Raw genomic sequence first — 139,949 nt, 5'->3', positions numbered from 1 at the left:
CTGCTAAGAACTGTGCATGGAAGCGGATTCTGGCTGGGGTCGAAGGATGCTGCAGGAACTCTCTCACGAGCCACACTCCAATGTGCACAGCACTGAAGAGAGTTGAAACAACTGACGCGTGGCGCAGAAATGCCTCAGCACCCAAGCACTCCTCAACCAGCAACCTGACTGCAAGTAAAAGCAGGTGCAAGGTAGTTGTGTGCCTCACCAGTTTGGGCAGGCTCCTCCTGCTGAAAATGCGGCGGGGGCAGGACAGGTGCAGGTGCCTGGAGATCCAGCTGCGCATATTGAGCCACTCGGCCGTCCCTGTGGGCACGGCTCCATCCTCACGATGCAGCAGTACCAGCTGCTTCTGAGCCCTCACCGCACTGCCCTCCAGCATGCGCTCCAGCTGGACAGACAGAGGCAGGCCAGTGGCAGGGGTTACGCTCGCAGGCCTTCCAGCAAGGCTCAGGCACACTGCCTTTAGGGCCCACAGCCTCTGCACTGGTCATTCAACAAAGATTATAAATAAATAAATAAATAAATAAATCCTGAGACTGAGCCCGGGAATCAGCCCCACCACAGCCAGCAGCCTTTATGTAACAGGCCTGTTCTCAGAAAACCAGCCAGTTACACATGCCAAAGCAACAAACTCCAAAAAAGGTATTAGTGCTTCACTTTTAGAAGGTTGGTATATCATAACTTAGGTAAATCTGTAAAATGCTGGTGCAGACCCTACAAATACTTTTTTTACATTACAAAAACAGTTACATGCAAGTAGTGTCTATGACATGAGAAACAGCTCTGACATTCTGAAGTTCCTAGAAACCTTTTAATACCAAAATCCAAATCACAACTATAAAATCACAGACTGGACCAGATACGGTGTTGCCTTCCATTCTGTTTCTGAGACAGCAAAATGGTGATGCATGCGCACCTCTCCCACGGCTGGGTCCTGCTCCCCGAGTCCCACGATGATGATGCAGTCCGCCTGGCGGATGCAGCGCTGTGTCCATGGTGTGAGAGAGGTGTCCGTCTGATACAGGACGATACGGTGGATGTCCTCCTGCTGACCGAGCCAGCTGGACAACCGGTACTCATGCACACTGCAGGAGGAAGGACTGGGTTAGTATCACACCACCGCCTCTAAACATTCCTACTGCAGATCAGCAGCTGGTGCAACAGACAGGCAGTAGCATATGTGCTATGACAGAACTGCAACTCAGTTGATAGGGAGACACCTGATTAATGGACAGAAAACGGAAATTTGATATGACTGAACAAAACGCTTTAGTGAAGGAATTACAGAGATATTCTAAACCCACTGTTTTGGGGAGGGCGAGCGAGAATGATCAAGACACATTCAGAGTTTGAGGATGACATCTCAGAGGAGCCCCTTTCTTATTTAGTGAAGTGTATTATGCATTTACATATCACTCCATACAACTTTTTTTAAAAAAAACCTCATTAAACATCTATTTAAAATGCGTCAATGCACAAGTTTGAGAATGCTATTCTGAGTTCTTATTCTCTCTCTCTCATCAACACTGCATAAACAGGAAATGTGTATGTGTGAACACAAAAACTAAGCTGCATCATGATGCCAGCACACCTGTCCAGTGCTGCAGATCCCAAACGCTGTTTGATGATGTCACTGGTCAGGAGGAGAGTAGGACCTGGAATGAAAAAAAAAAAAAAAAAAAAATCAGATAAGTAAGGCAAAAGCAACCACCTGCAACACGATTCTCTTGAACACTGCACTCCGAACTACAGATGCATCCACTTCCACATAAATTATAGAAAGCACACACAGTGGATTTTCAGGTTTCACACAAACAAAATGCAGCAATCAATGATCAACACGAACCGGCTCAACCGGAAATGGACCACTGACTCCACACAGCTGAATCCTTGACTACGTTCAGCGGTTTCTATGAACTTTTGGAGAGTGGAATTACCTTGTGGTGTGATCGGAAAAATATAACACTATAAACATTATATAAGAGAAATGTTATTTTAATTTAAAATTAAATGAAAACAACAAGGACGTCGCAGCACATTCTGCTTGCAACAGTTTTAACCTGCTAGATTAACTGTTTTTACAATGTCCTAGCTAGATACCCATTACACAGAATGCCAATAAGCCAGAGGGAACGTTGCCCTAGTGAAGAGGTGTGCAGTTACCAATGGCAATGAGGGCATGCTGAAGCTCCAAGGTGAAGGCAGTCAGCGGGACCTCATCAGACACAGGCAGCACAGCTATGGTGGACAGGTTCGAGGCAGGATTCCCAGCATCCCACTTACTGCCTGGCCTGTGCAGAGCCAGACTGCGTGCTGTAAAAGCACACGAGCCTTCTGGTTTTAGAAACAATCTTCGAGCTAGAGAGCATTAAATACATTTACCTTCTCATTAAGGCAATCTCCAGACACTCTTCGACTAAATTATACTGGCAGACAAAAACAATTGGTGAACTATGTTTAGACTGTTTCCAAGAAACTGGTCCCTAGAGTTGTTAGGCAACAGAGAGCTACAATATATAGCCCAACACAGAAAGCATGCAGGCACATATACACCTCATACCTGTCAGAGGCCCATTAACCTGTTGAAGTATCTTCTGTCCCAGCAGATGAATAAGGCGTGTGACTACCTGCAAACAGCACAGAGAGATGGAGAAAGAAAGAAATAAAACAGAAAGGGGAGGGTGGGGATGAAAAAACGAGATGCATAGATGTGTAAAATGAGATCAAATCCCAAAGGATGAGGTGTGTGGTGGATAAGGTACCTGAGGGAACTTCCTCTTAATAGAGCGGAGCGCACCCTCAGGGAACTTGGCAAGCTCAGAGTCTCTTACAGCATGGACCGTAGTGGCCCTGTTCTGATGGGTGAGAGCCTCCACCTAGAACGAACCCCACACAACACAAATGCAAGCCTGGTAAAGCACTCTAAACTATCTTTTAACTGTGGAGAAAACAAAAATACCACTGCACCAAAGGAAATGCTAGACATGTTTAGCAAAGGCTTTCATCGTTTTAGGGCCAGTTCTGCAGACTATTGCAGTGCCAATAGTGTCTCACTGATAGCATTTTTTGGCCAGGTTTAGGCTTAATCTAGGGCTAGAAAAACATGCCTTTAAAGTGGCAGTCATGAGGTTTTAGAACTGTGAATTCACAAACCATTTGTGATGACAGCTCAAAGTGCAAAGTTTCTAAAATAAGATGTTAATTAAGTGAAAAACTGAAACTTTGTTATTCTGTGCACTTTATTTCTATTTACATAAGTTATTCCATGTAAATTTCATATTTTTGTTTTCCCTAGCAAAGTGTGACACACAAAACTAGATCTGTGACAGATTCTGCAAAAGTGAAAAACATCATTAAACTTTGGCCATTTAAAAAAAAGACATGGCAATGATGTTGAGAGCAACTAAATTTGGATCAACAAATTTGACTCTGTTCCCTTAGATCTCAGACAAAGCCTCTACACCAATCTTCATGGTATGTAACCATGGTATCAGCATGGACAGGTATTCTTAGCAGCAATGGCATCACCGCGGAGATGCACAAGATGCTAGCCAATCAGAACACGAATGACATGAATAGCAGTCCATGGGGAATCACCCGGGAGAGGAACTACTCAACACCTCCACTCTGCTACTTCTCTTAAGGCCACAGACATAAATGCGCATTACAAACATCACAACCACTATTGCTAGCGAACTAATAAATGGTCTGTGTTAAAATATTAACCTACAACTCTCCAAAATCCCGCTGGGGAAGGAGGTGCTTAACCCCAAAAAGAAAGCAAACAGGGATGAGTGCATGAGAACAGCCAGTGCTGTGAGGCATGTAGGACGCTCACCACTCCGATGAGATCTCCTCGGCCATACTCTCCTGTCAGCTCCTTCTTGCCGTCCTCCTTTAGGATGACTGAGCGCAAGCGTCCGCTCAGCACAATGAACGTGCTGTCCGACTTATCGCCCTGCCTGGGGGAACACAGGACTATTATTACAGACCACCAGAACAACAGTTAGAGCAACAACGAAAGAGGAGCGAGTTACACAATTTACAAATGAATATGAGCGTGCCTGCCAGTTCTGCCAAACCAGTGAGACAAATAAAATGAGAATGCTCGCTAAGCTCGATTTGATTGGATGAATTGCTAATTAGAGAGAGAGAGAGAGAGAGAGAGAGAGAGAGAGAGGTGCGTGTGGTACCTATAGACGGCGCGACCGGCTTCCACAGCCATCCAGTCAAGCGCAAAGTCAATCTGCCTGACGAACGGAGACATTCTGCGCACTACAGAGTGAGCAATGTTCAGCACGACTGTGGGCTCTGCACGCATTATCCTGACACCCGTGCGTGCGCGCACACACACACACACACACACACACACACACACACACACACACACACACACACACACACACACACACACACACACACACACACACGACCTGTCACACTAATTCTGTGTCAATGAGTGTACAAGTATTTTGCATCTCAAAACATAACATTTAGCTATGAACAATTATTTTTATCCTCTCCAGAAATGCTTGCAATTACTTTAGCAGCCTGGTGATGTGTAAGAGATTTTTTTTGTGTGTTGTCATACTCGTAGAAGTGCATTTTGGAAATGGAGAGGAAGGTGCAATCGCGATGGGCTCGCACGCTGAAGATAAGAGGCTCTCCCGTGAGCACAGCTAGCTGGCCCACCAGCTCCCCTGGGTGAGTCAAAAACAAACACGTCTCCTCCTCACGATCGATCATCCGCTGGTACACATGCAGCGCGCCTGAAATCACAAACTGCACACTAACGTCCTGCAGGCCATGCACACAGACACACACACAGACACAAAACATTTGAGGGAGATCTCTTGAAACTTAAACAAAAACAACTCATGTCTAGTTATGCTCTACAAAATGCAATTTAACTGAACTGGACACAAAATAACATCAGTCTTGGAGATCCAATTGTATAAATCATGCAGAACTAACTGTACCTGGTCTCCTTGACGAGCCACCACAGAGCCAGCCTTCACCTGGTGCAGAGTCACTCTGCCCTCCAGCAGACTGGGGTCCTGAACACAACACACAAACACAAAGAGCCACACAAGCTTGGTTGAATAAACAGATGTGCAAAATTAACACTTCATTTAACTTTACAATGTCATCATTTCACTGTGCACAGGAAAAAAAATAAAAAAAATCAATCAATCATTCTCGATACAAGTGACTTCTAGTTTTATTCTTGCATAATGTAATAACAAAACTGCTGTCCATATTTATTTTTTCCTGAATTCATAATTAATTACTTTAAAACTTGGTGCCAGCTAAACACATATTTAAAACATTTTACACCAGTTCAATTCACATTTTACTTCATTAAAGTATCAAATTGACTGTATTAGTATTCATATAGTTGACTAAACAAACTACCCCTCCCACATCCTATGTTTTTCCCTCTAGAGAAACAAGACTGCAATGATATGGAGCTGGTGTTCTGGTTAGGCCCTCATGACGCCTCATGACCTCTCCTCCCCAAACACTCACTTGCAGTTGGATAATACCCAACAGGTCTTTCTTGGCTGCCTGGAAGATGGCACCCACTTTATTGGGATGGACATCAGAGTGCCCCCCACTGTCTGTGTAGTGAATTACTGCCGATGGGGTTTGTTGCATGGTAACAGTCTTCTTCAGAATAGACTGAAAGGTGAAAATTGAAGTAAAGCACTGAACATGCTAGAATAGGCATGCTGTCTGTGTGTGTGTGTGTGTGTGTGTGTGTGTGTGTGTGTGTGTGTGTATGAGGACAACAGAGGTAGTACTTTGTGCAGAACGGGGCTGGATGGAGGCTCGTCCATGGTCACTCGGGCTCGCTCATACGCCATGCTCATGTCATTCCCAGCCATTCCTGCTTAGCCAAGCATCCAGCGCCAGGGTCCCACAAACACATTAAGCACAATGGTGATTTAGGTTAGGACCACTCTCAGTCTGTCAATGACATCCTGTAATAAACACACACTCTCCATTTTCATTTTATGAAATTCTCTCTACCCATTTGTACAGCCTACTGAACGCTAAACTGAATTACTTATAAGATCAGATGGGGAGGCCAGGCTGCGTGTGCGCCCGTGAGCCGTGGAACTCAGAGACGTCACCTGTGAAGTCTATTGGCACTGAGACTGAGCGAGGCTTTCTGAAAGCTGTGGACTGATTCTCTGCAGAACTGGCTTTCCCTCCATCTGCGCAAAAAGGAACCAATAGATCAGCAAAACATTCAGATCCCTGCTGAACGTTGCTAGTCTGTGTGCACGTGTGCGTTTGTGTGTGTATAGTGTGCACACACGTGCATACCTGAGTCAGTGGATTCTGCAAGCCCCTGGCTGTGATCTTCGTCCAGTGAGGTAGGAAAGTGGGGTCTGCGAGGGCCTCGGATCGGGCTTCCCTCTGTGATCACACTGTTGACTGCAGTCAGAGGCACTGCCTGGCTCTCCTACCAGCACAGCAAGTGCTGGTCAAGAAGCTGTTATTTCCACCATTCAGACTTCATTTGCTTTGCAATTTGTTATTGTACAGGCACGCTGGAGTTTAAACAGACTTTTAATCACCATGCACCACAACACCTCTTCACTGTAAGGGACAAGCATGTAATCAAACTCAAAGAGCGCAGCATACCAGGGAGAAGAATTATTGTTGATACTGTATTTGTCAGTATAACCTAGTGAAGGTCTGTGCCATAATCTGTAGACTGAGCTAGAGCATTCGCAGGTGAACAGACAGCACAAGCAGCCCCAGAGCTCAACAGACAGCTGAGAAACCCCCACTACCACAAGCTCTTAGTGGGCTCCTGGAATGAGGTGGGGAGTGATGGCCTCTGATACGAGTCACACCTCCACCGGTGAGAGGAGAGGCTGAGAGTGCTAGGCTATCTCTGTTCAGAGGGCAGTAAAGCCAATGTCCTTTAAATGAAGGCTGAGGCTCCATGATCAGCTTCGCTTACTCTCACTGTTCTTTATGGCCTTTAGAGGCAGGAGTGATCATGATGCTGGTGTTAATGTAGCGTGAAATCATTTTAAGGGAGCGTATATGATTTGGAGGGTGTGTGTCTGTGATTCATTCCCAGTGAGACTGTATAGCACATATACATGAGTGTGTGTGTGTGTGTGTGTGTGTGTGTGTGTGTGTGTGTGTGTGTGTGTGAGTGAGTGAGTGTGTGCTCGCGCGCGAGAGAGAGAGAGAGAGAGAGAGAGAGAGAGAGAGAGAGAGAGAGAGAGAGAGAGAGAGGTGGGGGAAGAGTATGTTCTCTTACAGGATTGAAGAGTTCAGTGGTCAGTCCCAGGTAATTGTGTAAAGCAAGGAATGTCACCCTCTGCAAACGCACCATGATTATCTAAAAACCACAGCAACACACAAACAACTTTAGGCCTAATTAATTCTTAAACGTGTTCAGACAGGTTTTTCAATAACACCAGCATCCCATTCAAGTTCATAGCCGCTGTGGCTATGCGCCTTGGTGTGCATAAGGCCTGTACCTGTATTACCCTGACTAGCGTTTCAGGGTATTTGTCGAACACTGACTGGAACGCTGAAGCAGGCAGGCGCAGGATAGTGGAGCGGGCTGCTGCACGAGCTGACACGGTCTTATACGGGGCAGGATAACCCTGGGGACACAAGAAAAAAAAAAAAAGAGGACTGATGGGTTAAGCATTAGGTTCTGTGAACTGGTGCTAGAGAGACAGAGAGACGGGGGGGCTCACTGTGATGATGTCTAGAATACTGAGCAGACTGTGAACACTGTCTCCAGGCAGCACATCCTTCACCACAGGCACTGTGCCGTCCTGCATAAGGGACAAGCATGTAACCAAACTCAAAGAATGCACCATGCTGGGGGTAGAATCATAGGGGTAGTTCATATTGTATTGTCAACAGAGGGCAAGGACAATAACTCGTGGTAAGTTATCCTTTGTACACCCACACCCACACACAATGACCAACTCTGTTTTCTCTTCCCATTGGATATGGCTATGCAATTGTGTGTGTATTTGATTTTTGTGGTACATCCCACAAGGCTCTGGGGATTAAATCAGACTTGTTCTGTTTGGATTGGGTGGGGCACAAAGAGTCACAGCTTGACAAATGAGGCATTGTGAAACAGAATGACATCCAAATAGGTCATGTCACCAGGACTTCTAGGAATCTGTGAGCTGTTGCCTGCAGTTGGCACTCACATTCTCCTGAATGCAGAGCTCCAGCCTCCCATCCTGCACCACGTAAATGCTGTCATCATTGTCTCCCGGCCTGAAGAGCCCTTCGCCCTCCTGCAGCTCAATCAACACCATGTGTCGACAAAGCTCCAAGAACAGGGGCTTCTCAAAGTGACCGAGCACCCTGACACAAACACACAAAACCTCACGCTTTCAGTACTCAATGACCAACTGTTGCAGCAGTCAAATCAACTACACAAATCTCGAGCTGCTGTTCTTTTTTCCAGTAGGAATTTATTCTCTACAACTGTCCATGTTCTCCCAGGACTTGAGTGTCCATTAACAAAACCTACGTGTTCGATGAGAAGTACCAACCTGACATTCTTAAGCATGTAAAGCACCTCGGAGGGCAAATTGGAGTTCTGCACATCAAACTCAGTGAGATCTGCCTCCAGGAGAGAGGGAGGTGGCTCTTTCGGCTGCAGTGCTGGGGGCTCTTTCCTTATCCGCAAGATCCTGCACAGTGAAACCACAGCACTGCTAAGTCACACACCTCTAATCAGCCTTCCAACCCTGAACTATGCACCATTCTAAAAGGTTTCTTTTAAGCAGCAACCCATCAGAGTTTCTAACTATGCTGCCCGTTGCACACTTTGTGGGAGCTAGGTGATATGAAACAAAGATAAATGTTTTAAAAAGGAGCAAAAACTGTGACAAAAAGTGTCACCCATGAAGGTGAAATTGGTGCGCCGTTTGTTGTGCTAGAGAGCTGGCGCTATGGTCTGGAGGTCAGAGCACACGTTTACTGCCTGCAGGACCTATGCTTCAGACCATGTGCAGTGCCCTCGGCCTCTGCTACAAAAACCAGTTTGGGACATCATTACTTTAAATGAGAACTAGGATTGGTACCTCCATACCTTCGAGCTATACTTAGAACTTTAGGCCTCTTCCGAGGGCGCTGTTTAGAAATGGAAGTAGAAGATGGGGTGGAGGAAAGGGTCTGGACCTGACAGGCAAAGAAGAACAGGGCAAGGAAGGTTCATCGGTGAAGTAAGCAGTGAACCACATGACCTACACCATCTGTGACGGTGCATAATAAATGCTGCCCTCTAGTGGGCTGAGAAAGCTTTCACACCCACCAAAAGCCAAAAATTAGGCAAAAATTTGAAAGCTGATTTTTAATGACTTCAGAATGATATTCCTTTAGCATTTCAAACAGAGAACATGGAAGAGTATAGTTTGGATGGAAGGTGTGAAAATGAAAGACCTACAAGTTTGAGACCATTAACTTAAAAAATAGGCCTGTGAATCACAGTATGGTTCATGTATGAGAGCCCTCAGTGGTGACTGACCTTCCTCATAATCTTCCTGCCATAGAAAAGCACCTTGTCCCGCTTCCTGAAGCGATATCTAGGGGTACCTGCCTGCTGACCTGCAAAATAAACAACACATCCCATCATATAATAAAAGATAAGAATAAAAAAATATGTACTTTGTTGCTGTATTTAAGTATATTTTTCAAGTATATGTACTTGAGTATTTCTGTCACTCCATACTTTTTACTTATATGCACTATATTTCACATCTAAAAAAATGAAAGTACCTTCTACTCACTACATTTGAAAGCCAGATTCATTAATCTTGTCATGGCCTCCTCTACTTGGGCGCCGTGGTTCCCCAAGCACTAAGCACCACATGCTTTTGTTTTCATCCTTTTTCGGTTTAATACTCACTTGTCTGGTGATTTGTTTGTGTATTTGTGTTATGCACTCTCATTTTCATTAAGTTTTGGTTATTCAACTATGGACCTCTTTAACAATATCGGTATCCTTAATAAACATTGCTTGGCTCAGTACTTGTGTCTCACCCCAGTACTTGTGCACCACCTTTCTCCTTGGCACATTATTTACTATGACAATAATATAAATTCAGTCAACTTTTATTCAGCCATGTTAAACCAAAAAGGCATATAATCATATGAAATACAGATCTTTTTTTAGATGTGTGTACATAACCTGTGATTGGCTATCTAGTTTTTGCTCTACAATAAATCATTGAAATTGTGTTATTTGTATGATTTTGCAGATGATGTATGCGAGTCTACTATAAACCATCATTTATATGCAGTGCCATGTGTTGGGTACATCTAACGCAAAAGAACACTAAAAAAATAGAAACACTTTTACTATTTGACTTTAAGTACATATAAGAGCATATACTTCAATACTTTCACTTGAATAAAAAATTAAGGGAATAATATTACAACAGCTGGATGTGAACAGTTAAACTTTAACATGATGACATGGTAACATTTGGAAAATGGAGCTGGAGGTTACCTGCTAGCTTATATCTGCGATACAGGAAGAGCACAGAGATGCCTATTAGACAGACTGCTACCACAGCCCCAATCAACATGCCGGTCAACTGCAACACAGAACCGAAAACAGGCTAGGTAGGATGTTATCTAATTGAAGAACCAGCTAAGAGAACTGTTTGTACAAATACCAGTGGGTTTAAATTCTGTTCTCTGATCTTGAGCTTTTTCTATAGTGAAATGATGAAAAATGACCTATTAAATTGTTTAAAAAAAAAAAAAAAAAAAAAGCAGAGCTCAGTACCATGGTGGTCTGCATCCTTTCCTCCATAAACACCTGAAAGCGTTCACGAAGGTGCATTCCAGTTTTCATTACCTGGACACACAGACACACAGACACACACACACACAACATTCATGTTTCAAGGTCCCTAAGGCCTCTTTGAAGGTAAACAAAAACAGCAAATGTTTGTGGGGAAACGACCAAAAAATATCCTCAAAGATGTCCTGTCGCTCAGTTTCCTTCCTCACATGAAAAGCGAAATACTTTCTCTAGAAAGTTAAGATGCTGCTACATTTGTTAAAGGGGATAATATAAAAAGCAACAGGATATGCTCCATCCTGGATCAGCCGAACTAAAATTTGCTATGAACCTAATTTTCATAGCAAGGCAACAACCTAAAGAAAGAAATAAAATACGTGTGTCTGAGTGTAGATGTCATTTTACATGCCATGCGTAGACAAATACATTAGGTGTGCAAGCTTAAAAACGGATAATTACGCCAGTTGAATAGTTAAAAGTATTACTCACTGGATATGTGCACGGTACATCTTCTTCTTCTTCATGCATTTCTACACGGAAAGGGAGGATTTTCAAGAGGGATAATACATTGTTTCGTAGCAAGCAGTTGTAGCTTCCAGGCCTTGCAACGTCAGCTTCACACCTCCAGGTCCAACCAAGTAGTCTAATTAGATCGTACGTGACTAGCTGACTAGAGTTAAAATAACAATATATTTAATAACAATTAGCAAATGTCAGATAGCGTTACATCATTTGTGGATTAGAGGATAGCTAGCTATCCAACCTATGTTTCCACATTATTGATACCATGATTTGGTTTACCTAACTAGCTAGACAACCTTCCGTAAACATCTGCGTAACTTTTTCCTGACCAGGACTATCTAGGCTACGCTAGCTAAGCTATGCTAGTTGTCAAACCAGGCATGAGCAAACGGTCAGTTATGTCAATGAAAGTACACATGAATCTGAAATATGCTAACTAGCTACATATTACATGCAATCAACATACTCAGTTTAAGCAAAACCGCTGAACATCCTCTCAAAACTTCACTTCATTGTAAACTTCCACAAGCACGTCTGTCTCTTTCCTTCCCACAAAACCAAGATTCTGTTGTTTTCCTCGGGAGGAGCAGTTGAAGGTTCTAGCATTTTGCTCCACCATTGGTTGTTTTATCCTTTAAGAGCCAATCAGAAGCGGCGTTGTTTACCTGTTCTCTGTTGCTGACTGACGTCTTTGATGTCACCACCCTACTGGGGTACTAGGTAAATGTTCACAATATTTAGAGAAGAATTATAAATTATTAAAACAATTCTCTGACAGTCTGAAAAAATGCGGGGACTAAAGTTAAAATAATAGGCTATAACTAACAAATACACAATTTACAATTGTACGTTAATAGGCTTTAACTGACAAACTAAATAGCTGATGAGTTAAGCATTTTTAAAATCCACATAATTTCAAATGTACAAAGTTTTATTTATTTATAGTGTTAGTTGTTTTATTGGTTAATAAGATAAAGCACCACGATGAAAAGGTGTAGTCTCCACATACACATGATTATTTAATGTGTAAATATGACTAGTGGCACAGAACAAAACAGGCAGGGAATATTCACAATACACAGCCTACATTATACAAAAAACTGCCTCGACCTACATCTCCCAGATTTTTGCATAATCCATCATATCATTTAGTATGCATAAATTTTGTCTTAAAGCTTTCCAAGAAAATTTCCATACCAAAACCCCACCCATACCCCCTATTCTCAATCTAGTTCTTCTTGTTGAGATATTTGGCCACAGAGTGGTAGGCCAGCAGAATCTCAGCATCGTTAGGGCATGTGTTGCGAAACTGTTCCTTCTGGTAGGCTCTCTCCAGGTACTTATTCAGCCCAGTGAGTGCTCCAGGGATCTCAAAGTCACGATATTTCCTACATACAACCTGAAAGAGAAGGAAGTGGCAGTATATAAACACAACAGATAACAGTGCTAAACAGATCACACCTCCATAAATTCACACAAGGATGTCTGCTGTTGCAATCATTTGGTGAACTGGTTGTACTGAATATCAAATATTCTAATTTAGATGCTTTAATTTACTTTAATTACAACTGCTGTATTATATGTTATAGTTGATGAATAATGAAAGGGGGTGACAGACAGGACATTTAAGAACCTTGACAATATGTAGCTTGGGGAGAAGATTACAGTCAGCGAGAGTGAGGGAGTCCCCATCCAGGTACTGTCGGGTGGATTGGCCTGCATTGGGGTTCTGGTCCAGCTCATGCTGAAGAGGGGTAAGCAGGTACTGATCCAGCTTCATCAGACTCCTTAGGAATTTCTTTTCTAGCACTGAAAATTTATACAGTTCAGGACTGATGGCACAAAAGGGTAGCTACGTATGCACAAGGAAAAAAGGACAACATGTGAAACATGCATGCTCCGTGAAAGAATGGTTCTCACTGTCGTTGAGTCCAGGATTGGGGTTTTTGATGTAAGCTGAGAATTTGTGGAAAATGTCATCTCCAGCACGGTTGGACTCCTTATAGCGACAGCACAGTTTGGGATATCTGTTATGACAAATGTGTGCCGGACAATCATTAGTCTCTGAAGACAAGTTTCAAGTTCTCAGGCCTGGACTGTGATTATACTGCTTTGCTTTTGCATGTTCCTGGTTAATAATACAAATTTGAAAATGGTTTCTCTCACTTTGGGGGTGCCAAGGTCTCCTCCAGAAACTCCTCTATCTTGTTAGTGTCAGTATGCACTTCTCCATTATAGAGGAGAAAAGGGGGCTGGGAACCTGGAGCTAGGTCCTTCAGAACCTCTGGAGCTCTACCAAAAATCAATGAAAACATAATGTTTTCATGGACCATAATGTTACTTTTGAAGATACTGCTAGGTGTGCAAAGATACCCACATTTAACTCTTGACTACTTATTACTTTGTATCTCTCACCTCTTCATATCCACAGTAGTGAGAGTGAAATTAACCCCTTTCATCCAGAGAATCATGAAGAGGCGCTGGCAGAATGGGCAGTTGCCAACTCCTGCACCATCATCACTTGCCTGTGGGAAAAGTAGTGTAACGTCTTAAAATTAAGGACAGTTTTAAAGCGCACAGAGAAATAACACATCTGCAAACACGCAAACGTTAAAGAAAATGACTTCACTCAGCCACTCTTGTCATGGTTTTTATAAATAGACTTATCTGTGCTCTCTTGCTACAATTCCTGTTTGTTTCTTTCATTCTGATTTGTATATGCCCAGGATGAGGTGGCACTGTCTTCCTGAGTTTCTGTTTTGAGGTTGGTGACCTTTATGCTATTGTTGTTGATTATTAAAATGATTCCATCACAGGTTTGTCAGGAAGTGCGAGCATTTCCACCAGAGGTCATAGCACAGCACAAACCAAGCTGCTGTTGTCAAGTTAAACAAGTGTCAAACCTTTATCCTATTTTTATAAGGAATCATTCACAGTATCACATGATTGCAATTGATTCACATTCTAAAATGATGAATTAATACTTTTCCCAGGCAACACCCTTACCCAAAAACAACAGGAAGTAATCATTTTTAGACAGCACTGTGGCAAATAGAGAATAATGCAATGAGTTGCTCTCTGACCTTGATGAATAGTTCAATTTTTGGTGCCTCTGCCATCTTTCAGGTCCTCCTGTCTACCTCCTCTTTGGTCTTTCAGATGTCAAATGTCAAGCTCATTCACCAGCCAAGCCAGAAGCCTCTTTTACATCCCTGTGCCAGACAGATGTGCGATATCCAGCTATATCCAAACTCTGGTGTCTTCCGGGGTAGTCCTTTAAGTTTTAGTGTGCAAAATCTCAAGCTCATTCAAAATGTTCCAATGCTTTTGCTCTTTAAATTTCCAGTACACCTCCTCGTCTCACTTTTTCTCTTTCCTTTCTCTGTGTCTCCGTGTCTTGCACCACACCCCATCAGTCTTGAGCATTTAGAATATCTGCCCACCGGACCGACCAGTTCGACCTGTCTCTTCTACCCATCTTGTCTCTCCTTTTCTGCTGCTCCAATCACTGACATGCCAAAAGACTTGTCAGTGCTTTTCTTCTGGCTTACTCAGATATGTCTCCACCATCCACAGACTGACATGACTACTTTCTATGGTCTCTATTATGTCTCTGTGCTGCACAGTGGTGTCTGGATTCGGCCTATCCTGACTACTAGGACTGTAGCTCTTCTAAATAAGATATGGATCTGTATTTTTTACACCATAGGCATAGACTTTGAATTTACATGTTGTGTGTCAGTGGAAAAGCCCATAATCACAAATGCTAATACACATAAAATGTCCACTGTAATCTGGGGTCGAAAGCTTTTATGTTAGCGTTATGCTACATCAAATTAACAGCCTTCAGCGTAACCTGTTTAATTAAAGTGAAAATGCAACCTAAATATCACCCTTATTCATTCTCTTTGCAAGAAATAATTTTGGAATTCATGGGGCAAAGTTTAGTATTCTCACGCATATGTTTGGAGTAAAGCATGTTTGTTCATTTCAATAAAGAAACAAATGAATGAATCAATTAATAAATCAATCAGTCTATCTATCAATCAATCCAAACATGCTCTGCCTATAGTTCTGATTTGAGTGTGACAAATGCATGCATCACATCCATGTTTACGTTTTAATGTTATAAATTTTTTGCAGCTAAATATGATTTGCATGTTTATTCTTATGAACAAATTTCTTATTATTAATATCTTTCTTATCTTCATACCAAGGTATTTTGGAATTTAGCTAGATGGTATATATAAAAGAACTGCATTATGTTAGCTGAAGTTGACTCCAGAGACTTTACCTCTTAAAACCACACTAAGATTCGTCAAATTGATGCATGAGATTTGATTGGTTGGGCATGAGACTGTTAGATCTTTTCCAAATGCACAAGGCTCACAGCCAGTGCGTAAAACTTGAGAGGTATGTGTCTCATAATGTCAGAATATTTTTGCAAGCTACTCTATGCTTACCATATTTTCCTAATAAATATATGTATAAATATGACCAGATTCACACTCTAAAAATACAACACTGCAGGTTCTGTACGACATCAGAAGAGGGAACTGGGAGGCAAGAGGCTTCCTTTCAATGTGTCAGAGGAAGTGATGTTACCTTCCACTTCTGCTTGCAGATACTACAGAAAGGCCCCACGCTTAGTTCATTTCTTCAAGCTTGTAAAACTCTTTGACTTGTTAATCACAGAACGTGAAGCTGTCAGTTTCTAGTTTACAGGTCATTCTTTCCCATCACTCCATTCTTCCATAAATTGCAATTATTCCAACTAGACTAATTAATGTTATTTAGTTAATTAACTATTTATTTACCTGTTCATTTTCAATTCGAATATATTCCTATACACTGTTGCGATCTATAGTTTCACATTGATTTTGATGTTAATATGATAATTCTGTGGTTTGTTGCTATCTCAGTTTTTTCCCTTGACTCTTATTGAAATGGAATATTGATGAAAAATGAAAAATAAAAAAGGAAATGTAAAGTGACCACATAATTTATAGCCAGTCTTGACTCTTCAGCGTAACAAGTAAAGGGGCTGAATAATGATAATATAGAGGCTTAAGAATAATGATAATATAACGATAATATAGAGGCTTAAGAATAATGATAATATAATGATAATATAGAGGCTTAAGACTTTATTTCTACTTTCACTTAGTCATGTCTTCAGCCTCTGTATTTTTATTATTCATCACCCTTGTTGCACACTTTATTGTGTATTTAATAATAATAATAATAATAATAATATGTTTAATTTATATAGCACTTTTCTCAAAATCAAGGTCTCTTTAAAATACCAGTACAGATGGATTTGATTTTGAATGGATGTAATTACTATTTTTACCTAACAATCTAAACTTAATCACCCATAATGAAAAACTTGTTTTAGTTGGACCTGCTGACAATACACAAGAAGACTTTGAAAAGACTCTGAATAGACTTTTAAAAGATTGAGAACATCTCACATCTAAAAACAATGTGTTATTACTCACAAAGATTTAGATAGAGCCTGCTTGGTATATGTTAAACAGCATATAAAGGACTCTGGAAACATGTGAAAAATATTCTTTAGTATGGTGAGACAAAAACTGAACTCTTTGGGCAGAACAGCAAGCACTGTGTCTGGAGAAAAAACACTGCACATCTCTCATCTAATACTATCCCTACAGCCAAACATGGTGATAGCAGCATCGTAGGGAACATGATCATATGTTGCTTCAGTGCAACTTAACAATAGGGGTTAGTGTATGTTCCACAAAAGTGACATGAGGACAATATAATGTTATGCATTTTGTTGGACTTATTATATAACTAACTAAATAAATAAATAAATAAGTAAAGAACAAAATTAAAATGAGAATTAAATGATTGACAAATGAAATAATTTAGTTTAGAAACAAAAGAGTTAATGATCTAAATTGATTTAATTAAAGCTTTAATTTTTTTTGTTTTATTATTAAAACAGTTAAATCATATTTGATGACAGAATACAGATCTAGTGTCAGGAATATTGATTTCCACTCTCTCTTTTTCAGTTACCTCTTTAAGCAGAATAATACATTTGTCACAGATTTCAGTTTTTCCATCCTTGGTTCATCTGACAGGTATATTTTTTCAAGGGTCTTATCTGTCTGTACAGCCTGGTAGCCTCAGCAGTGTTATGACCAGCCTCAAGACCATTTTCCACCATTGTCAAAATACAGAGCTCATAAAGGTTTGAGCCACATGGAATGTCAGTTTTCTAAATGCAAACATATTCTTCCAGAACAATGTCCAGTTTGTGAGAGTACACAAGATGGAGGTAGTCTCCTGCTTGGTAATGCTCTGGTACATGATTCATTAGGAAAGGTTTGCCATGATGCAAGTCATGGCCATCACAATCTGGCGGTTCCATGTTCTTCTCAGTGTCTGATTTCTACTGTAAAATAAGATGTCCATTAAAACAAGTTGCATTCTCAATAAGGTGACTTCACAAAAATGTGTTTGTGTGTGTAAGAGAGAGAGAGCTTACCTGAATTATACCAAGAAAGCAGAAGTGAAACCCTTGTCAACCACATCATCACTGAAGTCCCCTACTGACCAGGAACTCCTGGAACAAGTCTCTCCAGTAGTCTGTCTCCTATAGTCTCCCCACTAGCTTGCAATTCTCTGATTGGCTGTATTCCTTCCTTGAAAGACAAAGAGACCGTGAGTATTCATCATCCTCATGCAGAAAACATTGTAATATCTTAATATGCACATTCTCAGTGTCAAGATCCCAATATTTCAAGATCATGCTCTTAAAGGTTGGCTTCCAGTTTAAGATTTATACATACTTTTCATTATTCAATTATCCTGCTGCTTGATTGGCTGTTGCAAAGATACCTGCTAAGTAGACAGTCAGAGAGATTTTTAATTGATACATGTACAGTTACAAAACAGCATACATATCAGACAAATTGAGTAACCGGACAAACCATACAAAGAGGGTACACACGAGCAAACAGAAATGCACACATTTCGGTTACAGTTGGTAACAAAATAAATAAAGAAGTTTTCATGGTTTTAGCACTTTTTTGGTGAGGCAATTTTCAGACAATAAAATATGGACTTGGGAAGATGACATGAGTCACTGTATTTTTACCCCATTAACTGTCAGTCACATATTTTGCCAGCAATAAAATGAAAACAAACAAACAAACACACACACACACACACCCAAAACTATAAAACAAGTCATACTATGTCCTAAACCAGATAGGTGAGTCTGTGTGAGTACTGAAGAACTTAATGCAGTTTAAATCGAGTGTCTGAAAATATTACTGTGTATTTGGGTTGAAATTGTATTCAGTGCAATAAATCACCACAAATACAAAAAACTACAAATACCTCATTCATTCCTCTTTCTCTCTACTTGTCTGTGACCAAATCATATAGTAAAGCTAATCAGTATCAGACTGTTTCCCATGTGCTGGTAATAATGCTCACCTAGCCCTCATCTCATAACTTTATTTCACTTTATACCAGTGGGGCAGAAAGAGAAAGTATTGCTACATAGGCCTTGCAATGTATGTTACATGCACCCTGTCACACACACACACACAAACACACACACACGCACACACACGTGGGCATACAGGAAATTAGAGGGTGCTTTCCACACTACTCAGACCACAATCCACTATGATCAACACAGAGAACAGAGTTGACAAGCAGCAGATAAAACTAAACAGGATTTCAAACAGGGCCCGTAAGGAGCTCAAGTCACCATAGACAAAACATTCCACATTCAGCGACCTCATGTCCTGTTTGTTACATCTAAAGTTGTCGCACTTGTTGAGGTCTCAACATTTGAGAGAAATTGAGAAATTGCGGAGAAAGGGTGCTATGGAAAAAAAAAAAACAGGAAATACTTACATATCTCATCATCATTGCCACCGCATTAGATGACATTTCAGCAGCGACACACCTTTTCGTCTTGTGACCTTGCCGCTGTTTAACCACTTCGGTCCACATCAGCATCTGCAGCTACTGATGTGTTCTACCCAGATGTCTCATCCAGGTAAGCACAACCATAGCTCTGACTTCTGTAGAATATGTGCAGGAAGCTGTGTGTGAGGCTGTGCTCAGTCTCGTAGTCCTAAACCTGACCCTAACCAAGAAAATGATACATCATTACATTATAGTCCTGGTTTGCTTAAAATTCACGCCCATAAAGTTACAATAGAACCAAAATAGGTTTGTAAAAGTTGAAGTATAATGCATATATGAGTATATATAAGTCTATGGGCTTAATGCACGTGTCGTGGTTGTGTATACCTGGTGGTATTTTTACCGTCTGGAAACACAGCAAGAAGTAATAAGATAGATAAAGGAGTCAGAACAATTCCTGCGCTACACATACCAGTGAAGGTACGCTGCACGTTTCCGAAGCCTGTATCGAAATGTAATAGAAAAAAGGTTTAGTTTTCAATGTACTCTGTTCTGTCGCGGCGATCCGAGTGTCGGATCTTGTAACATCACGTTCTGTGTTTAGTTCCTTTAGATGGCTTTAGTTCATATTGTGTTCATACTTCAAACGAACCGCAGCAGAATTCGTGAATTCGTTTAGAAACGGGAGATCCACATGCTCAGGCGGTCTCGGTCCGCTTATTTGATGCGCACCAGAGTTCGAAAGGAAGAGTTCACACTTATTCTAACAGATCAATCGCACCAGGGTTCGTTTTAATCGAATCAAAGTGATCAAGTCAGAACACAGCTTTAATCTCACCTTGCTGAAGTCCCTGGTCTCGGCACACGCTTTGGTACCAGCTCACACTCGTGACAATATTAGTTTTAATGTTATAGTAGCCCTACTTCGACTACATTTTCTTTTGAACACTTGTAAAAAAAAAAATGTAGAAGTAGTAAGAATTGAAGGGTAGCCTCCAGTGAAACAGGATGGTTCGTACAGAGGTCCTTCATCAGCTGTGCAAGCAAAGTGATTCTAAATTCTAAGAGGTGAAACCAGATTATGTTAGCAAAGTTTTCTTACGTTTAATTGCTGCCATAGCAATAACTGGCAATGTACACAGATATAACATTAATGACCATTAGCATTAAATTACGCTGTTAATGGGAACAAATCCTTAATTCACATGGTCAGAAGGTGTTCAATGAAGCAATCAGAAAGCCTGCTCTTGGTTTCTCCAGTGTAAAGATTATTACATGTAACAAGAGATACAACAGACCATTCCTTCAGAAATGCCTGAAAAGGAATGGGTGAGAACGATCCTTTTGTGCTAGTTATTGTAGTGGCTGTATATTAATACATTTTATCAGGCTTATCTGGAGCACTTGCAGGTCACATTACCACAGTTATTATTCGACTGATCATGTATCTCACATTTTACAAGCATGCCTTTGATTGTTTTGTCCTATCTGTAGCAGATTAATGGAGGCTCCTTAAAAAGGTATACAGAGTAGATAGAGTATATATCAACCTACAGGATTCTGAAGTGTTTAAGCATTAAGTCACTGTTTTATTTGTAGGATGAGAAGTCCATATCTGGGTAGAAATTCCATGTTCTTCCTGTAGGTTTATAAGAGCTGGTGGTATTTAAACCAGAAGTTCCAGACTTAACTAATACATCTAAAAAAAATATCCTGACGTCAGGATGCGCTATACATTCTTCGAGAGGTGGGTGGAATTTGGAGAAGGAAGAAATCAACAGCTCTTCAAATATGCATGGAGCAATACCAAAAATGTCATCGGTGTATCTCAGGAATATTAAGGGTACAGATCCAGTAGCTCAACAAATGTAATAAAGTGGTTAACATAGTACGGGGACTTAGGACAGTCCCATTTATCTTGTATTTGTGAGTACTACTCAAAGTAGAAGGCAATGGTGAAGCAGTTTAAAAACAAGTTCTGACAGCCTTATGAGAACATCTAGGAAAGAGTTCTTCCTAAGGTCATAAACCATCATCAGTAGGGATGCATAAACTTTTAAAGGAAGGGAATTTGCAGGTATCCAAGGATTTGTAGAAAATGTGAAGTTTTCAACATAGGTAATGCTAGGCAAGAGTTGAACACTTAGTTGAAAAATGGAGGTAAATGACAAAACATGACACTGACAAGATTTCTTTGTGCTGGTTGAACCAAATTAATCTAAAACTAACACTGTTTAATTTTGCAATATTTTCTCTATGCTTACACTAATGCATTCTAATGTTCAATTATATAATCCTCACTCCCCAGTGATGAAAAACCAACTGACGTTCATCGTACAACTGAAGCTTTGGCAGAAAAAGCAGCTCCTCCTCCTCTCCTTTGTTCTATCTGGCATTTTTTTAAAGTGGATGCTCCCTTTTCAGAGCCATGAAAACCTTTTTTACAACAGCAGCCACAGTGCAGGGAACATAACTATCCTACTGTGGTACTGGCCTTTTGGCGTTCAGCACAACCTGGAGGGCGACATCTGCCTGGAGAGTTTTGGAATCTCTGGCTGCCATCTGGTAGATAACCGCACACACTACCCCCTCGCTGAAATAGTGGTGTTTCATCACCATGAGCTGAAGTTGCAAGTCCAGACGTTGCCTCTCCATCTCCCTCGGCCAGCCTCTCAAAGATGGGTCTGGCTGTCTCTGGAAGCCCCGGAAAACAACGGCAATATGAATCAGTACGCGGGCCTCTTCGACCTGACCATGTCATACAACCCTGCTGCGGACATTACAGTGCCGTATGGGAAATCTGTGCCCAAGAAGAGAGATGGTGAGGAAGGGCCTGGCGACTTCACCCTCTCAACAAATAAGAGTGAGCTGGCCTGCTGGGTGGTCTCAAACTACAAGAAGTGGCACAAACGGAGCACAGTGTACAAGCAGCTGCAGCAGACCATCGCGGTGCAGGTGTACGGCGAAGCTGTGAACAGGCCTCTGGATCAGGGGTCGCTGCTAACCACCATCTCACGCTGCTATTTTTACCTGGCCTTTGAGAACACAGTCTCTCCACACTACATCACAGAGAAGCTGTGGCGAAACGCCTTCCTGGGGGGTGCAGTGCCCGTGGTCTTGGGACCTCCACGCAGCGACTATGAAGCTGTGGCACCACCACACTCTTTCATCCACGTGGATGACTTCGAATCCACAGACGCCCTGGGCAGGTTCCTAACAGAACTGGCTAGAGATGCAGAGCGCTACAAGTCATACTTTGCATGGCATCAGAGCAACAGTATCAAACTTTATACAGACTGGAAAGAAAGACTCTGTACCATCTGTGTTGTTTATGATAAACTGCCATACCACAAATACCAGGGCTTGGAAGCATGGCCAACTGATTGATAAAGGACATAGATCTCGCACATTACATTTTCTTCCTTGTGAGTTCGGAGTGGTCTGTGTCTTTATTACACAGGAAGGTACCTTTATAGACCAGGCACGGTTAAGCTTATCCACAAGTAAAGAAGAAAACCAAAAAAACAAAAAACACACAAGTTAAAAAAAAAACCCACGACACTTTCCAAAAATCAAGCAATGATCAAGGGGTCTGGATTAATGTTTTAGTACCATCGGTTACCGCACACTACTTATGGGCAAGGACTTGGCAACTGAAACCAATGAGGGAGGGCAGAGAGAAACCCTTACCAGTTGCACTTTAATCCACAGGATGTCAAGTGTAACCACCAAAAAAAAAAAAAGCTTGCAAGTAGGTTGCGTAACAGATCCATAAACTTACCAGGGTAATTTTTATTAAAAAAGGAAACACTAGACTTGCCTCAGACAGTCCCTACCAGTCTTGACAAGACATCTGTTTCCTCAAAACATTCATCACCCATAAATGTTTTTTGTTTTTGTTTTTTAAAAGGAAGACATTACAATACTTTGTGCATTTTTTTTTAATATACTCTAAAGGACAATATAGTACCAGACTGTAGAATTGTGCTTCAATTGCTAGCATTCAAATTATGTACCCGTCAATTGCCAGAAAAGATTTGTACAGGAATATTTCAATAAATTATCAAATTAGGCTTCATTTACAATGCATGTGAGAAAGTATAATGTGATAATTAAGGCACAAACATCTACATTAACAAATGCAGGAATGATTCAGCTGTGAGAAAGGAGAGCAATGTCTGATGCCCTTCCAGAGCCCACTTATCCATTTTAAAAAACCTACCCAGGCACTGTTAAAATGCAACATGTCAAAAGTCAGCAATTTGTCCAGAAACGGCTCTACTCAATACTGCATATGCTCATTATCAAATACCGAAAAAGAGAAAGGGAATCTGTACATGAATAAAGGGTACAAACATTTAAAGTTTAAAAAAACAACAAAAAAAAAAAAAAAATCAATCATGCTTTCAAATAAAACCATGATTTGTGTGCAAATATATTTCAAACAAAGTTTAGACTCATGCATTATAAATCAAGTTGACATACCATGTTCATTTCATTCATTCCTTAACCAGACTAATTCCAGGTGGCCAATGCATGTTAGATAGCAACATAGAAAGCAGCATCATTTAAAAATAAACTAAAAACAAAAACAGGAAACCCACCCACCGTAATCATTCGGTTTTAGAGCTACAAACCTCCGCTTTCAAGCAAAATTATTAAGCATTACTCCATTTGTTGATGTTGGACAAGCAGTAAAAAAGGCTACTCGGCCTGCTTAGCTTGGAAGGTGCCCCACAAGTCCAGGGTGCATGGCTTGCTTGAAGACCTCTGGCCGATGAAGCGGGGGCATGTACAGACTCGGGACAGTCCCTGGGTGAGCGGTACCTGGATAGCCCTGTCCCGAGAGAGGCGTGGCCCCCACATGCAGAGGTGGTGTGGGGCTTTGTTCATAGAATTGACTCTCTGCACTCTCTTCATCGAAAGGTAGAGCCAAACGCTTGCCTTTCTGCCTGCGGTTACAGAACCACACTCGCACCACCTGAGAACACACAAGCCACATTCAAACGGCGAAGACTCAAAAAGAATTTAGCTTTAATTTCAGAAGAAGCCAACATCAGTTGTTCACTTACATCTCTCTCCAAGCCAAGGTCATCAGAGATGTGAGTTATTTCCAGGGTGTTGGGTTTGGGACACTTAAGAAAGTATGATTCAAGAGCAGTGCGGACAGAACCCTCCAAGCTAGTCCTTCTCTTTCGTTTTCTGGTGTCAACAAATACCCGTTCAACCTTGTACATCTGCAAGAGAAGAACCAGTTACGTGGACTGAGTGCGGGTCGCGTCAAACACCCGTTTTTACCCTTTACTTACAAAAACTTATTAGTTAATGCAAGAATGAGTAAAACTATACAATGCCCCCTAGTGGAGAAAATAACGCCAGTGAAAGTTTACGTTACGGCCTACTGACATCTTGGGGGTTTTCTGAGGTTTCCGCTTCATTCAGCCACTTTTGGAGTAACGGCTTTAGTTTGCACATATTCTTAAAACTAAGTTGAAGAGCTTCGAAGCGACAGATGGTTGTCTGGCTGAACATTTTCCCTGCACACAAGACAGTACGATTAATTCAGATGATCAGTTCGGGTTTTCGTGCACAGTATCAGTATCAAACCCACAAGAACAAATACTCACCGTACAGATTACCCAGCGCCAGACCGACATCTGCTTGAGTAAAACCAAGCGTGATGCGCTTATGCTTTAATTCTTTGGCAAACTGCTCCAATTCTTCCGTGGTCAAGTTCTCCTTAAAAAAGGATTGGTGAACATACACCACCAGATCAATCATACATTGTTACGCAAAGCAGACAATTGATAAACAAAAACAGTTACCTCTTCCTCAGAATCGCTGCAGCCTCCACTGGAGGAGCCACTACTTCGTGTGGTACTTTGCGCCTGAGTCGCGGGCATAGATTGCGCAGAGCCTCCGTTGTAGAATCCCGGGCTACTGAATCCATTCCCGGGTGGGGATGGGGACAGAGAGGGTGAAGAAGCAGAAGGGGTCGGGGGAGCTTGGGCGATGTTGGTGGGACCAGAGATATGAGGTATGCCAGGCCAAAAGGATGGGTTCCATGGGGTAGCGTAGTAAACACCGGTGGTCATTGACGGACTAGGAAATTGAGGTTGGACCTTGGTCTCCGTACTGCCGAATTCGTCGTTCACGTCTTTTTCAGTTTTAACCTCGGGCATCTTGATTTGCTCCCTGGTTTGAGCGATAGGAGGGCTAAGGTTGGTCGGCTGAGTGGCTGCAGTGACCCCGGCGACTTGGCCGGTATACTCAGGCGCCATAAAGTGATACCAGTGTTTCGGCTGCGAAAAATCACTCACTTGCACATCATTTGATCTAAAGTCGCCCGTTGAAAAGGGGAAAAATGATTGTGTCGGAGTCTGATTGATGCCATTAAAAGATGTTTTGTTGAGCACCAGACTAGGATCTTGAAGCATAGTTTGTGGAAACTGAAGAGAAGCACCATTCATACCTTCGTTGCCCTGCAGTGGAGCGTACATGGTCCTGGTGACCTCGTACGACCTGCTGCTGCAGTCTGCTATAGGGCTCTGGGGTCGCTCAGACATCCTCCCAAATAAGTCACCTACAATTCTGTTGAGAACCTAAACACCCAAAAATCTGTTTCTATCAAGACACTGTGTTAAATAAGTCCATAATAAAACTTCTCACATAGGGATTTAAGAAGCCGGTGTTCCCCGCCAAATAACTAAACTAACGTGCCGTAAAAGTCCTTTAGTAGAGAGATCCAGTTACTTCGCCACCTGAACGAAAATGCGAGCAGCCGTCGTCTAGGTGTAAAATGGCCATCAGTTAAGATCCTCCTGTATATCAGCGCCGCTACTTCCAACACCCACGCTTGCGAGTTTCGAATGCAGCATTCCTACAGGTTTTCCTAATCAGTCCACGCTGGAGGCTGGAGTACTAATGATCCCAGCTCCCATTGGCCACCACACACAATAGGACTCAGCTGATCGTGAATTTGTGAATGAACTTGATTTCGTTCTTTAGGGAAGAACGGACTGGGACTTGTATCCGTTGTTTTTTTCCCCCATCAACTAAATTTGTATGAACCACAACTGGAGTAAACACAAATGTTTGTCATAAGTCAGTCATTACTCTCTGATGTCCTTGATAGTCACGCTTTAACTATGCGCTCGCTATGAACTCGTGATGTAACGTGGAACCCACTCCATGTACTGTATTTATAATGCAAAATAGTGCTGCTGACAGTAAACGTATTTAACATGCATGACACATTACTTTGTTTCAATAATTTGTTCTTAACGAGTTGTCCTTGATATTAAAACTCTGCATCCCACAGGAAAAGAACAATGTTAATGTGATAAGACGAGCCGATGCGTTCTCAAAGTTCTAATCATTATAACCACATTTTTTAAAGTCAGTGGGCTTTAAATTGTTACAAATTTATTGTTACAACGACCGTATACTGTTACCTAGATTTTTCATTTTAATTCCAGTGTCATTGAACAGGGAAGTGTTAGATAATAGAAGACAGTCTGATACGAATTGTTTTGGGTCTATAGTGACACTAAATCAGTGCCTTATTAAAATGTTGTTTGGTGTTGTTTTGTTTAAATAATTTGTAGGTAGCCCAATAGTTACATAGGCCCAATGTTTCCCAGGGTAGTTGAATAATTACATAGGCTATGTTTCATTGCCTAACCTCGCCAGAAAGAAACCTCAGCAGTTTTCTCTGAAGAACAAATAAAAGGTGAAATGTTTGTCTGAGTTGCCTATTAGGCTGCTGATAAAGATTTAGATCTCAAGTGTCGCGTCTCGCACTGAAATATGCTAACACATTTAGAAGCAACGTTATTCTTTCTTAGTGACACCAGGGCACTCAAATTGTATTTTGCTTCTGCTAAAGACATTTTAGAAAAGAAAAATGTACCCAACAAAAATGTTTAAGTGAGACATTACCGGCATTTTTCCATCGAAAAAAAACTAGCTATAACATATGCGTTAATGTACATTAATCGACTGTGCCTTCTCTGTGGCGCTTATGGCATTTTTAGTTGAGGAGTCTTTTTTTTTCTTTATTTTATCGTATTTTATTTTAGGGAAAACCGGTTTTACATCGTGAAACTCGACAGTCACTTCGATACAGTTGTGCACCACCTACCCACCCGTTCAGTACAGATTGTGGCAGGAAGACGCACCGCAGGAAGGTTGGGGGTAGTTATTGTGCACTAAGGCCCGGGGGCACCCCGCAGCTTCGTGATCCAGAGTTGCGATGGCCGGCCATTAGCCGCTTTTCAGTGTCGAACAATAAGTCGCTACCCTTTGATTCTGTCACCTTCCCCCCTCCTCTGAAACAAACACCAGCCAGAGTTTCAGTGTCTTGTAATGACTGTTTCAGCATATGTAACCTACACTAAGAAAAGACTGCTGTCTGTAATGCTTCATTGGAGAGCCAGAGGAACAGGGAAGAAAAATGTTAATACAAACTCAGCACACACTTACTTGCAGTGTTAATGACTCTTAAAAACAATCTTAAATTAAATTAAGATTCAATTAAATTAAATCCCCCCACTTATAACCCCCTTAATACTCTACCCCGCAGCCAGACCATCCACACACACACACACACACACACACACACACACACACACACACACACACACAGAGAGAGCTACCCTTTTCTCCTCAAACTAAAACAATCTACCCCCTGCTCCCAAACACACTTCAGCAGGCTACGAACTAAAGGAGACCAGTCTATCTCCACGGCTCAGAGAGCTGCAGGACAGGCACCGTGGAGACCTCGAGGGCCAGTCAAAGGCTTAAAAGACATCAAACCTCCACTCCAGGCTTTGTGCTGGGCCATGGACTTGGAAGGGGATTGTCATGCAAAGCACAGAGAGCGAGAGGGGAAAGTGGACTAAGCGGAGCTCCACAAGGCCGCTAGAGAGAGGCAGGAGCGCCTGTGGGGCTCCAGCAAAGGGGGGTTGGGGTGGGGGATCTGGGAGGACCTGCTGAGGATTAGACTTCCAAAGCACCCAGATGGCTTCTTCACATCTAGGGTCTTTGTAAGTGGCCTTTAGTGAGCACTTCTCTACAAAGTAAAGAAAGTATTTTGTAATACAGACATCATGTCTGTTCCTCATCTATTAGCACATGTTGACCTTTGGGGCTGTTATAATCTTGTGTCACATCAATTCTTGGAAATTTCAAATATGACAAAAACAGACCACTAAAGGGAAATAAATGAAATGTGTTTACAGTAACCAAAATCCACCTACAGTGCTTCCACCTAATTGCTAACAATCATCCACCTAAAGGCTTCTCTGATATTCTGTGTGCATTAAAAAATGATGTCCTATAGAAAAACAAACAGTGGGTTATATTTTTTTCTAATCTCATTCTGGTTTACCATTCTGTGATCAGAGATGTGTCAAATCCACTGTTAGTAAACAATGACTAGGTAACACAAATGTTAAATGTCCTACAGCTTTCAGTGCCAGTATCAAGACAAACTAGATTACTGACTTACATATGCACATCAGACTAAATTCCAAACAGAGTAATGAAGCATAAAAGCTAAAATCCAAATCCAAAAATTCTTGTTTTCCCTTTTAAAGATGAAGGAGCATTGTTTAAAATAAACTCAAGATCAGTGTTTACTTTTATAGCGTTTAAGATTGTGGATTTCAGCCAACCTTTCCTAGAGGTGTGTCATTATTAAATATTAACATAAATAGCGTTTTAAAAATATTCTTGTTTTTCTAAGGTACACTGAATTTGGTAAAGATTAATTCATATTTTTAAGCATAACTTTGACAAGGGAAAAACATTTCTAAACAATCTGACTTTTACCCTAAAGTTGAAAAAAAAAAAAAGTCCATTGTGTTTACTCAACTGAATTGTGGGCTTTGTGGGCAACATATATGTTGCATCAGTTAAAAAAATTAAACACATGAAAACAGTTCAAACATTACTTTATTAAATTGAACATTTGAGTTGTGGTCTAGTGTCATTTGCCTTTTGCAGCTAAATCAAGTCTGATTGGGAACTGTCTGTACGGTGACTGGGTCCGCAATCTCTCCGATCTGCTCTGTCCTCCTGATTTGACCGGTGCGATGGTCTTTTGATAGCTTTGACACCCTGCTGATGACTACTCCCTCTCCCCTCACACATCTCCCTCGGATGGCCTATGGCTGCCTTCCTCACCATTCACACTGACAATGGCTTTTAACGGCCCCCCTGATGACACGCTGCCTCCGAGACACACCTTAAGAGGCACTTAAGTGGCCTATCACAGCTCTGCGGTGGGGGAAGCCTGCTTTGTTACTCCTGCGTGCTGATTACTTTGTGAAGTAGGTAGAAAGTAGGTAGAAATTGAGAAGGAGATTATAACAGCCGCTAAAGCTCTGGTTCACAAACAATTAGATAGTGAACAGTAATATCAGTGTCAGCATCAGAACATGGGTTTAGTACATTGCAGTTAATCAAAGGAAATGCAGTATGCTCTAAAAAGCAATGTGTTTTTGATAAACTCTGTGGATATGTATAGTATTTTACAAATAGTTTTAATTTTATCCAACTATACCCTATACAGGGAAATCCATATTCTCTGGATTCGGTGCATAGTTCCCTCCAAAATTACTACAACGGCTGGTAAAGGTGAGCTAAAACACATGAAAAACATAATTGTTTACTTATTTTTAGATTCGGAAAGGCAAGTTATTGTGAATGCTTGCACTGGGAACCCTACATGGCATCTGGGAGCCTATCACATTCCAGGACACTTTGGAACCCCAAATGCTTGTACAAGGGCCGTTCTCTTTCGTTTGAGGTCCTTCTAAGGAATACCATCAAATATTTACATTTACAGCATTTGGCAGACAAATAATATAGAATAAATATTATACAATGAAATTCAGTGCTGTTATCATATCAAAAACATTGATGCACAGTACTGTATTTAGTGTGTACTGTATTTGTGATTGCCTATTAATTTTCAATCCTATCCGTTAAGCTTGAGGAGACTATTCCTTTGTGAGAATTTGTCAGAAACACTAATTTTGTCCAGTCAAAAGAATAGCATGTTTCAAAGGTTTAATTTAATTTCTACCAAAGTGACTTGAGGATTTAAACATTTCAGTGACATTTTTATTCAGAACATCTGATAATTTTCCCATGTGAATAGTAGGGCCTACTAGATGAGTATAAAACTGGAAAATACACAAAAAACAGCAAAGAAGGAGCGAGGAAACAGCAGGACATTGCAGTGAAGGTGCTTGTCCCAAACGGAGACAGGCATCGGTAAAGGTGCTCAAATAGAACCTTAGAATGGCACAAAATGAGAAGAGTGTATTAAATACACAGCTTATTGAAATTTAATCACATTTGAACAAGAGCTTTGGGAAGCAGCTTTACAAAAAGGAAAAAGAGAAACATACCCACTGATTAAATAATGAAAAATCTGAAGGTCAAGAGTTAAACAAAGAGGAAATATGGATGATGAATGATGACTAAAAACATGGGCACAGGAAGTGTCTGTTTTAAAAGCAGAATGGAAAAATACCAAGAGCCAAGTGTAAGATGTATAATAGGAAAGAGCCCAGGAGAATCAGTCTGCTTTGTAGGTTGCCAGAGTCCACTGTGTTTATTAGGATTCTTTACAAATGAAAAGTTCACTTTTGCTTTTATTTCATTCACTCTTCATCCTCCTTTGGGCTTAAAGATGTTCCCTTTACTCCATTTGTTCTGAGGGGCCTAATAAAAGGGCATCAAGTCACACCTTCCAGCAGAAGACATGTTTAGATTTGTGTGTGCAAGTGTGTGTGCAGGTGCACATATTTATACCATCAAGCTCCATCCATCGTCAACAAACTTGTGACCGAAAGTTTATTTTAAGTGTGTGTGTGTGTGGGTGTGTTTATACGCATCCAGGTCACTTGTGGTTCCTTCCTGGGTGTAGAGTAAAGTCATCGAACAGTGGATTCTTCACTTCCATCTCTCCAGTCTGCACACAACAGTGATACAGTGAGCGAACAAGATATAAGAAACAGCCACTCACAAAGTAGAGCACTGCATCTTTTGGAAGCCTGTAAAACACTTGAGTAGGGAAAGCTGTATCTAGAGTCAAAGAGAAAGCAAAATTAGACAGCCTAAAAGTAGTCTGAACAAATGTCATGCTTCCTCATTGGTACACATACAGAGTTCAGTTAAATCGCTAAAATTCATTTAACGACTTTTTAAAACACAATGAGAGTAATGACCAATACCCCACAACAAACTGTTCCAGAGTGTGCTGCAAACCGTGAAAGTCCATCTGACTTAATGCAATTAGCTGAAGCAACTGCGATTATGGCACGTGGCTTGGGGTGTTTCGAAACACTTCTCAGTGCAGCGCGAATCTAGTGCCACTCCAGCAGAGCTTAAGGACAGCTAAGGGAGGACATGCTCACCGGGGCAAGGCCGGGACACTCGTACACCGTGAAGTCTCCTTCCTCATTTTCTTCATCCGACACTCCAGACTCGGAGAGTTTAGTTTCAGATTTGTTTCTGTGCGTGAACAAATGCACACAAAAAAAGAATGTTTAGTTATAAAAATAAATGCTGTAATGCTTAGGATTCACCCTCAGTAATATACATTTAATAGCATATGGAAATACTGTTGTATAAAAGTCAACCGATAAAGGATGTAAAAAGGAAATAAAAGTGTGTTCAGGTGAGAGCCTGTGACAACATGGGAGATAAGAGATAAGGAACGCTTGGGTTTACTTTTCCAATGAGAGCATCTGTTGTTTCTGGTGTTGGTAATGATACATCTGGGCACTGTGAGCCAGGTTCTTATCCCCTGGCTGAGAGATAGACAGGGGGAGAAAGAGAGAGAGAGAGAGAGAGGAGATAGCAGTCAAGTTTTAAAACTTTTACAGGTAATTAAGAAGCAAGTATTTGTGAAGCAAGGATTTGTTTCAAAAAGTGATTTGATAGATTACGCTGCATAAATGAATTCCAGAGCTTGATTCAAGGTTTGCTTACAGAGATGTTTCTGGAGCTGGCCACTGCTCCAGGAAAGGCTGGGTAATCAACTTTCTCAGCTAGATGGGCTTCCTTCTGTAACCTGCAATTTATATACGGGCCAACATTATACAGAGATCCTCTGTACACTGTTATCAGGATATGCTCATTGTTAGCAAATGTTAAAATAAATTTCAATCAGAAAAATATATTCTTTTTTTCTTCTAAATGGAACTTTCTAATCAAAGGCTTTAGAACATTTACATTACATTTAGCTGACGCTTTTATCCAAAGCGACTTACAATTACGACTGAGTACAACTTGAGCAATTGAGGGTTAAGGGTCTTGCTCAGGGACACAACAGTGGAAACTTGGCAGTGGCGGGGCTTGAACCAGCAACCTCCCGATTACAAGTCAAGGACCTTAACCACCGAGCTACCACTGCCCATACAGAACATACTTTCAGAAAAGTATGATTAGTGAACACTATGTTCAAAAAGGCATGCTTTACGATGGAAAAGAAATCCTTCCCCTCTCACCTGACCCAGCAGACAATGGCCAGGATGATAGCTACAGTCCCCATGATGATGCACACAGATGTTATGACTAAGGAGAGATACACGACACAGAAAAGAGAGAGAGAGAGGGGGAGGGGGGGGGAGACCAGTCAAACATACACAAGGGGAAGAAAAAAGGTAAAACCCATAAAGCATTACAGTTTTGAAGGCCTATCAGACGTCCAACAGTTTTACTGGTACCTGTACAAATCTGGACACACATTTGAATGCATGTCCTTTTTATCCCTCCATAAATATTTAAAAATATCTGAGTATGCGGCATAGTATAGACACAGAAGAGGGATTCTTTGGACTACATTTGCTGGAGCGCATCGGTTATTCTGGTCCTATACTGCAGTGTGCTGAAGCAGGCCGATACACACGGATGAGTAGGCTGTCCCTAGGAAAGGACATGGCGATGTGTTTGCTCCTTCCTGGGTGGTCAGTGCCTGGCTCTGTAGGACTGGAGGTGTGTTGGGACACAGTGGAAGGTCCGTTGCTGGCGGGCATGGCCGTGGCGGAGTGAGACATGTTCTTTGGCCTGGACGGATTCTTTCCCCCATCTGACTGGGACTGGGGGCTAGACCAGGAGGCAGAGACTACGACAGTGAAAGACAAATGGAGATAAAGAAAGTAAATATAACGGAACTGACAGAGAGAGGAAAAGGAAGCATTAATTGACATTGCAGTTTCACCGCAAAAGTTGAACCACACAGTTGTTGAGAAGAGCTGCCCAAAAAGGCTGAGTCAAACCTGGTTGGCTCATAGCTGGCTGGTTCACATCTGACACTTGCTGCTTGGCAATGATTGAAGACAGGTAGTCAATTTCTTGGTCTAGGTCAGTAAGGGAAGTCTCTTTACCTGAGAAGAAGATACAGTCACTCTTTAGGCACTAAATCAATACAATATAATGAGTTCGATTTGAAAACACTTCTTTGAACCCGTCTGATGATCTACTTGGGATTATTTTTGAAAGAGGGTAATCCAATAATGAGAGCATGCAAAAACTCCTAGGCATTTATGTTGTAATGCCACCAGGCTGAAAGAGAACATGTAAGGACAGGGCATGGAGTGTGTGTAGGTGTGTGTCTCTGGGGGAGGAAGAGTGTGCCCATGTGCTGTTTGAGACACCACGTAAGGCAAACAAAAGCGTGGCATCATTTAATGGTACTGTTGGCCAGACACTAAGATGCATTCCAAGACTATTGAAGATCCCCTCCTAGCAACCAGGACTAGAGTGTGTGTGGCCAGGCAGAGATTCACCACAGGGGGGGCTTTAGGCCATCACACCAACCCCCATCACTGGAGATGCTCTGAGACTGAGCACTCACAACAACTGGGAGATGAACCACGCTCATCACTGAGGTGATCTTCATGCACCACTTTCTCTCTTCCAAAACCTTCCGATCGACGGGCGCAGTCCAGCAGTGCTGTGTCTGCCACTTTCTGCCTGGTGGTGATCACAGAACACAACGCAGTGCGTGTGCTTTCCCACGCTGTAGCTGTGGAGGCTTATTTCAGCTGTGTGGGTGCCTTGCTTCAGTGCCTTGCTTACATCAACTGAGTGTAATTCTGTAAAATCACAGCCACATTACTTAGTATGTTTGTGGCATTAGACTGTAGTCAAAATTAAAACTGTCGCATGCGTTTCACAATTTCCACATGATGTGTTGCTTGTCGCACACTGCAAAGGGATGGAAGAAAAAGGGAAATACGAGGGGCACCTATTTACGGTAAGACTGAAGCAAGGCACCCACACAGCTGAAATAAGCCTTCACAGCTACAGTGTGGGGAAAGCACAGAACACAAGGCGGTGCATCTCATCACAGCCAGGCAGAAAGTGGCAGACGCAGCACTGCTGGACCTCGCCCACCGATCTGAAGGTTCTGGAAGAGAGAAAGTGATAAACGAAGATGTTTGGTCACCACTCCAGAAGGACAGCCATCTGGCTCTTGTGACATGCCTGATATGATTCCACAGCACTTTCACTGTCTGCTTTGTTACCGCAGGACCCCCCTCGGCCAAAGCTGTATAGTGTAGTCCACTGCAGGTGTCAGAGGAGGTGGGCCATGCCATCTGTACTTCAGGGGAGCCGCAACAGACTAGAAAGAGCCGGTGTGTGTTGCCAATAAGGAAAGGGTGCAACGTCAGTCCAAAAGGTTTCTAACAGCCGTCTTACCAACAAACTATAAACATGACTGGATGTTGACAAATGAGCAGGAGAGGGCAGACTACGCAAGTTTTATTATGTTAATGTTATTTTAATAAGTACATACCAAAAAGGATTGTTCATGTGTGAATGTGAGGGTGAGAAAGAGAGCGAGAGAGAGAGAGAGCGCAAGCTTAAGACAAAAAAAAAAGTGTGAATTTGGTATTGTTTCAAAATGAATAGAATGGCTGGCTGCTTTCAATCTTAGATGGCAGTTGAAGCATTTGCTTGTTAATGAGCAGTCTCCTCCTGAGAAGGGAGAAGAGTGCTCACAGTAGGGAGAAGAGCAGAGTCCTGCCCTTCAGGAGCCCAGCACAGCCCAGCACAGCCCAGCACAGCCCAGCACAGCCCAGCACAGCCCAGCACAGCCCAGCACAGCCACTCACCATTGCAACACACTAAAAAAAAAAAACAATTAAAAAAAAGCACATACAGCACATAAAGGCTTCAGTGGCTAAAGTAGGGTAGGGTAGGATAAAATGGAAAATTCTTAAAAGCGTAAAAACAGGTTAAAAAAAAGTCAACACAGCAATAGTTTAATAGTTTACAGCGCCCTCTATTGGACACTATGAGAACACAATCTTCTCATACTACTGTACCAGTGATCTGTTTTGTCCTTAGACTGCATTTCAGTCAGAAAATAGCTGCATATACAGTTTGTAAACTGTATATAGTACTGCAATAGCTGGTTAATAACCTCTTATTTCTAATCTTATGCATCCTTGGACTAAGGGACACCTCTCTCTCTCTCTCTCTCTCTCTCTCTCTCTCTCTCAGCCTGAGGTCTGGTTAGTGATTAATCAGTCTCAGGTAGACTAGATAACCTTCTAGATAACCCTTAGTGCTCACTATCTTGGACAACTAATTATGTAGCTTTCTTTACTGTGCAAGTGGTAAAAGACACACCATCTTCAGTGTCATTTTGAGCTTTTCATACACTAATTTGGTTATATGTTTGCTGGAGACAAATGGACATCAGACCAATCAGAGTTACTATGTAGAAAAAAAAAATGCACTTAATATAAATATAGAGGAATACTATCAAAAGGCTAAGGAAAAATTAGAAGAAAAAACAAACACAAATTGGAAATTGTTAAACTGTTTTGCACTGCCGGCCTTGCTAAAACACTGAGACTGGAATGTTTACCCAAGAAAGCTCACTCCTTAATAGCAAACACTGGTGTCAGCATACAGGAACGACTGAATGCTCCACCCACCCTGAAGCCTGCACAGAAGAAGCAGGGGAGAGGTGTTACAGGACCTGAGGGAACACTGCTGCTCTTTGAGCCAACATAAGCCAGGAAGGACGCTCTCCTACACGGTTTGGTTGCTTGAGTACGAAATGATTCTGCCACATGACTGAGCTACTCCCAAACACATTTACTATAGGTGCTCATTTAGGGTTTCTTTTAAATGAGTGCACATTATAATGATGAATGTCACTTAACACCACAATAAAAATCATAATTAAAAAAAAGTCTACCTTTTTTGGAGGGTGGGGGTGGAGGATTTCAGTGCTGCCATGTGCTTGGTTTTCACACTTCTTACAGAGAAGCAACCAGACCTGCTTTATTTCTGTATGTCCAGGGATGCTGTAGATGTAGCCACACTGATACACTTAATGACACTAAAAGCTCTGAGCACCAGTGCAGAGCCACAAGTGCAGAGGCTCTAGACACAAGTGTCCGGAAGACTCATTAAGGATTAAAGGTAAGGGCCAAGACTTCACCCTTGTGGTGAAGAAATGTTACTGCAACAACAATCTGAGTGCTGGCTCATCCCTCGCCCATCCTCTTCTGTAACGGCATTTTGTTTGACAGTTGACATAAAACTGTCCAAATGTTGCAAATCAGATTACTAATCCAAAAGGGGAGATGCGGAGACAGAGGAAAAAAGTTGAAAGAAAATCATGATCTAAAGTCATTTCTAAGAGTAGCTGTTGCCTTATTGTTTAGCATCATAAGGTTTTTTGTTAATAACAAATACAAATTCAATGGACTCTGACTATTACCTCAGTTCATTACAATGAGGAACACACACACACTTATATGTGCTTGTTGATACAGAATATGATGCAAAGAGAAGAGAGAAAGGAAGAGGGAGAGAGAGAGGGAGAGAGAGAGAGAGAGAGAGAGAGAGAGAGAGAGGGAGAGAGAGGAGGGGGGATTTGCGGATTATTCAGGATCACAAATCTCAAAGAAAGGGTCTGAGAACTAGGAACTAGGAACAGGAGGATGAAAGGGATGAGAGAGGCGATGACAGATGATGAGAGCTAGCGTGTGATGTGATGTAGCTAGAGGAAGTACCATGGTGACTGGCTCTGTCTCGGTCTCTGCATTAGGCTTCTTCACTAATCTCGGAGATATATGTAATATGCACACTGGTTTCTGTGATCTTTGGGACCATACTGGAGAATGTGGACTGCGGTGCCACAATCACAAGCAATTAATGTTATGTTATCAAAACTTAACACTTTTAGTAGTTAATAGTGATAGTGATTAGTAGTGTGCTCAAATAAAGAACAAAACATAGAATAATGTATAAGCTGCATTTATGCAAACACTGGTCTGCGCGGGTAAAGTTCTCCTTCTGTATGACTAACGTCTAGTTATGTTGTCAAAGCTAGACATTAGTCAGAAAGTTATTTCTAGTTTGTCCAGAAAAGCTTTATCATACAGGCTATTACTCAGGTGGCAGCCTGTGACAGAACAGTCGCCGTTAGCTTTACTGAGTAATCTTGCTGAGTAGGACTTGTTAACAGCCATTTAATGTTAGAAACTGAAGTGAGCTTTTATAAGTGAGCCCAGCTGGAGCTCCTCTTACTGTGGTGAGGGCGTCTCTTTGGGGACACGCAGTGCCCTTCATTGTCCTCCTCCAATGAGGCGAGACACGGGCCACAGTGGGAGGAGCCTTGTTTGCAGAAGTGCCGTCCCTTTTTGGCACAATCTATGTAGTCAGGGCAGTTATCCACTAGAACTGGGAAAAAACAGAAAAGGCTCTATTAAGTCTTAATGTAGATACATCCATCACAGCACATATTTTACTGGCAATGAAAAACAAACATAAGAGCATTCAGTCCATAGGTGAATGTGCTAAGAGCAATTTTCACATACCTCATAGGGCATGTTCCCATTACACCTTACATAAAACATTGTATTTTACACACACATTAGGAGTCTAAAATGGTCACATAGCATGCTCCTTGACACTGCATTGATACAACTTCAAAAACAGGTGATGAGGATATTTTCTGCCATATAGACTCCTGCTGCAACAGGTGACATGGTCACCTGATAAGATCACAGTTTTGGTTGTTGCAATTACTGAATTTTGTGTGCGAGTAATGCTATTCATCGAAAAACTAGCTTTTCAGACAAAACAAACAAGACCAATGAGTAAAACATTTACAGAACACATTATAATAAAAGCTCTTAACCTGGAAAATCTTTTTTTAAGTCCAACAATATTACAACATAGAATGAACTCTCCAAAAACCTCCATCATAGGCGACACTGAAATTCATTTAGTTACCAAATTGAAGAAGAATAGAATCACAAACTCACTGGGTTGGGATCTTGTGTTTGAAAGTGTAGTGAATGGGGAGGAAAGTGCAGGTACCCAACCCTACACTGTAATACCACTACACCATTGCTAAAAAAGACAACCATTAATTCATCAAGTCATATTCATGCTTACTATAATTATAGTAGTAATATATGGACATTCCACTACGAGAAGCTTTAATAGCAGTAATTACACATAAATCAGCATGAGAAGGTTCATTAAGTCAGTAAACTTTCCCTTATAAAGGGTTCTAGAATAACTTCTGCGTCAAAGGAACTTTATAAAGTATGTACTTATAGGAGCACGATATGATATGATATGAATATGAATTTGCTGTTTAAACCAGCCACCTCTCTAGAAAATACAAAAGCTCCAGTAGCTCACCTGGTAGAGCACGCTGCAAGCAAGATCATGCGTCAAATTCCCAGGTCAAACACAATGTCATACTGATAAATATACGTAAGTCACGCTGGATAAGAGCATCTACCATATGCTGTGAATATAAATAAATTTCCTTTGAAACTCATAGTATTATGTGGGCCTTTAGATGTTCTATCATGTTCTAAATATGACATGAATATCTACATTTATTTAAAGTTCTGAATAATAATATATAAATATACAAAAAATAAACAAACAAAAAATCTACAAACAAGGTAAATATAATAAAATATACCAAAACACACAACTCTACTGTTTGAGTTGTCAAAACATTTTGAAAAGGATATTAATCAGTGATTTGATTGTAATGGGATTAAGACCAGAACTGCCTACAAATACTGCTACAGATGTTCTGGATCATACTATGCATTCTCTAGTGTGAGCAAGTTCAGGCTACATGGCTTCTGCTTTCTGGCTTCAGTGGGTAATGTCTCTGATATTCCATTACTACTAGAAACATTGGATCTGAAGTAAAAGCTTATGAAGTTACTGACATAAAAAAAATTAATTAAATTAAATTAAAAAAAATAATCCTATTGACATAAATAAACAAAACAGAACATCTAGTTCAGTGGCATCAGGAATGGGTGATGATGCTTCTTAGTCATCACAATTAAAATCTAAAACTGAATTCGTGTGGACTGGCACTGCGTTCTGCACTGCGGGGCTGCAGGTCGGTCCTGCTGTTTGAGTTTTATGGTTTTGTCTGGATATGCACCTGTTGTGTGCCCACTGGTATAAGCAGTATAGCTTGTATAGCTTACAATGGTACCAGTTCTGACTAGGTCTTTCTTTCTTTGTCTTAAACTCTTATAAAGAGATTCAAGATCTTCACTTCACTTCAGTAGCTCCCAGCTAACAGACTGCTTTTATAACCAGGACAGGAACTGCCAGTGACTAATTGAGAGGAAGCAAGTGTGTGTGTGTGTGTGTGTGTGTGTGTGTGTGTGTGTGAGAGAGATATACACCCCACTGCGCCGCCCACCTCCAGCCAGGCGGGCCATGCGCCTTCCGTGTCCATGTGAAGGTGATGTGCAGTCGATTACATAACCATCTCAAAGCCCAAGCTGTGCACCTAGATCTGAAGTGACTGTGCTTGCTACTGTCTCCGGTTTTCTCCCGCTGCTTTCATTGACATTTGGAGGCTGTCAGTCATCATTTACTACTTCTTTGTCCACTGCCCCCACGACAGCTTCTACCACCCCTTCTGCCCCTCTCCCTTGCAATTACTACACCTCCTGTGTCAAGTAGCTTTGTCATCCTTTCATCATTCATTTGATCAAACCATATCTACACATCAAAGACATCAAAGGAACCACTCTGATTAAAGTCAATCATTATGGACACCACTTAATTTATAGACAAGATGATTCATGTGACAATCCAAGCATGGATTTTGCATAAAATAATAATCAACTTGTCCAGAGGTTTCATGTATAGCACAAAAGCAAATATATTCACCACAGGCGAATCTGTATCTGAAGCTGAGGTCAATTATTATCTTAATACTGTTAAGTGTCAGAGCAGGTCATGATGATCAATGCTAGAATTACAGAATGAAAATTTCTGCCTGGAGGTACATAATCAAGCAAAGAACTGGAATCTACAACACGACCCTTCAACCTGATCTCAGAACAGACTGCTCACGTGTCAGAATGTTCACTCTGCACCAAGGGCAATCGCTCTGCATATTATATAAGACAGAGATGAGCAAATCAGAACAAAGAGAGATGAAAGATGAATATTCTAACCATCTGCTCCTGGCTCAGCAATCAATAACCAAGTGCAACAACAGCCCACAGTAGCAGCACATTACATCATTACATACTGGAACGAGACCATACTAAGGGTTTGCAGAAACCTTTATTTTCTATGTAATGCAGTACAAACAAGAACAAAAATGGCATTTTCTTTAAAGATCTAACAAACTGGAGGCATGTGGAATGGTGCGGACAGACAGCTCCGGCAGGAAACTGAAGGGCTTGCCGGTCCCATTGTGAGAGCTTGCTGTTTTTCCTTCCTTACAGGAAGTCAGTCAGTCACTCCAAGAAATGTGTCAGCTCTTGCCACATCTTCTCACTCAGGGTGTTGCTCAATACAGCCAGTGATACGAATCCTTAACCTGCAAACTCTACTGGTTCTTGCTCAGTGTTTTAAACGTCCAGTTCGCTGATACAAATTCCTCGTTTGTATAAAGAACCACAATCTATAATAAATCCTGATTCATTATGACATATAGCAAACTGCTATGGAAATCCTATTCAAGTATGAGAAAAAAACAGACACAATCATGGAGTAAAATAACAGACCATGAATGAGAAGACGACAGCAGCTCTAAAGCATCTGCAGAGCTTCCAAAGTTAATCTACAGTGACCTTCAAAAATTATCTGCAGGAATACGGTTTTTAAGTTTCAACTGCTGGCACTGGTTCCGAAATTTCCATTGGTTTATCACTGACATTCATTACTCTTTAGCCTGCTGGGAAAGCATTTGGATTGACCAGATGGCTGATTCTTCAACTACAGGACCACAGGATCAGGGGACGCGGAGTTTTTGAGGATTTAAGATAGGACGGTGTGGGCAAATAAACCTCACCAGTATAGATATCAAAAGCTAACATTTGCCATCATGTGGTACATCTGCTACCCGCATTTATTTATTACAGTTGAAGACTAGTTGCACTTTTTGTTGCTGTGCAGTTTGTCATTCTCCAACTCTTCACCAATAGACAGCGCCTGACCACATGACCGGATATTTTTGTGTGCAAGAGCACTCTCATCTCAGCAGTAACACTGACAGTGAACACTGACTCCTGCAACACTGCTGTGCCCAGTGCACCATGTCATTGCAACGTGGTCAGCAACTGACCACATGATGAGCTGTGAACGGGAACAGACAAGGTATCAAAGTGGCCAGTGAGTTGTATACAAAATGTAGGTGTTTCTAATAACATGGCCAGTGGGTGCATATTCTCTTTTAGCACTGATGGTTCTGTGAGACTTCAAACAGCACACGGGAGAAATAAAAAACACGGAAGTAAAGGGATTCAGGGGCAGCTAATCACCATGCAGGTCACTGCTTTTATGTGAACAAGGCAAAGTTCTACTGAGAGAGTCTCTCTCTCTCTGTAAACATGGGAAACTGGTTTCTGGTCACATGGCTAACTGAGTGCACTAATTCCCCACTTGCTCCCTGTGTGCCGGTCAGCAGTGTGAGCAGACCCAACACTCATCTGAAGCAGCACTGCCTCCCTGGATACTTAAACAGGACTCTGATGTGCTCTGCTGAATACTGTATTTTTCTTTTTTTTTTTACCTCTTAGCATTTTTTTAAAAATACTAAATCAAAACAACTAAATTAAAATCCAATTCAAATTTGTCCTCATATTTTTTTCAAACATTAAAAATGTGGATTGAGCACCAGAATATAGATGTAGGCTACAGCCGAATCCACTACTAGATACTGCAAAAGTCATCTTAACTTTGCTGTTTACTGAAAGGCATATGAGGGCAAGACAAATACACAAGGGGTCAAAATCTTATTGAAGACAAAATAAAAAATTAGTCTGCCAAAGTCCTGTTGCCTGTGAAGAGATTTATAAATACTTGTCTGTCTGGACTACAGATAATCAATGGTAATAAATGGGTCTTAAATATAAAGACAAATTACACTACTGCTAGTCTAGTGTAGTAAAAGACTGATGTTCCTGTCATTTTGGAAATAGTATAATTCCGAGCTTTTGGTGACATATGATATGGTTGTTGTGTAAATTAAATATGGTGCAGTCAAAACAAGAGGTGCAGCACTTGGGTCCATTATGACAATGTTTGAAGAATGTCCCAGATCATAGACATCTTCTTTCTAAACTTACTTTACATACTTAATCATAATTCCATAATTTGTCCTGAGAGAAGTTCATTTCATGCTAATAATTGTCATTTTGGATCAAACTTTCAAAAGCAACAAAAGGCATTGTCTATGACATGCAAATCCACTCTATTAATGAAAAGAGTTAATTGACTATTAATGAGTATTAATGTTGAAGTACAATAGCATGCTATTAAGGCCAAAATGGAAAAACGTGCTGCACTGTCTAGAGTATCTGAATATCAAACACATCTGTTCAGCAGGACCGCATTTACACAAAGTGACTGATATAAGTCAGGCTAGTTGTAAGACGATTGGAATATTGAAATGAGTAGCATTCGGCTAACACTAAGGTTAACAGACAAGGAACTTAGGAAGTCTATGCTTATGAAGCTCAAAACAATTCACCAATAACTCAGTCTCTGCCTCTAATCGCTACTAAACACACCGGCAAGTCTGTGTCATTAGTATGCACTAGACCAAAGCATATGAAAACCCATTCAACTATATCACCTTCTGAAGGATGATGACTAACAAGCTGTGCATTGTCCCAGTTCCAGGAAAGGATAAAGGTTCCTCCAATAAAAGACGAATAGACACATATGAAAAGGTCCAATAAAGTACTCTCATATGTGTCAGCCATGTTTACTGAAACACATATAGAGGCTGACATGGGCAGTGCTGTGTACCCTGTGATGTTCTAACACAAGGGTGGATGTTTACGCTGCTTTATTGAATGTTTGAGCATCCTGGGGCCTGGATTTCAATGGTTGTGCTGGAGTGTGTGTTTTCAGGGATTAATGCTACTTCAGAAAGCCTGGCATTGGAGTGAGGCTGGCCTCTATAGTGATGCATCAGGTGAGGGTGCACCAGGCTCCCACCTGCATGACCCCTCAGCAGCCCATACTAGCTGAGTGCGTGGAGAGAAGCCTCCGCTCTCTGTGATCACACACACGTGCAGCTGCTCTGTTAATGTTCCCAACGTGCAACCTGAGCCCTCAAAGGAATAAGACCCCTCTGTACTCCTGAGACCAACTGGGATGAATTAGAACAGTTGCCACAGCAACTGTCTGCATCCACTAGGGAACAATGCAAAACCTAGCATCAACAGTCTGTGAACAACTCCTCATATATCACTCATGCTATGAGCACATTATATATGGTAGAATTGTAAGGAAAAGCTGTCTACCATTTCTGTTCCAGCTGCACTGCCAATTTGTCCTATAGTTTATAGTGAGGCCAGAACATGGAAATGGCAAACATTTCCACAAAACATTTATTGCATTTAGCTGATGCTTTTACCCAAAGTGACTTACAATTATGACTCTGTAAACAAAATGAACAATAAGGGTTAAGGGTCTTGCTCAGGGGCCCAACAGAGGCAAAATGGTGGTAGGGGCTTGAACCAGCAACCTTCTGATTACTGGTCAAGCATCTTAACCACTGAGCTACCACAGTGCACTTTATAAACTACCTTTTCTGTGGTTTATTACTAAATTCATCACACCCTACAGACCACAGCAGAAAGGCACTGGACAATGAACCCTTGGTGAGTCACAGCTCCCAGCAAAAGATGGGCGAGATCAAGTGAGCTTACAGATCAAAAGAACTGGCAGTGGAACAAACAATAAGGGGTTACCTTCAAGCCCTAAACTACTAGCACAGTTTTTGCATATAACTGTGAAGTCACCCCTGGGAGACTCTGGTATAGAAAACTATTGTTCTAACATTTTCTAACTGTGCAGTTACAAAAGAGAACAGCATGAGTAGAGCACGTAGTCAAAGTTAGGGTTTGAAACAACACATTCACCCCAATAGCCAATAAGAATCGTAGATTTGTCTAGCAACCAGCTCAGAATGGATCCAGAGGGGTTCCTGGTTTGATGCTCACGTGTGCACCTGGGAATGTGAAGCACTACTTGAGTTTTAGTGCTCAGGTTCAACTATTGCTGCCTACAATTCCTTGCTGTTTACTTGAAATGAAGAAATGCAAAAATGCTTCAAAACTGCCTTTCTCAGCTGGCCTTGGAAAACAGAATATGCAGCAAACCTACTGTCCTTAAAAAAAAACAAAACACACATGACAATATACATTTTGCCAACAGACCAATTTCACTTTAACCTAAAGGCAGTCGTGAATTTATCTTTACTTTTATTCTCATTGTCAGGAAAAAGCTCTCTTTCATTAATAAACTCAATAGTCAATGCCTGCCTTGCCTTTCTGGATGGACTCTAAGAATAGGGCACATGCTACATTTCTCCACTGTACTGTATAAACCTCTGGCACTTTGTCAGAGCCGAAGCTTCTGTCTGAGTGGTGCTTTTCAAATATTCAGCAGAGCAAAATTAACATATTTGCTTTGATACCATGATTACTTTATCTAAAGGATGCACAACTTTATCTAAAGCTTGTTAATCTCCTATCAGATCACATGTGAAGGCTGTGTGTGCATGAGAGTGTGTGAGATAGTGAGAGAGAAGTAAATAATGACTCAGGATTACATCTTCTCTTAATACCTACTCTCAATCTACATCAAGCATCAAATACAGATCACAGATCATGTCAAACGACGGAAGCACTTTAACTGCTGAAGACAAGTGCATCCCTAACTACCTGAAGTAGTCCAAGACCAACAAACTATGCAAATTTCTGTGATCAAAATCAAACTCTTTAGCCAGCAGGACCCAAAATGTCAAAGTGCTTCTGATTAATCTTACTACAGGCGCATTGCTTTAAAACTAGACTACTGATCTGGCACAGAAATTGGTTTACAAAGCACATAAAATCTAAAAACCTAAACAGCCCGCCCTTTAAAGTGTTAAAATAATATATGGCACATTTCAATAAGTAAAAGGTGTTCATCTCGAACAATAAATCCACATAAATTCCAAAGAAATTATACATTTTTCTCGTTTGTTTCCAGTAAGACGGAACTCGGGTTTACTTTTATGCCTGGGAAGGACACCGCACGTCCCTGTTTAACAGAAACAAATTTTTTAACAAGTGAGGCACGGCTCTCAATCTGTCTGGGAGAACATTTGTTCCAGGCATGTTTCTGTTATCAATAAACTCATCAGTAGCGTAGGAACCATTTTCTTTTCTTCAATAACACAACGATCAGGACGAACTGAAATCACCGAAGTGCATGAGCAACTGTTTCATCGAAAACAACAGCTGTTATCTGATATGTCCCGAATCTTACCCTGACATTTCAACTTCATTAATCTCAAGAACATCTGATGCAAAGCACGCAGTCCTTACCTGGCACGCTAGCACTAACAGCGGCGAGAATAATACAGAATAGGACCCCGGGCGAAAGGACGGCCCGGGGCGAGCGCTCCACTCGTCCGGGACGAAGCATCCTCGAGTGCGCTTCTCAGGTGGAGGGACGCCGAAGAGAGAAGAGGGACGTCATTCCCCCATGCCTCAGGCTGAAACATACATAGGAGAGAGGGACACGGATGGGCAGTGCTGACCACAGCAGAGACGAGAACGTCCTCTCGGGTCGCGCAGTTAGCTTGTACCACTCCAAAGGTGTCGTGGCTGTTCTAAAGATAGCGGCGTGTGCTCGCTGTCGGGAGCGGCGGTGCTGCTGACAGGCAGGCGAGGAGGCTCGTTCGCGATGCCTGAAGAGTTGTTGTACGTAAATCCATGACGTCGTAACGCTGAAGTGGGCGTGTTCTCCTGTGAGACGTAAGATGCAGGTACAGGCGCGTTACGTAAGGTGCGTGTATGTTTAAACAGCCGGACTAAAGAACTTTCAAACTCATGCACACATACCTTATAATATGCGTCAATGATTCGCTCTTAAAGAATAGAATTAAAATAGTGAACCATTATTTTTCATAAAGCTAAGGGGTTGTCGAAACAAAACGAAAACTGTGGTATGTTGTGTCATTTGCGTCTTTGGGTAGAGTTCTATACGCAGAATGTAAAAGCTATGGAAAAACGTATCCTATGTTCCACTCACCTTGTTGAAAAAAGAGTGAAAGATCTCACCAAAAGGTCAAAAGTGAAGACTGCTCCTACAGATCAGTCTTCACTGCTGACTTTCATTACTTGGTTAGCTAATCAATCTTGCTTCGTGAAAACCCCCACGGGGCTGTCAAATATTTTTTTTCTCTGATACTCAAACAAAGCCGAGTCAGTGAGCCACACTTTAGCATGCCACCTTTATTTTCTGAAGAAATGCACATTTAGGAATAAATATATGTCCTTCATTCAGTAATCTTCCCTTATATACAGTCAGCGAAGAGCAAGTAAAGTGCAATGAAGATTTGAATGAGCTCTTCAGTTATATGGCCCCCAGCTGGAACTATCTGCACTCTGCTAAGACCCGCGGCAGAGAAAGAGCAAGTATTCAACAACAATTTAATGATTTCAGGAAATTATTATTACTAGACGTCTTCCACTGTGAAATATATATATATATATATATATATATATATATATATATATATATATATATATATATATATATATATATATATATATATATATATATAATGAAATACAACTTCTTTTGTCATGTTTTTAGGTAATTTAGCTAAGTATATTAATTATTGGGTATAGGTCAGAATCTCATGCACTATTTAATAGACTTAACATTTTAAGTTAGATTTAAGTGCGACCAGTATAGCTCAAGATCTGGTGTCTTTGGTCTGTGACTTGTCTGGGGCTCTTTTGGATTTCAAGAGGGATGTCTGTAGGACATACTAAAACAAAACACAAACAACATTTGTAAACTCAAAAACCATAATATGATTTAATGCTTCACTGAATAGTACAATTAAGTAAGGAAGGAAAAATCTCCAAATAAATTGAGTCAAATGTTTCCTATAAATGCGCACAGAGCAGATGATCTAATTTTAAAAAGGGAATTGTTCAAAGTGTAGGAGCTCAAAGCCTCCACGCCCTTTTACTTCAACCAGGGCCTTGGGTTAGCCGTAGGCTCTGGGCTGGAAGACCAACATTATTGCAAAGTGACAGCAAAGACTGTCACTTCCTGTTAATCTAATCAGATTTGAACAAACTTCCATGGAATTTTGCCTTTGCTTCTTTTGAGGGCAGAGCAGTTTACATCGGCACCAGACCGGGAAAGGTGAGGTGTTTCGACTCACGAGATATGCGCTCCTGTGACCGGGCGCCCTCTACTGTCATGTTTGGGAAACAAACCGCACAAAGATCACTAGTTGTCTACCCCTGAAGCGGGGATCCCGCGCTGGAAATTATGGTGTGTGTAAACTACATTAAAGCTAATTCTGATAAAGTACAGAAAAACAAAATAAAAGCGCCTTATCTTGTTTTTTGCTTTTGAGCAACAATATCTTTATTCACTTGTCATTATTGTATTCTGAAAATAGGTTTTCTTTAAGTCTTGTGTTGTTCTTTATTTCTGCACAAGCACCCAAGATCAACCATTATTACTGGAGTCTTGGCGAGCATGGCGAGCTTATTCTGCAGAGCACTCCTTGGTGAATTCCGTCTCTGCAAGTAATTTGTCAGATTTAAGGGATTTTAGGAAGAATTTAACAGAGACCTCACGCTTCTTTCCTCTGTACTGCAGTATACTATAAGGGGAACTGAAGGGTAGAATATCTTAACCCTGTGTTCTCTTTAGCTAATATTATACTTTACATTTTGCTGCAGAATTCCAGAAATCCATGTTTGTCTCTGACAAAAGTCACAAAAATGCATGAATGAAGTTCTATTTATTTAGCACCTTTCAAGGAACCTGTTAACACTGGAGCCTTTGTGTCCTCAGGCTCCCAATGTAACGTCTCTGCTTATCAGCCATGATGTAACTGCTTGAGCTCGAGCTGCCTGCCCAAGGTTATCGGCTCCCCCTTCTTGCATACTTTAACTTTACCCTTCTCCCTCTCTCTGTCTCTCTCTGCTCGTTGCGGAAAGCATCCTAAGCTTTATTAACCTTGCTGCTCTTTTCTTCCTAGACCCTTAGACAGCAGAATCGGGGTGGAAGTTGTGCTAACAAGCATCATTCACTGAATCCGCTTGACCTTCAACAAAAATCATTTTCCTAGTTATCGATGGCTGCTCTACTCACCTCAAGGAAGAGACCCACCAGTCCCTTTCTTCAGTATTTTACCATTAATGAAATGATCATTTGCTCATCCCTCAAATGTACAAATAAGTAAATTAAAAGGACAGCACACATTTCCTTTCTAATGAACGGATTATTAAAACATGGGGATGGCAAAATAAGAGGAGAAAGAATGCAGCTGAAGAAGTGTGTGGTCAGAACTTAAGTTTATTGGTGACAATAACAGAACAAAGTGCACTCATCAGGAATGACACCACACATGTGAGTTTCATATGGCTACAGGTCTAGAACACCACATTGCACTTCAAGGTTTTATCTGACTTTTGACACCCAACATCCTCAAATGGCAAATACTGTCTCACAAATATATAAAATATAATAACAAAGGCCATGGAATCAGTCATGTTTCCGTTGTGGGTAGTAAAATGGTCACTAGCAAGCCCTTTTTTTGAAAGAAGAGGTACAGAGGTACATTGAGAATAGGAATAAAACAAAAGTCAGTCAGCCAGCCATTTCTCACTTTGACTACTAAATAACAGGTAAAGATGTGACTCTCTCCACTGTTGATCCTAAATGTCAAAGTGCCAGAAAAACAAACTTTGCATCATGATATCTTTAAAGTTGCTCTTTAGACCACACACACAGTTCATGATCACAAAAAACACACTGCAAAGTGGACCCAATTATTTTTCTAAAACATGAAATCACGGTGTACCAAGGGCACGTGGGAGTGCGGCATTGTTCTAAATTACACACTGAATGAGACTAGTGATGTATTCTCAGGTAGTCAGGAAAGGGTGGGAAACAAAGACTATTGAGTGAAAATGGTCTCCATAGGTGTTACCCAATACCTACAATTCAAGCTTTTGTGGAATGAGCGATTTAGGACTGTGAAATATGAAGCTGAAGAACATGAATCTCTCTTTTGAGATTTTCACTAAGCATTAAGGTCAGCCATCATGTCATCTTACAGTACCACGAAGTCCACACAAAGGCTGCATATATGAAACAAACAGGCAAATACGTATGCACACCCACTACTGTGCTGGTCTATGGGGTGGAAAAAGTGTCTCTGTGCCAAAGTGCAAGAGGTACGCAAGGGGCTGGTTGGCATGGCAACAGGACTAATGGCACCTGCAGACCTTCCATCAGACAAGTCCCATCCACACCACACCTGAGAAGTGTGAATATTTATAGAGGGGTTAATGTAAATAAAAAAATTAAACAACAAGAGTGGAACAGGAAATCGCAGATTCTGGAAAAATGACAAATCAAAACCTGAAGCTTCACTTCAACAGTTAGCTGGTTCTTTAACCATTTATTCTGTACAAGGACTTCTGAAGGTACTGGATATGAATGATGCACACAAACAGTCCCCACCAAGCGCTGGCAGAGGGCAGTCCTTGGTGTTAAAATCGTGACTTTACACACACACACACACACACACACACACCTTAGCACTTTAATTTCCCTGATGTTTCAGTATAAAAAAATGTGGATGAACTTCAGTGTTAGTCACACAGGCCCATTCGTCCTTGTATATCCATTATATTCCGTGTGTTTAATACTGCTTGTTCAGGTTTGGTCATGGGTTAACACGTCTCATGACAATCCAGAGACTTCAAGCCACTTTGATAAAATAAGGAAACAACTGGGAAAAAAAAAAAATCCCCAAGCAAACGTAATGCTGTTAATCACACAATCTCGCCTGTGCTTGCTTCTGACAACAGACAGGAATTCATTACTGACAGGTTTTATAACATACTCACATGAACACACACACGCACGCACGCACACACGCAGTGTTGTGGCCTGAGTGTCCCCTACTGTAGCAGGTTGCTCAACCACTGGGCTATACAGGATTTTTCCCTTGCTAGCCACCAGGCAAGCACACGTGGGCTATTGCCCAACAGTAGGAGGTAAGACTCCAGCTTTCCCCACTCACTGTATACATCATCAATATGCAGTCCCAGTAACTACAAACCACATAAATCAACTCCGGCCTTAAGAGGGGAGAAAATGCTCAACCACCCGTGTGGGACTTGGTACAAGTTGAGCTGGCTCTGTTCACTCTGGAGGAGGTGAGGGCCTTGCTTGCCGTATTCTGCCTGTATTCCATGATCCTGGGGCAGGCAGAGGCCAGCAGCAGCCCTGGCGTCTGTGAAGGGGAGGAGATACCACCCTGACCCAGGTGTCAAGGGCTGTCCTCTGGGGCTTTCTGCTCTTGGCTGAAGGGTTGCGGATCGCCCCCTGTAGATGTTGCGGTACAGTGGGCCGGGGCTGTGACGCCTGCCCTTTCACCTTCTGCCTCAGCGGCCACCTCGCCCTGCAGCACCAGCCGGATGGTGGCACCATCTCCTACACTCTCGTCCAGCTCACCCTCCTGGGCCAGTCGGAACTTGATGTTCAGCTTCTCAGGTTTGTCTGTCCAAGAAAGGCAACAGACACCGCATGAGGACACAAATGGTTAGTCAGATTGGCAAAGCAGGCAAATGCGTGAGAAATCACGATGTGTCAAACCGGTTTTGAAGCTCAGTTACAGCTGTGAGTGACGGGCCAGGATTGGTGTTTGCATGAAAGCGAGACCATACCCCTCCCGAGCTGCCTCTCTTTTGGCAGCAGCAGGACATCCACGTTGCAGTGCTCCTGCAGGGCAGCGGTTAGAATGGCCCCCTCCCTGCTGAAGAGGAAAACCAGCGGGACTGTGATGTCCTGTGTGGGCTCGCCGTCTCCAACCATCTGGAAGAGAGGCGTCTCCGCACTGCTGCTCCCTTCTCGCTGGTCTGGGAGAACAAAAGGCATCATGGGGGTTTCAGCTTGATAGCTTGCATGCTCCCCCGGACATCTGCTCATTTATCAGCATTTTAAATTTTACGTTTCATATTTGATATGCTCCCACTCGGGACATAATTTGTCAGCATGGAAGGTTTTCATTGTTATGCTGACAACAGATTTATATCAACTTCAGAACCTCCCTGCCTCCTCTCCTGAACTGCATCCATCTGTGATATAAAGAGTTGGAGGAGCTCAAATTTCCTTAAACATAACACTAAGACTGATGTCCCAACAATTGCACCCAGAGCATTTGTTAGCGCCCACTCCGATATGAACTTTGACACTGATGGAGTATATGTAAATTCATCACAAACTGTGTGTAATCTTCTTTCATTTGAATGTTATATCTTTTCACTTAAGGCTACCCTTTCCAGGCTCTGCCCCATGCTCAGTAGCAGTGATGCAGAAGTACCTGTTCATGCTTTTATCAGTTCTCATCTCTCTTTGAACTCCTTTCTAAACGACAGTATGTCCAATGCTCAGTCACCTGAGTTGTTACACACAGTAAACAAGCAAACAAGATGCCGTTGTCCCATGTGCTCTACAGAAACATGACTGAAAGCTCCTGAGGTCTTCACAGCATGCAGGCTCACAAGGGGCATCTAACATCATTTTGTACAACTGTTCAACATTTGGAACAATTCTGCCCACTGCTTCCAGTGTGAGCACCGATAGCCATCTGCTCATTCCACCCCAGTGGAGGTGCTAGTAAAAGGTCCTGCAGCCTTCAAGCTCCACTTCAACTGCAGCCTCTTAGAATGTTTAAAAGGGACTGAATCTGTGTTTCGATATTATCTGCACATCAGTAACATTTGTAGCACACAAGCTAATTAATTTGCCACACACACACACACACACACACACACACACACACACACGAGGAACCACCTGCTTGTGGGTGGAGTGGAGCTCACCAATGAAAATAACTCCAATGGCCCCGGCCTCCTGTAGACGTCGGGCTTTAGCAGCAAACATGCAGCCGCCTCTCAGGGCCAAGACAATGTGTCCCTGCAGCTCCAAGGCGTTCTCTATGTGAGCACACGCTGTGTAGGGAACACTTTTCACTATACTCCCCTTCACCTGACACACAGCGGCGAGCGAGAGAGTGCGAGACAGAGCACAAGCAGAGGGAGATGCAAGGAAAAAAATAAATAAATAAACAGCCTGAGGGAAGATATTTAAAGCAAGCTTGTGTGTAGAGCATTTTTCATACACAATGGCACTTCACAGTGCTTTACAAAGACATATCACAATAAAACAACAAACCTCATTATAACCCAAGATCCAACACCTCAGGAAGGGTCCATTAAACTAAAACTGAAATCTACGCATTTAGAGACCATCCTGTTAAAGAGCCCAAAACCACATTGTACATTTCAATGCTGCTCACCCCATGCTCCTGCTTTGTGAGGTCCATTCCAAATTTGGCTGGGCCAGCGGTTAGGACCGTCCTACCCAAAAATGGGGGAGAGATGAGCTGCACGATGAGAGGCACCACCTCCTCCTCAGGTAACTGGCTGACCTCAGCGACCAGCTTCACTCGAAACACACCTTTCTGAGAGTCCTTCACACACAAGGGAGAATACAGCCACAAAAGTGGAACACATTAGGAATCTTGCTCGCAGAATATGTGAGGAAGTGAGTGCCAAACAAACAAACAGCAACTAGCCAAACAAAAAAAATTCAAGAGCCAAAGCGTCACCTGGCTCCTGGAGCCAATGCTGGCTGCAGCCATATCTGTGAGGGGGGTGAAAGAGATGCCCATACTCTTGAGAAACTCCATGGGCTCCATCCCAGTGTCATGAAGGGGCAGTTCAATCCTCCTGTGCATGGCAGAGGTTAAGCATGCATGGATGGGTGCACGCCCGCGCGCACGCACACAGGCACGCACACAGGCACACTTCCAAAAGAGATCAAGAAAACTCCATTTCATGAGAACAGGAATCTGATTTGTGACTATTGTTGTTGGTGTTTCTCCATCAGCAGAGATTAATCTTGAGCATCGTAAAAGCAATGATCATGGTAACTCATGTAGAGTGACAATGAAATGCACCTCACACTACAAACTAAAGCAACAAGCTGCGGTATGAGTCTACTAAGATAGATTTCACCCTTTGTCTCTATCCTGAAGTGCTAATAGTACTAAGTTCAACAGATCTATAGTCATAAAGTCCAAATTTGATCATCACATGACTGTTTTTTTTTTATCAAATCAAAGCCTAAAGTAGCTTTCAGCGAAGGTACCTAGCAGGCGAGGAGTGGGAATCTCGGCCCACCCCTGTGAGGTATTTGTAGTTGTCTCGGATAGTCTTGGCATAGGTCGGGTTGTTGGGGAAAAGGGTCTGTGTACTGGGGCAGGAATAGGTAAACAGGTCCTCCTTCCGGGTGAGGGAAGGGTCCTGGAAACGGCACAATGCCACACACACACACACACACACACACACACACACACACACACACACACACACACACACACACACACACACACACACACACACACACACACACACACACACACACACACACACACACGTTGGTCATTATGAATCTGTAAAACATCAAATGCAGCCATCCGGTGTGGTGGCTGCAGACGCACAGCTCGAGCGAGAGGCTGCAGAGAGCAGTGCAGTGTTGCACTGGCGAGAGGTCGTGTCCTCACCGTGCCGTTGACCTCGCAGGAGGGCTCTGCCATAGACAGAGACACTGGGAGCAAGTGGGCCTCAGTGGTGAAGATGTAGTCATCAATGTCGAAAGGCAAGTGACTCTTCTCAGAGAACAGCAGGTAGAGGTACTTAAACATCTCAGCCAGGAAGAAGGAGTCCATTCTGCACATACAAAAACCATCTTTACAAAAAAAAGTTTGTCAAATATTCAGAATCTTGCATGAATAACCTTAAATAGAACTTGAGTCCAGTGGAACAAGAGGGAAAAAAAACAAACAAAAAAAACAAAACAAAACAAAAACACACAAAACTGAGCATACTTGAATCAATACTGAAATTTCTTTCACAGCAGGGCTGTGTTTGTTACTGCTCATCATGTGTCTCCCCAGCACCTGTCTTCATGTATCCCAGTCCTCACGTCCTGCACTGCCGCAAAGCCACAGGGGACACGCGTGTGGGCATTCAGCTTCTCCACAATAGACTGGCCCACTTTCAGGTAGTACGGGTCACCTGTAGCCTGGGAGGGAAGGTTGTACCGTTACTAAACGAGTCACTAACCTTTATATGAGATTTGCTGCCAGTCAAACTGAATTTGATTTGAAAAAAAGCACTACAGTACCTTGTAAAGAAAGTATGTGCTCTCAGCAAATTCTGGACGCAGTGGGTGTTGACCCCAGTGAACTCTGAACTCACTGGTAAATGCCTGTCAGACAAAGAAAAGCAGAGTCATTTTATGGATATTTAAATGACTTTAGCCAGCAAGATACCACTTAATGCTAGTTTACCACTTAATGATTGCAGCATATGCACTAAGAGCGTACATTGCGTTAATAAAGTAACAACCTCCGGAAGAAACTTGTGCTGCTTGGTGACCTGATACAGCATTTCATGGGTCTCTATGGCTGGCTTCAGATCTCCTCTGAGAACCTGAGAACACAAATAAGCCAAAAAAAAAAAGAAAAGACGTTTAAAATAAAATAAATTCACTTTACAACACATGTGGTGTCTTTCCAGGCTGAAGTCCAAGGGGACAAACAGCTGCTGACCTGGAGGCCGGGGAAGAAGGCCAGCAGCGAGTCCATCCAGCCACGCACATTGACCGTGGGGTTGTGCATGTGCACGCTCAGGAGCAGAGGGGGCTGGCTGATGTACTTCATAATGGCACTGTAGTGCTGTTCCACACAAACGCAAAGAACTTCAGCCGGGCTGCTCACAGCCGACACACGCATACTTCGGAGCAATGTTTATGGATGTTAGCGGAGAAGGAAGTCCTACAGTATTGAATCTCTCGAGGTACATGTTGTCTCCGAGCAGAATGTAAGCCTTCATCAAGTATTCATAGTAAGAGTCTATTCCTGCACCAACACCACTATCTAAAGTAAAGAAAAGATGAAATGCAAGAAAGCACAAGAGAGTAAGAGGGGAATACATGTGCAGAAAACACTAATGACTAGATTAAGGGCAAATAACACAAAGCTGTTGGGTGAAAAGGCAGGTGTGCACCCTCACCCCTGCGCACCCAGGCTCCATTATGGATGTTGATGACTGTGCCCATGAGGTCACTATCTCGCTGTCTCTTCTCCCAGAGGACGTCCAGGGCTTTCCGAGCATAAGTCTGATGAGAACAGAGCGGGACTTTACACACAGAAAGCTAGCTTTGTACCAAATGATGAGGGAGATTCACTTTATGGATGAAGTCTGCTTGTCTATAGTAAAGCTCTTGTGAACTATATCTAAATCTCTAGCCTTCAATTGATTTGCAGGAGTCGTGGACTCGATGCACACATTCCCGAGAAAGTCCACAGGGCCAAAGGCCTGTCCAATTCAGATGAACAGCAGTCATGGGGAATAATGCATACTTGACTTGAACTTCTAGAGTCCACCACAGATTTTGCTTGTGGAATTACTCAAACATGAATGTAGCAAAACAAATTAAACAGGAATGATCACAGATTCTTCTTTAAACTTGATTAGCATGTTTCCCCAAATGGAATGAGAATTGTTCGTGTTGAATTGTAACCATTTTAAATTTTATTATAACTTCTGATCTTTTATAACAACAGGGCCGTTGACTATGACGGTGTATCCATGGGTCTGCATTCTGGTGATTTAGACTGGACATTAGTTAGCTACTGAAGGAGTCCAACCACTCCCCTCCATTCCACTTACCTCCTTCCACAGGCCACACCCCCCCCCCTCACACCAAAGGCCCTCCCTCCAACAACATGCAGACTTGGAAGGCCAGACTAAGCTCTATATGCTGCATGCATGTAGAAAATTATTGACAGGCAGGGAGGACCACCTCCTTGTACACAAGTTTCCCGAATACAGAGCTCAGGGCACTTGGCGTACTCTTCGTTTCTGCAGTGGAACTTCAGTGATGTAATGGTAGCTTACTCAAGGCATTCTTAAAAATAGCTAATCACTGTGAACTCCAAAAATGGTAAAAGTGAGTTTTTGAGGCCAGCACCTCAAACACAGAGTCCCCAGAGAGACGGCTGAGCGCGGCAAACTCCAGGATCATGGTGCCAGCACAGGCCGTGCAGGTGTCCGTCTCAGTACCTGTGCGCGAGAGAGGGTTCAGGACCCCATAGCGCAAGTTCACCTGAAGAGAAGTGGAGATACCACATTCAATAACAAACAAACATTCATTCATTCATCTATCCATCCATCTTCCAAACGGCTTAATCCAGTTCAGCGGCAGTGGGGCCTGGGGCCTATCCCTGCAGCAGTGTGCAAGACGAGAACAGTAACAAAGACGATCATTTAAAATAAAACTTTTTAAAAATACACTAAATACTGAGAGAAGCCACATACCCTTGGATAAGGAAGGCCACTGGTGGTGTTGAAGGCAGGCAGAAGGCGGTAGCCCAGGTCTTTGGCCATGTGGAGCAACTCGTCTCTGTACCAATGCATCTTCTCCCCCCGCTGCTTTAGCAGGTCAGCCATCACATGAGCTCCCAACAGGCCACTAGAGACAGCATGACATGGACTTCACCTTTGTTTTGCTGTTCTTTTTTTTTTTTTAAAAACCCAACATGCTAACTTGCTAGATCAGGCTTTAATTAATTTGCATGTGACTTGCTCTTGACTGTGCTATAGAAATATTGCTGTCACCAAGTGTCTGTCACACTGAATATTTCTGGCAGAGGATCTGCAGATTTCACTGTACCCCAGCACACGAATGTTAGTCTCAAAGACAGACACCACCACATCATTGTCCAGTCTGACATCTTTAAGTGTTTTTTTCACTGCCTCCTCAAACTCCTCCAGCCTGTTGAGCAGCTGACCAACAAAAGAGAAAACCCACCATAATCAACAAAACAGAATGGCCTGTATATCATTTTTTTTTACAAACACACTACTGATTAATCAAATAAAATAAGCAAAATAACCAAAAGGGTTTTCAATGCTGGTATTTAAGTCAATATACTCACCACTAGTGTGTCTAAAGTGTCAATCAAGGTCAGAGAGAACCTAAAAGGGACAGCTGTGTGTAGGTAATTCATCTCTGTTCACTAGCATGTTGTACGGTTCAAGTATCTTATGAGTGTTCGGCCAATATTTGCCATGAGTGAGCTCTGTATGCTTCCTTGCAGGGCTCGAGTTTCTTAGTTGGTCTATACTCAGACAGACAGCTTTATATATCCCCATGGAACATTCATGGCAACACACCGACACTGACATATAAAAGCTGCATATGCATTCATACTGACTAGCTATGTAATACAATATGAAGACATACATCCAAACTGTTACACACATCCTGTCATACGGTCTACTTTTGGTTTTAGTTGTGCCTTTAGGAAGCTGATATAACAGGAATATGGGCAGCATTTCACAGGTGTCTCAGAGAAAGGGAAAAAAAGTTAGTGATAGTGAGACCCACTTTCCCAGAGAGTCGTCAATGTCTCCACGACTGGGCTCCAGCCCTCGAACTCTCCCTCTACAGCTCAAGGGCATTAGTTCATCTGCTGGATATGCATATTTCTGGAACAGACAAGCAGGAAAATGGATAACTAGTTAAAACAACAAAGCCAACAACCATGGGCCATGTCGGAAACAGTGATGCCTTTATCGGATGACAAATCTGAATTTCAAAAGTTCCTACAATTACTTACCATGTAACTGCCATAGGCATGATCAAACATTTCCAGAACTTGATCCCTAAAATAAAGAACAATGCATTTAGCAACGAGTCACCATTCCTTATTTCATAAGAACATTATTGAGTAAGGAATGAAAAGCCTTAGGATACATGGATAAAAGAAGGGTACATAGTAGGACCCAACAGGAAGTGATGCAGGTAGCATCTGAACACATTTTCAACGGTTCCAATATATGGCAGAGCATGAGTTTGAGATTCCATCCATAGCAAAGTACTGTAACACCAACATCTAAATTCCAGATGTGATGTGATCACAGAACAGCATGGGTGAGAAAACACTTCCATTATACCAATCCTCATTTTAACATAACACAATGAATCATGAAATCCATTTCAAACAAAAGGGGCACTGCAGTTGTGCTATCTGCATAATTCAGGTGAGCTGTAAACCATGATGATACGTGCTGTATAGCATAGGCCTACACGAGGCAAAAGGCAGGGTGTTTAGGGCCAAGCTTGTCTTCCCTTATAACCCAAAACCTTTAGCATTAATAACCAAATTGCAATTAGAGAAAGAAACACTGGCTTAGCTACTTAAAGCAGATGGTGACTGATCAGAAGACAAGACTTTAGCTTGCTTGCACAGTAATTTTGCTTTTAATTGTATGGAATTAAAATGCACAAGTAGGAGTGATCCATGACACAGAACTTTGAGGTTCATCTCACTATTAGACACACAACAAACCATCAGTTTCAGCATTTAGACAGACTGCAATCTTTGACATTTTAGGCAATCAATAAACAATTTCCATAAATTTTGTTCTAATCTAAATAATCATGCCCAATGGGCTGTCGGTTACATCTAATTAGAACTTCCAAATACCACATTTTCAGTTACAGACATGTAACTGCATCTGAAGGAAAGTGCAAAAAGTTACACATCACAAATCTCTTGGATTCTCTTTATAGTCCTGCTATTGATACAATGGAATTAATGTGATGACAGTCAGTAGGACCAAGGCAGAAAGCCTAACCCCAAAACAGATTGCTGTTCAGTCGTGGATGTCAGCACAGAATCAAGTGAGCAGATGCTGAAGTGATTTGTCAGTTAGCCTATTGAACATATTAGCTAGAACATGCCTCATTAAACACTAAAGCCTAGTTCACCACAGCTGTGCTGCATTGTCAACCATCCTCACAAGCATAGTTCAAGAAAAAAAAAAACGATGGCCAAATGATCTTAGTCAGAACCAGTCAAAGTGGCCATCTTAATGAAGCTCACCTGGTTTTGGACTTTTCCTCGGCAGACATGGTCTGACCATCTTGACCAACAACCCCACACAAAAGGCCACTAAAGAATGCAGTTGCCAGCACGATGACAAAACCCCTGAAATCGTACATACCTCTCACCTTACACTTAACATTCTTCATTTAAATCTTCAACGAAAGACAAGTTCGCAACCCAACCACTGGGTTAGTTAGCTAGCCTTTCTTCTAAAAACTTCCTTCCTAGCTAGATAGGCTAACAAAGTAGTAAATTTTACTACTGCCCCACAGCTGCCTCTGAAAATCTTCCAACTCAAGCGTCTAGGCTCATTTCGCTAAAGTTAAACCAAGCAAAGACAATTCATTAACAACTGAACAAGAAGCTAGCTTAGCTGGCTAAATGATGTAAGGTTAGCGACTTGGATGACCACAACCTGCTTTAGCCGTTTCATTTAATATAGTAAAACCCTGACTGACAAAGCTTTTAAACGTCCTGCAAGGTGGCTTAGATGGCTGAGCTGCACAAACTATTAATATCCAGCTAGCTACAGATTCTAGATGGAAAAACAGATAGCCTACCGGATAGCTAGCCTGGCTAGCTACTTGATCATTTAAAGCTAGCTAACAAGAGAAACAAACAATACAGTCTTTCTTGAGTTTGTTGTATGTGTATCCCCTTGGATCAGCATCCAATTCGCAAAAGACTCCATCTCAGCTTCATTTAGACGCACATTTTCTGTGGAGTAAACGTTGACTAATTCTGCCTAGCAAGTTTCTGCAGCCGGAAACGCTCGCCCGTCTACACATCCTCCCGGTTTCATTGGCCCTTAAAATGACGAAACCATTAAGGGGGAAGAAATTTGACCAAAAAAATGTTGTTTTAATTATGTCAATACAGGTATTTTGCACATCACATTAGTACGGGTAATTTCACATTCTTTCCTCGGTTTTAATTTATTGGGACCTTATATGAGCCCTAAAATTACGGACTCGCCTGTCGCGATTGACCAATCTTTAGGTAGCTACGTTTCGTGTCACTGGGTCACATGGTCATTATTATATAGCCCAGTATGGTTCCTGATCGGCGCTATTCGGTAAATAAAACGCACTCGGGTTCTGGTGGCTTTATTCGCAAAAGTCTTTCTTCCGCAAAGTCATAGATACTCTGTCCTCATAAAGTCGGAATTCCACTTTCATCGACGGCCCAGAAGGCATAATTAGTAACCCACGCCATGGTGTGACTAAACTGGTGTGTCGAAATTAAAGTTGTTAAAAATAAAAAATGTGGACAATACAGCTGTTATTGACTCGCCAGTAGCCGATCCCTCTTGTGGATGTTGGATTTTATAACCTCGCTCATACTTTAACCAGAGGTACGCGTTCGGAGGAAAACTCTCAGTTCGTTCATCATGTCTGTAAGTTACAAACTATGCATTCATCGCTGTTCTGGTATATTTGGTAACATTTTGAGGTTCAGGCCTACTTGATCGACTTTTTATTATTTTTATTTATTTATTTATTTATTTGTCTGCAAGTATTAGGCTTGGAAAGTGGCGCTAAATAATTGCAAAGTATAAAAATGGACTTCGTAAGATTTATCATTTCAGAATGCTACTCAAACCTATAGAAGTCGAACGTTGTAGATAAAGTGTATCTTGTGTAGAAAAACATTTTGAAAAGTGTATGATAAAGCGTCGCTACGCGCTGTCAGCAAACAGAAGCTCAGATAAGCTTAGACGATAAAATTGCCTGGCATGACACACAATACTTACTGGTAGTCTTACTGGTAAATTATATTTCCTCTCAGTCTGGATTTACTTATTTTTTGTTTTATCTTTTGGGCAGTGATAGCTCGGTGGTTAAGTTCCTTGACTTGTAATCGGGAGGTTGCTGGTTCAAGCCCCGCCACTGCCAAGTTTTCACTGTTGTGTCCCTGAGCAAGACCCTTAACCCTCAATTGCTCAAGTTGTACTCAGTCGTAATTGTAAGTCGCTTTGGAGAAATATATTTGAATTTCCCCTTACAGGTTTGTTTTCTTCTAACTTTTTTTTTTTAACCTCCCTGTAAGTTTAACGGTAAATGTACAGACCACATCAGAATCAAGGGCATTTTAGGAACGATTTAATGATACATGTAGCAGTTAATACATAATCAAGATAATCAAGATGTGGACTACCATTGGACAGTTAAGAATTACTGATACAGTTTTGTCTCTCTCAACAATTAACACACAGTCCTTCCAGAAATGTACACATAGATGTGGTTTTAGTTCAAAATATTCACTGATTTCATAATCTCTTTAACTATTTCTTATTCCTTCCTTCTTCTTTCTCCCTCTCTCACTCTTTCTACATTTTTCTATCCCTCTCCCCTTCTCCTTTTACCTAATCCCCATCTCTTTTTGTTTCTCTCTCTCTCTCTCTCTCTCTCTCTCTCTCTCTCTCTCTCTCTCTCTCTCTCTCTCTCTTATTCTTTCTCTCTTTTCAGATGTACTTTGAAAGCTCCAGCAACGTCACATTACTGTTTGACTTCTGGAATGTACATGGACCTGGAGGTACACAAGAGCCTCCAACAGTAGAAATATATTGCTGATCTATATTTCAGTTATTAGATTTGTTTTGACTTATTTGCCAAAAGGAGGAGTCTGATGGAACTTGGTAGGATTACATCTTTATGGAAAGTCCCCAAATTATGTCTACAAAATGGCAAATGTAATGCTGCCTATAACAATCTAAAGTAATTAGGGCTTGTTTAACAATGATGTTTGTGTAGAATAGAGCTATTGTAGTACATCACTTGCCACAGGGATGCAAAAAGGATTTGAATGGAAGATGCCTAACCTTTTATCCACACATGTTAAAAAAACATGTGGCTTGGGTGGCAGGCCTGAGTAGACAAACTGCTCCAGTCCACACTCTGACGGCAATCTGAATTTGCTCAGTGCTGATGCAGTGGACTGGGAAAACAGTTTTAACAAAACAATGCATGTTTATCACATAATTGCCAACTTTTGAGAGAAACCACTCCCCAAATGTCTTCTGCAGTCACCTCACAGAACCAAAAAGATAGTTGTACTAGCACGAGGGCAGGTTTAATTGATATAACAGCACTTGTGTAAGTGGATTACTAAACGCTGTAAGTGTAATGTAACTGTGTTTGTAGTACAACACTTTCACTTTTCAGTGTAGTTCCATATTATAGAGTGGAACTACAACTGTAGCACAGTGAAGGCCAGTGCCGACGAAGCCAGCCTTTGTGTGTTTTGATACATATCACGTTGGAGATTGCTGTGATGCTGTAGAAGAATCCCCTGTGCTCATGTGAGCCTTCAGACTCCTGACAGGCTGTCCCACCGCAGCAGGAGAGTGAGACAGACAGACAGAATGAATGAATGAATGAATGAATTCATTCCTGCCTTCTGTCCCTCCCGATAAAACCAGCGCCAGCTGCCAGCAGCCTCCTTAAGACAATGTCCAGCTCACATACTTGATCCTAATCCCATTAGCAGGAGCGAGAGCACCCAAATAAAAACGCTTTCGCTGTCCTTTGAATCAATTATGCAGCGTTGCACCCTATGAACTTAATGCCTTCTCTGCCTACAGGGATGGTTCTTTCAGTCTTTGTGGTTCTGCTGCTCACTGTGATCTATGAGCTCCTCAAAGTGTGGAAGACCACCCTGGAAAAGCAGTCCAAGCCTCCTCCGCTCACTCCGGTCCCAGGGACCTTCTCTCTGACACCGCCTTGCTTGTCCCCAGTTTTCGAACATCCAGTAAGCAGTTCCTCGCTAACTAATAGCCCCTCCGAGGTCTGCCTGGCTCCCACAGACCTTACAGCTCCCACCGTTGTGGCCACTCTCTCTGCAAACAGGTATGTAGTTCCCATCCTTTCTGTAATTATGTAATAATGCACTACAACTGTCTTTATTGCACTGTGGCCTGATGCACCGCCGTGAGCCCGTGTTTCTGTCTCCGCTGCAGCTGGCTTCTTCACAGCTTCCAGACTGGCATACATGTGGTGCACGTGGTGCTGGGTTACATGCTGATGCTCTGCGTCATGTCGTACAACGTCTGGATCTTCCTTGGGGTGATGGTGGGCTCAGCTTTAGGCTACTTTCTCAGCTTTCCTCTCCTGGGTCTCAGGAAGTGATGGACCTGGAGCAAAGGAAAGCCCGACGTGATATATACAACGGGTGAAATAAGTATTGAACATATCACCAATTTTCTAAGTAAATATATTTCTAAAGGTGCTATTGACATGAAATTCTCACCAGATGTCGGGAACAACCCATCCAGTCCACACATGCAAAGAAATCAAACCATAGATGGCCATAAATTAAGTTATATGTAATAATGAGAAATGACACAGGGGAAAAAGTATTGAACACATGAAGAAAGAGAGGTGCAAAAAGCCATGGAAAGTCATGACACCATCTGAAATCTATGGGTAATTAGAAAGCAATCCTGCCACTTAGTTCAAATTAATATCAGATGGTTAAACTGATGGTGTCTCATTACCAAGGTGCCACACAAGAACCATCTCGTGATGGGTAAAACCTGAGAGCTCTCTCATGACCTTCACAACCTTATTGTTGCAAAACATACCGATGGCATTTGGTTACAGAAGAATTTCTAAACTACTGAAGGTTTCAGTGAGCACTGTTGGAGCCATAATCCGGAAGTGGAAAGAACATAATTTCACCATAAACCAGCCACGATCTCGTGCTCTCCACAAGATTTCAGACAGATGAATGAAAAGAATTATCAGAGGAGTTGTTCAAGAACCAAGGACCACCCGTGAAGAGCTACAGAAAGACCTGAAATCAGCAGGTACAATTGTTTCAAAGAAAACAATAAGTAATGCACTCGACCTCCATGGCCTGTATGCATGCTCATCATGTAACACTCCATCGCTGAAGAAAAGCATGTTGAAGCACGTTTAAAGTTTGCTCAACAACATTTAGACAAGCCTGTGAAATACTGGGAGAATATAGTCTGGTCAGATGAGAGCAAAATTGAACTCTTTGGATGCCATAATACACACCATATTTGGAGGTCAAAAGGCACTGCATATCACCCCAAAAACACCGTACCAAAAGTGAAGTTTGGAGGTGGGAACATCATGGTGTGGGGCTGTTTTTCAGCATACAACACTGGCACGCTTCATATAATTGAAAGAAGGATGAATGGACAAATATACCGAGACATTCTTGATAAAAATCTGCTGCCATCTACCAGGATGATGAAGATGAAACGAGGGTGGACATTTCAGCAAGACAATAAGCCCAAACACACAGCCAAGGAAACTCTCAAATGGTTTCAGAGAAAGAAAATAAAGCTGCTAGAATGGCCCAGCCAATCACTTGACTTGAACCCAGCTGAACATCTATGGAAGGAACTAAAGCTCAGAGTTCATAGGAGCCAACGGAACCTTCAGGATTTGAAGAGTGTTTGTGTGGAAGAATGGGCCAAAATCACACCTGAGCAATGCATGCGACTAGTTTCTCCATACAGGAGGCGTCTTGAAGCTGCCATCACCAACAAAGGCTTTTGTATGAAGTATTAAATATATTTCAGTAAGCGTGTCCAATACTTTTTCCCTGTGCCATTTCTCATTATTACACATAATTTATGGACATCTATGGTTTGATTTCTTTGCATGTGTGGATTGGATGGGTTGTTGATATCTGGTGAAAATTTCATGTCAATAGTACCTTTAGAAGTATATTTACTTAGAACACTGGTGACGTGTTCAATACTTATTTCACCCGCTGTAAATGTCTCCGGATTAGGTTAATGTTGAGCTTGTTGAACTATGTTCAGTGGAGTGATGTCTGTGCAGGTGTGCCAGACAGCTTCGCTGCCAGACTAGGTTGGTGTTTTTTTAACCACTGAATGTATAAAAGATGTTTTTGCATTACATGGGGGTTATCAGTGGTATGATGAATCCTCATTTGTTTTTAGGTAGAAACATGTTCTAATTACATTAAATGTAAACCATGACAGGTTGATGCTAGCTATGTGATCATGCCCCTTGAACAGCATCATTGTGTGTGAGAGCACCATTTTCCATTGGCGAGATACGTCAGTCTTTAGAGTTAGATTTAACTTGTCATTTTAAGCATGCAGTTACTGACTATATGATTATGGCATGTAATGAAAGGTTAACTGGAAGGTTAGTAATCATGTGGCCTTAGTCCCTGGATACGTGACTTTCTAGATAGTCTCCTGCTGAGGTGTTCGGCTTCTCGAGGTCCAACTGGGAGCAGTGTGATTACAGGCTTAAAACTCATCTATCAGTGTTAGACCGATCATAAGTCACTTCTGCTTTACTGGGAATAACATGAAATTCATGTGACTTTAGCTAATGTTTACCATAAATACATTTCTATGGTGTATGAGAAGAGGAGAGAGACTAGAATAATTAATTCTAAACTACTGTTGTGGTGTTCATCTTGAGCACCCATGAACTATTACATTGACCATTGCTAAAACCTCTACAGTGCACTAGCTTTCTGGTGCCTCTATACATTTTCATACATAACTAACTCAACAAAAAGTGAATCACCAAGACTTCTGCTAAGCTTCCTAACTACTGACAAACTACCTTCTATAACTGACTTTTGTTCATTCATCTCTGTTGTTTTGCTTTTTATTAAAATTATTTGACAAATTTTTTGTTTGTCTATAAGGGCACTGTTATGCTCAAAGAATAATGACATACCATTATATTGGAAGAACAGCTATTTCAAGCAAAACTGTTAGGGAAGGTGAAATGATATGGAAGCTGTTACACCAAGGTTACTGCTAAAGGTGGTATTCATTTAGCTGTTGAACCATTCACTTGGAGGTGAGACACTGAGGTCTGGAATAGTTCTTGGAGGCAGTAAAATGGAGATGGTGCACTACCATCATTGGCCAGAGGTCTCTTTCCTCTGGGTCACATTCATCAGCTCTAAGATAGCATTACTGTACAGTGTTCTCCCAGCATAAAAGTACAGAGCTGAGTGTCATAATTCAGTCTAGCACCCACACCAGACTAAATGTGTGGTCATTCAATCTGGTTAGAAAAACTCCAGCTTTTTCTATCTGCAATATTTAACACACGATGTGCATCAGATATAAATAGAAGAGAAACTGTCTTACAAATTCTTATTCATTAATTATTTATTAATTAGTCACTGCCTTACAAAATGCAAACGCATGAGCAGAAAATAACATGGGCTATATTCTAGAATAAATAAATAGTTGAGGAAAAAGATTCCCTGCAGTAAAGTACTTCACTCTGGAACTTGAGGTACCTGGTGAAATTTGTCATTGATAGAAACAAAAGTAAAAGAAAGAACAGCTTGTTTATTAAGCTTTTCATGGACACCAAAATAGGATTGAAGGTTTTTTTTTTTAAATACAATTTTAAAAATGCCTATACTGAATCTATACTTTGCCAAAAAGGGAATTTCTCTGTTCATTAGCCATGAACTGGGCTGGTGAAGGATCATTGCTACTTTAGTGATTGAACAGAAGAACTAAGTTAAACAAACCAAAACAAAAGTGAAGCCTGACTGAACATACCAGTATCTGCAGGTACACAGAGTGGAGCGAGCTGAAACCAGCCCCATGAAGGCACCTGAGTCATGGCTCACTGCAAAAATTTAACTACTGGAGGAACGGAAAGATAAGTTGTTTGGTGCTACACAAAAGGTCAAAATATGAATGCATTCTTCCAGCATGGCAGTTTTCACTAAGAACTGAAACAACTCCATATAGAAGCACTAGTGTAAAAAAAAAAAAGAAGAAAATTCTATTTCAAGACCAAAAACATTGTTCATTTCTTCTTGTATTGAAATACTCAGATAATGATTAATGTTGGAATATGCTCATATTCCATTGTCTAAACAAAGAAAAACTCAATATACTGCAGATTTCATTTGGTTCCCTCAACAACAAGATAGTGTAAAGATTAGGTTCTAAACTAGGTCAGCCCTCTAAAATCATACTTACATGGAAAACAAAATCTGTAATTTGAGTCAAAGAACAGGAGAAGTCAAACAAAGCAAGAGAGGTTATTTATACAAATATTAAAAAAGAAAATTCATATTGACTCATAATTCAACCTCCTAAACTTTATCCGAAAAACAAACAAACAAAAAAGAGACGATTGACTCTATTTAAAATGAAAGACAATGCTTGATTGGCTGTCTGCAAACCTAATCATAAAACGGTCAGCTGAGACACAATCAAGACAAAAATAAACAAAACCCATCTTTAATCTTCAGTTTAAAATTAAAGAAATGGGTTTTTTTGGTCCTAATTTAAATCTCTTGATATAACCTCCAACTCATCTCCTGTAGTTTCTCCAATCATCACGCTTGGTTTGGACTCATAGGATACAACTCTCCTGCTCCAGTGTCACCATCACCTGCCCAGGATCCACCACCGCTGCTCCTGCCTTATACCTCCCTGCGATTGGCCAAGGCTTCTCTTCCTCCCCGTGCTCATTGGTCGGAGATTGAAATCCACTGTCGTCATGGTGTTGAGGCCCGGAGCCAGTGAAGGGCTGGCCCAGTTCCACATCAGAGTCCACGGCATATTCCACCAGTCCCTCGCCATCATCCTCCCCCAGCACTGCCGTGTCCAGCTCTTGAATCGCGCTTGCAACTGCAGAGTTCCTCACCAACACCTCCTTTACAGAGGTGATGGCCTTTATTTGCTCTCCCTCCTCTAAAGGGACCATCTCTCTGCTTAGCACCGACTCGCCCTCCTCTGAGAGGGGCACAACCACCTCCCGCACAGGACTGATCAGCTGACGGATCTCCTCCACACTTTCAGGCGAGCCTGGACTTTTCGGCGCTGTCTGCTGCGTAGGGGTAAGGGGCTGCCTGTGGAGATCCCCTGCTGTGGCCAGGGGCTTCTCCTGGAGCTCCTCTGCTAACTGCCTCTCGCTCTCCTCAGGAATCTCTTCCACCCCAGGCACTTCCATGCACGAGCCGTAAGGCACTGGTCCCATGCCATCCAGTTGGATCATGGAGACGATCTGCTTGTGTTTCCTGTTCGCTCCCCTGGTGTGCCCCTCTCCTCCTCCATACTGGCTGGCCCAGTCAATAGGGTTTTCCTCCAACAGGTTCAGGTTGGGGTCACTGTTGTTCAGCACCATACTGTCCCTGTATAGGTTGTGCCTCCTCTGGACAGCTGCTTCCTTCACCGCTAGACACAAGAGAACAAGGTTCAGCTCATTTAATGCATTAAGAGCAGATTTAGCCACAGACTATGATTTAGGCGCTGCAGAAATCGTCTTATTACATTGCTATAACAAGCTTTCTGTTCTGAAAGGGTTAATGCACTGTACTGAACTAAAAGGTCAGACTTACCGGTCATGATGTCTTTGGTGACAGAGTGCAGTATGACCTCCTCAAAGACATTCTCCACCAAAATGAAACGGGAGAAGTCCTCAAAGATGAGCTCTCTGAATCTAGGCAGGTCCTGAGAAGCAGAAAGGCAGAGCAGCTTCAGAACCACGGCGATGGCTTGCGCCACTGCCCGATTGGGCCCCAGTCCCCAGAACACTGTAGCGTTAAGATTGTTTTAAATCAGGGAGTGTTTTCTGCGGTGCTTTAGGGAAACTCGGCCCCGTACAGGTGACTTTGCTGAGAGTGAAAAGCAGCAACACAGAGGCGTGCGCAGGAGGAGCGCCTGCCGTACTTACAGCCGCGTAGGCTGGATAGAGCTGTTTCAGCATGTAGGGGACGATGAGCTGCAGAAGCGCTTCTTTAAAGAAGTTCTTGCGCACTGAGCTACTGTCATAGTCGTACTTCTGCAGGTGTGAACACAACGGGAACAAGAGAAAAACCCATATTTAAAACTAAGGGCAGGTTTCCCCAGGATTAATCCTGGTCTGGGAAAGCGGGTTAAAGTTTTATGGCTCACCTTCAGTACCCGGTCCTGACAGCACTGGACAGTCTTGTAGACCTGCTCTCTTGACTGTCCTTGAAGACTCTGGTGCAGCAGCTGCTCAAACGTGTACACGGCATTGTCCATTTGCTATAGCAGTAAGAAAAGTAGCCAGCTCATTTTTAAAATCATAAGGTATACAGTTAAACAGCCTTTATAACAAAGGTTTAAATGGCTCAATCTCTTGATCTCACTTGTGCACGTCAGTTTTCTTTTGCCTGCAGTACCGTTTACTGCCACACAATGTCAGTGTTGCCATATTCCCAACTGGGGCATTGCAATGTTGACTTTACTACTGCAACATGACCATTCATCCATAAAACACATTCTTAGTCGAGCCACTGTGAGCCACTACTGAGTCAAATATTAACAGCAGCCTTTTTAGTACCAAACTAATGCCACAAACACATGAATTAAACTGAATCGAACTCCCATTTAATCAATAACTAATTGAATAGAGGCTAAGAAAACGTTTAAAATCAATCAAGCAAAGCAGTTCTTAGAACCCAGACGGTGATGTTTGAGAGAGAAGGAGCTGAGCTAACCTCTCTCATGAGGATCTGAGCTCTCTGTGTGAACACAGAAGGGCTGGACACGTCAAACCTCTTCTGCAAGCCTTCCAGACTCAGCTGCTCCACCTTCTCGTAACAGCTCCGCATCTTCACGGGGTGGAAGGCCAGCATGGAGAGCCTCTCCATGTGCTGGAGGGAGAAGAAGAGGTGGCTACATCGAATTTGGTTCAGCTTCAGTTAAGGTTGGTGACAGACGGATGGGCAGGTTGGGCCGCAAGGTGTGCCAGCCATCGTGAAGTGGTCTCAGGGAAATTCCGAACACACTGCATTGGCTCATCTTCAGCTACCAACATCAAAAACTAATGTGCTGTGATTTAGCTGAGTAGGCTTCTGGTAAGTTAGTGGCAATGCTGAATTAAAAAAATACAAACAAACCCGCCCCCCCCCCCCCGAAAAATCAACTCATATGAAGAATAAAGCTTTAGACAAAATGCAAAGTAGTACAGTGAACTGAATGAAGGTCTACCATAATTCTGCCATCAGTCTAATTCCTAGTTTTGTAACCAGATCCCGTGGGATCAGGCCCGTGGAGCCCAGTCCCCTCACCTTCCCCAGGGCCTCCGCGCCGCCATCATTGAGAGTGTTCTTGCTGAGGTCCACAAGTTCACGGAAGAGGACATCCCTGACCTCGTAGAAGCCTCTGCTCACTGGCTCCATCAGATCCTCCAGCATGGAGGTGATGTAGGGCTGCACACTGGTCCTAAGGACCTGCTCCAACCGCGTGTGCATCATTGCTGCAACCACAGCCACACACACACACCATTAAATCACACTAGCCACTATCGAAAACAGACAACACAGAAGTCATCCAGTGTCATCGTCTATTAATCATAACTGGTGTCAGTGAGGCTTTAGTCTGCTGGTAAAAGTCTGCTTTATTCTAGAAGATCTTCATCTCCAACAGATTTGTAAACATACAACCATTTTTAGGTGCAAAAGATTTTATGACCACCTTATGGAGGACACACAGAAAAAAGGCACAAGAGAGAATGATCAGATATATACACCTCAGATCACTGTATATCAGAACTGCCACATATAGGTAACCCAATAAATGAAGCCATGCAACAAACTGAACAGTACTTCAGTTTAACTGTAACATGATCTTCAATAAGCCGATTTCAGAACCTGCCACTCACTCCATGGGGCAAAAAAACCAAAACAAAACACCCTACCAAACAAAGAAGCCACCACCTCCATCTCACAGCAGCAGCTGCACGCACACCACATCACGCGCGCGGTACCCCTAGCAATTCCATCTGCGTGGCAGAGCCGGTAAACGAATCGTGCTGCCAGCGCTGCATGTGGAATGCAGCCCTTCCAGCACTGGGAGAGGAGAGGACAGAGGCTGTGCCAAGCTGAGGTACCGCTAGAGCAGTGACGGAGCGCTTTGCGGATGCAGGATGCGAGAGATGGGCAGACCCATCGAGTTTCGATGACTGTATACGATGACTAATGAGGAGAAGCCATTTGAAATATGCACGTCTTGGGGAAGCCTGCCAGGCACGGTGTAAAGCTGCATGCTAAAACCTTTACTAGCTCGGTGGCCATCAAACTTAATGGAAAATTATACCGACACTTGAAACGCTCCTATGTAATTTACCTTCAGTTTGCAACCTGTATTAGGAGAGGTCACATATTGCACTCCCTGTAAATGGCTGTAAAGCAAAGCCAAGGCTCCAGAGGAAGTCTCTACGTACCCCGGATCCTTCCATACACTTGCTCTTTGGAGGCGATGATCTGGTCCATGTCTTTGCGGAAAGCAGCATCCAGACTGGGGCGCTCTACCTCAGCGGCCTGGACCAGTGCCTCATACTGCACTTGTGTATGAGCAATCACCTGCCTGTACATGGCGTCCGAGATCTAGCAGGACACACCGCCACACGGATTAAAGGAGGACAGCTTTCAGGACTTACAAGACATTATCACAAGAACATGTTACAGACCAACACTGCACTCAATATGAGCAAACATATTTGTATACCTGACACATTTCAGAGACTGCCAGCACACACTGTGTTACTGTTGACAGTCTAATGAATTCTGGGAGATGTCAAGTGATGGTTACTTGAGGTTTTAACAGGGTCATAAATTACTGTCTATCACACAGCTGCAACCACAGCTTGCTTCAGTTGCATTTTCAAAGACCACACTGGAGACCTTTGCTTAGCTTCTCTGGAAACAGGAATACACGATGCTTTTCATCTTGCTGGAGGTTGGCTTTGCTGTGTATGTGTGTGTGGACCAGAACTGCAGGTTTGGCATGCTCAGTACTAACCAGCATCCAGTCCCTCTGCCTCTGGGGTAGCTTGCCCTTCAGACGCGGCCCAATCAGTGACCTGAGCTCCACGTACAGACTCTCCATCACGAGGTTTGCCAGAATCTACACATACGTACACACATACATGTTTGCGCATACACACAGACAGCGGCAGATAGACAAGAACGATTTTAAATGCGTTTGATATTTGGTATATGGCAGAAGTAATTTGGTATGGTATATTCAACAGGTACTTGGTGTATTCAACGGGTATAATAAACAGAATGCATTTGGCTTTAGTGAGAACATTAGAGGACTGGACTGCAGTACACTTTTGGTTTTGCATAGTTATCTCTGGACACTGCCAATTAACAAAAGGCCCAAGAACTTATCATAAAGTGGGAGACTGTTAAACTGTAAAACCAAAATGATGTTTGACTGTGCCACTATGGTTATCCACAAAAGAGGCATTTGGTCTACAGCAGGGCCTTCATCACAGACTTTGAAGCATTAGCAATAACAGACTCAAGCTTTGAAGTCTGCTGCCTACATCAGGGAGGGTGTGTGTGTGTGTGTGTGTGTGTGTGTGTGCGTGCGCGCGCATACGCACTCTCTGTGTTTAATGCAATGTTGCTCAAACACTGTGTGGCAAATAATAAGGCTCTAAAACATGGCAAACATTAAGTAACCCTAAATGTTACACTAAAGTACTATCATAAGATGTCTCAATCCTGCATAATGAACCAGTGGAGTCCTGTGTGACTACAGGCTGCAGGGAGGGACTGGCACATGGGTCTGATTTGTAATACAGATGTAAAGACAACTGTTCATCCTCTCTCTCTCACACACCCCTGCCCCCACGGCCCTTGTTAGTCAGCATTTCCTAGACCTGGCCAGATTTGTTATATGTAAAGCTGGAAATGAACTAGATCATTTCGGCGGAGGTAAACAGACGATCTCTCTGAGAGGACAGAGCATCTTCCACACAGGCTTCCACTTATTTACAGGAGCATTTTAAGATGGCAGTGAAGCAGGGGAGTGATCATTAGGAGCAGAGGACGGTGACAAGAGCAGGACAGAGGCCGGCACGCACACTCGTCCCTCTGCTGGACACACGCGCGCACATGCAGCTCAAGCCTGCGGTACCAAAATAACAGGATTCAATCTTTTCCAATGTGAATATTTTGGTATTCACACACAGTAGCAGTGTATGGCAGACAAGGCAAATTTCACCAGGGACTGTGTGTAGAAACTGGCTGTCTGCAGCCCCCTCCCTTCTTTTACTTGCCCGGTTTCCATGGTAACATGGGGGCATAGCCAGGTGTGTGCCAAATCACACAGAACCAGACGTCCACGCCCAGCTGCAAAAGCAAAAACATTTCCAGCACCTTGCGCGTGTGTAGGTGTGTGTGTGGCCCATGAGACAGTAGAATTGATTGTTACCATGTACACTGAAGGGTGGGCATGTACACACACATCTCACACACACACTCTCTCTCTCAATGGGCACATTATTTGCAGCTTGCATTAACTCATAAAGATGTAGCAGAGATGGATGTTGGTGATGGTGCCACGTCACCACAGTCATCAGGGTGAGTTCCAAACACCACAGTGGCTAAAATAAACCGCTGTCTCTCGCGCGCGTTGCGTCTGTGCTGGTATGGTGGAGGTCCAAACACTGCGCAAATCTCATGGACTTTCGTTGCTTAAAACTAAATTTCAGTTTATCAGCTTTCCGAAGTACATAAATATTTAAACTTCTCAATCCAGACAAACAAGTTATATTGATCATATACCAGCACAAAAATACACATAATAGTTATTAAAGAATAATAGATATTATATGAGAGAAATAGTAATGACCCTCACTCTGAGTATTTTAGAGGTAACCAAATCAGAAGTGTGTAGGAGTAACGGACATCTGTTCTTGTTCAGATCTAATCTATCGTGCATTATATAGATAAATGATAGAAACAGCATCTTGACACCTGCCAAATATTTTTTTTTTTTTACCTTTAGACTACTGCAACTCAGTATGTGAAAAAACACATATGAGCATCACAGTATAACTGCTGAGCCACGCTCTCGTCACGTGCGCTGGCCTGACTGCTAAACCTGGGTTTTATGGACGTGGATAGGGCCCTGTCCTGGCCAAGCACAGCTGATGCCAGCGAATGCCCATGTCCTGGCAGTGTACAGCATCCTGGGAAAAGGGGAGGGGTCAGCAGAGCAGAGGGTGGGACTTGTGTACATGAGAGCAAAGCCATAGCAGGCCATTACACACAGTGCAACCACAGAGCTGAAAATACCCCATGATGAACACGAGTTTCCCCAGGAAGATATGTGGAAAAGAAAAAGGAGCATAACTCAGAGAGAGCTGGTCACCTTCCCTTGACATGTGGTGCTCCACACACTGCACTCAAACACGTGCGTGCTTTCAGTTTGAATGGTAAGACTTGGAAAGATAGACTTAAAGGCCAAGCACAAGTCACACATCCTGTAGCCTGTAAATCGCATATCTAACAACACACTTGATCTCTAGCTGGCTTTTTCCTCTCTGGGTTCAGCATAATCAAGGGGTTAGAATGGCTCCCTGATGTTACAGCCCTGTACAGGAAGCAGAATACGCTTTAGCTATCTGTTACGAGAAAGACCAAGTGCTGAGAGAATGAACACCACTTGCTTATCTTGAATGCTTATTAGATTGTAAATATTTTTACAGCTTTTAATCTGCTGCAGGTCTTTTCCATTTTATCCTATTCACAGAATGCATCATAGTGCAGTTTAAAACCTGAAATCCTTCATCAGCTATTAGGCAGAGGGATTTCTACCATTTAATGATGTGAAGGCAAATCTGACCAACAATAAGCACAAGTGGCGAAAAATATGAGTATTGAGTTGAACAGACATATCTCAGCTGGGCTACTTATACATGTATGTTTTTGTGTTCAAGATTCAAGATTTTTATTGTCGTATTCACTGTAAAACCAGCAGTCACACTGTACAACGAAATTACTTGGCTAGTCCTCCAGGCACCAGCGAGTATACAAAGAAAAACGTGGTAATCTGAGAAAACCGAGAAGGAATAAGACACAAGACGTGCGTATGACTAGCTGTAGTGCAAACGTCAAACGAGACGAAGCAAATGTTGTACGTATTAATTATAGGAGGCCAATAATGCTTAATACTCCTTAGTAGTCAAACGAGCAGAGAACTGCAGTCATGAAAGTGCAATATGCAATATTAATGTATAGTTTTGCCATTTTAGTCACAGCAGCAGCATGTGAATGTGCGTCATTGTATGTGGGCAGTGGTATCAGTGGGGGAAGCGGAAAGCTTGGGAGTAAACGCTACGTTAGCCTCCTCGTTGTGCACGTCCCACTCCTGCACAGCCTGCCTGATTTAAGGAGTGGGACGAGGCTGTGTTGGAGGTGTGCATTGTCCACGATGATGATGATGATGATGATGATGATGATGATGATGATGATGATGATGATGTGGGGTGTGTCTGATTTGCTCTACTGCGAGGAAAACAGAAGCACAGGGTAAGAGAGGACTGCAGGCACACCTGTGTTGAGTGAGGGCTATGCCCCACTGTGCTCCAGCTCCCAAAACACAGGCTGGATTCTCCACCCTGGCCAGCAGGGCAGGAGGGAGAGGGATGCATGGAAGCCACTCCTTCACTTCCTCCCCCCCTCAGCAAGGCTCTCCAACGCACACTCTCGCACTGGGTTTTCCCCCCTTTACCACTAATTTAGCTTTTCTTCCATTCCTTCCACGTTTGGCTTTTAGCAGACGCTCTCTTTTCCAGAGTGACTTACAAAAGTGATCTCTCGTCCACTCGCAAAATGTGTCCTAGCCAGTAGGGTAGGTTAGAGTTCAAGAGACCATTGAACTAGAATACTGCTGAAATACTGGAATCAATGCTGATACTCAGAAAAAGATATGCAAAATAAGCATGAGCTCTATATGAGACAATGAGAAGTGCAATAACAAACAATTCCAAACAATAAGTGCTCGAGTTTCATTTACTCAACATTAGTATGAAATTTCATAGGTGCAGGATCAATGGTCATTAAAATATTCCACAAATATCTGCTGAGACACAAATAGCACCATTCCTGCTATTAGAACACTGGGCTTTGACTGGGGCTTCAATTCCTCTTCATTCTTCCTCGACTGACCTCTGTACACTGAGGGAATAACTTTTTGATGACCCTCATAGACCTTGTGTGGACTGCAGGCTGTTATTGGGGAACTCACTCGTGCTGCATCTCCACACATCATGTCCCAGGTGCCGTAGTGTCCCTTGCCTTGCCTGTAGAGTCGTATGGAGTCTGTAAAAGTTGGCGTCAGCACCCTGTTCTCCTCTGGTAGACCTATCGGTTCAGGAGAAAACAGTTATTCACAGCGACAATGAGGACAATGAAGATGATGATGTTGATGGAGATGGCAATTCGCTGGTCCAAAGTTGGACCTAAAAACAACTCTAGACATTATAAGAAAGGCTTAAATTACAAAGGTCATTATCCTGTCCTCTGGTAATACTCCCATACACTCTGCAAATCTAAGGACATCCAGCTAAACTTCTGCAGTGCATACCAGTCAAGTCAGAACTGGATTAACAGACTACCAGGTTTAGATTCTCACCGCCACTCTGATGGCAGAAAAACAGGATACTGGAGTGCACTCAGGGAAATGCTCGAAATAGTTACCCTTTGGCTACCTCTCAAAGAAGCTCCAAGACGCACCCGTCATAAGCTTAAATAACGCTTTTGACCATAGTACCCCAGACCATTTAAGGTCTAGTCTCTGCATGGCTATGCTGTCTGTGTAATTACGAGAGGCTCCATGATCAGAAGCCCTACTGATATAAGATGTACATAATATTATCCATGCCAAAGAAATGTACAGCACACAGAATTCTTTCTTAAACAGTCTCACTGAAGAACAACATTCACTGTGTCATTTGAATCCTACTTGTATATGATGGTGAATGACCTTTTAGAAAGTCTCTCTCACACACACACACAGAGATAGACATAGTGGAAAATGACTGAGCTCACCGGAAAGCCTGGTGCTAGAGAGTGCATTTGTGTGTGCAAGTGAGTGTTTTGTGTTGTGAAAACATTCACATATTTGTGTGTATTTAAACACTGGACCCGAGAGTCCTTGTGGCAATAAGATTTACTACTGGCATGTGTTTCAGGGTCTCTGGACAAAGACAGGAAGTGAGCATACAGATGGTTAAATGAAGGAAGAGAGCAGGTTTCAAGCCTTACTGGAGCAGGAAACATTTTTAAACTGAGAGAGAGCATGTGTGTGTGAGGGAGAGAACAAGGGAGAAAGGAAGCATTTAGGAAGAGAGAGAGTTTTTCTTGGCTGTAGCCTCATGAGAACAAACTGGGAGCATTTGGCAGCAGTCTGAGAAATTCCCTCTAATCCCAAGCACACTTACAAACAATAAGCTATAACCAGCAATGCCCTCATCTGTAGGAACACCTTAAACAGAATGCAACCATTATGTTGCTCTCATGAATGTGGAAAGTCCATCAAAAGATCTGTCATTACACTGGCCCATTTAAGCCAAAGCAAAGTGGGTTTGATTTGTTTGTGTGTGCGCGCACGTGTGTGTGTGTGTGTTCGTGGATGAGACGCCCTCCTGTTTGAGAGAAGAAGATCAGTCTGCAGATTAACCCCACTACAGCAGACGGGGCAGGCGGTGTGTGAATGGAGCAAGGCAGGGTAAAAATAGAGCATGTGGTAGTGTTTACGGTCGGCCTCTGGGCCTGACACGCCTCACTCTGGCACGGGCTGGATCAGCGGATAACTGGGCCTCCTGGAATGGCCCGTTCCCAGGGATATGTATGTGTGGATGTAGTTAGAGGCAGCCTGTTCAGTGGAACACTCCCTACTCAGTGTATAACTGCAGGGCTTATATGCCCAGTCACACTGTGTGACCATGTGCTTAAAAAACAGCAAAGAAAGGGTGCCATTTTCTATGCTGGATTTTCAAGTGAGATGGTAAAGTTTCAAATAGCTTCACTTGGTATTCATTAACAGCTATATTACCATTATATCACAGACCACCATCAACCCAGCAATGATACTGACAGTCAGTGGCACTGCTGGGAGAAGAATAGTTTACCATCCAGCCAGCAGTGATCCTTGGTACAGGGTAGAGCTTGCCTAACAGATCTACGTCATAATAACAATTGCAGACAATCTTAATGTACACACAGACAGACAGAAATATACAGACAGAGAGAGACAATTTTACAGTGCCAGGCTGTGGTACTCTGGGCAGGCAGGAGAGGACGAGACAGGCAGGGGTGTGACAGGCCCCAGGGATGGATGGGGCCCAGAAGGCCAACGCTTTGCCAGAGCAGTTGGGGCTGATGTCACTATTCGCTATTTTAGGGAGTGCATTTCATAACTTGTGAACTCACAATAATGGCACCCCAGCCACACATCAATTCTGACACAAACTACACACACACACACACTTCTGCCCTGATATGAGTGGAAGTGCTAGGGGAGGGGAAGCCTTCTCCGTGCTGGAATAAAGGCACGGCCTGACCTGGCTCCGTACATCAGCACTTACTGCCACGCACACCATGAAAGAATACCATCACCACACACACACCAAAGACCTTTGTATCCTGCGGAAGGGGCACACCCCCTTGCTCTGTTTTTAGCTGTGATGAGATTTGAACACAGGATTTTGGAACTGTACTGACACTTTTTGTTATCTCTGGTGAGAAGGAGAAATCATTTTCCAACACAAAGCCATCAGCTTCCTGGCTGGTGCCGTGTCGCTCAGTAACGAGGTGTGGCTGAAGTGTCTGTCATTCGAGTTCACTCATCTGGCTGCCACTGGTACTGCTAAATCCATGAAGTTTAGGAACAAATAAGCATCAATAGCAATTTAAAGAACTCTTGTTGCTTTGGTTGAGGTTGTAGGTGCAGAATGAATGTACCTTACACTGGTAAATAATAATAACCCTCTTAACCAAAGACCAACAGGACTGGCTGTATATCCACAGCTTTGTATGATGCTGGACTTCAATTGCTCTTTATCACTTAGTCAGGTACAAACTTTCTTGCACACAGTTTCATGCAAAAGCTGTTTAATTTAAAGATAAGCAACATAATTTGGCTTTAAGATTAGACAGAGTCACTCTGTGTCTTTTGCAAGGTCTACTTGTAGATGCTTCAGCAGCAGAGAAACAGTTTATGTTCAAAATAATCCTACCACTTTCCCCTGAGCCATGAATAAGCGGAGTGACATTCCCACACACTCAAAGAGTACAATCTGCCCAGATGTCTGATCACTGGCGCCCGCAAGTTGAGAACTCAGCCCGCAGCTGGAGATGCAGCCCAGCTTGGCTCGCAGCTGGAGACGCAGCCACCTGGACTAGCAGCATGGCTCGGTTCGCAGCTGGACAAGCGGCTCGGCTTGCAGCCGGGCTTGCAGGCAGCTCGGCTCGCAGCTTGGCTCGCAGCTGGACTAGCAGCTCGGTTCATAGCTGGAGGTGTAACTTGGCTTGAAGATGTAATGAAGAAAAGTGACATAAAACAAAAATGGATGCTAAATTAGCTATATGTATCTTCAATGTTTTGGCCTATTAACACATTTCAGAATAATTTGCCTACAGAAAATACTCTTCGTATTCTCCTTTTGATAACACACAAGTTACAAAATGTGCAAAATAACTAGCCCTGTGCATTAATGTACCCATGCAATCTCCATTCTCCCCAAAATGCTTTCAGGCTTGGTAAAAAAAAAATAAAAAATCACCTTGCTAGTGCTATATGAGCCTATTTGCATTAACGTTGTCCTGCATTTTGCATCATTAGGTAAAAATACCCCAAACTGCATATTCTTTCAGGCAATCCCACAAGACAAACTATTTTGCTCATCTGAAAAGCGCAATGCTCTATAGATCCTTGCAGAACATCAGTGTGAAGTCTTTGGCAGGTATCATCAGGATTGCACATGTTTTTACACATGCAAACCTTTACTAAATTAGGGCCCTTGAGCTAGAAACCCAGATCAGTGTTGTACACTATAGATGCTGATTCAGAATCCCAACTCTATGTTTCCATTCTCGTACTGGGGTTGAATGGGTCAGAAGAGCAGGGAAGAGCAGGTTTACACGTGCTCTCTTTAGAGCGGGACTGAGAGCAAACAGGTAGCGAGGGATTAGAAGGAACAAATAAAGAACAAACTCTTTAGCCTTAGATATAGTTGCAGTAATGCAGATTTTTTGGGATTTCACCGAGTGAAAAGGAAAAAAAGAAAGCCTAATCTTAAACTGAATTCTGAAAATGTGACGTTCTGAAAAAGCGATTCTTGTCTACACAGTTAGGATGATGTGCTAAATTCAGTGAAGACACTGTGGCTTCAGTGAAGACACTGTCCATATTTTCATGAACCTCAGCCAAAGCTTCTCAATAGTTAGAAAAAAATATAATTGACCTGATTTATTTAATGGAATTAGGGGTATTATATCAAATCTCATATAGAATACCACTTCAAAAACACTGTCACAATCCCTGGTTGTGAAGCATGTCATCACCTTTTGATAAGTGCTGTATCTGATATGCTCTCATGTCTAGGCCCTACTTACAGTGGAGTGAAAAAGTGTTTGCCCCCTTCCTGATATCTTCGTTTTTTGCATGTTTCAGATCATCAAACAAATTTAAATATTAGACAAAGATAACACAAGTAAACACAAAATGCAGTTTTTAAATGAAGGTTTTTATTAAGCCCCAAAAAAAAGCCCAAACCCACATGGCCCTTTGTGAAAAAGTGATTGCACCCACCCCCCCTTAAAACATAAATTAACTGTGGTTTATCACATGTTTGGAAAGCTGGGTTCAATTTCTCTAGCCACACCCAGGCCTGATTACTGCCACACCTGGTCTCGATTAAGAAATCACTTAAATAGGACCTGCCTGAAAGTGAAGTAGACAGAAAAGATCCTCAAAAGATAGACAGTATGCTGTGGTCCAAACAAATGAGATACAAAGTAATTGAGATCTATCAGTCTGGAAAGGGTTATAAAGCCGTTTCTAAAGCTTTGGGACTCCAGCCAACCCCAGCGAGAGCCATTATCTACAAATGGCCAAAACATGGAACAGTGGTGAACCTTCCCAGGAGTGGCTGGCCGGCCAAAATTACCCCAGCGACGAATCATCCAAGAGGTCACAAAAGAACCCACAACATCATCCAAAGAACTGCAGGCCTCACTTGCCTCAGTTAAGGAGTCAGTTCATGACTCCACCATAAGAAAGAGACGGGCAAAAATGGCTTGCAGAGCAGAGTTTCAAGACGAAAACCACTGCTGAGCAAAAAGAACATAAAGGCTCGTTTATGATTTGCCAGAAAATATCTTGATGATCCCCAAGACTTTTGGGAAAATACTCTGTGGACTGACGAGGCAAAAGCTGAATTTTTTGGAAGGTGTATGTCCCATTACATCTGGCGTAAAAGTAACAGCATTTCAGAAATGGAACATCATACCAAAATATATGATGGTGAGAATGTGTTGGTCTGGGGCTGTTTTACTGCTTCAGGGCCTGGAAGACTTGCTGTGATAAATGGAACCATGAATTCTGCTGTCTACCAAAAAGTCCTAAAGGAGAATATCTGGCCATCTGTGTGTGACCTCAAACTGAAGCGCACTTGGGTTCTGCAGCAGGACAATGATCCAAAACACACCAGCAAGTCCACCTCTGTATGGCTATGGAGTGGCCTAGTCAAAGTCCTGACCTGAATCTGAGATGATGTGGCATGGCCTTTAAAGGCAGTTCATGCTCAAAAACCCTCCAATGTGGCTGAATTGCAACAATTCTGCAAAGATGAGTGGGCCAAAATTCCTCCACAGCTCTGTAAAAGACTCATTGCCAGTTATTGCAAACTCTTGATTGTAGTTGCTGCTAAGGGTGGCTGAACCAGTTATTAGGTTTATGGGGCAATCACTTTTTCACACAGGGCCACGTAGGTTTGGATTTTTTTTTTTCCCTTAATAACAAAAACCTTCATTTAAAACCTGCATTGTGTTTACTTTTCCTTTGTTTGATCTGAAACATTTAAATGTGACAAACATGCAAAAAAAAAAAGAAGATATCAGGAAGGGGGCAAACACCACTGTAAATCACCTGGGATCTGTCATAGTGTACGATAGGCAAACCCTGAAGAGCGGTTTGATCAGTATTCGCCTGATCAACACTGTGTGCTTAGGAATGAAGCTGTACTTTTATACATGTGAATACATGTCTGCTCCTGTCATTTTAAAACTGCTCTGTGAATAAAACTTCCCTTTCTGTAGTACTCCCTTATCCAAGCAGGATATAAGGGGCCCTTCAGAAACCGATCCTCAGAAAAAAAGGCCACATGCATGATCACAAAAGCACAAAAGCAACGATGACAACCAAAAAAACAAGGTGTGTCAATTCACAGCAAATCCACGTCACTGAGGAATGAGAGACATGGAAAAAATGTAAGTAATTGCTAACAAGCTGCAAAAAGCCAAATAAAACAAGCAATGCTGCAAATGTAGTTGGTCGTTTCGGTGACGCAGATGACTCTGTTACAAATGTTACTAAATGAAAGATTCCCTTATACGGCATTAGCAGGCCTGACAAGGCCACAGTGCAGAGGTGCTTTAGCTGAAACCGCACTGACACGACTGCATCTCAGACAGTTGCATCAGACAGCCGAGCAACAGACATGCCCACAGACTGTTAGGAATATGGCCAGCAAAGCAGAAAGACTCAAGTAAAGCCATGCAGCAGACCTTGACGTGAGGCTCTTCTACCTGGCGTGCTAAGGGGACAGCCTAACCTGTATGGTGCGTAAGGCCTGAAGCCAGGACTACTGTAATGTTGAACACACACTGCCAGGCCAGTTAGACTTCAGAGATCTGCAGCATGTGTAAGCCAGGCAAGAAAAAACAAATTCCTCTGAGCTTTCTCACCTTCTCCGACTACTCATTTTAATGGCATCCAAGTTCTCCCGCAGAGACACACATTCACACACCCACCCACTCGCCCACACACACCCACCCACCCAGCCAGCCACGCACCCACCCAGCCTTGTTTTGAACAATGGCAGTAGTGCAAAAGAGAGGTGATTACAGAGGGTGTAGCTGTGTAGCTGTGACAGTAATAGCTTAAAAGAGGTGTATTGGGCGGATCTCAGTGCTCAACTCTGTCTTTCTCTCTCTCGCTGTAGAAACAAAGGAAGATAAATGGGCAAGAGTGCAAGCACAAGCCTTTATAGCCCAGTTCCTCAGAGGCTAGAAGGGCGGGGGCCGAACCGTTCGACAGCAGAGGCAGGGGTGTCCTTAGTGTGCCAGATGTACAACATCACAAATGATTTGATATCTGTTTCCAAGCACTTGGAGGATTGTGTAATTATGCTGTGATACGGTGTGCAGGCGTAGTGTGCCCGCGCACAGTGCCTCACCGCTGTTGGCATGCCGGACGCAGTCCTGGAAGACAGCAAGCCACTTCTGCTGCTCCTTCTCAGTCCTGACGGAGAAGTAGTGATGCCGTGCGTAGGGGTGCCACAGGACGAGCAGGAAGGGGGAGGCACACTTCAGAAAGGGCGAGTCGCCTGCCTTCGCCCTCACACCTACCAACCAGCACAGAGCACACATTTACTGGACACCTAAGGACTGGGACGCCATCACTTTATCCAACCACTGCAGTCATATGAAATAGACTATGGACACCTCAAGCTGTCTTCGAATGCTATAAAAACATCTTGTCACTTCCTGGACAGAGGAGGCATTTGAACAGCCAGCAAGTTTAAAAAAAAGTCATACAAAATACACAAGTTTTATATGAAAGCTACAGTAGAAATAAAAAATGGTACATCATCATTAATGGTTACACAATACCCATTTTAAACTTAGAAACTTAACGGTAGTTTAACAGTTACAAAAAACTTTGCTGTTCTTATAGAAGTAGGTAGTGAAATCTATAAGACACCACTCTGGAAGGTGATCAGCCAATCTGAGTAGACCTACACCTTAGAACAATGTCTGCACTTCAAGAATCAAAAGGTTACTGTTTGCTTCTTGCTATTCGAGTAAAGCGCCACCACACTGAGCAGGGGGGCAGAGAGAACACACATCATATGCAACAAAAAAAAAACGTATCAATAGTCTAATGAAAATTCTACATGCTAATACGTTTTGATCAAAAACCTCCAGTGTCTCAGTTTTACAGTGGTCAGCAATGTTATTCTCGCCGATGATGCATGTGATAAATGAGGCAATATCACATGTAATTTAACAGTATTCATCATTCTTTCTCTATCTGTTTTCTAATTCTCCTCCCCTCTTCGCTCCTGGCGACGACCGTTCCCTTACCAGGCAGAGAGTGGCTGAGCAACTCCAGATACTCCTGCATGGAACTCAGGACTTTGTACCCAGCACAGCTGATCACACCTTTGGGATGGAGGCCTCTGTCATGGGCCTGAGGAAGACGATGACGAGGTTTAGATTCACACCGCAGCCACAAGCTTAGAGGCTAATCCTCCAGGACACCGTTATCTGCACTCCACTTCAGAACCACTCAAAAACACCAGACGACATCTAAAGCACTAGGGTTCCAAACGTATGCGGTGCTTTGAGCCAATCGGATTCTGCTGCGCTCACTTCCTACTGAAACTGGAAAGGAGTCTAAAAAACATGTAAAGTGCAGTCATACTACAAATACTGGAAGATTCAGGTGGCACCAGTCAAATTCAGATGTGCGGAATTTGAAAGTTCCAGTGAGGGGGGTTTCTTTTCGGGCCCTAAAGGTGCCTCATTGCGCAGGTGAGATGTGTGTGGCAGGTGACAAAGCAGCAGCTGTGCTTGCCACTGTCCTCACCAACTTGTTTTCATAGTAACTGATGTTGTAAGAGTCAGCCACGTAGATGAAGCGATTCCGCCATTTCTTGTTCTCCTCCAGATACTGAAACAGGTCTCCAGAGAAGATGGACTTGTCCTGTAGTGGATCCTGAAAAAGAAAAATTAAAAAAAATTTTTTTTTAAATCACAAAACCATCCACTGAATCTTAATATAAATGAGAAAAGGATTCTGAAGCTGAACAAAGGAGAAAGGATGAGAGTGTTATACAGACAAACAGTGTTACGCAGCTGCTAGCCATGTCTATAACAACAAGACCACAGGGCCTGGTACACAAACAGCATACAACCTTTCTTCATCTTCTTTCACTTTTGTTATATCTTTTCATTCTCTTTACGCTTTGTGGAGTCCACAGCTTCAGTCAATGAGACGTGGGGCTGTGCTGGTCGCCTGCCAGCTTCAGCAACCGGACGCCCTTTGAGATCATACCGTACTGGGCCCAAGTGCATTTCATACTTCAGTGACAGAGGTATGTGCTCAGACCTCAGGATCCTTGTGAAGTGTTTACCAAACCAAACCCCACCCACATCGCTGCTTCATTTCTTCCTAGAGCTCAAATAACTTCCCAGGTGTCATTTGTAGAAAGGAAGGAAGTGCAGGAGAGAGCAGCGCAGAGGCTCCTGAAGTCAGCTGGGCCTCACAACATGTTGGTTTACAGCACTTTGGAATGAAGGCATTAAAGAATCTGTGTGCTGAAACTGAAGAGCTGAAACCAGCAACAGCCAATGCCTGGCTTCAGCTTTTAAGCTGAAGCGTAAGAGTAATTTGGTTGTACCACACCGTGTTATGCCTTCATAGCAACTGTGAACACATTCATTGTTAGTCCTGCAGCAACCAAATACAACATCCCCGTATTTCGTATGTTCCCTGCTAGGGACCTCAGCACTGTCTGCAAGATGCCTTTATAACTTAACATGCTTGCATACCACAAAGCAGAGTTCTAAGATTCCTCAAATGCTGTGTGCACTTAATAGACCTAATAGAAAGACACTTTATCTCCAGATTAAGTTTTAATGTCCAATTTGAGGGTTGAGTTAACTCTTGAGTTAACGTGATGACGGGTCATATGTGGAGACTGGAGCCCAGTTCCAGCAAACACCTCTCCATCAACACGCTGCACTAAGGGCATTGGAATCTGGGAACTTTGTCAGCTGCAAACCTATACACCCAGTCAACGTGTTGTAGAATGTGCCAGTGTTCATAGGCACATCTGCATTCCTGAGGCAGGCATGGCAGATGTTTATTTAATGTATGAAATGGCCACTGTGTTGCCTCCACTGGGCTGAGTGCAGTGGAGTTTGAATGTAGAATCTCATGGCTCTGCCAGTGAACAGGTGTCCCCGTTTCTCGGTGAGGTCTTTATGTGAGAACAGGAAAGAGGCAAATACCATGAGTTATAAGCATAATCTAGACAACCTGACAGCAAAAAGATGTATATGTGGTAAAAGAGTAGGATAGTGAATGAAAGACAGATTGAGTGAGGTAATCCACTAGACCATCCCAACAGCAAACGAGCAATATGGGAACGGCCAAGTCTTCTCTAGCAGTTCACTCAGAGCGATTCTGAGCGGAGCACATACGGGTGGAGAGATGAGGGCCGTGAGGTGGATGTGGAGTGTGGTGGAAGGCCTTACACTGCGGTGGAGGAGCTGGGACTGGCCACTCGCTCCCCCCTCGATCTCGAAGCGCACACTGTTAAAGAGCGCCACCGCATACTGCTGCTTGTACACCCTCCCGAACTCCTCCATCACTTGCCTGGTACATGCTGGAACACACACACAGTTAAACTGGGTTGGATAAGACCAAAGGTATAATCAAGATCCCAAGATCCACAAACACAGACAGTTCAAAAGTTACACATGCTGACTAGATGAAAAATAAAAGAATATTGTGTAACAATTTGTAAGTCAAGAAAAAGAGAGTGCAAATTGTACATTGGGCTTAAGATGTTCCTGTTTATCATCATGAGACTGAGTGGGACCCATTTCCCCAAACTGCAGGTGCATATCTGCCAACAATGTTCATTCATGCAGAAGCAAACAGTTTACACAAAGGAATGCAATAGTGAAAAAGTTACAATATCACAGGACATCTTGCTCAAGTGATCTAACCACTCAACTAAGAACTGCCCAATATACCAATTACTGAAAACAGCACTCAGTCTAAACACAGACGCACAGACTAAACACACTGCTGTAATTTGCTTTTGCTGGCCAGAAAATGATCTATTAACAGTCACAGAGGTACTGTAATTATACATGTGAATGTGTGTGATCATGTAAGTGTATGTGTGTGCCTGTATCGGTACATTGTGACACAGCCTCCAGGCAGTCTGAGTAGCTGGTATGTTTTCTATTGCTACACTGCAATAACCAATCTGGCAAAGGTAATATTCTTGATAGAATATAACCAATATAATTAGGGCTAAAATAATATATGATTTTAAAGGAGCAGTAAGTAATTTTTCCAATGATTCTTCTTCACATTATGAAACTACCCAGCACCTACTATACTAACACCAACCAGCAAGGATGCTTTAGAGATTGTGTAAAATGCCTTCATGAGAGGGGACTGGATCTATGGAGCAGAAACTGGTTCATTTGTGAACTACGAAGCAATTTCATTCTTCATCTCATGTGAGCAGCATATGATCATGAAATCATGCATGAGGTAATGATGATTAGACATCTAAGAACATGCCCATGCACAGACAGGAGAGCAGTAAAGATGAGGTGTGGGATTAATCTAGGCAAAACAAGGCCTGGAGGTGCATGAGCTACACATGAGAGTCTAAGATTATAAATTTGATAGAATTTGAATATAATTTCCTTAGAGTGCTACTTATATAACTGTTAAAACCGGTTTCTATTCAAATAGCAAACAAACATAAAAAATGACTGTTTTGATATGGTGTACGTCAGAACACTTAGTCCACTTCAGTATAATGAGCAGCTTGATAGGAACAACTATTTGTAAAGGTTTTTCCTGGAATACTGGTAAGATGTACTTTTTATGTTGTGTGTGTGTGTGTGTGTGTGTATATAAGAATGGAAAGGAATAGACTGTTAACAGAGGAAGAGAAGTCCATATCCTTTTCTGTGTCCTGACTGCTAAAGTGACATTCTCCAGTGACAAACAATGGTACTTTGCAGTGTACTTTTCTAAACATTTTATTGTGTTATATTTTAGGCAACAAGGTCTGAAACAAAATAACTTTTGCTTCAGACCCTGTTGCCTAAAATATAACACAATAAAATGCTTATAAAACAATATGAACAGAGCCAGAAGACAGAGTCCTCATCACAGAAACACACACACAAACTTACAGTACAGTCACATGCCCTTTCCTTCTGTGTGTGTGTGTGTGTGTGTGTGTGTGTGTGTGTGTGTGGTTATGTGGACGTTTGTTTGCATAACCAGTGCAGAATAGTGTGCGTGTATGCAGGTAGAGCTCATCATAATTACTCTGCAAATTCTTAGGAAAGTAAACAGCTGAAGTCAAGGACACTGGAGACAGAGTCACCCAAATCCACAGACAGGAGACGGATTTACCCAAATCCACAGACAGGAGACGGATTTACCCAAATCCACAGACAGGAGACGGATTTACCCAAATCCACAGACAGGAGACAGAGTCACCCAAATCCACAGACAGGAGACGGATTTACCCAAATCCACAGACAGGAGACGGATTTACCCAAATCCACAGACAGGAGACGGATTTACCCAAATCCACTATGAGGTGTCTGTCTAGGTGCAGCCATGGATAAGAGCAAGTAGCATGCTGTATGTACGGACGCACGGAGGAAGTGATTGCTGGGGCCAGCACAGGGATTTCCTCTAAGGTTCTGGAGTCCATGCTGTTGTCTGTGGATACCACTACACAGTTGCCACAAAATCCTCCTCCAACCTGCCACTCTGAGATCTCAGCGACTGGTAAACCTGAGACATTCACCTTTGCATTGTTTGAACATATGAATGTATGCAGGGCTGAATATCAAAATCTGACATCATTCTCAAGCTCGAATGCACTCTCCACCCATTTTATTTGAAACCTCCACCTTGCCCCTACACTTACTCACTACTGGAGAGATGGAGGTTGCAAGATGTGCATGGCAACAGATTAGGCTTTAGTCTAGCTGTGCTTATAATGGGTTTCCAGTAAATAAACGTTCCTAACAAAGTGAACAGACTTGACGGTGGACCTGGCTGTGTGTGGTGTGTGTGTGAGATGACTCAGCTGCCCAGTTTGTGATTCACTCAGGAGGGAATGTGCTTCGACAGCGAAGGTGTCCCTCATACCCATTTCTGGTGTCAGCACTATTCTAGCTAGGAACATGTTCTCTCTGCTCCACCATGTGTGGGCTGCGTAACGGTGGAGCAGGAGGGTGCCTGAGACAGAGAAGCAATCAAGGTGGGGACAGACTTTCCCAGCAGAGGAGAAGAGACACCAATGGTTAAAGGAGGTAGGGAGAGAGAGAGGGAGAGAGAGAGAGAGAGAGAGAGAGAGAGAGAGAGAGAGGGAGGGAAGAAGAGAGAGGGAAAGAAAGAGGAAAGGAGACCTCACTGTAGGGTGAAAACTGTGGTCGCTTCAGCATAGTCATTTTAAGGGCATGCTAGAACTCGTCTTCTCTCCCTCCGTCTACAGGCAAGTTTCTCTGATGTTGCTCAGTGTAAAAAGGAGATCTGCGGCTCTTAGCAGGAATTTCCTGTGATAATTCTGCCCTTTCAACCTAGTTACAACCTAGTTTCTGTCCAGCTGAGCCAGCTGAGCTATGCAGGATGAAAAGACTGAACCACCCTTATGGGAACTGCAGGTTAAAAAGACTAGAAAATCAAGAGTTCTCTTTAAAGCCTTCCACAGGTTTCTATACAGTCTGAAAAATACACTTTGTGTCCCTGTGTTGTGGATGATGGTTGTGCAAATATATTTTGTTCATTCTTATCAAAATATTAGCAATGATGATCAGAACAGGTAGCAGAAATAAATCCTCTAATAAACCCTGGTTTTAAAGTGTGTTGTGAGCATTCTGATATTACAATAAATTGAGGTATTCAAGTAATCCAACATATATAATTTTGGTCAAACTAATTCAAGCCAATCTTTAACCATGCCGCACTGATGTCTCAATCATGAGTTTTAATATATTACAAGGCATATCGATTATAATACATAAAGTGGTCACAATATCATATTTTTTCCCACATCACAGAGCCCAAATGAGAAATTTAGGAGTGGCACTTGCTTTGACAAAAACAGTAGTTTCATCGAACTCTCCAGTAAGAACTCAATCCATCGCCCTTAACATTTGTCATCACTGTGACTGCTTTGAATGCACTAGATACACTGCAAACCAAACTATATTAAAAAAAACAAACAAACCAAAAAAAACAGTCAAGTCAGGACATTCCTCTCAGTTACAATTTCCTATCTTATGAGACAGAGGAGAGGAAAAGATGCAGGAATGGGCAAAGGGCAGAAGAATAGAAAAATGATGACAAAAGGCAAAAAGATGAGCAAGAGAGAGAAGACAGAGATGGAAGAGTGAGAAAGAAACTAGCCTTGTCTTTCATTTACACCGAGACCCGTATTATGAAGCCCAGTGCCCAGATTACTGAACTCTGCTCCACTCATGACCTTCGTGTGAATGGCTGCAGTAATGTTAAATTCCAGCCATCTTTCCAGGGCATTCTCAGGGTTCTGGTGCACTCTAACCAGTTTTTTCTTTCTAAGATAAAAGAACTATCCTTAGAAGCACATTCTACACAGTTTTTATACAAAATTTGATTATAATGTCGGTAACGCCATCAATCGGTGGCTATAGAATAGCACAAATGTAGTAGCAAATTTAGTGCCATTTATCCTGCGTGTATACCACCATATCAAAACTGCAGAAACTTTCCCCCCCCCAAGAGGCTCTTGGGGACTTTGAAGATGACATGAGGCGAAACTGGTGTTTGTTTTAAGATGCATTTGATTTGAGAAAGTAAACTCAGAGAAGAGACTCAGTGCCACATATACAAACAGAATGAGCAATGGAGAGATCAGAAATGACTGGTTGCTGTCAAGTTACTTCCTATGTTTCAACCTTATGACCCTCTTCTGTAGTCAAGGATTCCACAGTGGTATGAGGCCAAAACAAACTGCACCTGTAAAACTGCATACTGTTCAGCAACAGCTTCAGTCTTTCAGTAGGAAAAGTACATATTTCATGTTCCTGAAGGATCTGTCCCAGAACCTCCACAGAGAAGTAAAACATGTCCCTGCAGGCAGAGGATCTGTCCGAGATGTGCGGGAGAATCAGCCCGCAGGAGACAGTCATGGGCCCCTTATTCACAGCTGCACTGGGACAGAGGCCTTTTCTCATCTAATACCATCTTAAATGGCAAGTTAAGATGGAATTAAGAGAAGGAGCTATAAAACAATTATCAGACATACAGTTAATGCCACTAGGGTTATCCACTGGTGGTTAAATTCAAAGCAGGCCCACAGTAGCTATTTGAAACCTGTCTACAGTACGTCCAAAGCATTCACACTGAACTCTTAGCTCGCATGATTTGAAACTTTCAGGTTTGGAAGACCTTGACTGCACAAAAAACTACAGGAGTAGATAATGTATGCACTGCAGATATATAACACCATGCTCCTAATTCAGTGCCAATAAAGATTTGTTCTAAAATGTTCGCATAATACAGCAACGAATAGCCTCTCAACAATCCATATCCGCGAGTAAACTAACAGACACCTTAAACCAGCTTACCTGTAATTATCCCTCGCCTTTCCTCATCCAAGTGGGTAGAAATCACATCCCCCATGGCAACAAGTAACCGTAACCAAAAAAGAAAAAAAACAAAAACAAAAACAGAATAGTCTTTTGAAAAAAAGAAAAGAACGGCAACTGGGGTGGGGGACTTAAAAAACACAAAATTTATTTGCACGTTTTCTCCTCGACACCTTCCGAGGAAACATCCCCAAAGCGATCCAACCAAATCAGGTCCCACGAGCCTGCGCTAACATCGGCTTTTGGCGAGGTTCTGCGTGCGCGAGACGGGAGGATAACGCAGGAACGCGTTCCTATTGTGACGCCGCGCGCTCAAACCCGTGCAAGAGCGCACTCATGTCTGAACTCCTCGTGAGAGTCTGTACTAGTCAGACGTGTTCAATGAGGGCGACACGACACTCAAGAGGGTGGGGACTCCAGAACTAAACAAACTTCAGTGCTGACCGAACAGCTACTGATTTACGCGCATAACCAATAAACATATATATATATATATATATTACTTGACGTGCGGTACCGGTGTAAATAGTATACTACCTCATACAGGGACCGGCAAAAGACACATTACATTACAAAACAAACAATATCCTAAACTAAACCATTTTTTTTCGTGTAGTTTACTAAGTAACCCAAACTAAAAGACGAATATTATAAAACATCAGATCACATTTAAGAGACATTCATTCCGAAATCCCTAAGTCCGAGACATTTGTTTCTCATCATTTGCTAGCTGGAATACAGGCAACATTTAAACGACATGAGAATTAAATACATCAAAGTTAGAAGGGAAGGAGGTGTTGGCTAAACTAAATTTAGAAATGGAATGCTGTGCTGTCCTCTTGTGGACACATTTGGTAACTGCGATTTAACGGTCAATCACTGTTATCTCGGAAGAAAACTAAACCTTGTGAAATGTTCTATAAAAAACTCATAAAAGAGCAGCATATAACCATGATACAAGTATTTGATCTGTATTCTTAAAAAAACAGAGGTTCTCTCTCTCTCTCTCCCTGTCTCTCTCTCTCTCTCTCTCTCTCTCTCTTTATATATATATATATATATATATATATATATATATATATATATATATATATATATATATATATATATGTATGTATATATATATCCATTCTTTAAATGTATGCGTGTATGCAAATGAATTAGATTCACGTAAAAGGCATCTGTTATATTTGGAATTATATTCCAAATATTCAGAATGTTTGCTGTGTTTGGAATTATTTTCCAAATATTTGGAAGCACATTTACAAAGCACGTTCTTTTTCGGGCAAGCACAATGTGGAACACTGTAGAAAACCCCCGCGTTGTGCGCTCTCATCCTCCAGCAAAGAGGCAGGCAGCACTCCGCTGCCGACGGGCTATAGGGAGGGGCGGATACGCAGTGACGTTGCCTCTCCGGTCGAACCTCCGCAGTCAGCTGCGATGTGAGGTGCGCTCTCGCTCTCTCGCTCTCTCTCGCTCTCTCTCGGCTAATACAGGGGCGGAATACAGCAAGGAGGAAAGGGAGGAGAAGATACTGAGAGCGGACTATCATTCGGGAGGAGCATCATGGCACCCATTGGATTAAAGGCCGTGGTCGGCGAGAGTAAGTATGCCGATGTATTATTACCTGCATTTATTATAATACGCTCTTAGCATGGGGTAAAAAAAAAAATTCGATGCGGTGCAAGAGGCATGCTGGGACTTAGGCCCAGTGCATGTGTCCTCCGCGTTCCTTGCGCATTTAGTACCCCCCTGGATGCGACTGGTCGTTGCGTTGGTATTGTGCACCCGCGCTGAACGATGGGGTGAATAGCTCGGACGTTTCTCTCGGGGATCCAGCGCGGCGGACGCGCGCCGTAATTCAGGCAGGTATGAACTAAACGCAAGTTGCTTCTTTAAGCGTTTGCATCAGAATAGCAAACGAAACGCTCTACGCTGGCATAAAGATATTCAAACACAGAAACGCCCTTTATTTTGCGTGGACATTAAACACGGGAATTATGCGGCGCTGATTTGATTCTGTACTGCAATTCCGGTTTTTCTTAAATTGGCTTTTTACGTTAAGATCATCATTCCATAATCAGAGGTTCACTGCTTAGGAAAGAAACTCTCCTGCTCTTCTCTTATTACATTGGTGGATTAGCATTCACATTAAAGAAAACTCTCCCACGGCCATTGATCAGCAGCGCTATAAGTGGCTTGAATTCCCAAATGGTTAAACGTATCACATCCTGAAATTCCCATTCTTTAAAAAAAAAAAAGATTAAATAAGAATAGCCTAATATATCCGGGAAGTTCCAGATGGTATCGTTAAATGGCGGAATGGTGCATCTTCTTCAGCCGAATAACAGTAGATGGAAGCACAAAATGCGCACCCTTCTGATGTGTGTAATCTCCGCTCCCCATATTTGTCTAGCCATGTATTACAGACTCATTTCCATAGCAGGTCAGTTTAGGAAAGAATAAGGTAACAACGCTGGTGGCCTTACGTATTTAACCCCTAAGATGCGTGCGTTGCTCTGTGTTGTACAGAATCATGAATATGCAGTAGCTATGGTGTATAAGAGTATCGAGAATGCACGGGTTGTCCAGATTTAACGGATGGCTTTAATACCCCTTATGGACGGAGACCTTAGAAGTATAGATATGAGAGCTCTTTGAGCCATTTTAAGGACCACAGGAAACACCCATTAGGCAAAATATTATACGTAAACGTCTTTCACTTTGAATTCGCAGTGCTCTGCTTGATAAGTATGTACCAAACGAATAAAATGATTATTGACAGTGATATTTCAATGTTCCATTTTAGCCACTGTCTTCTTGTACTACGAATATGCATTTTATAGCAGAAACCTTCCCTGACAGATCCCCCCCATTGATTAAGACAGCTGCTTTTGAAATCCATCAAAAACATAGAATGAACAATTAGGCTCTTCAGGGCTTGATTACTTCATTTTAAAAGCGTATTTAAAAGGAACAGCTTGTAATGAGTAATGAGTGTGACATTCCGATTAAAATTATGATTACTAAGTAAAAGTACATTTCCCACAGGAATATGTATCATGATCACGATGATTTCGATGAAAACAACTAATGCTGGGGGGATGAAAACAAGCCAAACATTTCAGATGCAAAATTCTGACTCTAGTTTGTTTTGTTGCATAATATTCGCTACAATGGGAATAAAAACACACAATCAGTAGCTCAGTAGCTACTGGTTGCAATGCGTTTCTCTTAGTGTGTATGTAAACGCGTCTATTGGGGTGCTGTGGATTAGGTTACTGTTGGATTGCGCGCGTTTATTATGATAGTGTTCAAGATGGGCCCCTTTTGTCCGCCGCACGCGCCATACCGCGGTTTAGTGCGCTCTGGTGGGGAGGTGTTGCCCCCTCGCACTGCTGTAAGGGCCTGTGCGCCCGGGCGCAGGGTCACATAGAGAATCGTTGCATGGGAAGTGCACAGATGCGTCACATTCTTCTCTATGATAAATTCCATAATAGCTAAGATTTTTTTTTTTTCCCCTGTAGTAAGCAAACGTGTAGACCCTCTAATTGGAGAACAGCTTACTAACAGAGACGGTTTATGAAATGCGGTGTGCACTGCTTGTTATGTGTTAGAGACTCAGCTGCAATAATGCATTGTGGTGCTTAGTCATTATACGGATGCCATTCAGCTACTGCTCATGTAACTGCATAGCCTGAACATGCGGGAAATCCGCTCACTGGTAAAATGTTGAAATGACTTCCAGCATTAATTCATTCTGGAAATGTGTTTAATGGTTTTGAAAGGTTCAGAAAAAAAATGTGTTTACTTATTTTTATCCTTACTGCAGCAAAGGTCAGATTTGCTGTGGAGATAAAAATGTAGTATTTGGTACTGAAATATAGCATGTAGTAGGCTGCTAGGTACTGAATGACTGTAAAAACAGAACTAGGCCAAGACAGGATCTCTGAGAATGTTGTTGTGAAGAGACCTGCATTTTCATTAGTCCAGTTCTTAAATGATTCTGTTCTTTTGTGTTCCTCGCTACATGTTTCATGAAAGGAATTGGTAGATTCTAGGACCCTGGTTCGCTATAGAATTTGTTTCAGGAAGAAGAGCAATGGAGCAAGATGATATTTCTGCCATGCTAGAGTCACCAATAAACTCAGGCCCACCACAGAACCATAGACCACTTTTAGTTTGTGTCTTAAAGACAGATGCACATATTTAGACACACACATATGCACCAACACATGCACAGAAGATTTTCTCTTAGTTTGGCAGCTATGTATCAGTTTAGGTTTAATATCTTAATATATAATTAATATCTTAATATATATTTTGAAAGCACAACAGCAGCCTCCAGTCTCAGCTAACCCATGAGAATATTCACATTTCTGAAGACTGACTGAGTGGACTCTAGGAACACAACTTCATCAGTTTATAAGAAACAATATCCATTATGTGACCATCTGAGCTCAAGCACACGTTTTTCACATCTTACAGAAAATGCCAAAAAATGCACACAGTGTGTCTGATCTGTATACAGATGCTGCAGGCATGCTGGGGATGGGATTGAATGTATACCCAAGGCCTTGGTGTCCTCAGAGATTTCGCTCAATCGCATGGGGCCATATTTGATGCATCTTATTTTGTAAGCAGCGTGGGTGCTATTGTGGTATGTCACATAAAATGCTTCCACCATTAATGGTGCTACTGAGTATCGGCCTTGCTAAAATGTCCCTTTCCTGAGGACGCACAGCTTCTGGCGGTGCTTTCAGATTCTCCTCCCACTCGCCACATTAGCAGGCCTTTTCCACACTATATCTGAGAGACGTATTTAACACGCGCAGGGATAAATATAACTAGTAATAAGCCAAAAGAAAAAAGAAAAAAAAGAAGCAGTTGTCAGGCTTCCGTGCTGTGCAGCGTAGCCCGAAGAGAGCTGGAGAGGATGTAAATGATGAGGGGATGTACGTAGAAAGAATGGATGAGAGCATGAGGAGAGAGCTAACCTGCGTCCAACACCTACATTGCAGTCTAGGGGTAATGGCGTCTTACTGTGATGTGTGTATGCTGTAAGGCTGAGAGTGGCTGTGTTGGGTTTTAATACCTCTGCCCAGCCCTACCTGATGAGTCTGGAAGTTTCCCAGTTTCCAGCATCCCCAAAAGCCATTATGGAATGTATACAGAAGTACGATTGTTCACTGTGTCTCTCTTGGTCTGACAGCACTAGTATTAAACTCTGTGCCTTATCATTAGTACTGTACCTAAATGAATCAATTCCTCACACTTGGAATAGCATTTGGTAGCTCTCTGTATGTTACTATTGAAAGGAATTCTAAATGTGCTGATGCAACCCATGGAACTGTTGTCCTTTCCTTCAGTATTCATTTCAAAGTGGTGACAGTTCTGCTGGTGGTTGTGAACTATAGATCTATCTGCTTTGATGTGCTCTTCATTCTGGAGCTAAGATTGAGTAAATGTTAAAGGCATCCTTAATGTAATGATAGGAAGATAAGGCAGTAAGTTCAATCTCCCTGCTCTCTCTCCAGAGAATACATTACCCAGAGTTCCTGCCATGCACACAGGGTTTATTAGCTTGCTATGAAAATGAGCCTGAGCAGGGGACAGATAAATCAAACTTGTGGATAAGCAATACAGCCCTGCTGCGAGCCTTGTCCACAGAGAGCGATATGGGCTGCAGCTCGGTGTTGTGCCCTTTTGTTTAGAATAGTGTGTTTCCAATGTTATGGCATGCAGCTATCCATAGTAGTTCTGCAGATTCACCAATTTGCCCTTAAATTCCAGAAAGCATAACTTTGATTACTTTCATATAAATGGTTCTAGATGATACACGCAGAACAAAAGCAAATAACAAGCCTCTGATCTGAGTTGTTCATGCTGATGGAGAAAAAAAAACAATTGTAGTAATATAACAGAATACAGCGAATCAGATTATAAGAGCCATCTTGGTGAGGTCTGGAAATCTGCATATTATCACCTCTGTAATTTCTTTAGAGTCTGTTTTGTCCATCGCCAACAGAATCTGGCCTTTTGTTATGTCTAGGCTAGATTACTGCATTGCTCTCTTATTTTACCTGCTCAAGAGCTCTGTCATTAATCTGCAGCTAGAATTCTCCTTCACAGTAGAATGAGGGATCACATTCTCACCCCATTCTTATTGTTCTTTTATGAATTATATTCTCCTATTCTTTTCTCTTATTTTAGTTTAGATTTTGAATTTGATCTTGGTCGTGTAAAGCACTTTGTAAACGTTTTTAAAAGGTTCTATCCAAATGAAATAAATTATCATTAGTAATTGCATTTATTTTTTCCTGGTTATTCGAATTTGCTGGCTTCCTATTAAATATGCTCATCTACAAAACCTCTGATGACCGGGGAGGTCAGTTGTCTTTCATGTTGTAAGGTTACTCATTCTGAACATGCAGGAGAATTATTTTCCTAATTCTTTGGAACCGCAGGACTGACTATCATGCAAACCTGCCGTCTTCGCATCTGTCTCACCTGCGGAGGCAGCACCCACCTGCCATGTCTGAGTGAGATTCAGCCGCACTCGCCCATGCAGATGGTTGCTGTGTCTGGCCTCCCATGCTGTCCCTGCTCCCCTGTTCTGCTTGAGGAGCGAGGGAGCAGCGTGTTGCATAATGACTCAGCAGGCAGGAGGTGTGCACTGGGAGAACAGCCCAAGGGCCAGCTCACTTAGCGGACGCATGCTGTCCTTGGACTCCGTATCAAAGGGAGGGGCTCATTTGAGCCTCCTCTCGTAGCTCTCACTACTCCTCAAGGACAGCATAGAGACAGATCACTGGCCCACTCAGTTTATATATATATATATGGATGAACTATCAGGGTAAAAACAGCATAATTTGAATTTAAACCATTTGGATGAATTAAAGTGTAAATTGAGAAAATGTTGGTACCGACACATCAGAGCCTATGAACACAGCAAACGGTGGTCTCTGCAACAAATGTTACAGCGTGTTTTAACAAATCATTTTACATTATTATGAAAATTATGAAAAGCATAGCTAGAGGAACATAAATAGCTCTCTGTCTCTTTAAGAGGGGAGAAAACCCTCCAAGGCAGAATGAAAGTGGGTCATGAAATCAGAAGCTAGAGCCCCAAGGGAGCCTGGGATAGCGTAGGGTTAAATTTATAGTCCTTCATGATGGGACTGTAGTAGTTGTGCTGGTGGTAGGGGGTGGATTAGGGGCGAGTGTCATACTGAGTAATGCATTCAATTCACCCAGCTCAATACATACTGATACAGCAAACTGATGCACAACAAAATTCACTCGTGTAACCAGTTACTGATTCAGATATCAGTGCACTCCTACACAAATACAGTGATGGAGGCTGGACTCCGGGAGAACTATATATGTTAATGCATCAGAGCCAGAACTTTAACAGGTGCGTTGGAGAGCTGGTCATTGCATTTTAGGTATACAGTTGTGCACTCCTGTGATAACATCTGCATCTCTCCTCTTCGCACAATTAACACCCAGCTGGGCCAAAACATCAGAAAATCAAATCAGAAAATATCAAATTTGGTTATTATATAGTCCTCCTATGATTCATAGAGACCTCAAATCCAAATCTGCTCCTTTGCAATCCCTGGTAGTTGATTAATTAAATTATTAATGTAACTGGTTGGCCACTGTGTCATCACACCTGACTCATGGGTAAAAGGAGTGTGGAACATCTGTAAGACCTGGATGACTGTGATTTGAATTCCTCTGCTGAATTGTGTTGCCTGAAGAACCTGTACAACACGGTGTACTTATTGACTGTAATGTGCAGACAGCATTACATAATGGGACTGTAGCCTTGAGTCCGACATATGTACAGATCGCAGTCCAAACCATGCCTCCACGAGTGCATTCTGAGAACAGCTAGCAACAGCCATCTAGCACTGACTGTTTTCTGTCCACCAGCTGAGCCAATCTTAAAACACTGAGGTGGATGTTGGCTCTGTTTTGACTGCCAAGGAATGTTTTGCTGCATTCCTGGAAAGTGGAAGAACAGCCCTTTTAGCTCTTCCTGTAGCAGGTGAAGATCTGTGTGGAAAAAGCAGACACCCTGCCAAAATCCCCTACACTTCCTACACTGACTCTCTGCCCTTCAGCTCCACAGCAACCTCTGGTGTTTCCTCCCATGGCACATGGAGGAAAATATATTGACACGTGTGTTAGATGTCTAGAAAAACAACTATCTATAGCAGAATACTTCAGTAATGCAATTCAACAGAAAGGGAAATGTGGTCAGTGGAGTCCAACAGTTCACATGTGTTTTCACCGGGCCTGTTGGCCTACAGGCAAAAGCTTCAGATAAGCAATCCAACTGTTGGTTATTGTAGATGATTTAAAAAAAACTGAAACAGTCAGAATAAGACTAATGTTTTCCCCTTTTCTCCTGGAAAACATACACTGGTCTTTTTGACACATTGTTTCTTGGAACCATCTCCCTGCATTACCAATGAAATGGAGTTTACTTCAGTAAGCATAGGGAACATGCATTGACTGTACATACAGAACAGCCATAACAGAGTTGGGATTAGAGAGAATTGTTTCTGTCAGCATATAATGTAACATAAACCTCAGGTTTGATCATTCTATAAAGAATTAAGGGACGGAGAAGCATTATGCCTTAGCAGTACACAAACTGTACTGACAAATAAGACAGTTCTCATGCAGACGCCAGGTATGTTGGCGGTACCGTTGTTCGATTTGGCTAAAATATTGAATAATGTAATATATGGAGCAGACAAATGAAAGGCATGGTGGTGACATCATTTAGAGATGAGCCTGGCACGAGTTGATCCGCATCCACCGATGGCATGAAACGATAGGCCCCTACAGTAGGGCACGGGAGCCATGGTGTGTGAAGCCATGATAGATGATGCCAGCTCGTGCATCGGTTCCGTCTGTGTGGATGAGAAAAGAAATGAAAGGCCAAAGGATATGTGGCTGAACACGGTACTGCATGTATGGAAAGTCGGAAATATCTGAGGTTGGCCCAGAGTAGGCGTAGTGCCGGTGGCTGGAATGAGCAGCGGCTGAGATTAGACTGAAATATAGGCCAGGAGAGCAAGACAGAGTGGAGACAAACGAAACAGGCCATGCTGATAAACGGCACATGTATGGCACATGCTGGAATGCTCCAGTCATGTGGACATACAGCTCTGTGACACACAAACAAGCTGTAATGCAAGTAATAGGAGTTTTCCTCAATTGCTGACACATTATCAGTTTCATAGAAATGTCTATAGAGACCCTGGAAAGTCTTTCTCTTCCCCAGGAGATCAGGGTCTTGCTTACACTGGGATGTGCAGCTTGATCACACACACTAGCTCAAAATAACTTCTTATAAATGACCAGGATAAATGCAGAATCTTGTTAGTTTTTTTAAGCAGTTTGCTAATCTTCAGCATTCACCGTTCATATCAACAGCTACGATCCATCTGGAGCAAGCTAGCGGCTAGCGGTCTCGCTGCGGCAGCGCAAATGTCAAACTGCAAACACTGTCTGAGGTTATTTACTGTAACGCTGCAGCAAGATGCAATCAGCAATCAGGCTAATAGTGGCCTCACAGTGTAAACATGACTGCCTTAATACGATCCCAGGATGATAGGTTTACTTATTAGAGAGAAAGACAGAGAGAAAGAGTGATCAGGTTATGAATATCAAGCAAATCACCTTTATTCCACACAGATTATTTCCTTAGTCTTTTGACATCGTATGGCACTGATCAGCCCCGTGATTCTATCTTGGATTTGGGTGTGAAAGGCTGATGGTCCAGATTTTACTGCGTTTCTGCAATGCCCTCAGAGACGCTCTCATTTTGCTCTCGTTTGTTGTCTGCTCCTTTCCTGTCTCCCTGGCGGCAGCGCTGTAGACGTGACCACGGTTTTGCCCTTAAGCATTAGCAGCCTGTGTGGTTGATTTGCCTTTTTAGACAGCGCCAGTCCATTATGGCTCTGGCTTTCATTTCTAAATTAAATCATGAGATGCAGTCTCTAGCATTAAAAAAAAAATGATTACATCAAATTTCTAGTGCATCGTCGTATTGTCATGTGTGGATTGTTATATTTTATCTTAATGCATTTACAAAGATTACTTATTTTTTACTGATTGTGAAGTGAAAATAATTTACAAATAATAACTGAAAGGCTCCTTTATCTGCGTAAATTATGTATCAAAATGTAGCTGTAGACTTGAATTTGCCTTGTGCACGCCTGTCAGTGTGACCTTTATGACTTGGTAAATTCTATTATTATATTCAATATACTTTATTTACTATATTCAGTACAACCTGATAGATACACATTTGAAAGCCAGCTAAAATGGAAAGCCTAAACAAGCAGTAAAAATGTAATTTATAAAGAGAGTGGGAGAGAGAGCACGTGAGAGAAATTGACATTAAGGTCAGGACTTGGGAGTGCAGTCAGGCTTATGTGTGACTGGCATAGGAGAGGGCTCAGATTATTGGAAAATGGCTAGCAGGTCCAGCGCACAGGGCAGACTGGTGTGTGTGTGTGTGTGTGCATGAAAGGGAGAACTGAGGGATGATGGACAGCCTTGGAATAGGGTTGGGTCAATAATCAATACTGTTGTCCATCGTTGGTGGATGAGACATCAGGATGTTGAGCCAGCATCGTCTCAGCCTCAGCTCCACCCTCATCAAAGACAGCAGCGAGAACCCTTCCTGATATAATTCGTCCCTTTGCTGTAATTTAGAAAACTATATTTATTACTTATGACTTGCTGGAGATTAAGTTGAGCCATAAAACTGCTGAATATATATTTTAAGGAGTGTCCAGTCCATACAACGGAAAAAAAAAACCATACATCAGCCATTTGCTTTTTTTTTTTGTGTGTGTAAATCAGTTTTTTTTTTTTTTACTTTATTTTTTATACAATTTACGTTAAAATGCTAAAATATTTTTTATACTTACATTATTCATGTAGGCATTTAAAAATAATATTTAGAATAATGCTTTACCTACTAATTTAACTAATACTGTTTACATTTTAAGGCAATTAATTGAAAAACTACACACACACACCCCCTCCCCCCCACTGTGATGTCATCGTCTGTCATGATGTTTCCCTATAGATGTCATCATGGTGTGGTAGTTACATAGACATCGCCCACCCCTGTCTTGGAACTCTTTTCGTCACGTTGATGATAGAGCCATATTGTACGTGAATGTGGGTGCACTGCGTTTATGCATGCAGGAATCGTACGGAGATGCTCGTTTGTCTTTTAAATGTCGCCTGCCAGAAGCAGAGCGTTGAAGTGCTGGAGAAATGACCAGGAAGGGATGAGAACACACAATTGTGCTGTAGTCCCATGTGTTCATATGAGATTAAATCCATCTAAACCTGTTAACAACATGGATAGAAACATCACACATGCAATGAGGCTTATCAAGTAAATGGAAAGATTCTGAAACTCTTTACTAAGAGGCACAATCAAATGTTTCACAGTACCAGCTTTGAAAATGGCTAAGCAGTTTGTGATTTACAGGCAGATAAGTGATAAACACTGTTAAAACTCTTTACAGAAATCATGAATGATGTCATCAAGAAGGTGAAAAAGAAGGGTGAATGGAAGGTAGGACTAATTTCTTATTTATTTATAACAAATTACATTTCGAATTAAATTAAATGACAACTGGATTAACTGGGTATTTCTTAAACACAATTCTCTTAAACATTAACACAGACATGAGAAATCATGATTTTAAAATTCTGATTTTTGAAGCAAAATAGAGGCAATTCATTAGACCTAGCTACAGATACAACATTGGCAAATGTACGGGAGAGTCTGCTACAAGTTGAGTGAATTTTAGTTAAAGTTAGCTGGGAGATCAGTCACAGTAATGCTGGGGTGCTTAATGATCATTTGCTGAATTTTAAAATTCTGCTTCCCAGTCACAGGTGTTCCTGCTTCATTCAGTCCAGCTTATACACTCCTGGAAAAAAGTCTTTTACTTTAGAAGCAAATAATAAACAATATTTGCCTATGGTATAAACTGTACAGGAAACTCATAACCTAGTCTTTGCTTCTCAGTCAATCTTATGATCTTAAATTACAGCATTATCTCATACTAAATGTTTTTTTGTGTGTGTGTGTGTGTGTGTGTGTGTGTGTGTGTGTGTGTGTGACCTCTGCACAGGCCCTGGTGGTGGACCAGCTCAGCATGCGCATGCTCTCCTCCTGTTGTAAAATGACTGATATCATGACAGAGGGCATCACAAGTACGTCATCATACTCCTTTTGGGACTTTTATATTCATGACACACACACACACACACACACACACACACACACACACAGTCTCCATTCTCTCACCTCAGGCTCTTAGTACTGTATATACCAGGCTACATAGTTCAGAATGCTGCTCTGTGAAGTTAGCTGAAGGTATTTTGTTGAGAGTAATTTATTATGTTACAACCCATAGTTCTAAATGGCAATGTGAATGTAATGTGCAACGACAAATGCAGAATATCGTACTGCACCTTTCCCTCACTCACTCACTCACTCCCTTACTCACTCACTCACTCTCTCTCTCTCCTTTTCCAGTCGTTGAAGACATAAATAAGCGGAGAGAGCCTCTTCCCACCTTGGAGGCCATTTACTTGATCACTCCTACTGAGAAGGTATAACCCCTCACCCTCAGTTATGGCTTCTTCTGCTCTTAGATCTCTCTGATCTAAACGAACAACAAACAGACGTGTCAGACCGAACAATGCAGAGAACATGCAGCCAGACCTGACGACAGTTCAGTTCAGAGCTGTACGTCTTTTCACACCCTCTGTCTGCAGTCGCTCAGCGGGATCTCACGGCTCACGCTGACCATATGCTGCACACTGTATGAAGCAGCACAGCACCAAACACATTATTGACACAGCCTACGCAAACAACCATGGGTTGATGCCATGGCAACATGCGCACACGCACGTACACAACAAATGTCAACTTGCATGCATTTATGTACACATGCACGGCTTCTCAACCCCTTTTTTTTGTCTGTCTCTGCAGTCTGTACAGACCCTCATGACTGACTTCAAAGATCCACATTCATCGAAATACAAGGGGGCTCATGTGTTCTTCACTGACTGTGAGTAGGGGAAATATTGCCCTGTGTGCAATATTGCCATAATACCTGATGCTAAACACATTATCATTAAAGCTGGCTCAGAGCCAGGCTTTGCTCACAGTGAGAGAGAGAGAGAGAGAGAGAGAGAGAGAGAGGGAGAGAGAGAGGGAGAGGGAGAGAGAAAGAAAGAGTGAGAGAGAGAGAGAAAAACAGTTTAACATTACAAGCTAATTAAAAATAAATGTTATGTAATAATATATCCCTATCATTATATAAACCTATTCACTTATTTTCCAAAATTGGAAAAATTAATTTTTCGGTAAGTTAGGGGATGTGTAGACGGTGTCAGACGGACGTTGATGCCTTTAGAAGCAGTGTCTGCTAAGGAGGTGCTGCAATAAGCTCTGTGTGTGGTCTGCAGCTTGCCCGGACCCCTTATTCAATGAAGTGGTGAAGAGTCGGGCTTCCAAGTTTATCAAGACCTTGAACGAGATCAACATTGCCTTCCTGCCTTATGAGTCGCAGGTGAGAAACACAGAAGTGCAGAGAGAGAAAGAGAAATGTGAGAAACAGGAGACATGAGAAAGCATGACTTCTGCTGCACACCAATGCAGTAAGAAATAGATCAGCCACTGAAATTAGCATGCAAGAGTCGGGGTTTCAGAGGAAGACCATTTCAGGATGACGGAGCTCTGCTGAGTAGGAGAGGAGGAAGGATGGCCAGGCGGAACAGAGATTGACTTAATGCACTGGTGAGATTGGCTTTGGTTGCATATACGGAGAGATCCAGAACAGCTCGGAAGGTGGAGGGGTGGGAGGGGGGGCTGTCTGTTCCACAGTGCTTTGCTGCTGATGCTGTCTGCAATGATTAATTCAGTGGACTCAGGAGCTGTGCTTTGCTCTTGGCGTGACGCTGCAGCTTGCAATCTGTCAAGCCTGTCTCTTCAGAGACGCATCATTGGCTAAAGCAGCGTTCACATTGACTGACAGCCAATGAGAGCCAGCCATGGGCAGGAAGAGGTATCAGAGGAAACCCCCCGCTGAACAGAAGGGCGGTTGTGTCAGCATGTCCAAATAGAGGAAAGGGTCAGTGAAGGAGGACTGGTACAGAAAGGGAGAGAGATTGAGACAGAGAGATAGAGAGAGAGCGGAAAGACGGGAGCGCAGGAGAGGTGTGGAGACTAAGGGAGAGATAGCAGGGAAGGGTAAGCAGGAGACACAAAGGCAGAACAGAAGGTCTGGGGGTCTGAAAGCCTGGAGCCCGTCAGTGTGGGTTTGCTATCAGGTCCTTCATTGCCGGAAGAGAAAGAGAGAGAGAGAGAGAGAGAGGAGAACAATTCAGAGATGTGTGTCCAGTGTGTGGCTCAACTGCTTAAATAAAGATGTTCATATATAACGTGTGTACTGATAATGAGTCTGCGTGTGTGTGTGTGTGTGTGTGTGTGTGTGTGTCCAGGTGTATTCTCTGGACAATCCTGATGCCTTTCAGAGTTTCTACAGCCCTCATAAGACACAGATGAAGAACCCAGTGATGGAGAGATTAGCTGAGCAGTTGGCCACTCTGTGTGCTACGCTCAAGGAGTACCCCGCTGTGCGATACCGAGGGTGAGAGGGGGCAACACAAATACCACACCCCCTTCCTGCCATACCGTGTGGTTAATATTCAGTGTCCCTGTATTCTAAGAAAATAAAACTCCTGTTTTGAAGGATTCATGTGGACATGGTACAGTCGGAGTGCTTATGCGCTGCTGAAGTAGAGACGTTTATCATCATTTTGGAAAATAACACTAGGAGGGCTCAATTATATTTATACTGGAGCTGAGCCAGTGGTAGTCACTATGGTCACAGTAACCACCTATGGGAAATGCAGTCTGACTGCCTGCATGCTTTTGTCTTTAAATGCAGGGAGTACAAAGACAATGCCACCCTGGCTCAGTTAGTGCAGGACAAACTGGACGCCTACAAGGCAGATGACCCCACAATGGGAGAGGTAAGTGAGAAGGACCCCCCCAGGCTGGGCTGTTACGGCTGGTGGTACAGGATGTAACCCTCCTCCCCCTTTCCTGTCTGCAGGGTCCAGACAAGGCCCGCTCTCAGCTCATCATCCTGGACCGGGCTTTCGACCCAGTCTCGCCCGTCCTGCATGAGCTCACCTTCCAGGCCATGGGATACGACCTGCTCCCCATCGAGAACGATGTCTACAAGTGAGATTCTCGCGACTGCCGTGGTTGTGCATTGACGGGATCGCATCGATGCGTGCACAGGGGCAACCCGACCCCACGGACGCGCTCTGGGCGGGGTGGGGGGTGGGGTTGGGCGAAGGAAGCTCCAAAACAGGTGCCTGAAAAAAGTGGATGAGAAAAGAGAAAACTTGCCTTAGCGCGCGTTGTCTCTGTCAGGTACGAGACGAGCGGAATGGGAGATTCCAGGGAGAAGGAGGTGCTGCTGCACGAGGACGATGACCTGTGGGTGTCCTTGCGACACAAGCACATCGCCGAGGTGTCCCAGTGAGTAACGGACTCCTTCCTCCCTTCCTGTTCCTCATCTGTCTCCTCCTATTTCCGCGTTCCTCTTTGTGCTCCCTCTTCCCCAACCTGCATCTACCTACTTTCAGCTTTCCTCTCCATGTTTAAAGCAGAATGTTCTTGTTTCAGTTCTGCCTTCTCCTTTGCAGGGAGGTGACAAAATCCCTGAAGGAGTTCTCTGCCAGCAAACGAATGAACACTGGGGAGAAGGTACAGGAAGGGAGGGGCAAGGGGGAGGTGAAAGGGAGAACGAGGGGAGAACGAGGGGGGCGGGCATGAGGGAAGTCATCCATGGGCAGGAACGGCAGCCTGAGGAGGATGGCCTGGTTCCTCAGTGCTTGTTGGCAGCCATGTCTGAGCTATGATGACTGACTCACTTTATGAGACCGCAGCGGGATTAGTGCTGATACACGTACCGACACTGCACACGTGCGCACACACTCAATGAGGAGCGCTCCTTACAGCTGTAGCACAGTGGAGCATAATGGACTGACTGTTTTAGGTGTTGATATTTAGGCAGTTGAGGTAACGGCATAGACAACTTTCTCCTTTCTGTAATAAGAGAATGGAGCCCATGTGTGCCTCAGCTGATGAAGGTTCTTGTCATGTTTCAGACCACTATGAGGGACCTCTCTCAGATGTTGAAAAAGATGCCACAGTATCAGAAGGAGCTTAGCAAGGTAAGAGAGGTTCACTGACCACAGACCAGGCTCCTACCAAGGAAGTTCAGGTATGACTTCCTGAAGATGCACAGTATCCTTTGTGTTAGCTTTCAGCTTGAAACCTCTGTCTCTGCAGTACTCCACTCACCTGCAGCTGGCTGAGGACTGCATGAAGCACTACCAGGGCACTGTGGACAAGCTGTGCCGTGTTGAGCAGGTAGCTCACACACCAGCGCCACGCCACCGTAGCAGACGCACCATCGCCACACTACTGTAGCACACTACTGTAGCTCACGCAGCAGGAAAGAAAGATTAAATCAGTTGTTATCCACACCAGTGTAATGCTAACTTCCATTACTATGTGGGAACTAGGCAGATTCTGAACTTATATTTCATTTAGTACTCACAGTATGTGTTATATTTACATTAATGAATAGAAACTGAACCCCTAAACCCATCTTGTTGTGCAGGACCTGGCTATGGGAACAGATGCCGAGGGAGAGAAGATCAAAGACCCCATGAGGGCTATCGTGCCCATCCTGTTGGATGCCAACGTCAGCACTTATGACAAGATCCGTATCATCCTGCTCTACATTTTCCTGAAGAACGGTGAGGGGGAGAGAGAGGCGATCATGTGCACTGTTCTTTAGATTTCCGGCCTTGGTGGATTACGTGTATTGAGGCTAATCTGGGACGCTGTGTGTTTGTGTGTGGCCCCTCAGGAATCACGGAGGAGAACCTGAACAAGCTGATCCAGCATGCACAGATCCCGCCCGAGGACAGCGAGATTATCACAAACATGGCTCACCTGGGCGTACCCATCATCACAGATGTGAGTGAGCCTCTGAGGTCCCCGACTCAAGGAGTGCTCCGCAACTCTCCTGACTCACCTGTGTGCTCTGCCTGTGTGTGTCTGCATAGTCCACCTTGCGCCGAGGGAAGAAGATGGACCGCAAGGAGCGGGTCAGTGAGCAGACCTACCAGCTCTCCCGCTGGACTCCGCTGATCAAGGACATCATGGAGGTCAGACTGGACACTGGCTCTGGAGTGGGTGTTCGTTTATGTTCGCACGCGCGCGTGCATACATATGCGTTTCTTTACTAACATGCGTGGGTTTTGCAGGATGCCATTGATGACAAGCTGGACACTAAGCACTACCCTTACATTTCAACTCGTTCTTCTTCCTCATTCAGCACTTCAGCAGTCAGGTATACGCGTACACACTTACATAAACACACCCGCACACATGCGCGCGCGCACACACACATTACACTAGTATTCTGAAACTGAGGAGACAGAAGTAGCAAAGAATCAATAATCATTTGCAGCTGGAGGGGGAGAGCGAGGAGCACAGAGATCGATACCCTGATTGGTGGCTTGCACTGCGGGGGTGGGGAGAAGAATCAGGCCCCATGCATATAGAGGCAGTCGCGCTAGGAATATAACCTCCCCTCCCTTGTCAGTAATAACTGCGCTGCATGCGATCCGCCCTGACGACGGGCCAGGAGAAGGCCAGCTACGGCAGTATGTGTACACTGGGCTGTCTGACCCACCTCGCAACATGGGCCCATTGATCGGACTCCAGCTCAGCAAAGCTCGCACCGGTTTCCTGCTCATTATTCCTGCCATTGACTCCTCTGGAGAACAGGTGTGAGGAAGAAGGGTGTGTCCACACGGTCCGATTTTGAATCTTAGGCTGTAGAACACCCCTGAAATGTCACGTATGGTGCCGTCAGTAAACTTGTGTTGCTCCTGTGTCCACCTACTGCTCCTCACCGTCACTTGCTTGAAGTCACTAATTCATATTCTACTTGCATAATAATCTAGTTTGCTCAAACTGACACTAACATTGCATGCGCATCAGTTATCGGGAGAGCACCTGCCTAAGGAAACGTGGTCTGTAGACAGCCTTTCGCTATTAAAGCAGCGGTCTTGTCTGTTAATGTATCCCTTCCCTGGCAGTGCCCGGTATGGCCACTGGCACAAGAATAAGACCCCTGGAGAGTACCGCACTGGGCCCCGTGTCATCGTCTTCATCATTGGAGGCGTGTCCTTCAGCGAGATGCGCTGCGCCTATGAGGTCACACAAGCAAATGGCAAATGGGAGGCCATCATTGGTGAGTCTGCATCTCGGTTCTATATAGTGCAGTCAATGTAAATTAAGGATAGCAGATTCACATTTGTAGAAGCTATGGTACTGCAGAGTAGTGCTTTAAACTTGAGGCAACATAGTTTACTTCCTAATGCCTTTGAACTTAGTGAGATAGTGATATAGTCTTTTTTTGTATAGTTTATTTTCATGCTGTTTTGACAGGATGGTCTTAACATGAGTATATCAAGACCATTCTATCTAAGGAATCCATAAGTCCAAAAATACTTCTGAATCCTAACCTACATGTGAGAAAAAGGCAAAACCAGGTGGAGGAGGTTGGGATTCCTGGATTTATGAGAGATTGATGCGTGGAAATAGTTGCGTTACCCCCTCTTTCTTTGATATGAACAAAAAGTGGCAAAAGAAAGCAAGCGGGAATGCGGTGTTGGATGAAAGCTGAGCGTGAAGCCACCTTTGTTCCTTCACAGGTTCCACCCACACGCTCACCCCAACCAAATTTCTAACGGACCTGCGGCACCCCGACTTCAGAGAGTCCACTAGGGTGTCCTTTGAGGACCCCAATCCCTCAGACGAATGAGAGAGACAGAAAGAGAGAAAGGGGGAAGGGTGGGAGAGAGAAAAAAGAACACCGAAAGTAAAAACAGCCGTTCAAAGAAGCCCTTTCTGAGCCGCTACAGCACAAGGGCTTTCTTTTCCTCCTTACTACCACACCCTATGCGCGGTTTTCCTCCGCCCAACCCACCCCACCCCTTCAGGGATGAGCATCAGGCTCATTGCATGAACAAACTGTCAGTCTAATGAAAGTCCCACCTGCTGCTGATCACAAGCCAACCACAGACCACATTGCAACAAAAGACACTGTTGTCAGACTACCGTGTCACATAGATCTGCAGCAGGTGGAGCCTCTTAGGATTGGCCATGCAACGGGTGCTGGCACTATCCCTGCTGCTTCCCATTCTCTCCGTTGGGTGGATTAACCTGCACGGCCCCTAGTACATGCCCTCTAACCCAGGGGCAACTTGTCTATGGGCCATGATGAGCTCCTAGAGTTGCCCTTCCTGCTTTTTAAAAATTGATTCACTTTTTACGCAGATTAATCTACCCTAGAAATCCATCATATTCCAATTGTTTTTGAACAACAAATACAAGAAAATCACTTGCATCAAATCAACAGTAATTTGTTTCAGAATGGGTCTTCGATGCTGGGTTTCAGAGGACAATCTGGTTTCCATACGCTTTATTTCTATAATCCAGCTCCTTTAAACCACCGCATATCACAAGTCTACATGAGCAAGTGGGCGTCTGCATATTCTACACAACACATTCCTTTTGCTTCTGCAAAACTGGACAAATTGCTGCATTACTTATTAGAGCAATTTGGCTTTGTGATTCTACTGCAGATGCCAAAGCTTGAAATGTAGCTGTGTTTTCTCAATATGCTTTAGTGCTAAATAGTCACCACAAAATCCTAATTTTTTTTTTTTTTTTTTACATCAGTTAAATTTGGTCCTGCTAATTATGAGAAGAGTAATTTCTATTACTTCCACAAAGAAATCTTTTGAACAGTAACGGCTACGTTCATATTTCCAAGCTTAATGACTCGAATACGACTTTACATCTGTTTATACCTCGTTTAAGATGATCGGATCATGCTCGGATTTTACCTGACCGCATGAACAGCCAAGGCGGCACACACTCGCCGCACCGCGATATGATCATTCAAACCACATTCAGGGGTGATCATACGGATGTACACGTTTAATACAAGTGCAAACTGAACGAGTTAACGATATCTGCATAAAGCGCATAACACTTTCACAAGTGCTGCCGACGCGACACTTTCTCATACGTTAAATTGAATGTCTGGCATCGTATACGATGGAGTAAATTACGGCAGCTGCCAAACCTTCTGCGTCGAAATGGCGTGTGGCTTGGTGTGCTTTTCTACACTCATACGTTTGGTCGGATCTTGCATCGTTACAGTGGAGACGCATTTTTAATGAAAAGTGTAAACCGAATCCGGCCAAATCCAGTTACAAAGCGGATTTGCCATACGTTTCACAGCGTAAAATGAAACACTGATCTGACACATCTGATTTTTTTCCAGGGCCGTGTGGACACACAAATCCGATCTTTTCTAATCCGATTTGAGTCGTTTACCAGTGTGGTCCTAGACCTGACACGTATCCGATTCGTCGATCTGATCATCCACAGCTGTTTTCCGTCCTCCAGAACAAAATGCGGTGCACACCTGAGCTACTAGAGCGTCCTGTTGATGGTTTTAACACCATGACTCATCCAACAAATAAAATAATTTTTTGCTGCCTGTGACGCGGGCAAAGTACAAAAGTGCGCACGCGTGCTGCTTCGGAGACAGATGCGGTCACTTACAAATTATGAACGCGAACCCTCAAGATGGGCAAGTCCGATATGAGCAAAAACTGTAATTGAACATTGTGGCTTTGTAAAGTGAACGTAGCCTCAAATGTGCAGTATCCCCTGTGGGGCTATGAATCCATTTCAGTACAGATATTAATTTGAAATCAGTTTGATACATTTAGGTTTGGTTGAGATTTGTTTTTCAACCAACTATAAACCAAATTTTACTTCATAAAAATAAAGCATATATGAGATTGTTTTCTTTGGTGACATTGAACAAATACAACTGCATTTAATTTCATGTTGAACCATATTTCTTAAACAATGTTGGATCAACGTAGATCCAACAATTACACCTCCCCCACCCAAGGATATTCATGATCACACTCTATTAGATGGCCCAATATTAACCAGAGCTTCAGGATTCATCAGTGGGTCTTTTAAAATGGTCAGCTATCAAGCAGTGTGTTTTCTTCATACTTTAAGACAACAACTGCAAACCGATTTTATACTCTATAGAGTCATCAGTATCGCTGTATAGCTTTAGAATAATTTTGAGTTACTTAACATTGGTGTTCATGTTTGCAGTTCATTTTAAGACTGACCTCCTAAAAGTTCTTCAGCCATCCAGGAAATATAAAATATTATTTCTGAGTAATGTAGGGTTGACTGAAGATTTCTGTATTCATTTAAGATGCAAACTCTATAATGCCTAAAATTACTGTACTCTGGTTTTGGGTACTCTATTATATATTTGCATAGTTATGACTACACAAAAAAACATACTTGTACATACATAGTTAACTTCTTTTTTTTTCAGTGCTCCTATTTTTCTAAATCATGTCTATTATGAAGCTGAATATGAGGAAAGCTGATTGACGCAAAGTAACAATTAATAAACAAAACACTACTGCACTAATTTAAATCATTTGTATACAAAGAGAGTATCTTACCACACTGCATCTCTGAGCATTTCTGCGATTTTCAAAGGCATGCTTACATCCATATCTAATAATGACATATTAAACTAAGTCTTCTAATGCTATAACCTTTTAATTCTTTTTAAACCAGATTATCATTTTTGAATGATCTCACTGAAAATTGTCATCAAGTGCACTATACCAACCCTAAACCCATTTATTTGACATTAAACACATCCCAAACTGCACAACCATTTTATATTCCACAAACTAAAGTTTGTTTCTTTTCTGTTTGTTTATTAAAGTCCATTTCATTTCGTAAGCACATGAGAGCTACATAGTTCATTGTGCTTCTAGACAGAGCACAGCAAAGCTGCATGATTGCTTTATGTGGTTAACACGTGAGTGAGTTTTTTCCAGTCAGAACCAAAGCAAGACCAGTCAACTGTCTGTGCCAAGTTAACTTACCTACCCAGCGCTGCACCTTCATCCATATCGAATCCACTCTGTCAGGGTGCAAATCTTTCAGTTGCATAGCCTTTTTCCTCTGGGTTGTTTCTAAGCCCGTTAACTGGTCTGTTTAGCAGCCACTGCCCACGTTGCAGGTGTGACACTGCTACACAGCTGCTGGGTAGTCCTGGAACAGACGTAGCAACAATGTGCAGCTTTGCTAAAGAAACAAACAACTGACATGTATAATACAAGGACACCAAAATGGACTGAATGAAACATTTGTTCCAGCTGTTTACAATGGTCTATGAACAATGCAGTTTAAGCTATCAGACCATTATAAGGAGGACTCCATATCTAAGAGGGACAAATGTTCGAATAATTGTAAAGCTACTATTATTGTTAAGCTATTATTTCCTGTTAGAAATGTGTCTTCAGCTATGTATCTGAAGAAGACAGACTCATTTCCACTCTTACATTATATTCACAGCACTTAATGGACTATAGGTCTCTTTATGTACTATTAAGCATGTCTTAGTCCAGCTCATATGCCTTTAGGGCTGACCTACGTCTACAGATGGGACCTACTGTGAGATGTCTTGGTTTGTAGTCATTCTGTCCTTCTGAAGAATTTGTAGGAATATTGCTTAAATGAAAGCTGAATTCCTCTCATGTCATTTTTAACATTCATGATATATTTTGGTTTCATCTCACATTAACTATTATTTTATACTGAAATGGATATAAGAGCTGAAAACACATTTTGAGGTTGGCTGGCGTACCTGCTCAGTTCTAATTCTTGTGCTTGTTCTTCTCCGTTTCTCCCCATGGCTGCTCTCTCTGCAGGCTCCACCCATATCTTCACTCCTACCGTGCTCCTCGATGCACTCAAGGCCATGAACAAACCAGATGAGGATCAGACAAGCTAAAACCAGACCTGCCCCATCACCCAACAGACACCCCTGCTCCTATATAACTGTGTATGCATCTTGCTCGAAAGAAAAAAGCTAAAAATGAAACAATGGCAACATTGACAAAAAAAGTTATATATATAAATATATATAGTATGTTGAAAAAAAATCATTGTAAGTATTCTCATGTTTTACAATGGATGCAAATGAATAAACTGTCAAAAATAAGGTTTAAATATCAAAGGCAATTTAAAACTGAAAGTACCAAATGTAATATTGTATGCTATGAAACCTGCTAGAATGTGTAAATGGTAAAGACTTACTTTGTTTGACTCCTTAGTTGCTTGGTGTGATTTCCAGTGACTGTGGGTGAGGGAGGGACTGTATGTATAAGAGAGTCAGTGAAGAAATTAACTATATCATTTCTCATGCTACATGCTGAACTGCTGTCTTTCTGAGCTCTGGTTTTAGACTCCTGGATGTATACTGTTAGATGTGCATGCTATGGAATCTATTTTGTGGCTGCAATGGTCTAAGACAGAGAGTGCCCCTAGCTGGTGTAAATGTGGTTTTGACAGTTACTGGGAAGCGAATGGGACATCTGTGACAGAGAAGGAAACCAAAGCAGTCATTTGTCACGGAATCATCCGGCAAAGTGCGAGAGACACTGTACATAGTAAGCGAATGCGGATACCATCTCTCCTCCAGCCACAGATCTGCCTGAATTTACTTGCCACAACCTTTCGTTTTATTCCTCTGCAGATCTCACATTTTAGTGTCAAAAAGGCCATTGCTTGCAAATGTTTGAAGAATATTTAAAAAAAAAAGGGCCAGCTGTATTTCAGTATTGTATCCTGTCAGATTAAGTCTTCTCATTGGTTAGTAAACAATGTTTCACTTGGCCATGCACTGAGTAATGTGTTGTATATGCCATATGTTGATGTTTTAACGTCTCACTGTTGGTTGGTGATATTTCTGACTGTGAAGTAGTAAAACATTTCCTTTGAAAATGCCAATGTGAAGCCAATGTGTTTGTGATGTTTTAGCTGTAGTTGTAGTAGTAAACCGGAAAAATAGCAACTATATATTTGGTTTGTCTGTTAGTTTATCTTCTGGTGCAATGTTAAATCTTCCACTGATGAATGGCTTTGCAAAAAAACAAAAAACAAAACAAAACCCATAAACCCGTTTATAACAATTTCTTTCTGTTTATTTCTCTATATTCCTATTGTATTCCTCTGTTCTGGCAACAGTTTGTATATTATGCATTACTGCTCATTTTCTGTGATGCAATTCTTGTTTTTTGCTCAGTTCTTCTTTTTTGAGTTTGCTGTTGTAAAGCACTGTGTCTTCTAGATTTATATCAAATTTATTTATCAGAGAAAATATTAATGATAAGTTAGTCTATCCTTAAACTGTTCAACTTGCTGAGATTCCATGTTTGCGAGCGTTGAAGCACAAAAGTATACTTGATGTGTACCAATGTACTAAGGCTGTCTTAATAAATTGGCTTCCATTACAGAACTGAATATGTACATTCACTTATGCAAAACATCAGTGGTTGTCAAGGAAATGCATTATACATTTAAAGTAAATGTCACCCATTTAAAGTAAAAGTCAATCCTGTTATATCAGTAAAAGGAGTGAACTATAAACTCACTAGTCTAGAAAATTACCTGCCAGAGTCCTCATGATTCTGAAGGTGGCACATTAGTGTTTATTCCCATGAGATAAAAACAGCAATATACTTGCAGTGATGACATGGTCATATTAATATAAGCAAGTGAAAGAGTTAATTTCTCTCTAAAGGAGAGGTTAGAGAAAATACCGTTTAAAGATACATGTACCATTTTTATTAACAATTTTCTAATAATGGTACAAAAGTAGAAAATGTAAGACTCATTCACAAACTTTCTTGGTTCACAAATTCATTAGCGTAATCAATTATATGCCCAATAAAATAAAACGTATATAAAGAACTCCACAGATCTACACCATCAACCCGGCTTACTTAGAAAAACAGATTGCTGTGTCCAGATAATGTTAGTCCTATTACCACAGCCCAGATGATGGAAATGACAATTATGCTACATCATATTCAATATTTCACATATTGACCACCCAGATCAATATGATATTCTAAATCATATAGATAATGGATCATTAAGACATAAATGTGTTATACTTGAATTATACTTATTATGAATTATACTTACATGCTTGATGCGAAAGCAACGCTCAGCACTGTTCTCACTGTGACTGTGTATTACTTGGGGGTCACACCATATGCTAGATCTACTCTATTTCCACATTGTTTCAGGAAAGAAAGAGAACTTTTCATGACTAGCTCTTATAAGTCAAACAAAATAAATCGAGCACAAATACCAAATCTAAACATTTAAAGTTTATTTAAAAAAAATCAAATATACCTTAATAGTTTTCATTGTGAAAACTGCTCTCATTACTAAAAAGTGACTAAATATAAATCTAATTTAATGCCTTATAATTGCACTAATAATCACAGCGCAGAAGTATTACATAACACACATCTACAGCTGGTGAAAGCAAATACCGCACAAGTACTTGCCTTCTTTGCATCTCAAAGAATGGCTACATATTCCATAAACATTCTCTCAAAGTGCAGTATGTTTTTATTGAAGCTTATCACAGTGCAGCTGCCATAGTTTAGATGAAGGTGCATTTTCCATAGTCCAGTGCCAGATTCTTATCCAGCAGACCCTAAGGGTCCTCCAGTAAGGGAGAGTGGGGAAGCTCCTCTGAGCAGCAGAGATCAGTAGCGACACAGGGGCACGGTAAGGGGCTCAGCCGACGCAGGACCTCACAGGTGGGCTCGGGGGCCGCAGTCCCGAGGTGAGAGAGTGTGTTGTGTGCCACGGGACCTTTCGCGTGCTGCCGGAGGCAGCCGTGGTGCGGTTCTGAGGCGTGCTGGGAGCCAGCCACATGCCCGTGGAGAGGGAGCGTCTGTGATGACCTCTGACCCTTGACCTGTGCCCTCTATCTTCACTCTGGGGGAGGTAAAGGGGCTTTGGGTGGGAAGACAATGCCACTGGGATGGCAGGGTAGCTGGAAGGTAGAGCAGGAGAGAGCAGCACCGCAGAAAATAAAGAAACGTTTCTGCACTTTTTTTTTTTTTGCTACAGCTTGATCTTGTTTTTTACTTTATTAAATACTAAGTACTATTAAATACTTTTAAATTACCAATTGATTACTATTACATACTAATTTACTGTTTACCATGCTAATAATAAATTCTCTCTTGTATCTAACATATTGCCCACTCTAACCTCATTGCAACTGGCAATTGATAAAGGTATGTGGGCCAATTTAGGTAAAGGATGCTTTATCCTATGCTACTCACAGGACTGAGGGACATACTGGCACACAGTGGAGCACAGGCACACTGCCCAGCACTGGAGGGGGAGGAGCTGCTGCCAAGAACACACCCCTTTTCTCTTTGCGTGTGGAGCTCAATGGCCAAGCTTCCCTTTGGTTGGAACTTTCGTCTGCTGAAATGGCAAAAAGGGATGCGTTTTTAGAATAAAACAAGAACAAAAACCCCCTCTAGATTTGAATATTAAATTATGAAAGGCCAAAAGGGCAATGAAGTATGCATAAGGCAGTTTCTGACCAGGTAGGGGGAGTCTTGTTCTTTTCGGTTCATGTGCTCCACACAGCGGACAGCGATTAGAGCATGACCGAGCGTGACTAAGCAAGCCAACCTTACTCACTGGGCCTGATGAAAAGACAACATTTTAGAAGTGAAGGAAACAGTACCCCATTACACGAGCGAATGAGATGCTTACGTGCAGAGGCTCTCGTGCGTCGTGCCATGCAGCGCCGGCATAAAGGAGCTGGCCCTCTGCTCTCTTCATCATCATCATATTCATAATCGACGTCACCACTCTCTTCTGATCCGTCAGCTGATGTACCACGGTGCTGACCTGATGAGAAAACACACCGCTTCTAATTTCACCCGGAGATTGAAGGTCTACGACATATATAAAGCACTGGCACAAGCACACAGATGCGCCGTGGGTGATGGTGAGAGATTCTCTTACTCCTCATGCAGGGCACTGTGCCAGGGTCAATGTTAGCTCGGGTTCCACGCTCCGCTGCAGGGGATGCTGGGATGTACTTTGAAGTCCAGGGCTTTGGTTCAGAACGAGCATGTTCAGAATCTGTGGAAATATTTTTTTTAAACTTAGCAAATGTAAAAACACTTTGCCATCGACTAAGCAATACTGTCCTACTAATCCTTGTAATTGCTATTAGATGCCCCGAGTCTAGCAAGGACACCTAGCTACAGAAATATTTCACTCCGGAATTGAATGTACACTCACCCTCCACTTTAAACCTCCACTCACTAGCCTCTTTAATAGCTACATCTATCTGGTAGGTTTATTTCACAGGCCTTCAGTTAGAAAAAGTAGCTCATCTTCTGCCAGGCATGATTCCTCATCCTCTGCCTTCCTCCTCACCGGCTGGTTTCTGACCACAGTACAACTGCTGAGGAGATAATCTGGGTGGCACACCTTTCTCAGCATACCAGACACAGTAACATAGTGCCATTGTAGTAGGTGTTGTATAGGGAGGCCGGAAGTCTGGTTTTAGGCCGGAGAGTCCTGTTTTTCAGCTCTGACCTTCGTCTGGCTGAAAGCCTGGACGGACACCTATGTCATCCTTCCACAGTGAACTGGTAGTGCGTCATGGATCACAAACGTCAAAGCAAGGTGAAGAGTGCCAAGCCGACAGTGGTCCTGTGGTCAGAAGCTCATAACTGACGAACACTCTGAGGACAACCAACACAAACTGCGCATGGCAACATAACGGCTCCGCATCCAGTTCTAATAAAAGTTTCTAATAAAGTGGATGGTGAGTGTAGCAGTAGTGAAATTAAAGGCTAGTGTCTTACTAAAACCTTCAGTAAGCACAATGTGTTGTGTTAGATGGTGTTCACAGGAATACGAACTGATCTCCAGCCGTGGCCTGAGACGGGGCACGGATACAGATCTCCTCCTTGGCACAGAGCTTCTGTCCACCTCTGCCTCTCTACGCCTCCCACTATTGCTTGGTTGTCTCTCTACAGACCTGCATAAAATCCACAGGTTAAAGCATTCATTTTCCACCAAAGTACAGTTATAAGACATGTTTTAGTGTGTAGAGTTCAGAATGAAAAACCTTTGTCAGTTTTGTCATTTGGGAAACGGTTTGTGGGAAGTGAGAGACCTGAAAGAGCGCTGCTGAGGTGTGGATGTGTGCCGGGATGCAGGGTCTCTAAAGCCCTCCAAAGTCGAAGGGGGCACCTTTACAAACTTGGCTGGAACTGCCATCCTGAGAGTTCCCTCTAGGCACTCCCTGAGTCTGTCCACCTCCACCTGCAAAGACTGGAGGGCCTCCCTTGTACAAAAATAAAATAAATCACGGTTGTTGCTTAGACACAAACTAAGCATCACTTTGTGAGACTTCAAAACATCTTATGCTAACAAGAGTCTGCGTAGAGAACAACTCAACTACAGCAGTGTGAATAGGGGACAGCCTGTAAAATATGCTGTAGACGCCAATAAGGTTTCGTGCACAGTGTGATGCAACACATGCAGTAAGTACATGCAGTATAGATTGTTTTCCTCCATGTCAACCACACCATGCAATATCACACAACCCGTACTATATGCAGTTGAGCACGACCTCTCCAGTAATGCTCCTCTAGATAATCAACTTTAAACAACAAAAAAACCCAAAACAGGAGAGCTAAACCATCATTCAAGCCCATTTCCTTGTCAGTTAACACTATAGGTCAGTCAACCCAAAACCAAGCTTAAAATCAATAATGGCATTAATTTCCACTGGAAAAAGTCGCAGCTCACTCCCAAATGAATGAAAGAACGAATACAAACTATAACCAGGCAGGTTCTGTGTGTATGCAAGGGAGTATCAGATTTCTGGCAATTAAAAAACTCCAATATGTATTAAAAGTTTAACTTTATCATCATTAATGCTTAGGCATTCAGCAGGGATCAAGTGCATTACGAACACGTCCCTGATTAAGCCATGTGGATGGGGAAAAAGCCCTAATTCACTGAGAGAATATAAACCGGCATACTGGAGACTTCTCCTACACAATATTGCAGTGCAACTCTTTCAGTTACTCCAATCCACGGCAGAAATAAATCTTGTAGATAAAGCTCATTTGTGCTCCCATTGCTAGGGCAGCCAAAAAGAGACTCACTGTTGATTTGTCAGCTGGGCAGAACTTTGGGGTGTGAGTGGGTCACCATAGCGATAGGGTAGAGTGGGGGAGGAGTTTCGGAGATAGCAGGCATCCTGATTGGTTGGTTCGGTGTATTGGTCGCCCTGTTGCGCTTCCTCGCCTGATAAGGAGGGAGCTGAGGAGAGATGGTTCAGGGGTGTCAGTGAACAAAAAGGAAAGTTGATGATTTGGGAGAGAAAACTGACTGTGCCACTGATTCAGCATCCAGTCAATTATGCCAATTATTCACCTCCAGAATGCCACCCACCTCCTGACCCTTTAAACAAACAGGAGCTCTTAAGTCAGTAGAGGTGTTTCCCAAGCCGTATGAGACTGCGAGGGCTGTGATCTATGAGGCCGTGTGAGGTCTCCTCTGGCTGCTGTGTGCGGTACTCACCAGAGCCGCCCTGCTGCTCCACCTCCCTGATGCCACTGCTGGGCCAGGGCTGTGGGGCGTGGCCAGGCCAGCATCGAGGGGCGGGGCAGGGTGAGGGGCTGGGCGCAGACCATCTCCCGGCCTCTCCTCCAACCTCGGCGGAGTCTGGAGCTCCTCCAGCAGGACTGGCACGGTGTGCAGAGCGACCTGAGGAGGCTCGTGTGTGTATGGGATCAGGCTGCCCACCGAGAGACACTGCCTCAGCTTTTCTTCTGTGCTTCTTTGTGACAGATGGCTTGGTCACCCTGGAGGAAACAGGGAAATGGCTGGATTTAGAGTAAACACACACAGTTTGTGAGATATTGCCAATTATTTGTGTATTACCATACTTAATGCACAGACTACATTTAACCTCAGTAACTAGAAAAAAAAAGGTTACCTATTTGAATTTTTCCAATAAAAGCTGCATTTCTGTTAAAATCTCCCCACGTGGGGAAAGTGACATTGTTTTTTTTCCCCCCAAGACAAAACATATCATCTCCCAAAAGAAGTAAATACATGACCAACCAACCACCCACACCCAATAAACAAAATGGTTTCATATACAGCATCTGAAAACAGAAAAAGAGCGAGATTCTGCAGTGGAAGAGCAGCTCACCTCACTGCTGCCCTCTTCTGGATAAGACTGTATGTTGCAGGAGTGACACGACTACTATCTGAGCCCACAAAGCCACTGTCTGTCTCTGGGGACCTGACCCCATCCTTCAGAATCACAAGCAAAACAAAATCTGAATTGAGCCATAGTTTTGCAAAGACACGTCTTTGACCAATTCTAATGTAAAACAATGAATACAATGAAGGCTAAAGCTTGAGAATTCCTGCCCACTGACACCTCTTTCTTGAACCTCTGTTACTGACCTGAGGTGGTGCTCCCAAGGTCCTCCTGCTCCCTTTACAGGTCCTTTTCTCCATGGTTGCACTCCCTCCCAGGGTGCTACAGGACTTCCTGCTACCTGCAGATCTGCTCCCACTGGCCTGTTGCCCTGGTAACACTGAGGCTGGGAGAGTTTCCATAGAGTTAACCACCTGTGCGCTATGAGAAAGGCCTGAGGTTGAGTCTGAGCTCAGTAGCCTGGCGGAAAGAAACCGGGGGGGGGGGGAATAAATGATGATAAAGTTGAACATGACCAGTGTTGACATCAATATGAAATCAATACCAGACTATTGCGCTTGCAATTTATTTTCGACTTGTACTGTAGATTGCTCTGTAGATTGCTTTGAATAAATGTGTTTGTCTGATGGAACGTTTTAGGCTCGGAAAACTTTGATAACCTGGATTAGACTGAAATCACAGGAAAACCAACAGACAAAGCACGCTGGATTTATAGACTCACAGCTCGGCTGGTTTGCTCGAGTCCTGCTGGTCATTAGTCTTCCACTGTAGCTCATCTTCTATCCCATCATTCCTGGCGGTACGAAGAGGAGAATTTCTGAACTCCAGAGTGTCACGGGTCTCCTCAGTGATCCCTCTGTTGAGCACCTTAGAAAGCTGCCTGCATTTCCAGTAGCTGAGTGTCAGGAAAGGACAACGGACTGATATTTCTAAGACAGTATAATCATTTAGACTTAAAAAACTGAATTTGTCTGAGGTGAACTATGTTATGGTCACAATAAATGCCTGACTAATTGCTGCTGAGCTCATGGTAAGATGCACTGCTCTATGCTGTCTTGAGCATGCACACAGGTCAGAGGTCAGATGGCACCTACCGGTCCATGAGGTTGCTGAAGTCTTTCTCCACCCACTGGTGTTTATGGTGCAGGGAAGGAAAAACAGATGGATGTGCTTCCTCCTCGCCCTCCTCTCTTAAACCATCACTCTCGCCACTGACGGAACTCACCTCCACCCAGGCCATGACGTCTGCATGTGCCGCAGACACTGGACCCTGGTTAGGGATGGAAGCAGAAAGGGCGGAGTACACACTAGTGCAAAATAATACTAACACTAAAGACAAGCATTTCAGCTCATTCAGCCTGACAAATGAGCTGCCCCATCCTCCATGCGAGTCACAAAAGTGGTCTGTATATCCAGCTGTTTTCAAGCAAATTAATACGACACTCTTGTATTCTTGAATTGCTGTCAACCTATTTTTCATACAGTTGGCCTGTATGTAGCTGCATGTCTATACCACCATCTAGTGTTCAAACAAAAGCTTGCATTTTTCGTGTTTGCACCCCTCTCTCATTAAGATTCTAACCAGTTCTGCTACCTCAGGCTGGGGCTCGGTCTCTTTCACAGACCCGCTGCGCTGGTGGGCATGAGGGGGTGGGCTTGGGCCAGGTTCTGATGTTGGCCGGTTCTGTTCAGTCTGCTCCACGCACTCCCTCAGTTCTTCCAATCGCATCCCTAAGTGGAAAATCAGACCTTCTAGTTCCCTGAAATGTGCACGAGGGACAAAAGTGAAAGAGTTAGTGATGTGCTACACGCGTCAGTGCCTGCATCTATAGAGCTCTGCACTCACCGGTCAGAGTCGAAAGGGCTGGACCTGCCTCCCGTCAGCTTCTGCCTCTGCAGCCCATGGTCTCGGGACCCAAGGTAAGCCCTCTCCACCGAGTCCAGCCCCCTGGCCAGCGTGTTCAGGCCCTGCTCACAAACGAGATGTCAGCAGGCCGCACTCTCCAGACCCACCAACACGTTCACAGGGAATCTGGATCATGCGCTTCCATTTGCACTGAATTCAGGAGCACAGTAAAACATGGTTGATGGTACCTCCATCCGCTCATACGGTTCAAGTCTTCCATTCTTTAGAAACTCTTCAAACTCATCAATCTAGGCAAGACGAGCAAAACAAAGAGATTTACCAATGACCAACCTATAACAAATGAACCTAATTCTTGGTCCAAAAAAATCAAGCTACAAATAGTAATGCCAATTCTAGGCACATTCTAGGCAATTCTAGGCACACTGACAAAGATATGTTTTACATTTACAAACTGTGCTTGGCAGGTTTCTTAAGACTTCTTATCTGGAGGAACTTCCTTATCAATATGACAATATGTGCGCTTCTGGGGAATCGAGCCCATGAGCTTGGTGTTATGAGCACCTTGCTCTTCTAGGAGCACACATTTATTATAAAGATTTATGTGTCAGCACCTGCAGTTGTAGCATCTGCGTCTGTTTGGTGAGGGCCTGAGCCAGCTGAGATGCACTAAGAGACTCAGACTGTCTGGAAGAGACAGAGTCTACAGGGGGGTGAGTGGCTGTTCCTCTAATCGATCCTACAAGATACGTGCATGTATGCACAAACACGCACGCGCACGCACGCACACACACGCGTACACATCATTTATCGAATTTCTCTTTGCATTATTGTACATACCATTGGATTTTCATTACTGTGTGGCAACGGCTTTTAATTGTCAAAAGGTTTGAGGCATACTAGGCAATAACACTCCAATCCACTCATCTTAGCACTACAGTTGAATTGTTTTAACTACTGCATATATTTGACCAGTTGGTCTTTTCCTAGTGTCTTATTTAACTGTAAAATAATGTTTTGTTCAATGCATGTTCTGGCTACACTTACCTGAGCTGAATGTCTGTTGATTCGGGTGAACAGTGCTTGTGCTCAGCAAAGCTCTCTGAGCCTGAGGAAAGCTCAGGGTCATGACCTTTGATCCCTTATGGAAAACACCTGACAGAGCAGAGTGTTTGGGAGGGTCAGAATGCAGGCTCACCTGTGGAAAACACACGTATGGCACACATCAGTTGTCTAATAAAGCATGCAATCTAAAACAACTTTCCATGCATTTAGGATTTACCAACTGTAAAAACATAGCCAAGTATTGGACAGCTTCATTTCTGAAGATCTGGAGAGAAGCAGACCAGTGTCTAAAGCCATCCTAACACACTGAATTTGTGGATACTCTTGGTCTTCCCTTAACCAGATTCTTGAGGCAAACACCTATGATAATTTGAAGGCATATATGACACACACTTGTAGAGTGATGGACTACATTTCTGAATATGCCAAGGGGGCAATTTAAATTAATTAAAAATTTCATTATTATTATTATTATTATTATTTTAAATAATATACTGTATATGCTGTTTTGGAAATCATTTCATATATAGGCTATCAACTTTCACTATTTTTGTCTTAGAAGCAATCAAGTATCATAATAGATTAAAATGCCTTTATTACTATTAAAAAGACATTCAGTCAGGTGTGTTCAAACTTTTGACTTGTACTGTATGTATGTATGTGTGTACGCATGCATCCACAGCATTTTACTAAAGGTTCAATGGAAACACTATCGGTGTAGAACTATAAAGGAAGAAGGCAGCCTGACTATATTGTAGATGCCTTATTGTCTCAGCCTTCATTTCTCAGAGATAAACTGCAACCTAGTGGCCAAGTCTCAGAAGGAGGGGGAGGCCGGTGCAAAGTGATGTGTATAGCAGCTCCGCCGTGAGCCTTCCACACCACTGCACTGGGATAACTGGGCCCTCTGATAACAGCTCACTTGTACACTTCCCACAAATTGGGCGCGCACACAAGAGAATGGGGAGGAGATAATGTAGACACAAACACAAATATCCTTACACAAATCACCAACACACACACACAGGACCCAAGTGGGTCTCCATAGTCACAGAGAAGTTGAAAGGATGCTCCTTTCTGATAAGCCTTACAGACTTATCAGTTATATAAATACTAAATCACACAGACACTCACCTTTTGTGCGACCCCTGTGCCTGTCTGTAAAATGACCTGGCCTCCTCTTACCATCTTACACCCTACACATAGCCAGTACTGCACCACAACAGCCTGTTTCAAGGCCTGAATTATATGCAGAAATATACTAGATTGTGATTATATTATTACATATTGTGATTGCAGTATGCTCTGCAACAGAAGAAAAATCCTAAAACACCTTCTTATTGGTGCAAAATGATTGAAGATAAGCCTGTTTTTAAAAAACATTTTTTTACCAAAATGCCCACGGCACACAAGGAGCAAGAAGCAGTTAGAGATGTTCATTTGCTCATTATATATGCTCATTTGCATACTGATGCCTTCTGTGGCATCAGTATTGTAATACATATTAAAATGCTATACTGTGCTGCACTAGTCTGAATCACATCTTCAGTTACTACTGCTACAGTTCACAAATGTATGCTTGACATTATTTTTAGAAAAGTCTAGAAATGAAACCTCTGTGGGGTCTGATTAGAACGAATGACATGCAGCCGCCTACACCCCTACACCTATAAAAGGAAGGACAGATGGCCAGGGCATGAGGGGGCTAAGCCGCTTTTAATTAGCATTATAATAAGTCCTAGAAGAACAGTGACCAAGAAGAAAGCCAGCAGTACAGTTCCAAACTATTGAATGACTAACTATAGTGCTCAGTATGTGCTGTGTGTTAAGAACTCAAACAATGGCATGTTAAAGAACACTGTCAAAGGGCTTATGACATCATATCCTGTTTTCTTCAAAGCAGGACTCCAGGCTAGCTCTTTGGCAGACTGACTGAACTGTGCCACCGCTGTAAGCTCAAAGTTCACATTTATCTTTGCGTTGTGTTTGGCTCCCACAGCTTTATTGCAAACCCATGCAACACAGACAGCCAGCAGTGGTTATGATCATGCAGTGAGAAGTATGAACTTCTTCATCACAATGAAAGCCTAGCAAAGCAGAAATACTGGATTCTGGGAATTTGACTTAAGAAGGGAATGCATTTCCATGTCAGTATCAAGTCAGTTGTCCAACCCAGACACTTGAGGCTTGAGGCTGACAACTCAGGCCCTGGTGCAGAGACATTTGTCTCCAGACTAAATTCTCTGGTCAAGCTCAAGCACAAGGTGTCATAATGACAGTTCGTAAAGAGGCGTCTGCATCGGCTTTGTGCTCTCTCTGGCCAGGATTTGCATGCGGAATAGGGAGTTCTATAAATAACTCCTTCTGACATCAAACAAGAGAGGGAGATTGGTGCCATCAGTGTATGCATTTACCACTGTGAATATAAAAGAGGGTTGTGAACAGAACATACAACCTACCGTTCACTGTTATGGAAAGGTGTCAGCTGCAGGTTTTCATACACAGCGTCACATTTTTACATGCACATGGGCTTACACTCAAACAAAAGCACAGTCGAACCTTAGCTTCCAAACGTAGCCGGTCAATGGTGTTCTCAGCTTCTGCATACTTGGTTAGAAGCCTATTGTAATCCTCCTTTGAGGGATGGAGGGGGGGTAGCGAGCAAGAGAGAAAGAAACAGATCATCATTTCCTCATTGTTTCTTTATTCTTCATTAGATCAAGGCTTAGATCTTCAGTACAATGTCTGTATCTAAGTCTAAAATCTGTTAACGAGACACAGTCCCACAGTGAAAGGGATTCATGGGAAAGCTTTCTCCATCTCACCTGCAGCTGCTGGACCAGGGCACTGGCCTTGAGAGGGCAACGAAACTCCTCAGGCAGGGTGAAGTTAAGGTGCCTGTGGGAGTCCTCAGGGGCCGGGGTGGATGAGAGTCCTTCAGTACTGCTGAGCAGAACCTCCCTCACAATATCCGCAGGGGATTTGAACACCAGAGGAGCTTCAGGCTTCGAGTCTCTCTTGCGAGGTGGCTTCCCGCTCATGGGGGCCTTGTAGCCGTTCTTGGGGAAACGAACCCTGGGCTCCACTTTGGAAAAGTCTGGTAGTGGGTGACTTAGCTGTCCTTTCCTGAGATCACACAGACAATACAAACAGCTGAAATGCTGAATACAAATGGTGGATTTAAGTCAAGTGATGGAAAACCACACTACATCGTCACCAAACGGCCTTTGTATGTCTTTTTTATGACAATCAAATTACACTCAAAGCATTTGGTGTTCTTATCTGATGCTCTTATCCAGAATGACTTACATATTTATTAGCAGGATGTGTGCATCCTGGGAAGTGAACCCATAACCTCTGTGCTTCTAGCACCTTGCCCTTCCGGCTCTGCGTCAATTAACCCAACTATGCGAACCCACCTAACATCCGTCAGGTGTGATCTTTCGGGGGATCTGTAGCTCTGTTGCTGAATGTGATGAGGCGTGCTGAGAGGGGAGGAGTCTGTGGAAGAGCTCCGCCCTGTAGCTCTCTGTTGACGAGCCTGCCAAGACGTAGAGCGGACACTCTGGGGACAGGGAACTGAAGGCTGCTGGTGACTTTGGTGAGGCGCAGGACTGGGTCTCTCCAATTCAGCCGAGGCCTCTCTTCCTTTGCTTGATCTTCCAGGCTGAATCTTAGACCCATGGCTGCTGGTTGTAGACAGAGGTGTCGCATCAACCTCAGGCTCTTCCTCGGCATGTCTGACAGGCTGGTAAGGCCTAAGGGCATGGCTGAATCTTTGAGGCTCGGGTGTGCAGTCAATGAACTGCTCTGGGAATGGTTCAGCTTCACAGTTACTTGCCTGCACCTCTGAGGAGAGCTGAGGGAGGTGGGAGACAACAGATGCATGAGGGGTTCCTGTAGAGGAAAGAGGTGAGGACACACTTCTCTTCTCATTCAACACGTGCATATCACCAAAGCCATTTTGTGAGGGCGATCCGGTTTCCGAGGCTTTCCTGTCAGCTTTGTGACTTTTAACCGTTGTTCCACGACTGTCATCATCTTGGCTCTGCTTCCAGTCATACTGGGGGTTCATTTGTCCTGGGAGAGGGACGGACTGCTCTCTGTGTACCTTTCCCTCATCACTTGTAATAGCTGGCAGCCCAGCTCTCTCTGGATTGAAACCTGGTTGAGGTCTGTAGATCTTCAAGCTCTCTATATCCTCCTCCTCAAAGTTCTGTCCTTCCTCATCACCACTCCAGTTCCCCAAGGCAAAGCTGCCATCGCCCTCATCTGGACACGAGAACAGAAAGATTTTAACAGTTTTTGGAACCAACAGGTATCATTACAGGAATGGATCGTACAAGATGCTATTTTAAGATTTTATCTGTGCAACTAAGTGGCCATCAAGTTTAAAAAAAAAAAAGTTTTTCCAGTGTCTATTGACACAGCTGTGAGGTCCTCCTATCTTATGACCACTGTGACAACTGAACTGAGAGAGACTCGTACTGTGTGTGGAACTGCCGTCTCGTGTAGACCGGGAGGGAGGCTCGGAACTAGTTACGTCCAGTGCACGAGGTGGGCTGTCTTCAGGTTCTGGGGTCCCTGCATCCCATAACAGGTCTTCTTCCTCTACTCCAAAGGCCTCTTCTTCACCCATCTAAGTGTGTGAATGCATGGTGAATGCGATCTGCGTTTCACTTTCTAACTGGTTTGAGTTAATTGGTCTTGATCTGTGAGTTACATAGTTCCATTCTAGTCTGTAATGGGGCAGCAGGGGTGAAGAACCCTTACAGCTTGCGCCCCTGGTGGACACCCTAGGAAGGCAGGACCTCCTAGATGGACCCGAATGTAGATGAGGTGGAGCAAGAAAACAGAATGGAGAAAAGGAAGCCAGCCAGGGTTTGAACTGAAGGAGTAGAAGACTAAGAGCACACAACTCCAGCCTTACACTACTGGGGGACTCAGGAATGAACAACTGAGGAAGGTGTTTGGACTGCTTGGAGATGACCCGAGGAGGAGGGGAGCTGGGAGCTCGCCCAACCAGATGGAGAGCAAACCCCCCGTGACATTCTAACTAAAAACAAACAAGAGCAATGCCCAACTAGGCTGCCTGGAACGGGGATCGAACCAGAGCCCCTGGTTAGGGAGCCAGGCTATAGCCAGCACTCTACAGGTGAGATAGGACAAATAACCGACAGAAAGAGCGGGGAAGCTTCCCCAGAAGAAACAACTTTAGACAAACACCAGGGAAAACCATTCCTCATAGAACTGGTGAGAAAGACAAGCAGAGAATCTTGTACATGCCAATGCCAATTACCGGCAAGCTTAGGTGATGTGTTGCACACGCCAAGCCTTCACAAAGAGTGGCCTTTGTTAAGCTGTTATATAGCCAGGGAAGGGCCAGCTGAGAGAAGTCAGGCTAACCATTCCCCACTCGCAGACTCCCTCTGGCATTGCAAGCCACTCATTATGTATTCCTGCAGTTACATTAGTGTAATTTTGAACCACAAAAAAACATTTTCCTTACATTATTATACGCACTACTTACACTATGCAAATAAATGATTAAGCATCATCAACACAAGCACGAAGCAGCCAGAGTGCTACTCAGCATGGTGGCAAGCTTACCTCTCCCAGCCCTTCTCTGAAGCCAATGATGCCGTTCTCATCCATATGGCTGTGGAAGTCCGCATCCTGAAGCTCGAGCCAGCTGCGCTGTGACCTGACAGGGCTAGGTGGTGAGGTGTACCCTGGGGCAGGGGTCCAGACAGGCACCCCTGCTCTGGTGCTGCTCCTTAGCCTCTCCATTCACTCTCTTGGTTTCCTCCCTGCTTCTCACGCCACCTTGACCAAGCTCACTAATAACTTTCTGGTCCACTCAGCTGTGGTCTCTGGGTCTCTCTTCACTGCCATGGCAGAGCTGGTTAATATCTACTCCCATATGAAGTGTTAAAACCCAAATCTGAAAAACAAAACAACAAAATTACTGGCAAAAAAAAACCCCATCTGGATATGAATTTTATATGGTTTGTTTGAAAACAAAAAAAATAGGCTCATAAAATCAGGCATAACAAAATGCATAAAACTCCCATTAAGCAAAATTAGAGGGGTTTATTTAACAGATAGAAAAATAGTAGCCTAACAGGTACTCCACATTGTACAACTCCTTGTAATTAATACTGCAACTCACAGTGCAGCACAGTGCATTAATGAACTCTGATGAAATACTACATGGATTAACAAGCTGTTTGCTTGACTGTAAACAGCTGCACCCAAAGGCCACGATTAAGCCTCAGAATTAGGCAATACATAACTATGTTTACTAGAACATTGTTTCCTGATAATACCTTAATTGCAAATATGACTCATAATATGACGATAAAATATATAATGAACATAAAATGGAATGGTGTCGGAAGACATCCCACATGCTGCAAAGGATCCCTAGTTACCATGGTGATCAAAATAACAACCACTGTGCTGACAGCCACTGACATCAGTGTAACATTCTTCTCACAGCCAATCAGCATTCATGGCAAGCAGCACCAGAGGGGAGAGTGAGAGTTTCAGGGGGTTTTGTAAGGACACTGCAGCATGTGAACTGCATTCTTTTTGTGGGCAACATCAACATTTTTTATGAAATCATTAAATTTTTTTTTTTTTGTTGCGCATTTTTAAATAGTAATTATTTTTAGTGTTTATTTATTTATTTTTTGACTGTTCCATTGGAGCGGTAAAACTAAGTCACGTGTGTAGACCGTTCTCTTAAGAATGATGATTAAGCCTAAAAATTGTCCTGTGGGCAACCACTGGCTCTGGGTTCTAAGTGCTAACCTTACCAAACTGCTTTCATGCACCATACAGTTACTTTGTTTTAGCACATCTAGTTCTGTGCACACTCTTCTTATCTTCTGCTCTTCATTTCCATTTATTAACCTCACTGCTCTCATGCGAAATATTATATACATAGCAGTGTAGTCCTTGGACAAGTCTATACCCTGGGCATGAAAAAATAAAATAAAATAAAAACCCAAAATGCTTTCATCTATGAAATCTTCAAACATCTTTATTTTCACCAATTTTTGACAAAAACATTTCAGCACAATACACACACACACTTCCTGTGTAAACTATTTGAACATATGCCACCCTTCCCTACATATACTGCTATAAATGCCTACATATACTGCTAGCTTCTGGGAGTTTACCCACAAGCATCTAGAGTAATGCGTCATGCCAATGTGGTAACATTCACCATTAGCCTGTGTAAAATGCTATTACGGTTCTTGAGGATGAGCTTGCTAGTAAAGCATGTAAGCCCAGTACAAGCTTCTAGCATCACACACATCCACAGAGCTAATCCCTTGTATGCTGAAGAACTTGCGGATGACGACGGTGTTCCGCTAATTAAACGCTTGTCTAGATTTCCCTTTTCAGTTGTGGCTTCAGCAAAAAGTGGCAGATATTTCAGCTCCAGAATCACACACCTACCTCACAAGCAGTGGCGGGATCTGACAGTCGTGACAGTTCAAGAAAGTTGAACTGTAAAGAAGACCGTGTAGTCATAAGATACTTAGATTCAAGGGTCACTCATGAGGACACAAACGGAGACATACTGAAACAAATAAGGCTTAAGATTTCTGCTCTGGAGGTAGTCACATAAAGACCAGCAGCACGCATGCAAAACATGGGTAAAACTTGTTAAAGTGTTGAAAAATTACCGTGTGGTCAAGCTAGCAAAAATAATTGGACTCCATTCCCAAAAGCTGATTATGTGAAGGAAAACCCACACGATTCCCATCATAGGTTTAGCCTGTGTCCCTTGTGAGGTAAACGGACAGCTTTAGGTGATACTCCTTTTCGCTTTAAGACTAAATTATTTTTTAATGAGTTCGTGCCAATCTAGAAGAGGTTATGGTATGGAGTACTGTATCTACTCAATATTTTTACTTCTTTAGAATTATCAAGCCATAGGCTAAATTTCGTATATATAAGCTTGCACGTACTGGCAATGCCCTTTAAATGTTTGTGGGTTTTTGTTTTTTTTTTGAACTTGCAATCAAGTAGTGGCCTTTGAAACGCTTAATTGCAATAAACATTTATAAAAACAGCCTCTTTTTTCCCCCAAAGAATTGCTTCACAAGCCACTTATCAGGGATCTGCTTCACAAAAGCATTGCAGTTTAAAGATATTCAGGGTGTTCAGTGTGATAGCTAAATACTTCAACGATGATCTTTGTATTACAATACATTTTGGTAAACCTGGTTCCTATCTTTCAGACATATAATGTGTATATAATGTGCCTATATTTGCTGAAACACAACAGGTCGAGCCAATTAGCTGCCCGTTTGTCGAGAGGGACAAACATCACTAACATCTAGCTAGCCAAGTAGCTACCCATCTTTAATATACCCATACAGAAGCATTTAAACTGATTGAAAATCAAAGTTGAATTCAGACAACCGATGTGTCTGCAATAAAATGCACTATCTAGCTAAATACAGTTAAGAATCGTAGAATTTTAGAAAGCTCACCTTAACTGATGTAACGTTATCCAAATAGAAAAAGAAAAAAAAAATCAGGGAACTTCGAGTAAGTGAGCTAGGCCTGGCGCTCCGTCGACCTGACAACGCACAAACCAACACGCGCCATCACCAAGCGACCACAGCAACACGCGCTTATCCCATGCATCTGCTCGAACGTCGCAAACCATGTTGCACAAAACGCATCCAGCCACTGTCGCTTTTGTTTTGGTTTTACCGTGTTGGATTCAGCCGACAGTTAGCCAGCTAAAAGTGTACGCACGTTTCTTTTATTGAGCATTAGCTACAATGGATACCTCCAGCTTTGTCTTCCAGCAACTCAAATCTTTTCCCCTCACTCCTTGTCAGTAGTTTTGGATATATTAATCCCAACAACCTGTGAAGTGCATCTTAAACGGCGATTTATATTTTCCGGCATTTGCTAAAGATGCAATGAAAATTGTTAAGAACACTCAGTTAATACTATCAATAAACTTGGATAAAAGTTCGCAGTTAACTTGAGGGCGGATCATTCTTTTCAGAATACACGACGATGAGATATATTTCATTGGCTGAATCTTGGAAAGGGTTGGATCAAAGTCTGACTTCCAGGGCGTCGACAGTATGTACCGATTCCATAATCAATGCTTCTAGCAAGGACAATGCTTTTGTGCAAATTTAACGTAAACTGCAGAAATGACGAAACAGCGACTTAAAATTCACTTTTGGGATGCAACATTCTTTGTGTTTAGTTTTTAACTGGTGAAAAAAGTATGAAACTATTATTTTTGTGTAATTGTGCAGTCTCCTTATTCAGTACATAAAGGAGTGCGTTACCCGTTCCAAGCACGAGAGGGAGGCCTCTCTCTTATTTTTCCTTTTACTTGGCTTGTATTGTCTGTTGTTTTTGTGTACACTGTTTATGGTGTAGGGCTATTTTATTTTAAGATATTTCTTTCATTTTAGAAAGACAGTTCTGTATGTTGCTCTTTTAAAATATATTAACGACTTTTGGAACAGCCTAATAGCTTGTCGAATCTCTAGGTTGGTAGAAACTGAACGTAGTTTAGCAAAAGTTTATATATACCCCAATTAGCATTCTGCAAAACGCGTGGGGAAATTAACCAGAATTTGCCTCACATGCCACGCAAAGAGTACCTAACCGTGGCTGAATAATGTGATTGCATGGTGGTGCAAAACTGACCCCAACTGAACACAGACTTTTTGATCAAAACCTCCTTCTCGCACGAAGAATCTAGGACTGTTCTCTGTTCGGTACACGAACAGAGGAAACCGAAAAGGTAAACCTCCTAGGCATTGCTATGCAATAATATTCGACATCGATTATGCGTTTTACTGCCCCAACCCGGAGCCGCTGGAGAGAGACTGAAGCCGCCGTGTTGCTCAGTAATCAGGGTGGGCGCTCGAGTTCAGGAACGAGCCAGTGAGACGCGCGCGATAAGCGCGAGGCTATGCCTGGGAGTGAGAAACCCCTATATCGAGATGGATACAGAGTAATAGACTTGCACTTTAGCCAAAGATTTATCGGAAAAAGAAAGTGATGCGTTTCACTTTTGTGCTTGTGGGCACATGATATTGCGCTTAAAAGTATACACTGAAAATGAAAAAACGGATTAGAAATTACTGGAAGATCTTGCCCCCCCATATATCAGTGGCGCAGATTTTAACATATGACCTAAAGATCGGCGCTTCTCGAATGGACCCTGTTTCTTGGACACTTTTAACATGCTTTACTGGAGGCGTAATTTTAATTTTAGAGACTGCTGTGCTGTCTGAATCTTTCAGACCGACGGTGTTGGTTAGCACGGAGCCCCTATGAAAGTAGTTACACCAATCAGACTTTCTTCTTAAATGTGGTAGGATCTGTGGTTCTACCAACAAATTGGCTTTATTAGGCTATACTCTACTGGTGAGCTTCCTGGTTAATGTAGCCAGCTTTTCATTGTATGTACCTGAGGCAGACAGTTTCTGTGAGTGCTGGTTTTTGCAAACGTCAACTCCTGTCTGGATGTTACTGCGTCTCCAATTGTTATGGCGGAAGGGAGGCAAAGCGTGACTCATTTCTATTGATGAAATTCACATCTTTTTAGTGTGAATGTAAGGCAAGGTAATTTGTAGGGCTTTTTATCATTGCATTTTCACATACACAAGGAACTAAGCATCAGCAAGTAAGTATTAAAGATAATGAAAAGAGAGCATACATCACAATGATTAAAGGAAGGCTAAAGAACCTTAAGAATTATTAACCTTTGTTGTTTATATAGCACGTATTGAATAAGGCTTGCTAAGTGTCGTACTAAAGGATACAGTAGGAATAAAATGATAAATGAGTAAATGAAAACAAAAGTAACTATTAAGCAAAGGACAATAGAAATTAAGTAAAGATAAAATAATTAAAGATAAAATATTAGACATTAAGTTGCATATGTAAATGAAAGGCCTATCTCTTCTGAGTCTGGTAGCAGGTATGGCTGGCATGTTACTGTTGGTAGATCTGATAATTCTTCTAAGAACCTATCCAATATTCAAATGAAATTAAGTGAATTAAAAAGAAAGGTAACTGGAGTGCAGTGCTAAACCTGGGAAGGTAATCCAAGGTACGAGAACAAAATTTCATTTTAATCTGGATTTAAAGATGGCTGAAGATGAGGCATCTCTGAGAGATTTCCTTTGAGGAGTTAATTCCAGCTGTGTGAACCTAAATAATTTAGTGCAGCGCAGCTGCTCATGTTGAGCGTGACATTAGACCTTAGGACTGCAATGCTAGACATGGCCTTGGCTTTCGTCATATTAATGTGAGGAGTCTAATCTTCCTCAGTTGGACTTTGTGAAGTTATGGCTTGTCTAGATAGGAGCCTTGATAACTTTGTTCCCACAGGGTCTTGGATAAAAATGCAAGTATTACATAGTTTCAAAATCTTTGAGCAAATGAGTATGGAAAAGGTGCTGGTAGGTTATTTTCATTAATGCTTCCATATTAATTTTCAGTCTTGGGCCAGTTAAGAACACACAGTTTAATCTTAACTGATACACTTGCAAATAGAATGCGAACCGCACAAGTGGTCAAGTTTTTCTTCAGGATGTATGTGCTCCTAGGGTGTACTAGAAATACAATTTCCTTAATTAGGCCTGCTATTGATGCAGGAAAGAAATGTAGCCTGATGAACAGCCAAGACTTGAAGTTCTGTAACTCATTGCACTCTTGAGCCAGTTTAGCAGTCAGTGCTTTCAAATCAGTGAAAAGGCCAAATGTGTCTGTGATTTAGATGCTGCTAAGGATGGAAGCATTGCTCCTACTAAGTTTTGGAAAATGGTTAAATCTTTAAAGCGTGTCTACACCCTGTAATGTTCCAGCACCAAACACGAGACACATGGCATAGATATGATAATGGGAATTTTGCAGTACTCTTGACCATTTTGTTCTAGTAGGTTGTCTTTTAATAAATAAAGCAAATGCCCAAATAGCCTTAGTCATACAGATGCAGCTAATGTGAGGCAGGCAAATGGACTCTGACAACACTCTGCCAATAGTTGCACAGGGACATGCTTTATTCTGCCCCAAACTGGCACCAAGAAATCTCTAGGTGCTGATAAACATGACAGGCTTGTTTCACAGTTTGTGGTTAAACCTTTAAGATATATTTTAAATATGACAATAGACTGGAATATTATCGAAAATATGGAAGGCTTGTCATACACTTAAAATAACAGGGCACTACAGATTTAAATAATTAATGACAAGTTTGAAAGATTTTATGTTTGGCCAGAGTTGTGGTTGTTAATAAATTTACAATTTTGCTCTTTTCTATTTTTTAAAGGGTTTTTAAAGTATTATCACTCCGGCTTTAAAGTCAGACAAAGCATTAATACTGCAGCCTCACTTATTATGAATGATATAAGAAGTTCCTTAGATAACAGACATGGCAGCGTTCCCCTTTAAACTGACCTTTCTAAAGCTTTTGACACTGTGGATCACTCATTATTGATGAAAAGGTTGTCCAGCACTCCATAACCTCTTAGAGCATGGCTGTGGACAGAACTCGGTCTTAGGTGTAATCATACCAGTAAAATGCAGTAAAACCTTCGTGATACTTTTTTTAAAATTCAAGTGCTCCCTCTGTGAAAAAAACACATTGAATCCTAAAGAAAGCATTTGTTATAATTTAATACTCATTTCTAGTTTTGAATAATTATTCAAAGAGTATGAGATTCTCGAGGTCTCATGACACATTGTTCAGATGTACATTTTAATGACTTGCATAGAGCCAGACTGAAAGTCTCAGAAGTCAATGAATATGTATTCAGTTGATATCTAGGGGTATGGCAGGAATAAAAAATACTAAATTATCTAAAAAGCTTTTAGATGAACCAAAGAAAGTTAAGCATCTTATATTTATCATAAGTTAATTTCTGGTAAGGTTAGAAGGTGTGTAAAACACCTTATTCATGGCTGTGAATAGTGAATCCAACAGTTAGCATGGAAATATTAAGTTTCTTTAACTGCCCTCCATTCATGTAACCACTTAAACTTAATATCACAATTTAAAGGACCTTTTCATTCAAAGGCACTTACTCCTACACTGCCCCATTACTGGGTGCTTTTGAAAAATTATTGAACACAAACATTGGTCAGTGCTGTGTCGCTATTTATTGTAAAGAGCTCCCTTGAAATGAGGTTCCTGGTGACTCATATACACACACACTATGGATCTATCTATCTATCTATCTATCTATCTATCTATCTATCTATCTATCTATCTATCTATCTATCTATCTATCTATCTATCTATCTATCTATCTATCTATCTATCTATCTATCTATCTATCTATCTATCTATCTATCTATCTATCTATCTATACACATAGTAACCATAGAGTACTGTAGAAGATCCATGTAGTTCATATTGCAGTGAACTATATAAGGTTTCCAGAATTCTTTTATACTTTAACACTACCTTATATTTTAAGAGGTGAGATATTCTTATGTATCTGTGTTTTACTCTCTGGTGATAACAATACTTTCACTCCAAACACTGTAACGAAGCATTATGCCTCAACTCTCTCACCCTCTAGAAGGCATGAACATCGTATACATGCATAGACAGTATTTCAGTTTCACTGATGCGCAAATACTAGGAATTATAGAGAATAGTTACTATTTCAGGTGTAATCACATGTTTACATAATTCTATTTGTTTATTTACTTATTTAACCTGTTCAGGGTGGTTTGTTTTTGTTTGTTTTTGACAGCAGGGACGTGAGATACTGCTGGATGTCTACGAGTCGGCGTGATCGTGAGCGTGTGAATGTGTACGTATCACGTATATGCACTTTAGAGAGGTCCATTAAATGTGATGCTATCTGAGCGAGACGTGGGAATGCATTACACAACCTCGGCATCTAAAGAGCGGGAGGTAAAACATATGAGGCTGCCACAGCATTTCGCTTGTGCAGTTTATCTTTATTGGAAAATTAAACACACTTTCTGTATAAATAGCATGGCTGTGTACAACGCGTTTCATTAAACTGTACAAGAGGCAGGCAAACTGACAGGTAGGTCAATGAAGGCAGGTTGTTAAACGGTAGGGTACAAAAATAACAGTGGAAAACAACATCTGAGCCTTCACCACCATGTACTCTAAATGCAGCACGCTCGATTTCAGGTTGCTTCTACAAGCTTTAAGAGAAAACCAGTGGATCTTTATGTTTCACCATTTCTGTTAGCAACACCGTATGACGTCAAACTGAAGTCAGGCTGAGAGCGCGCGCTCATCTAGGCCAGTTACATCACTTC

At 42.5% G+C, this 139,949-nt stretch overlaps 11 protein-coding genes and 1 long non-coding RNA gene across 38 annotated transcripts in view; 3 read left to right on the top strand and 9 right to left on the bottom strand.

Moving 5' to 3' along the window:
• The window catches only part of pnpla7a (patatin-like phospholipase domain containing 7a), a 16,742-nt gene extending 5,301 nt beyond the window's left edge, over positions 1–11,441 (bottom strand). Inside the window, exons 1-24 of the mRNA XM_035527058.2 lie at positions 11,312–11,441; positions 10,805–10,876; positions 10,523–10,610; positions 9,539–9,618; positions 9,104–9,192; positions 8,562–8,702; positions 8,211–8,370; positions 7,740–7,820; positions 7,515–7,643; positions 7,292–7,372; positions 6,337–6,475; positions 6,141–6,224; positions 5,808–5,893; positions 5,533–5,685; positions 4,983–5,060; positions 4,595–4,800; positions 4,197–4,328; positions 3,842–3,965; positions 2,766–2,879; positions 2,564–2,630; positions 2,167–2,316; positions 1,595–1,658; positions 920–1,088; positions 209–391 (exon numbers count right to left, since the gene is read on the bottom strand). Coding sequence (XP_035382951.1) covers positions 209–391; positions 920–1,088; positions 1,595–1,658; positions 2,167–2,316; positions 2,564–2,630; positions 2,766–2,879; positions 3,842–3,965; positions 4,197–4,328; positions 4,595–4,800; positions 4,983–5,060; positions 5,533–5,685; positions 5,808–5,893; positions 6,141–6,224; positions 6,337–6,475; positions 7,292–7,372; positions 7,515–7,643; positions 7,740–7,820; positions 8,211–8,370; positions 8,562–8,702; positions 9,104–9,192; positions 9,539–9,618; positions 10,523–10,610; positions 10,805–10,876; positions 11,312–11,350 — 2,709 coding nt within the window. The 5' untranslated portion in view covers positions 11,351–11,441. The remainder of the gene's footprint in view (positions 1–208; positions 392–919; positions 1,089–1,594; positions 1,659–2,166; positions 2,317–2,563; positions 2,631–2,765; positions 2,880–3,841; positions 3,966–4,196; positions 4,329–4,594; positions 4,801–4,982; positions 5,061–5,532; positions 5,686–5,807; positions 5,894–6,140; positions 6,225–6,336; positions 6,476–7,291; positions 7,373–7,514; positions 7,644–7,739; positions 7,821–8,210; positions 8,371–8,561; positions 8,703–9,103; positions 9,193–9,538; positions 9,619–10,522; positions 10,611–10,804; positions 10,877–11,311) is intronic.
• An 816-nt stretch (positions 11,442–12,257) lies between these two features.
• On the bottom strand, positions 12,258–14,757 carry clic3 (chloride intracellular channel 3). The gene is made up of 6 exons (XM_027003754.3): positions 14,428–14,757; positions 13,760–13,869; positions 13,511–13,636; positions 13,265–13,371; positions 12,978–13,153; positions 12,258–12,743 (listed from the first exon to the last, which is right to left on the bottom strand). Exons 1-6 carry the CDS (start codon positions 14,461–14,463, stop codon positions 12,573–12,575), a joined length of 726 nt encoding a protein of 241 aa, XP_026859555.1. The 5' UTR covers positions 14,464–14,757; the 3' UTR covers positions 12,258–12,572.
• A 2,602-nt stretch (positions 14,758–17,359) lies between these two features.
• On the bottom strand, positions 17,360–21,562 carry LOC113573457 (uncharacterized). 2 transcript variants are annotated; one of them, XR_003410205.3, is made up of 6 exons: positions 20,103–21,562; positions 19,652–19,766; positions 19,250–19,484; positions 18,169–18,220; positions 17,865–18,021; positions 17,360–17,771 (listed from the first exon to the last, which is right to left on the bottom strand). It is a non-coding gene; the product is annotated as an uncharacterized LOC113573457 (long non-coding RNA). The 2 variants fall into 2 exon arrangements; XR_003410207.3 differs by having other exon boundaries at positions 18,169–18,217.
• fut7 (fucosyltransferase 7 (alpha (1,3) fucosyltransferase)) lies at positions 19,262–22,693 on the top strand. The gene is made up of 2 exons (XM_027003725.3): positions 19,262–19,394; positions 21,573–22,693. The coding sequence occupies exons 1-2, from the start codon at positions 19,367–19,369 to the stop codon at positions 22,649–22,651; spliced, it is 1,107 nt and encodes a 368-aa protein (XP_026859526.2). The 5' UTR covers positions 19,262–19,366; the 3' UTR covers positions 22,652–22,693.
• A 1,104-nt stretch (positions 22,694–23,797) lies between these two features.
• Positions 23,798–25,927, bottom strand: pou5f3 (POU domain, class 5, transcription factor 3). Its single transcript, XM_027003658.3, has 5 exons — positions 25,090–25,927; positions 24,892–25,003; positions 24,671–24,801; positions 24,337–24,501; positions 23,798–24,245 (listed from the first exon to the last, which is right to left on the bottom strand). The coding sequence occupies exons 1-5, from the start codon at positions 25,828–25,830 to the stop codon at positions 23,982–23,984; spliced, it is 1,413 nt and encodes a 470-aa protein (XP_026859459.1). The 5' UTR covers positions 25,831–25,927; the 3' UTR covers positions 23,798–23,981.
• Positions 25,928–29,203: 3,276 nt separating this feature from the next.
• On the bottom strand, positions 29,204–46,521 carry npdc1a (neural proliferation, differentiation and control, 1a). 2 transcript variants are annotated; one of them, XM_027003692.3, is made up of 9 exons: positions 46,153–46,519; positions 37,841–37,993; positions 33,562–33,669; positions 33,192–33,407; positions 32,791–32,857; positions 32,273–32,354; positions 32,012–32,091; positions 31,696–31,792; positions 29,204–31,250 (listed from the first exon to the last, which is right to left on the bottom strand). In XM_027003692.3, exons 1-9 carry the CDS (start codon positions 46,250–46,252, stop codon positions 31,179–31,181), a joined length of 975 nt encoding a protein of 324 aa, XP_026859493.3. In that variant the 5' UTR covers positions 46,253–46,519; the 3' UTR covers positions 29,204–31,178. The 2 variants fall into 2 exon arrangements, with proteins under 2 accessions (XP_026859493.3, XP_081575315.1); XM_081719189.1 differs by lacking the exon at positions 37,841–37,993 and having other exon boundaries at positions 46,153–46,521.
• A 2,622-nt stretch (positions 46,522–49,143) lies between these two features.
• Positions 49,144–60,609, bottom strand: si:ch211-282j22.3 (ER degradation-enhancing alpha-mannosidase-like protein 3). Of its 2 annotated transcripts, XM_027003689.3 has the most exons (20): positions 59,841–60,609; positions 58,572–58,617; positions 58,340–58,440; positions 57,888–57,927; positions 57,623–57,735; positions 57,268–57,421; positions 56,921–57,055; positions 55,960–56,065; positions 55,726–55,823; positions 55,497–55,622; positions 55,294–55,377; positions 55,070–55,153; positions 54,843–54,967; positions 54,447–54,612; positions 54,032–54,186; positions 53,490–53,610; positions 53,178–53,351; positions 52,702–52,867; positions 51,544–51,735; positions 49,144–51,376 (listed from the first exon to the last, which is right to left on the bottom strand). In XM_027003689.3, the coding sequence occupies exons 1-20, from the start codon at positions 59,987–59,989 to the stop codon at positions 51,147–51,149; spliced, it is 2,565 nt and encodes an 854-aa protein (XP_026859490.3). In that variant the 5' UTR covers positions 59,990–60,609; the 3' UTR covers positions 49,144–51,146. The 2 variants fall into 2 exon arrangements, with proteins under 2 accessions (XP_026859490.3, XP_026859492.3); XM_027003691.3 differs by lacking the exons at positions 57,623–57,735; positions 57,888–57,927.
• A 273-nt stretch (positions 60,610–60,882) lies between these two features.
• Positions 60,883–66,498, top strand: slc31a2 (solute carrier family 31 member 2). 2 transcript variants are annotated; one of them, XM_027003755.3, is made up of 4 exons: positions 60,883–61,239; positions 62,312–62,378; positions 63,427–63,691; positions 63,802–66,498. In XM_027003755.3, the coding sequence occupies exons 1-4, from the start codon at positions 61,234–61,236 to the stop codon at positions 63,968–63,970; spliced, it is 507 nt and encodes a 168-aa protein (XP_026859556.3). In that variant the 5' UTR covers positions 60,883–61,233; the 3' UTR covers positions 63,971–66,498. The 2 variants fall into 2 exon arrangements, with proteins under 2 accessions (XP_026859556.3, XP_081575401.1); XM_081719275.1 differs by lacking the exon at positions 60,883–61,239 and having other exon boundaries at positions 62,347–62,481.
• A 655-nt stretch (positions 66,499–67,153) lies between these two features.
• On the bottom strand, positions 67,154–92,675 carry niban2a (niban apoptosis regulator 2a). 2 transcript variants are annotated; one of them, XM_027003756.3, is made up of 14 exons: positions 92,292–92,675; positions 87,165–87,295; positions 85,492–85,620; positions 84,987–85,092; positions 84,077–84,244; positions 76,864–76,979; positions 72,619–72,723; positions 72,041–72,203; positions 70,887–71,074; positions 70,314–70,469; positions 69,745–69,858; positions 69,524–69,631; positions 69,189–69,300; positions 67,154–69,024 (listed from the first exon to the last, which is right to left on the bottom strand). In XM_027003756.3, exons 1-14 carry the CDS (start codon positions 92,344–92,346, stop codon positions 68,201–68,203), a joined length of 2,475 nt encoding a protein of 824 aa, XP_026859557.2. In that variant the 5' UTR covers positions 92,347–92,675; the 3' UTR covers positions 67,154–68,200. The 2 variants fall into 2 exon arrangements, with proteins under 2 accessions (XP_026859557.2, XP_081575400.1); XM_081719274.1 differs by lacking the exon at positions 87,165–87,295.
• Positions 92,676–93,710: 1,035 nt separating this feature from the next.
• On the top strand, positions 93,711–116,908 carry stxbp1a (syntaxin binding protein 1a). Of its 2 annotated transcripts, XM_035527426.2 has the most exons (20): positions 93,711–93,915; positions 103,886–103,935; positions 104,501–104,582; positions 104,908–104,984; positions 105,367–105,445; positions 105,846–105,949; positions 106,881–107,029; positions 107,330–107,414; positions 107,498–107,628; positions 107,824–107,931; positions 108,099–108,159; positions 108,564–108,629; positions 108,748–108,828; positions 109,082–109,220; positions 109,334–109,443; positions 109,533–109,634; positions 109,734–109,819; positions 110,574–110,728; positions 111,192–111,358; positions 115,320–116,908. In XM_035527426.2, the coding sequence occupies exons 1-19, from the start codon at positions 93,879–93,881 to the stop codon at positions 111,299–111,301; spliced, it is 1,812 nt and encodes a 603-aa protein (XP_035383319.1). In that variant the 5' UTR covers positions 93,711–93,878; the 3' UTR covers positions 111,302–111,358; positions 115,320–116,908. The 2 variants fall into 2 exon arrangements, with proteins under 2 accessions (XP_035383319.1, XP_035383320.1); XM_035527427.2 differs by lacking the exon at positions 111,192–111,358 and having other exon boundaries at positions 93,712–93,915.
• An 865-nt stretch (positions 116,909–117,773) lies between these two features.
• On the bottom strand, positions 117,774–134,674 carry akna (AT-hook transcription factor). Of its 11 annotated transcripts, none has more exons than XM_081719153.1 (25): positions 134,147–134,671; positions 133,104–133,154; positions 131,241–131,574; positions 130,119–130,269; positions 129,050–129,902; positions 128,456–128,756; positions 128,190–128,264; positions 125,613–125,763; positions 125,180–125,304; positions 124,796–124,855; positions 124,548–124,669; positions 124,296–124,461; positions 123,796–123,971; positions 123,423–123,596; positions 122,947–123,160; positions 122,687–122,790; positions 122,050–122,333; positions 121,632–121,788; positions 120,632–120,802; positions 120,375–120,493; positions 119,464–119,583; positions 119,209–119,346; positions 119,034–119,138; positions 118,764–118,911; positions 117,774–118,468 (listed from the first exon to the last, which is right to left on the bottom strand). In XM_081719153.1, exons 3-25 carry the CDS (start codon positions 131,418–131,420, stop codon positions 118,207–118,209), a joined length of 4,356 nt encoding a protein of 1,451 aa, XP_081575279.1. In that variant the 5' UTR covers positions 131,421–131,574; positions 133,104–133,154; positions 134,147–134,671; the 3' UTR covers positions 117,774–118,206. The 11 variants fall into 11 exon arrangements, 8 of the variants coding, with proteins under 8 accessions (XP_081575279.1, XP_026859545.3, XP_026859550.3 ...); XM_027003744.3 differs by lacking the exon at positions 133,104–133,154 and having other exon boundaries at positions 134,147–134,235; positions 134,452–134,671; XM_027003749.3 differs by lacking the exon at positions 133,104–133,154 and having other exon boundaries at positions 117,774–118,410; positions 134,147–134,672.
• Positions 134,675–139,595: 4,921 nt separating this feature from the next.
• The window catches only part of whrna (whirlin a), a 57,043-nt gene continuing 56,689 nt past the window's right edge, over positions 139,596–139,949 (bottom strand). For all 11 annotated transcript variants that reach the window (XM_081719690.1, XM_081719696.1, XM_081719694.1 and 8 more), the window contains one exon: positions 139,596–139,949. This exon is cut by the window's right edge and continues 2,678 nt beyond it. The gene's annotated coding sequence lies outside the window, so the exon portion shown is untranslated.

The sequence above is a fragment of the Electrophorus electricus genome, chromosome 8 (assembly GCF_041902795.1).
Source record: "Electrophorus electricus isolate QZ-2024a chromosome 8, ASM4190279v1, whole genome shotgun sequence".
Lineage (NCBI taxonomy): Eukaryota > Metazoa > Chordata > Actinopteri > Gymnotiformes > Gymnotidae > Electrophorus > Electrophorus electricus.
Note: the sequence above shows the minus strand (reverse complement) of the source record. Positions and strands in the feature narration are given on the sequence as shown.

Coding starts and splice junctions, on each gene's coding strand:
- akna (XM_081719153.1), bottom strand. CDS start 131,420: ATGGAGAGGCTAAGGAGCAGCACCAGAGCAGGGGTGCCTGTCTGGACC. Junction 129,903..130,118: donor AGACGGCAGTTCCACACACA/GTACGAGTCTCT, acceptor TCTCGTGTCCAG/ATGAGGGCGATGGCAGCTTT. Junction 119,584..120,374: donor CAGGCCACGGCTGGAGATCA/GTTCGTATTCCT, acceptor ATATTTCCACAG/ATTCTGAACATGCTCGTTCT.
- niban2a (XM_027003756.3), bottom strand. CDS start 92,346: ATGGGGGATGTGATTTCTACCCACTTGGATGAGGAAAGGCGAGGGATA. Junction 72,724..76,863: donor TGTGTGGAGATGCAGCACGA/GTGAGTTCCCCA, acceptor ACGTATGTGTAG/ATTCTGGCAAACCTCGTGAT. Junction 69,632..69,744: donor GTCAGGACCGGGTACTGAAG/GTGAGCCATAAA, acceptor TCACACCTGCAG/AAGTACGACTATGACAGTAG.
- clic3 (XM_027003754.3), bottom strand. CDS start 14,463: ATGGCAGAGGCACCAAAAATTGAACTATTCATCAAG. Junction 13,372..13,510: donor GAGACCTTGGCACCCCCAAA/GTGAGAGAAACC, acceptor TTGTCATAACAG/ATATCCCAAACTGTGCTGTC. Junction 12,744..12,977: donor CCAAGCTACATATTGTCAAG/GTTCTTAAATGT, acceptor CTTCTCTTTCAG/GTTGTATGTAGGAAATATCG.
- npdc1a (XM_027003692.3), bottom strand. CDS start 46,252: ATGCTTCGTCCCGGACGAGTGGAGCGCTCGCCCCGGGCCGTCCTTTCG. Junction 33,408..33,561: donor GCCAGCTATGAGCCAACCAG/GTTTGACTCAGC, acceptor TCACTGTCGTAG/TCTCTGCCTCCTGGTCTAGC. Junction 31,793..32,011: donor CAGATGCTCTCATTGGAAAA/GTAAACCCAAGC, acceptor GTTCACGCACAG/AAACAAATCTGAAACTAAAC.
- si:ch211-282j22.3 (XM_027003689.3), bottom strand. CDS start 59,989: ATGAAGAATGTTAAGTGTAAGGTGAGAGGTATGTACGATTTCAGGGGT. Junction 57,736..57,887: donor ACACTTTAGACACACTAGTG/GTGAGTATATTG, acceptor TTTGTTGGTCAG/CTGCTCAACAGGCTGGAGGA. Junction 53,352..53,489: donor GCATTGGCTCCAGGAGCCAG/GTGACGCTTTGG, acceptor TTGTGTGTGAAG/GACTCTCAGAAAGGTGTGTT.
- slc31a2 (XM_027003755.3), top strand. Junction 62,379..63,426: donor GAATGTACATGGACCTGGAG/GTACACAAGAGC, acceptor CTCTGCCTACAG/GGATGGTTCTTTCAGTCTTT. Junction 63,692..63,801: donor GCCACTCTCTCTGCAAACAG/GTATGTAGTTCC, acceptor TCTCCGCTGCAG/CTGGCTTCTTCACAGCTTCC.
- fut7 (XM_027003725.3), top strand. CDS start 19,367: ATGTGTTCTACCCAGATGTCTCATCCAG. Junction 19,395..21,572: donor TACCCAGATGTCTCATCCAG/GTAAGCACAACC, acceptor CTCACTCCCCAG/TGATGAAAAACCAACTGACG.
- pou5f3 (XM_027003658.3), bottom strand. CDS start 25,830: ATGTCTGAGCGACCCCAGAGCCCTATAGCAGACTGCAGCAGCAGGTCG. Junction 25,004..25,089: donor GCAGCGATTCTGAGGAAGAG/GTAACTGTTTTT, acceptor TCCTTTTTTAAG/GAGAACTTGACCACGGAAGA. Junction 24,502..24,670: donor CCTCAGAAAACCCCCAAGAT/GTCAGTAGGCCG, acceptor CTTCTCTTGCAG/ATGTACAAGGTTGAACGGGT.
- stxbp1a (XM_035527426.2), top strand. CDS start 93,879: ATGGCACCCATTGGATTAAAGGCCGTGGTCGGCGAGA. Junction 107,932..108,098: donor CACATCGCCGAGGTGTCCCA/GTGAGTAACGGA, acceptor TCTCCTTTGCAG/GGAGGTGACAAAATCCCTGA. Junction 110,729..111,191: donor CAAATGGGAGGCCATCATTG/GTGAGTCTGCAT, acceptor GTTCCTTCACAG/GTTCCACCCACACGCTCACC.